We start from the raw sequence: 144,179 nt of genomic DNA on the forward strand, positions 1-144,179 counted from the left end.
TAACTACCAAACTTTTAGAAGACATCTAAAGGCAGCCCTCTTTAGGGAAGCTATTAATGTTTAATAGGTTATTGTATTTTAGTGTTTTGTTGGAAGCCGCCCAGAGTGGCTGGGGAAACCCAGCCAGATGGGTGAGGTATAAATAAATTATTATTATTATTATTATTATTATTATTATTATTATTATTATTATTATTCAGATGAAAGCCCCATCAGGTTTAATGAAATTTATTCCCATTTCTATGACTGCAGCCTAAAGTTGGACAGTTTTTGCCCACAGTTCCACAAAACAGTATTTTGGTCCAGCTATATTTGTCGACAAAGTGTTGCCACACAGGCATCTTTTGGATTCCCCACCTTTCCTTTTTCTTCTTCCCTGCAACCAGTGAATGGGAAGCTTGTGCATTATTTTATGTTGTTATCTCTTTTCCTGTGATTTTGTTACAATTTTGGCATGACTATGACCTGCATTGTGTTCTGTTCAAAAGCATAAAACTGGGCTATACATTTAAACATAAATGGGTGGCATCTAAGAATGTAAGGGTTGAGTGTCCCTTTGTTTTAGGATGGGAATAGGATTCATTTTGGCTGTGATTCCAGTATTCCAGTTTAGCTTGCGTGTGAGATAAAAACGAATCAAAACTACCACCTAAGGAGAAGCACTGCTAGAACCGAAAAGGGCAGCTTTTCAAGAAAATCTGTCAGTAATTCTGCTGTCTTTTACTTAGAAGAACGGGTTGGAAACTTGGTTTTCTGACACCTCCTAAAAGGCATCAATGAACTTTTTGGAACCTCCACCCATTGGCAACAACTCACAACCCAAAGTAATGTGGGCAGTCTTCAAAGCAGGATTGACTATGGTGAGAGTTAGAGGACCAGGGCAGGTACTTTTCCTTGGTGCTAAGCCCCCCACTGCCCTCCATGGGATTCCCTTCTTTCCAGGCAGCCTAAATTGCACATTTCTCTGCATTGGGTCAATGATGTCAAGGGCTCCTCTCAGCAGAATGAATAGGAGAGCCCCCCACCTCCACCCCAAGGCAGCATGGCTAGCCGTCATCTCTTTTTTCTGAAGAACGGGGGTGTAAAACCATTAAGCCCAGAGCCTAAAGCTCCATAACTGCACCACGGCAATATATGGGAAATATATCCCACTTCATTTAATCAGACTGACACCAGTGCAGCAATGTTTAATTCCTCAAAGGAGGGGTGTTGGGGTTTGATCCGTTTCCTGGCTGGGCATCACTCCTTTTTCCCCAAGGACCCAGAAATCAGGCAGCTGTTCGAAGCTTGGGAAGTCCCCTGAAACACAGATCCAAATGAACGCAGCTCCGTCATCTGAAGCTCCTGGGTCGCTCCGTGAGTTGTGGATCGGACTGACTGTCAGCGTTGCTTGCTAAGAGGACCCCTTCGGCTGCTCGTCTGTTTCAAAAACTGAAGCGATGCAACTGATCTTGCGCGCTGTCCCAGGGCTGTCAGCTAAAAAGGAGAGCCCTGCGTGCGTCCTTTGTGCATCTCTAGAAAGCTGTGTGTGTGTGTGTGTGTGTGTGTGTGTGTGTGAGAGAGAGAGAGAGAGAGAGAGAGAGAGAGAGAGAGAGAGAGAGAGAGAGAAGGCACTGGGTGGCAGTGCCCAGTGCCGTAGGCCCAGCATTTTGCAGCCACGCTGGAAAGCCAGCACAGCAATTCAAGGACAATTTGCAGCCAAAGTTTAAGGCGCTTAAAAGAGTTGGCAGTGCTGAAGCTAGCAACGTAAGCATATTTCTTTCTTCTTGTTTTGTATGAGAGCCTTCTTCAAATATCTTAAGGGCTGTCACGTGGAAGATGGAGCAAGTTTGTTTTCTCCTGCTCCTGAGGTTAGGACCCGAACCAATGACTTCAAGTGACAAGAAAGGAGATTCTGACTAAACATCAGGAAGAACTTTCTGACAGGAAGAGCAGTTCTACGGTGGTGTGGACGCCCTTGGAAGGTTGTGGACTCTCCTTCCTTAGAGGCTTTTAAGCAGAGGTTGGATGGCCACCTGTCATGTATGATCTAGTCGAGATTCTTGCATTGCAGGGGGTTGAGCTAGACGACCCTGACGGTTCCTTACATCTCTACAATTCTATTATTCTGTTTAAACCCGCAAGCCCAAAGTACCAATGAATTGATTAATTCTATTATTGTTAGTGGTGTTGTTGTTGTTGCTGCTGCTGCTGCTTGCTGCTGCTGGTAGCCGTGGTGTTTGTTCTTATTTTATTACCCCGTCCTCACCCTAAAGTCCCAGGCTACAACAATTTAAAGCACAATATTAGAACCTTCCCCCAGGGCCTTAGTGAAGCCCCAATCCACTGGCACCGTTTCCCGTCCTTTCCCCTCTCCAAGTAGCCAAATCCCCACAGATACCCGACGCCTTGTCGTTTCGCGGCGGACAGACTTGCGGGCTTCAACCGCGAATCAAGGCGGCCAAACGGCCGTCGAAAGTTGTGACGGGGAGCAGCAGGTCCCAGGGCGCATTGGCACACTCGGTGGGGACTGAGCCCCCCTGACCTCAGTGGGGTCTCTTTTCGGGGGAAGCCTCCTGCAGGCCGCCCTGTCCCTCGCAGCGACTGAAGGATCCTTCTGAGCTCAGGCTCGCGCGTTTCAATCTCCTAGACGGCCTCGCAAGTGACAACGTACGAGGGGGTGGGATGGCGCGGCACTGACGTGGTTTTCGCCCCTCTGTCGATCAGAGGGTTTGCTGCGAGCGACGGGAGAGTGGAAGGGAGGAAAAGACGCAATGGAAACGTCTCTCTCCCGCCCCCGATCGGTGGCCTTAATCGCAGGTCCGCGAAGGACTCGTCGGGGGACAAGGAATTAATGGCACTTCCTTTCCTATCTCTAACGAAATCATCTCCTCCACCAGTCTGTTACTGGAGCGATTATAGCTTCGTTTGGGAGCTGCGTCTTCGCTGCCCGACCCCCACCCTGGCTAAACTCCACGACTGGAATTGAAACCGATTCCCCCCACCCCTTATTAAGAGCTCAGTACAGTGCTGGGCAGAGCGTCTAGATCGGCCCACAGAGAAGGAATGGCATTGCCTCTCTTATTTATCTCTCCTGGACCGTCCACTCCTTTCCCACCCACCCAACTTAAAGCTGTACGCGTTGAATTCTGTTTTGTTTTGGTTTTTAAAGAAGGCCATTGGTTTCTTATTGATATCACTTTTGCATCTGGCAAAACAAACAAACTAAAGATTACCACCCTCTTGAGGATAGAATAAATTTACCACCATTAGGCTCGGCTGTAAACTGCCAAGGTGCAAGCCAGTCCCAAACACTTTGACTCACGCAAGTCCCACAGACTTAACTCCCTCATAGGAATGCATTAGGATTGGAGCCTATTGGCAAATAGGCTTTCCCACTACAGGTAAATGTATTTCGAGTTCAGGCGCCTGCTCCCTTGGAAGGCACGTTGCCCCAGAGCGCATTTAACTTGGAAGCTGTGATCTCTTCCTGCATCCGTTTAGGGCTGGAAGAAAGGGAAAGCTGGTCTCCGCTATCTTTGGAAGCTTAAAGGCTCCAAGATCTGGGTTCATATTAAGCGATAGCTTGGGGGCATTTTTTGGAATAATTATATTGATTATGTTTAGGTCTTGCCTGTGTCCAAAGTTTCAAGGCGAGGGCCATTTAGAAAAGGGGGAATCCAAACACAGTTTTTCAAAATAAAAATATTCCGGATAAATCCACATTTTCCTTCTTTTATGACGTACAAATCTCTAAGCCACGGGGAACGCCTCTGTAGAAGGACTTTTTTCCCCCATCCGAAAACTCCACCTGCATAACATTTAGCCGTTGTCAGACAAACAAAACAGCAGATCAGGGTAGATTAAACACTTAACGGCATTAAATCAAGGATCATGTCCCCAAGTATGCGCTCTCTCTCTCTCTGTATATATAGAGAGAGGAACAGGACTCTGGTGCTTTTAATAGTTGTGCAAAAGAAGGAAATTCTTTTGCCACTAGTCGCCTTAGCAAAACATTGTCTTCCGGGCCTGGCCGTGAAATTTTAGTAGCCAGTGGCTGCTTAGTCAGTTGCCCCCCCTGAGCATGCACATAATTGGCTTTAGAGGCACGTTTCATTTCAGATGAGGAGAGAGAGCAAACACAATCCACACTACTGTGCCGCCTGCCTGCTCTTCCCATAGGGTTGAATAGATGAACCCAAAAGACCAGATATAAAAGATATGCTTTAAGTATATCCTGTGGGTTTAGACAGGCTTCGTCCACCTCACCCCCTTCCCTGCATTTATCCCTGAGAAATTACTTGTGCAGTTTGATCCTATCCATATTGGAAACGGGTTGCGCGTGTTCGGGATCCAGCGTCTGAGGCCTCGCTTTCCCTAACCGTTCTGCGCCTTGGTGATCCTTAAAAGAAACAGCCTCTCTGAGTCGTCTTCCAAAGGCAAGCAGAGCCATGGCTCTATTTAGCTAGTCCCTTAAAAACCCGTAGAGATGATGTTTTTAATCCAAACATCTAACGGAAACTAAGGGAATTTTAGCTGGGCTTTTAAAGCACTGCTGGATAACAACTAATGAATAGCGCAACCTTTGACGTGTCCCATTGACACGCACAGCCCAGACAAATGTATACAATAGGTTGGCAGCAGAATAAGCCTATGCGTGTTTACTCGGAGGTAAGTCCCACTGTGTTCTATTAGCCTTGCCTTATTGTAATGTAAGGCAACAGACGCATCCCGTGTAACCAGGCAGGTGTGTGTGTGTGTATAGATAGAGATACACACACACACACACACCTGTACATTACCTCTCTGCACATTTACACATTTTATTTGCTCATTTTCGGTGCTTATTTACTTAAAACGAGAGAAGTTGTAATCCCTCCACCACCAGGCGAAAACTTGCGTGGCAGACCTTGGCTAAGGGAGCCTTGACAATCACGTTCTTTTGCTTCTGAAACTGAAACACTTTCAGGCTGCCGTCCGAAAACACACGAAGTGAGGGAACGATGTGTTGAGGATTGCGGGGTTTAATTCTCTCTTCTAGGATTTGGCCAGCCCTCCAGTTGTATGTGTGCGTATTTTCTTCACTTCCAGGTCTGAATCCTCCTCTACTATCATCAGCTCTCAAGACTTCTTCTTCTTCTTCTTCTTCTTCTTCTTCTTCTTCTTCTTCTTCTTCTTCGTGCAGTTCGCCCCACTTTCTGCCAACAGATAATTTAAAGCTGATTCCTGTTTTATTGAATCGTCAAGAGTGGCGCGCCGCGTCCCAACGTGTGACTGTCCTTCAAACCGACACGAGAGCGCATTAAGGAGGCGTGGGTTGTACAGATCCTAAACAATTACTACTCTGCTCTGTTATTAAACAATTACTACTCTGCTCTGTTATCTATTTCTAGAGGAGGCTAGTAAACCTCTGTCCTAAACTCTGACAATAAATTGGTCCTATAGAAATTCGTGAAAATATATTTCCAAATAATGTGCTCGAATTTGGGTCAGCAATCCTCAAACTGATCACTCGGAAGGAAACCCGTTGACAACAGAAGTGGATACGGTTTATTTTTAAACGCCGGCCAATAGGTTTTGGGTCTGACTCTGAGGCCATTGAACGTTTTCACTCTTCCTTGAGTTTCCCACGGGCGTTATTTGCGTTCGATGCCTCCAAGTTCACAGGCACAAGGGATCTGCCTCTTTGGAAGAGCGCTGGTCCAGCGGGGACCATGACTCCCAAAACCTTCCTTTTTCTCCAGTTGCAAGAAGCAAAGTGGTTTAACAGGAGCCTGGCGCGAGCAGAAATAGGAGCGGGGTGCTCTTTCCCCAGGACTGTCGAAGAGCTGCCGTCGGGGTGCTTTCCTTCTCATCTCCCTGGGATCCCGGAGCGGAGCGATCCAGCCGCTTCTTGGCGCGTCCCCTCCTTCGGAGCGCGGAGGTCAGAAACCGGACGCGGCGCGCGCAAGGGTAAAAAGGGGTGTGTCCGACATGCGGTGACGTCACTGCGCCGCTCAGCCAGTGAGAGGCCGGTCTTTCGGAGCCCCGTTCCAATAGGAAGCGAGCTAGCTCTGTGAGTGGCATTAAGGCCGGGCTAGAAGAAAGCAGGACTGAGAAATGAAGTTGTGCTAAAAAGCCCTTTTGGCTATCCAGAAGTTTATTAGGCATTTCTCAGCCGGAAATTAAGGGATCTTCATTAATAGCCCCTCTTCATCCCAGATTAGAGCCCAGGGCGAAGCTGGGAGAAACCGAAGCGAGATGGGACGGAGGAAAACTCCATCGCCCTCGGCAGGGGAAGCTAACTTCTTCTCCACCTTGGGAGGATCTTCCTGAGTTTCATTCAAGCGCCGAGATTGTCACCTTGGGCGCGGGAACAGAAGGTAAGTGGCCGAAGGGCACGCGAGAGGGCGGAGGGGGTGGCGAGGGCCCCCGAGGCTGTTTTGGGGAGCGGGGAGGTGCGATCCCTTCGGACTTGGCCAAACATCATCCGGACTCCCCCCCCCCCCCAATGTGGCGCTCAGATAAAGGTTAGCTGATGCTCTCCCTTGCTGCGAAAGTCTGTTCTGGGGGGAAGCGGGTGGGAGAACTCCCTTCGAAGGAGCTCTGCGTAGCAGTGCAAGAGAATGATTTTGGAAGGAGCGTTTGCAAGGGACCCGAACGGGATCAGCTGCGGAGGGTTCTCCAAGGGCAGAGCGACAGAGGTCTCTGTTTGATCCTACCATTCCCCCCCCCCGTCCATATTGAGATCCAAATAGAGGGAGGGAGGGAGAGGAGGGACTAGCTGATTTCATTATCCACGGATGCCGCCATCCTCAAAGTGTTTAAGCCAGAGTGCCGGATTTAATAGCCGAACTGGTTCAAATGGGTTTCAAACAAGACCGGACACTACGTTAAACGAAGGAATCCGGCCTAACTCGTTTCTGGATCGGAAGCACCGTTTGAATTGCAGGGGGTTGGACTAGATGACCCTCGGTATCGGTGTCCCTTCCAACTCTACAATTCTTTCTGGCTGTATCATTGATTGTATTTTTCTCCTAAGAACTGGTTGCTAGGAGGAAATGGGAGAATGCCACCATAGTAATAATTAATAATATCAGCAACAAGGGGCGCAAATTATTTGGGGAAATCTGCGCGAATCCTTTTAAAATGAACGGAATCTGAGAAACACTGATATCAGCAGAGTGTGATAAGAGCATCTGCATAGGACTGGGCCCTAAATAATAATGGTGGTGGTGGTGATTCCTTTTTGTTTTTACTTGGTTAAAGACTCTGCATCTGCGATGTATTGTTTAATGGAGTTACGCAGAGCCGAAGCGTCCCCCCTGGTTTCGATTATTCGGAGGAATGGGCACCACTTGAAACAGTGCCTCTTCCGAGGGAGGCCATCTGATCCCTTCTCCTCCTCCCATTCCCAATGCTGAAAGCGACACTCACTGGCCCCAGTTGCAGTCCTCGGAAGCTAGTCCCGCTGGGCTCGACGGGGCTTACACCCAAGGAAGTGTGCGCAGGATTGCGCAAGCTTGCAATCCTACAGGTGCCTGACTCCAAAATCAAGCCTCCGCTGAGTTCAGTGGGACTCACTGCCAGGGAAGGATGCCCAGATGGATGTCAGCCTCATTCCCTCCGGGGAAAGGCTTTACTTACTCACACACCGCAGAATGCTTCCAAGGTGCGATGTTTTCCCTTGAGAATTAAACCCTTCGACCTCCCCGTCTCACCTCCCTGCCGTTGTTGTCTTCACAGTAGCCTGAAGGAGCGGTCCCTGAGTCTGCAGATTCCCGGCCACTTTTTTTCCGCAAAGGGAGAGGAAGAGCTAGAGAGGCCTGGAGATTCTCAAACGTTTGAAGAGACGCTACCATGTCTCTTTTGCCCGGAATTACATTTTCAGCCACGACAGGAAGAAAGCATCAAGGACCCCCTGACTGGATTGCTGAGCTCTGAAGCTGAGCTCTGAAGCCATCTTGCCGCTCTCCTCTCTGCCAGTCGCTTTTGGATTCCCAGAGCTGGATTCGCAACTTTTACAGCCCATTGATAATCAGCTCCTTAATAATAATAATAATAATAATAATAATAATAATAATAATAATAATAATTGATGGTCTTGCACCTATCACCATCCCGCACCCTGAAGCTTAAGCATTCGCGCGCCCGCATTTTAAAATGATTTTGTGATTTCAAAACAAAGCAACAAACAATTTCACGATGCTTTGCTGGAACTGACCGAGGCGCCCGCCCGCACACTTTTGTTTATTTTTTTGGATGCATCTGTGGAGCTTACACTGTCAGAAAGAAAGGGGAAGAAACCACCATGAAAGAGAAGTCCAAAAATGCGGCCCGGACTAGGCGGGAGAAAGAAAACAGCGAGTTTTACGAACTGGCCAAACTGCTGCCTTTGCCTTCCGCCATCACCTCGCAGCTGGATAAAGCCTCCATCATTAGGCTCACCACCAGCTACCTGAAGATGCGGGTGGTTTTTCCCGAAGGTAGGTGCCCACTGTCGCGGGATTCAGCTACCCACCCCTATTTCCTAATCAGCGGGGGGGGGGAGGTCCTTGATAGCCCAGGAGACCTTCAGATCTGGCCTCTTCCTCCTCTCATCTGGTCCAGTAGTTTAAGAGCGGACTAGGGGAGCCGTCGAGGGGGAGTCGCCTCGTGGCCCTGTTCCTCTGGCCTGTGTAGTTTTCGCACCAGACGGCTCTCTGGAGTGGTTCCCCACTCTCTTTCAAAAATAAATCTTTCTCTTCTCTCGCTCCCCCTCTATCCCTCCCTGCCCATAAACACTTTCCCCTTTGGAACATAGGATGTGTTTGGCTGGGAACCGCCGGCACCTTTGTCAACACGTCGAGGCTCAGAGCTCAGCTGCTTGTTCCAGTAAAACAAACAATGCATTTTCTCTCTCCGCCCCGCGTCTCCCTCCCGGCGAAGCCACGTGCGTTGCTCAAAAGGGCAATTCTCTCATATTTATTATAGATAAATTGGGCAGGAGGGAGGAGAAGGTGGGGGAAATGAATTAATACGAGGCTAAATATTTGCATGGATGGATCGACAGCGCGCAGCCCCTGGGCTTCTGTGCCGAGCAAAAAAAGGGAGGCAGCCGCGGACAGATGCGTCGCGTCGCGATGGGGAAAGGTGCGGGGGCGGAGGAAGGAGCCGACGAATTTAAATGCCTCTTTTGAATATGCATGAACGTGGCACATCTGGAACTGATGTCGAGGGTCCAGGTTTTTGAGAAGGCATGAATCAAGGCCGTCGGTGTAGTCAGCGAAAAACAAAAACAGTCTTTCCTGGTGTTAAAAGTTCTTCGTAAGAAGCAAGGCCGCGTTAACTGCCCGTTCTGGGTGATCAGGATGGGGTAAATAGCTGGAGTGTTTTTTCTGGAGTAGTGTGATTAAAAAAAGGGGGGGAGGGAGAACAGGATTCCTTAATAATAAGGTATGACAAACTTCAAACGGGGGGGGGGAATCCAAAGAAAAGCCAGGAACATCGGCCTCGATCCCCTCTGGCAATGGCTTTTAAGAGGAAATTCCCATTGCCTGGCTGAATGTTCGGCTTGCTTTTTTGTTTTTTAAAGATCAGACTGTTACTCTAGGATCCTGTGTACTTTAAAAACGGCAGTAAGCCAAGGGTTTTTCTCCTGTGAAACCCGGATCCCAAATATGTTGGGACTGAACTCGGAAGAGAATCGTGGGACTTCCTTGCGTAGCTCCAAACTCTTCTTTGGATTAAGGGCCCCTCGTCTTTTCTGCTGTCACCAAATGAGACTCCCTTTCCCGTCTACATGGAATCGGGATATGAATATGATCCCGATTAATCTAAAATATATATTTGGCGTTATAAGATCAGTGGCTATTTTTAAATCAGGCAAGGGGTTAGAAAACTTCACTAAGGATGATACCAATATTTTGTAAAGATAAACAGGAACCAGGGGATATAGGGAAATGGGGGGACGGAACTTCTCCCGGCGGAGTTAACGAAAACAAATCATTAGGATAGCTATAGCCTTTAGAGCATCTGTAGTTTTATTGGGGAAGTGAGGCGATGGCATCCACAGGATATTTCAGTTTTGAAATCGAGGAGAACACAAGCGCAAGGTGTTTGTTTTTTACAGAAAGTCAGCCCCAACCGAATTTACTTTGAAATAAGTTGAAGTGGAATTTATTTCCCAGAAAGCCTACAATCATACTTGCTCAGAAAACGTTCCTTTGAAATTGAGGGGACTTCAAAATAACTGGCTTGTGACCCAGCTGTGCGTTCTGCATATTTTGCAACGTGCAGTTGAATTTATTAATATGTGCATTAGGCTGTTTTCGTAAAACAGGATCCAAGTTTCATTCTTTTTAGCTTCCGCAGATTTCGAAAGCGGGGGAGCTAAACACATGCTCAGAGAGCAGCAAAAGAAACCAGAGGGATTTAAATGCAATTAACTTTGGCTGGATCGCACCCATACTTTGCAACATGTAACTTGCTGTTATTTATACAAGCATTAGATGAAACCAAGGCAGTTTGGGATGGGATGGTGATTATTATTTTCCCTTTACCGTCCTGCACATACCAAAGCACCTCCAAATTCTCATTCTGCACGTACATATTTTCGTTTGTTTGCAAAGAAGTTCCCTTGATTTCAAGTTGGGCCTGATCCAGCCAGAGCCCGGTAACTTCACCAGCATACACAACACGTGCCGCACTCCTTTCTGCCGCGGTCGATGGGATTAAAGCGCGCTCCATTTCGGCTGGATAGTGCTCTGTGTTTGGGAAAGCAATCCAGCCTCTGTGTGTGTTGTACACTGAGCCGCTGCTCCCAATTGTCCGTGTTTAGGAGAAGGGTGCTAATCACTCTTGCGGTAAAGGGGGAGAAGATGCAAAGGCGATGAAGTCACCTTTTCATTCCGGCGCACAGTTTTTGGAGACCTTTTATCCTCACCCTCCCTTCCTAATTTCCCCCTTTCGAAAAGGCGGCTCCTTTCGACTGTCCACGCGGAACTTGTGGAAGTATTGGGCCCGTGGGGGGCCCTTGGGGTTCCTCCAAAGATGATTAGCCACGATTTGCCCGCTTCCTCGGTCCCGGCGGGCTTCCTCCGGAGCGTGCTTTGCAGCAGCTCTGCGCAATTACCGGCGCCTCCCTCGCGGGCTTGTGCGATCAGAAGAAGCATATGGTGTTGCTTGTCGGCTGCGAGCAATCAGAGGAGGCAAAGAAGGGCTGATCCTCTGTCCCAGCTTCCCCCTGGCTTGTAAGCCGGCGAATGTCTGGAAAGAGAAAGGAAAGGGGTGGGGGGAGAGGAGAGAGAGCGAAAGCCGCCAGGGAATTGAGGTGGTCAAGGGCAAAGCGAGCCAGATCCGCTGCTGGGATAATGGCCCCAGCGTCTGCCACACTCGGAGGCAGCGAGAGAAGTTCTTGGGGCTCGGGCTCCCTTTATCTCTGTTGCCTCTTTCTCTTTTGCTTATTTTTCTTGTTTTCTATCTTAGGTAGCTGTGATCTTCTTGCATTGTATGGGGAAATCTCAATAAAAACCTTAGTGAAAGGTGTTCAGCTCCAGCTACGGATGGCTAAGGGTCCTGGATTTTGGCTCCGGTGCTTGCCCGAAGTGGGCTCCCCCCACATTATTTATTTATTTATTTTTAATTATTAAGGTCGATCTTAAACGTGCTGGGCACCGCGCGACACCCAGGAGCTTCCAAGCCCATTGCAGTCACTAGACAGCAAGCCTAAATCCAGCGATTAGGAAATAAATCCCACCTCAGGCGAGGGGAATTTAACTTCTTCCTGAGCACGCACCCGCTTCTATCTCCCTCATTCTCTCGCTTTCTCCCCACCCCCATCTCAACCGTCCTCTTTATATGGGTGGGCTAAGGTAGGGAAGGGTTATGGGGAAGGCGTCTTATGTGATGGCTTGCGTTTTGGTTAAAATCACTGCATATCTTAATTTTGGGAAAGGGGCGCAGAGAGAATTAGCCTGCAAGAGGCTAATTCCTTACTTCCTTACTTCTTCCAAGCACGTTGGCAGGGATCAGGGCCTACACGCCTGAGCCTAGCCGCCTAGATGAAGCCCCATCGATTTCAGTGGCGCCAAGCAGGGTCTCGGGCACAGCTGCCTGTCTGTGTGTGGTCCGGACTGAGCATGTTCAGGATTGCCACTTGAAGGAAGGCAAGGAAGGAGAACAGCAGTGGGGTGAGGAAAGCGAGCTCTAGAAGCAGACGCAGAAACAAACCAGCGGTGTCCAAACCATTATTGTTACTATGGCAAGGCGGAGATGGGGGAGTCGGTGGCCCTTCAGATCCTAGATGACAACTCCCATCACCTCTGGCTGTTGGACATTGGGCTGATGGGAGCTGGAGTCTAGCAGCCGTTGGAGGGCCACGGGCTCACCGCCCCCTTCCCCCATATTATCAAGCCATCTCTTTCCGCTGAAGTACACGTGGCACCATCAGCAACCCATCAACTGTGCTGGTCCTCTGACCTAAAGCCGCCTGGCAGACTTAGCCCGGCTGAACAACGTAGGACTAGTTTCCCCAGGTCTAAGGGCGCTCTCTCTCCCTCTCCCTCTTCCTCAAGTACCTTGGGATCGAAGCCTTAGCACATCAAAGGCCAGCAGGTTCACTTAAAAGAGGGCTACCGCTGGTTTCTGGATTTTGACTTGTTTTTCTTGGCTGGTTCTTGAAGACAGGCCTCTCTTCCGAATTTTTCACAGGGACTGAAATGCTCAGCGGAATAGGGTGGGATCTACTTAGAATCCGGGTCTGGGCGTGTTGTGAGAATGGACGCGCCATGACACGCAATCGCAGACAGTAGTAGGTGATTTATTTATTTTTGCACCAATTCTTTTTTTTGGGGGGGGGGGATGGACGAACCTTCTGCCTTTTCCTGAGCTCTCCAGATGTTGCGTTAAGGCAAGGAAAGGAAATGCCAGACCTCGCTAAACCTACCGCATCTCTCTCCTTCCGAGTCCCCAGAGATCATAAGTGAATTCGTATTCACGCCGGTTTGGAGGGCAAAGGTCAAATTCAGGACTCCGTTTCGCCTTCCTGTGTTTATGGACGAGCTCTGGCCTTGATCCTTTTACAAATAAATGGGAGAGGGGGGACATCCCTCCTCCTCTTCTCACCCCCTCCTCTCCTCCAAGGACAAAAGCGCATTTAAAGGTGAGAAGCCGGCTAACTTCCTCCCCAGAAACAAGCAGTGACGGAGCGAGTGACGGAGCCAAACGAGAGAATGAGGCCATGGCGGAGCCTTGCTAGGCTTTCTACGTCAGCGCCCAGTTCGGGGACCGTCTGTTAGGGATCGAAGGACTTTTGGCTGAGCCAAATCAGGCCAAGTAGCTGAACGACAGAAACATTTTAAAAGGAACCCTGCTGCAAGGGTTGAATTATTCGCAGAATGAAATACAGCAAAAGACCAACAAGCCTGTCTTGCTTTCATGCCCCATCTTTTGTAGAGAGTTGTTGTTGCGGTTGTTGTTTCCCCAAACATTACTAAAGTTTGGTAAAATATTTTAAGGAGAGAAACACAGCTCAGCGATTTAGGAGCATGCCACGCGTCTTTTCGTCTCTCTGACTAAAATATTTCCTAAGCAGCGTTTGCATTCAGATGCTTGAGGGCCACCAGTTATTACCTACGTAGCTGTTGCTTTACACCTGTGCAAGAATAGATCGAACGGCCCGAGGTCCTCCAGATAGTGAAGGGTTTACAAACCATAGCTGATAGATTTCTAGAAACGTTTTAATCCGGTGTCCAAACCAAGGAGTGGCTTTCGTTGCTTTAAAGACGGGGCAAGGAGGTGTCTTCAGAATCAAGTCCCACTGAAGCCATGGGGGCTGTCCCTCAGTGAAGTTTTGGTAATCTAAATAGGATATTAACTATAGACCCAGTTACATTGGTTTGCGGAAAGCATGCAATAGCTGCCCAAGTACATAAAACGGCTCTTTTGACTGGTGAGTCCGAGGGGCAGGTAGACAGAAGGGCCGAGGAGGGTCCACGCAGGAAACGCCGAGAGGTCTGGGGAACGAATATTAGAGCTCACCTTGAAACACAAAGTGCGGGTTTTCGCCCGCCGGTTGGTTGCGATGGAAAGGTTCGTTGGTTGTCAGTATTTTTCTGCGTGCGCGCTTGATATTTCTCTCGCTTATTTCGTAATTTATTTATTTTTTATGATCCAGTAGGAGTCTTGCTTAAAAATTGCAACTGAAACTGTGCAGGGTTTGATTCATTTTTTTTCCCTTCACCTGTTTTTCAAGAGGAGAGAACTCAAGTACATGGGAACAAAATAAAAAAAAATTTAAAAAATTCCTTCCAGTAGCACCTTAGAGACCAACTAAGTTAGTTATTGGTATGAGTTTTCGTGTGCATGCACACTTCTTCAGATACGAACGAAAGCTGTTTAGGTGTGCGGAATGGGCGGGTGTGGACTGGACGGAGCTGGATTGCGCCGTTCTTTGAAAAGGGCTACAAGAATTGGACCACTAGGAAGGAGAATAGCGGTCCAAAAGTCCAGAGTTTTTGCCTCCAAGTATTCATTTCTTGTCTAGAACAATCGTTTGTTGCTGTTGTTTTCAAAAAGAGATGTAAGGTTAACGACAGCAAGAGTGAGCTAGGCAATCCTTCCCGCAGGCCTTGCATCGAAAAAGGGCTTGCTAACTTTCTTGTTGTACTTCTTTTGCGATGTTTCAAAAGTAAAAGTGCAAGTTAAAACAGCAGCAACGCGTGGAGGGAATTTCCGCGCGGATCTCACGTCGATGATAATTATGAAAATGTTCATTGATTTCAACTCCCCCAGTGTTCTCCTATTTTTCCGATTGTGTGTGTGTGTGCGTGCGTGCACTGTGCGTGCGTGGGTGTATCTGTGTGTACGTTATGCACTACGTGACCAGAAACACACACACACACACACACACACACACCCTACCGAAATCATCCCATCTCCGTTGGGGTGGGCGGGCTGGCGGATTAAACAGGCGCTTGACATCATTTTTTGATAGTAAAAATAAGGAAATGCGAGGATTCTGAAAACATATATATTTAGATGTACTGTCACTCCATCACTAGTTGGATTCTGGACGCTGCGATCAGGCTGCAATCCTATATCCACTTACCAAGCAGTAAGCCCCATTAAACTGAATGGGACATGCGTTTTGAACAGGCACCGGCAGCTTCTTGCCGCTCCGCGTAGGGTTACTCAAAATCGCTTAGCAATGCAGCTCGACAGTTCTACACTCCATAATTTTGCAGCTACTATTTTGTTAAATAAATAAATGCGTTTAGCGTTTCAGTACTGAAATCCATTGCCTTGTTTTAGTTGGGAGGCGGTATTTAAAACAAAAACAACAAAGGGGAGAAAAGGAAGAAAAAACAACAACCCCCTTTCCCACGTGGATCGGTGATTTAATGCTGTTTTTCTTGCTGCTGAGGGAAATGATTGAGCATTGGGTTTCAGTGTTTATTTTCTTACAGACGTTTTTCTCATTTAAAAGCCTTTAAGCTGCCTCCCTTTGTTTGATTCCAGTTTTGATGTGGACTTGAAATGTGAAGTGCAGAACGAAAGCCCCGGCATAACTGCTCCAAAAGCAGATTTATGGCTGAGAAAAGCAGAGGTCAGGCTGATTGGCAAAAACCGTAATTTCTTCGCGGAAAGCCGCCTCGATCGCCAGAATAAAATAATGATGGTGGTGGTGGTGGTAATAATGGTATTAATTAATAAGCTGTTTGCAGATATTTTCATCAGTCGTGAGGCTAGTAGATGGTGAAATAATTCATCCTCACCCCCTTCCCCAAGGATTTCAGGACGAAATGTTAATTTCCCCCCTCCTCTGTTGTTATGGTTAGCATGGAAAACGGAATCGTTTTATGGGTCTGATTAACAGAGCAATACTATAGAGTTTAATGGGACTTTTCCCCCAGGTAAGTGAGCATATGATTCATCCTTAATCGGGTTGTCTATTTTCCTGGTAAAATACGATTCTGCTTGCCAAGGCTGAATGAATCCATATCTGTTCTGCTTCCTAACGATTTTCTTTTTAAAAAACATATGGCAGTGGGGTTTGTGTAGATAAAACATTTTACAGATATACCGTTTATTGATATTATTTAAATCACAGCATATTAAACCACCGGATTCCACTTATTATTAAAGACAAGCAGCACTTTGTTTCTGCGTACATTTTTATATGCACGTAAAACAGAGCTGATTTGTGCTTTTTAATGGGCAGGGTCGTAAATTTTGTAGAGGTCGCTAGCAACTGATGGTTCTGTAAGGCCGAGTCTGAGCCGATCCAGCGTAAAGTTAGTTAACAAATATCGTGAACTGGATGCCTAAATATGGCAGAACCCGGGTCTGTTGAAATGAAAAGTCAGTCTCCTCGGTGTGGGGCTTTGGTTTTTGTTCTCAGTAATCAGAGCACACACACCCCTCACACATACACACCATCCTAAATAAATACACGGAAACGAGGAAATTTGAGGTCCCTTGGAACGATGGCTTAAAAGGACTGACAGTCCAAGTCCCCTTTCCTCCGACTGTGTCATTTACAGCCCAGTCCTATGCACGTCTACTCAGCAGTAAATCCCAATGAGACTTACTCTCGGCCCGGGTAAATGTGTATAGGACTGCGGCATTTCTCAATAATCCCAGTTTCCCCAATAATCCGGCCGGTGGTGTCGGAGGCATGCCTGATTTTGTCGAGGTTGCTCCAGCCTCTAGGATTCGAATACTCGAATTTGTGTGTTTCAGTTCAACCCAGTTCGAAGTCAAGCGCTTCTTTGCGGGGAGGGGGGAGGACACTGGATAATATCGCTGGGTAGAATTAGTATTAATCCTCGAAGCTGTAAAATAAGCGAGAAAGTGGTGAAGTGTCTGCTGAGGGGGGTTAAAAGGTGCTCATTTTCTAAGCTGCAGGCTGAAATGGCCGCCTGATGACCAGGGTCTCCTCGACAAACCGAGAGGCTGAAGGGCCGCCACGTGGTGAGGGAAATGGGTTGGGTCAAAGACTGCGCATGCCTCTGCCAAGCCTGGGATGTGGCAAACTCCACTCAGTCCTTCCTCGTCTGGAGCCTTCAGGGAGACTGAGCCGAGTCTGAGTAAGCAGATGCGCCACAGTTGTCCTCGCTGCTCTCCTCTGAGTCCAGAGCGGAGGAGAGACAGATTAATATGTATTGTTATTTTTAATGTGAGCATTAATAAGCAAAAGAGTCAATCAGTAAACTTCCGAGATGCGCAGAATGCATTCTCAGAAGACCTCCTCCTCACGTGGGACCTTGGCTCCATAGGAAGACTCTATATCGATATTGACAGTCTTAGACGCGAATTTAGCTGGGTGTAAGTCTCACGTTCTGAGCAGGCATGTATAGGACTGCACAGTTTAAACGCAAACTTGCGTGTTTCAGGGCAGACTTGGTGGGCGAGGTGAGGATGATCGAGATGAAAACAACCACCATCCTGGATTTGGACCAGGTTTTCGTTTGGTGAGCTGTCTCCAAACGAGGGACACACTCCTGTAAGGAATCTCAACAGTCAACCCGAGAGCGCTGACCTCAGAGAACAAGCGAGGGGAAAAACCCTTCCCAGAGACTGGGATTGAAAGCGATACAGTCGGCCAAATGTCTGTAAGATTGCCTGCCTGCTCCTTGGAGAAATCCAATGTGGTTCATGGGACTTTTAGCTTTAGGCTGCAGTTCTGACTGAAGTTGCATTAGCTTGGGAGAAACTCAGTGGGATTTAACTTCCGAGTAGACCCGCGCGGGCTTGTTCCTGCTTTCTGTCTCTCGTGAACCCGGATCGATGGATTTGGAAGCGCCTTGGCAACCTGAACCAGAAAGTGCCGCGCATGCCAGCCCTGAATCTCCTGTTGCTGTTGCTGCCGAGAGTAAAAGCAGATCAGGCCATCTGGAAAGATGGCATTATTTAAGCACTCAGTAGAAGGGAGGGAGAGAGGGAAAAAAAAAACTTCCGTAACTCCTTTCTCATCAACAACAATCCAATTAAGAAGCAATACTTGGGTTTAGGTCAAGGTGGGCTGCACGCGCCTTCCCCCTATCTCCTGCGAGCCTGGTTTGTAGCACAAGGGCCGTGACTCAGCGGTAAAGCAGAGAAGAGGCGCTCTTAGGGGGCCTTGGCTAGACTAGAGGTCCGAGTGGGCCAAGACAGGTGGTTGCTTCAGTCCAGCTTTTGAGGGTCCAGGGCAGACACGGAGAGTGGCTCTCAAGTATATGACTGTTGCTGGAGAATTGGAAGGCTAGAGTGACCACAGCAGCGCGATCCGCAACCCGCTCAGGTAGTCGGCCCGCGGCTCTTCGGCTAGAAAGAACGTGACAAGCTTTTCTTCTGTAGATTAGGAAAAATCCACGGCGGGCTGACTACCTGAGAAGGTATCGAGATGTCTACTGCAGCCACTTCCTTTGGTCCAGGGTTGAACTGTGTCCGCATTCAAGAGCAGATCGTGCTGCAGTGTGTTTGCTGAGCGAAACTCATTCTGATATACGTATAACGTTGGGTGCTGCTGCTTGCATCTCATGAAGTAGCTGTACCACTTCAGGCTGCTCACCTGATGGAATGCTCCCCCGTCTCTCTAAACCAGGGGTGACGAGCCTTTTTTCCTCCTCCAGATGTGGCTGAACTAGAACTCCCATCACCTCTGGGCATTGGCCGGGCTTTTGGGGGCTGATGGGAGTTGTAGTTCATCAACACCCTAGTGGGCCAAATATTCCCCACACCTGCTCTAAATAAAACACCTGTATATAGATAGAGATTGTGTCAGGGAGAACCACTTAACTTTAGGGTAATTTTATTATTGTGCGTTATTTATTTATGGCTTTGTTTGTTGCATTTATATTCCATCTTCTCCTCCAAGGAGCTAACGGTGGTACAAATAATTCTCCCCTCTTCATTTTATCCTCACAACAACGTTGTGGGTGGGGTAGGTCAGGCTGGGAGGCAGTGACTGGTTCAAGATCACCTCGTGAGCTTCGTAGCCCACCGAGGATTTGAACCCAGGACTCCCAGAGCCTAGACTTGGGCACAGCCCTTAGTACAAACTCGACCCAAGAGTGAAATAAGTCCAAAGGTGCACTAGATCTACCAAAGCAAGTTCCATGCATTCTGCCTTAATTAGTTTGATGACAGCATTTTTTCAAAGAATGTGTTTGTTGGATAATTGTCCTTCAATTAACAAACCGACGGTCCTAACTGTGGCTCCGAAGCCCAGGGTCTCATCCCTGCCTGCCTGCTTCCCACCGAACCTGCTTCATACTAATAAACGCGGCGGCAGGATTCTGCTCATTTTAACCCAAGTCCTGCCTTTCCGGTCTTGCGTTCCTCATTGTTTATTTCAGATTGTAAACTCCGTGGAGGCAGGGACCTGTCCATTTATTATTATTATTATTTTGCTTATCGGTATGTAAAGAGCCCTGCACTGTAGCAATGGTAACAACATTTTTTCTCAGGGCTGTGGGACGAAATTATGCTTGATCTAGAAAGGTGCCGGAAATGAAGGTTTGCAGGAAGCCAACGCTGCAATTTCCAAGGGCAGCGAACTACTCTAGATAAGAAAGATGGGTGGAAAGATCACTGCACAGTCGGATGGTACGAAGAGAAATGAGGTTATTCCCCGCGGTCTATTAATAAATAAAGGTTGGATTCTGGCTAGGTGTAATGCAGAGCGTTGACACACAGGTAGTGAGTGTACTGTGGAGTCTTGGAGGACACGCAGCTCTTAGGCCCTCCGCTGAAATATATGAGGACTGTGGTACTGGCCTGCCTTGAGGTGTTGTTGTAAGAATGTGTACGGGACGCGCTTTGAATACAAACAAAAACACTACACTATAAGACATGTTAAATATTAGCCTCATCCTTCAATAACCCCTTAAAAGGCCACTGGATATAGAAACAACTCAAAGTAGAAAATCACATTTGCAAATCGGAATATTTTGGGGGGTTGGGGTCCTGAAAAAATAACGTTCAGAGCAATCCTTGACGTGTTTACTCAGATATATAAGCCAATGGGCTTTTCTTCCAGCATGCATAGGATCGCAGCCTATCGGTGCTACTGTATGCTTACGAGGAAGTTAGTCTCCCTGAGGCCATTAGGACTTCCTCGCAGGGTTTCAGCGCAGGTTTGTCCGAGCTGGTTTACCCTCTGCTCCTAATTTGAAAGAGCCGTTTGGGGACCCAAACCCTTCGCTCCAGGTTTCCGAATGCGCCTAACATGCGTCCGACCACCACCTCTTTTTCGAATGACCCACCTGGGAGGGTGAAGTGCAGCGACAGAGTGGAGCTTCTTTCTCCCTGTCCCCCTTCCCAACATTTCTGAATGGAGCCACTAACCCACCTTTCCGAAGTACTGGGTTCAATGATACTTGCTTCCCCTTCCAGCCAGTGGGTTAAGGACCCCGCCTAAACCAGTTCTTTAATCTGGCAGTGGGTGGCATTTGGAGTTTTAAATGCACCAGCAAAAGCTGAACTGAGTCCCGTTTGGAGAAGCGCGCTTTACCTTGAGATGCGGGCTCAGAGAGACGCCGAATTGGGAAAGTAATAAAGCTACATTTAGTAAAGGAAGTTTGATGGGAACGTTCATCGCTCTAATCTGGGGTGGCGATGCACAAAGAGCCATGCTTGCTCTTTGTTCTCAGCGGGAGAGGCCTACAAAGATGTCTCCTCTCCCAAGCTGAGGATGACGGAGGAGGAAATTAGGTCAGCAGCGCTAAGAGTTTCCCTCCAGCAGCTGAAGGAATGTCAACGCAGGTCGAAGGACAGTCTAGGATGCTTGCAGATTCTTCTATCTACTCTACTCTTTCCCATGCAAAGCCAACAACCTATAGGCAAGCTGTGTTGCATCTCAACACTTCCTGCAGGAGCTGGGATTAACAGGGTTATGGGTGGGGTTTTATGTTGCAGCTTTCTATATGTTATTACCTGGGAGTAGGCCTCAACTGAAATTTGTAGAGCTAATTTCTGAGTTTCGGACTGCAGTCATTATGCCCGCTTACCTGGGAACAAGACCCATTTTGTCTACTTTGGGATGAATTGCCTTGGAATAAGAAGTGTGGAGGTGGCGGTGAAATGATGAGCCAATTCAAATTTCCCCACAGCTGCTGACTGGGTAGGTGGCCTTTGTTAGGCTTTTTAGGGCACTGGGTGCATAGCAAATAGAACAATCTGTTCTGGATGACTACAAAAGGAAAGCAGATTTTGTTGTTGATTCCTGAAATCCAGATCAGAATCCCTCAGGATAGGTGGGAAACTGTGGAACAGAGGCAGATAAAATCCAGATCACAATATTTGTTAACGTTAGCATTGCACACAGACAATAATTCTAGGTTGGCTTGGTGTGGGGCAAGTAAGATTCTCCCAGATCCTAAGAAGAATTCCTCTGGCATAAATAAGACTAAAAACTTGTTTTGCTTCTTATATCCCTCCTGCTGTGGGGCAGGCTGTAGTAGGCAACACAAACCATTTCATAATAAAATAATAAAAATAAATGCTATCAGCTATTATTACTGGAAAATACTGCAGTGAGAAACATGGGCAGCGCTGCTACTACAGGGACACTAATGTTGTAGCAGATTTTTAGTAATTTTTAGTAGTAGTACAGCAATGGACTACAGCTTCCCCTACACTTGCATAGGTGTTTTCTCAGCTTTTAATGTTACTATCACTATTGTAGCGGTTTCCTCATAGATTTACCTGCTGCATGGAACTGCATTCTTGAAGTTGCAAACACAGGAGAAAATGTTTTCTGGGTGTTAGTGATTCATTATAATGGAAGTAAATGTAATAATATACATTTAAAAATGTAAAAATATAGTTTGTGACTTTAATAATAGATATGTGGTTATTTTTGTTTGCTAAAACCAAAGTGATACAGACATTGGAAAAAATAACAATCTTATATGTTTTAAAACAAAAAACAAAAAAACCACACCAGGTTTAAGTTCTTGTTAAATGAACTCTTTCCCATTATTTATTTGTAACTGGTAGAATCCCGCTGGGTGAGGGAGGAGAGGCCAGCCCAAACACTTGGTCCTGGCTTCTCTCCCTCGTCTGGGGCTGGCTTTCCCTAGGACTGTGTTTGGTCTTCCACTGTCATACTGTAAGCACACGAATCCGAGTGAGGAATCTTAGATCGGGTGGGTTGCGGGGGCGGGGGGAAGGAGAGAAACCAGTCGGACTAGAAGAGATCCATTCTGCGGAGGCCCCTTTTAGTTCTGCACATCTTGCCTGCAGCGCGCACCTTGTCTACTTTGAAAAGATTTCCTCTTGTCTTTTTATTCTCGGCAGAGGCTGCTTCCAAATGTGGTTTCTCTGCTCGAGCAGTAGGCAAGGTTGCAAGAAACCCGATTTCTGAATGTTAATGGCCGCGCGCCGGTGAGCGACTTGGGAAGAGGAGAGAGGGAAGGGAATGAGAAAGAAAGAGAGAGACTTTCTTAGTTTGCGTTGCACAGACCAGCACAATGGTGTGTGCTTTATCGAATCGGTTTCTGTCAGTTAGCTTCACCCGGACCAAACGGGGAAAAAAGAAGGCCGGACGGCGACACATCTCCACGCAAGCCCTCTCTGGTAGCCCACACTTTTGTGCAAGATTGTGCCACTGGAAGTGGAGAGCGTCTAGGATGGCAGCTCAGAGGCATTCTTAATCCGGATCGAAATTCAGTCTCGAGGGTTCAGAGATCAGAAGACGACCCTAGGGCCAGAGAAGTGGCTCAAAAAACGCCATCCTCCTGCCCCACTCCGCGCGGCTCTCCCCCAAGCGCGATCGATGCTCGTCGTCCGGCCAGCGATGCCGGCAGCTGCCTGGTCGCCTCTGGAGGGGGCAGGAGGGGTGGCTGTTCGCCGTCCTCCCGCCTGCCTAGTCAACGGTGCCTGTGGGATTAGGTCAATTGGTGTGGATCTCCTTCGCCTCATTTGGTTACTAATTGGTTTCTTGTTTTAGAAATCGAAATCTCATTTCCAGAAATCACAAAGCCTCGGTAGGCAGGCCGTGAAGGTAATCCGGGGGTGGGATGATGGGAAAGATGCAGGCGAGCAGGGGGCGGGGGGGGGAGAGAGGAGTCTGCCTTCAAACAGAATCGCGAGGAAAGCAGCAGTGGAACTTCGCCCGGCTTTTCAAGCGAAATGTGAGCTCGTTAGAGCCATAATAGATACATCCCACCCACTTCTTAAGGCTACTTATGTAAATATGATAAACCAGGCTTGTCGGAGCGCGGAACGGAGATCCCCCCCTTTTTTTTTACCTAGGAAGGTTAATGTAGCGTAGCTTGGAAATCTTCCAAAATAGATTATGTTTTCCCTTTTTATCTTCCACCACTTTAGCCGGGAAAATCCCCCCTTCAGATTCCAAGCTCCTTCTTCATCTCTTCCAATTCTCGCTCCTTCTTCTTCTTCCTCTGCTTCAGCGAGGCTCTCCAAATTGCAAGAAGAAACCTTTACATCTCCTGACTAACCTAATCCCAAAGGCAAAGAGAGAGGGGGAGAGGATCTGGGTTTCTCACTTTTTAAAAAGAAGAAGAAAATGCAATCAGACTACAGTATTTGAAGGGGTGGGGATTGGCTGCGGTAGGTCAAGTGCATCCCAAGCAACTTTACTCAACGTTAAAATCGGGGGGGGGGGCATACTTTAAAAATAAAAGATACCGAACTATAATGTATCTGAAGCTGCAGTTTTCCAGTACCCCCTTTTAACTCATCGTGTCTTAACGCGCAATAAATGCAAGCGGAAGACTTAGTTGAAACGTTTCGAATTAAGTCCAAGCTTGACTCCAAAGGAACTGTCATTACGATAAGTATTTTAGGACCCGTGGGTTAAAATGTTGTTCATTTCAGAGGAAGAGAGGGGTGCAGGGTAGGGGGGAAACTAAACTGACAAGGGCTTGCTTCTGAGTAGTCGCGATTAGGATTGCGCTGCAACTTCCGGGTGAACATGTCCAGCCACATGATTGCGATCCAAACGCATTTAGGGGGCAAGCCTATCCACTCTCTCCTTGGCCTCTGTCTCCTTTGATTCTGCGCGATTCAGTTCTGAGTAGACGCTCGTAGGATCCCCATGTTCCTGTAGCGCTAAGTGCTAATGGGGCGTTTTAGACCGGAGCAACTAGGGGAGATCAGTCAGTTTGAGATGTCAGTGTTACTCAGCTTGAGTCGCAGTGCAAGTCTATCACCACCCGTCAATTAAATTTGTTGGTCACCTCTTTACCAAGGTAACTCAAAGTGACTTACAATACACTGGCAACTAAGTCTCCTTGAGCTCAGTGGGGCTTCTTCTCTCAATAAGCGGATAGGACGGCGGCCTCGACGCCCTCCACCTCCCCTGGCTTGTGGATTGAAAAAGCTGAAAGTCGCCCACCCACCACCGCGGCGAGGTTTTAAGGAATCCCAGAGACCAAAGGATTGGAGAATGGTCAGATGGCGGCCAGTCATTCATGGGAAAGGATGGAGACATCTGGCCAGTAGAAGGCTCTCGCTCCCTGCCCCCCCCCCCTAAATCTCACGTGGCTCAGTTTGGAAGAGAAGTGCTCGGAAGGGCGAGCAAAGCGCTTGTTTAGAAAATATTAACTTGGCTCGGCTGGAGGGAGGAGTTCACCCGGAACAGGAGCAAAAGAGCTGCAGAGCAGGGCGGGGAGGCGGGAGAGAATAGAATTGCGGATTCTGCCCAAAAGTTAACCTGTAATGCAGGCAGGCTATTCATTAACCCGCCGGGGCAGGATCTGCTGCTCCACTTTTAGTAGCCTAAGAGAAATAGGAGGCCCCCCTCTCCCCCCGCTTTTGCATTCAGATTAATCAGCAACTGGGAAAAGCGCAGAGACTGGAATGGGAACGTCTGGATCGCCCAGAGAGGGTCTCGTGAGTCGACAGGTGTGTCTGCGTGTATGCCCACAGACAGCGTTACTCTCGTTGCTTGTTTAAATCCAGACATCCTTAATACGTTTCTGTAGATCTGCACATCCAGCAGCCCCCCCCCAAAAGTATTTACGTCTTTCTTCTTAATTCCGCTAATAAACACATCCAAACGAAAGGAACCCGTGAATGTCTGAGACCTTCCCGCTTCCCTCGGCCCGTCAGGCTTCGGTACAGTACTTTCAGTTTCCCGAAGAAGAGAAAAAAACACACTACAGGAGTTGGTTGTTGTTGTTGCTTTAAAAAAAACAGAGGATCCAATACTCATTTAAGCCGGCAGCTACGTCTATCTGGATGTAGCTGGGTAGCCACGCCCTTTCTCTTAATCGTGGCGCTGAGGGAGCGCATAAACTCAAACCTCGACGCACGAGCCCTTTTTAAAAAATCCAACCAACAACTTAGGCACACAGGGGACTTGAGCCACAGGGGACTCCCTTCTAAAGGAAGCAAACACGCACGGATTTGAACTTCCAGGCTGAAACCCTCAGGAGGGAGCGCCACTAAATCCAAAGACAGGCGTTTCCAAATGCGCATCAATCCAGTCATTCTAGGCGCCCCGGGATTCAGGAAGCTTCCTTGAGCCACGCTGAACTTTACTTCCGAGCAAGGATCAGCTTGGAGCCTTCCCTGACAGCCACTTCCGTCGTCGCCCCCACTCCCCCAAGTCTGATTCCCACGTGTAGGCGGCCAGGTGGGATTTAGGAAGGAGTGTTCTCTGAAATCCGCTGGGATCTCGTCCTCCCAATATTTGGTAGCGCGCGCGTGTGTGTAGCACCCAGCTCCTAGACATTTAAAAGTTGTGCAGAAGACAAGAGCGGAGGGCTTGGTAAATCACGCATCTGATAGCCTTTCCGCTTCTGAGCCACTACGAAAGGTTCAGGCGTCTTGCCTTCTTGCGCACCTGGGCCACCTGCGCGAGATCCCCAGCCATTAGGCGTGTCCCAACAGACATGAAGTCGGGAGAGAGAAGAGCTGGACACGTACATTGTTACGGAATTCAAGAAGACCTGCCCAAGTCAGGCGCAGAGGGTCCGATGCCCCTGTGCGCGTTCACTGTCAGAGGAATCGGAGGACGCAGTTAGAATGCAGAAAGTTCAGCTAGGTCGTTTTATACTCTGGAATTAATGCCCCCTTTAAAGATTTACTTCATAATCTATCCAGCTTTGCTCATATCAAATGCGGTGAGCCAAAACTGCGGTGAGCTCAGTTTTGGGAGTCCTCCTGCTCTTCTCGCTCTGTGGGGCCCCGGACTTCCGCCGGAAAGTCTGATGAAGAATCCGGGTTCACACTCTGGAAGCTTCAGGTGTTTTGTTTTATTTATCGGTACCATTTCTTACCTGCCCGTCACCTGAAGGTCCCAGGGCTGGGTACAGCAATAGAAAACACAATGTTAAAACCAAATAAAACCATCACAATACTATAACAGAACGGTTCCAAAAGGAACCGCTGAAAACACTGCTGTCAAGATTTAGGCAGTCGATGCCCGTCCTTATGGACCATATAGAGCTGGAAAGACCTATGCTAGAAACAGAGGTGCCAACCTGAATAAAATATTAGGGGGGGAGGGGCAAGTAAGCCCCGCCCCACGTAATCACAAGACGCGGCACACGCACACTATGTGAATGGCACTGCCCATCAACTTGCGGGAGGAGCCTGCCCCCTCAAATATATTTTTTTTGGAGAGGCGAAGGGGCCTAAATTCCTAGGGTCTAGCTCCAGTGGTTTCATGTCATGGTTGCTATTAGAATAGAAGAGGCAGTCTTATATATGCTACAGGTGAACTCCTGCGAGGACTCGCCTGTCCTGTTCCATTTGGCGAGTCCGAGGCTAGGCCGGCGAGGAGGCCGAGTGGATTCCGGGAAAATCTGAACGGGGTGGCTTCAGGTCCGCTTTCCCCTTCGTTGGCACCGTCCTCGGTCTTTTTGGCAAAGTGAAATACGACTTCGATTGCCCTCGGGCTTAGCTTTGAATAATCGCTGGGCTCTAGGGACTTCGGCTGTATCCCACTTACTTGGGAGTCAATTCCATTGAATTCGATTAGGCTTGCTTTTGAGTAAACATGCCTAGAGCTGACGGCTCCCAGTTGGGGGACCGTGTGTGTTTGTGTGTGTGTGTGTGTGTGTGTGCGTGAGAGAGAGAGAGAGAGAGAGAGAGAGAGAGAGAGAGAGAAAGAGAAAGCAAAAAGAACCTATAAAGGCCAAACGACTTGATTATCACGGCTCAGGTTTTTAGGCGGCTTACCCCGCTGACCTTGAACATCTGGATGTATGGTCCGCTGACGTGTGTATATGTGCATGTGTAAATCATGGGCGTGTAAATTATAGATCTAAGGCGTAAATCCAACGCACACTTTCCTGGGAATTGAGTCCCGTTTGGATACAGTGGGACTGAGTCGGGAGTCAACGTGGGTAGGGTTGTGCTGTGCACGTCTACCTGGGAGTAATCTTCACAGAGGAATTGCTCAGAATGTGCAGTCAATCGGCTTAGATTCAAGCGCTCTTGGGTTTAACCGAGTTGTAGACAGGTCTGAGTCCGGAGCGGATCCTCTCCAGTGTTTTACAGCACCACTGCTAAAGCACTGAACGTATAAATTGCCATCTTATATGAGCGCCTGCCACAATTGTTAGCTAGCTCAGCTTCTGCCCTCGCGTTTCCTCAGGCTCGGTCGCTTTCACGAGTTTTCACGTGCTTGTGAACGCGAGCGAGTCCCTGGAAACGCGTGGGAGGCTCTCTGGCAGAAGAGTGGGCCGGAGGGGGGAGGCGAAGAAAGGGGAAGGGCGAAGGCTTGTGCGAAGAAGGCCCGGTGTTTGCGTAGCGCGGGCGCGATCGTTAGCGGGATTTAGCTGCATCAACAACAAGAGGCGGCTCTTGGGCCGCTTGCTTTCCATTCTAAGCCCACTTAGGGGGTGTAATGGGATGAGGCGGCATCGAGGGCACTTGCAAGGAAACGTGCATTGGAATCCAGGCGCGAGAGAATCTGAATGAGCAACAGAGGAGGCGTGTCCGGGGTTGTATACGATCCACAACCCAGCTGAGCCACCACGCCCTTGGACCCCTTCCCTCCCCCCTTTGATACCCGCATCCTCTCAGTAATTCTACTGGCACTTCGAGCTCAGGTGTGTCTTAGTTTAGCAAAGCACCCCGGATCCACAGCGCACAGGTTCTGCTTGAGGTTGTTGATGATTGTGACCACTAGTTGGTTTGGCATAAACTGTTCTTGGCACCGCGGGTCCAATCCAATGGTTTCAATTTAAATCGGGAGCTGTAGCCGTTTCAGAAGTATTGTCAGAAAAAGACAACAAGGTGGAGGGAGGGGAGATAAGGAGGAATGCCAGAAACAAGGGCGTTGCAGACAAAGAAAAAAACCCGCGATTTCACGCACACATTAACGTCCTTTCCTACACGCAGGCGACGTTTAAGCGTTGTTCCAGGAGGTTTTTCGGATCATTTACCTGGTTCTGCCTCCGCTTGAGGAGGAGGCCGGTCTCCTTCCCACTAGAGGGAACAATTCCCGACACAGGGGGCCTGGAAGAGACCATTGGGGGGAGGAAAAGTGGGGTGGAGGTGGTGGAATTAATTCACCAGGAGACGCTCTCAGACGTCATGCAGCCCCACAGTTTTAACTGGGATTTGTAAGTCGATCCTATGACTTTCCCTCCGAATAACGTTCCTTCCAGAACCAGGACTAACGCCCAGAGGAGGGGAAATTTCAAGGCTTCCTTCGTGGCTGGGGAGCAGCCCTTCGCCTCCCAAATAAAATTTTCTCCATTTGAAATCTGCAAAAAAGACGCGACGAAGTTATTAACTATAATAACCGCTTTTGCTTTTATTCTTTTATTTTATTCGGAGAGCTGAATGGCCACACGACGGTTTGTGTGTTTACAGGAGCTGGCTGCTTGTTCACACCCAGTTTGATGTTTTTTAAACATTGAACAGAATAGTCGTGGCTAAGCTGAGCACCCGCGTTATGTTCGTTTCCACGGCATTTCTCTTTCCAGGGCCCTCCAAAGGGAATGGGTTTAGTTGTTCCCCACATTTCTGGCAGAAAAACTAGTTTCTGGGTACCAGAAATTGGTTCGTTGTGTGTGAAACGGATGTGTGAATGTGGGAAGAATTTTTTCCAGAGAGCCAGTTGGTAGGATTTCAATGATTCGAGAAGCAAAAGCATTCCAGGCCACGAGTCAGAGCAGAGGTTGTTATATTTAATCCAGAAAAACATAAACCCGCATTTATTTCAATCGAATTATCATTCAAGAAAGTGGTTTCTGGTTGGAACGTCTGAAGTCCAGTCAATGGAAGCGCAACTGAGCTGGAAAGTAGAGAGGGGGGAGATCTTTATAGTTTCATTATTCGTGACCCCTCCCCATCTCCCCTTGTACTGTCAGGTAGAAACCACAGAATAATTATTCTTGTTTAATTAATATATACCGCTCATTGCCAGATCAGGCATTAGGACCCTGGTGCCCTGTCTCTCTTTTATTATTACTATTATTTTATAAATTTGTATACCGCCCTTCATCCGAAGATCTCGAATAACGCGGCGATGTCTCCACAGGACTTGGAGAAGCCTGGGGACACGCGAGTCGAACCAGCCCTCTGGACAACGTTGGGCGCGAGCTGGGATCTCACCTTTTGCAGGTACTAGTCCGGAATGCAGCTCCTTAAGGTTTTGTAGGGAGAGCCCGGGCAACCCAATCGAGATAGCGGCAGACTGGGAAGGAAGGCTATAGAAGGCTCGTGATAGAAGACAAACACGGGCTTGATGCTCTTTCCTACGAGTTCCTGAACCAGACACAAGGTTTGCAGGCGATCGAAACGGTCCCCTGGGGAGCGACCTGCAGATCTGTTGGGCCCCAGCCATGTAAAATGTCCTTTCTCTCCCTGATAAATAAGGGGAAACGTCGCGTTGACTTCAGTGGTGGGCCTATGGCAACTCTGTTTCAGGATTTGCTGGAGGGTGGGGTCATATTTCGGCCCCTGTCGTTGCCAGTTTAATAGTGCCAGGGAGCAGGTGACAGAAAAGGCCCTTCCGCCTGGGATTCTGGACACTTTCCGAGAAGACAATCGTGATTTAAAGGGGCAAGGCAAACAATCTGTCTCATATGATCTCCGGAGATACTGGAAGGTTGTTAATGATCATTATGTGTTTTTATATAATTCAAAACCATGTCGTCCAGAATAGTAATATGGGTAAGGGTACGTCAGCAACGTTTGAATCAATGCACGACTGAGATAAGCACCGGTACTGATTCTGACTCCATTTAAAATCAGTGGGATAGTTTCAATTCCGCTGAGGGTTCTGAAAAAGGGAGTGAGTTTATATCTACACTACAAGATGAAGTCAGATCTCTACTGCTATATATTCCCCAAAGAGTCCTGTGAACTGTTGGTTAATGGGAGATTCTCTGAAAGAGAGCTTGGAGATGAGAGACCCCTTTAGGGGAGAGAGAGAGAGAGAGAAACTAAAGGTGTCTCCTCCTCCCAAGGTGGGACCAAGAAGGAGGAGGAAGTGGGAAGTGAGGTCAGCAACTCTGAGAGTATCACATCAGAAGGAAGGTATACAGTCTACACAGTTGGGTCAGAAAGACAGTCTAGGAAATTTGGTTCTTCTCCTTGTCCACTTTCTCCCCATGCAAATCCCATCAGCCTAAATACAGGAAAAGGATTCCCTGGGGACAAGGATGATTGTGGATTTAGGATCAGATTTTTAACTGTGATGGCAATTGAATGAAGGCCTGTCTTTTGTATTTCACACTCATTATCAAACCATTTTTGTCCCTGACAGTGCAATCCTATACATTTCCATTCACAGGTAAGCCCCACTGAGTTCAGTGGTACTTACTCCCAGGTAAGTGTGTATAAGGATTGCAGCCTGAAAGTCGAGGCTGCTCCTCACTCCTCACTTGTTAAGGCCTGGAGGAGAGAGCAAAGAAGGGTTGGCGAGGACCAACATCTCATAAACCAGACTTGACACACAGCTCTTTTCTGCCCCTTTCCTTGCAGACTTTGGACGGTTTCATATTTGTGGTAGCTCCGGATGGCAAGATCATGTACATCTCCGAAACCGCCTCTGTTCATTTGGGTTTGTCGCAGGTATGCTATGAATGTGCAGGCATGCACAGGATCCAGGCAAAGAGGGAGGGGGAGCTAGTTTGATGAGCAGCATTCAAGGCCAGGAACCTCACATGCAAGACCTGAACACTTCACCTCCACTGCTTCTGGCGAGCAAGGCAGGTGAAGCCAAGCCTGTTCGCCAGTGCAAATCCTAGCCCCATTTACTAGTCCGTCCCATTCATTTGGAGGAGTGTTTTTTTAAGCACATCCTTTCAAACTCAGTAAGATGTACTTTTGAGTCAACATGCACAGGGTGGTGCTTTCAAGTCACATTGAAGATGACTTCAGTGCAATCCTAAGAGCCTGATCCTAAATGCACTTATTAATTAAATTTGTATACCACCCTTCATCCACAGATCTCAGGGTGATGTACTTTTTGGGAAGCCTCACTGGGTTCAGAGGAACATGAACAGGACTGGAGCTTAGCCAACATTTCCATTGCGCTGGAAGTCCATTTCATTAAACACTCACATAGTGTTTAATTGAATAGACCTGGGGCATGCTGGCACTCAGTGGCATAGTGTGGGTTGCCAGCACCCAGGGCCATGAGGAGGGGTGGGTGGGAGGAAAATGGATGGAGTACGCATGCACATTCAACTGTTTAACAGTGTCTAGGAGTTTGCAGCCACAGAGATAAGAAGAGTTGTTCAGTTGTCTGGAGAGGTCACTTCCTGGTTCACATGGAGAAGCTGTTGCCAATGGAGCCTAGCAAAAGAAGCATGCAACTATATTGAGGCAGCACCGGGTGTTGAAATTTTACATCCTTAACAATTTTGTGCCTGGGGCAACTGCTCCTGTGGCCCCCCCATGCTATGCTACCGCTGGCACGCCCATAGTACAATTCCAGAAATCTCTGTTCAGAAGATTGGCTGAGCTCCTGTGCATGATGAATTCTGTGATGACAAGGAGATGAAGCATTGACGCATCTTGCATCCTGGGCTCCTTCAAGAGAAAGACTAGGATATACATTCAATTAACAAAATAATAATAATAATAATAATAATAATAATAATAATAATAATAATATTTATACCCCACCCATCTGGCTGAATTTCCCCATATTTCCCTTTACAGCTCAGGCAAAGCTTCACCTGTTGAATTTCTAGTCACATTTAAAGGCACAGCAAACCTGCTGAAGATTGGCAACCATGCCTCTTACCTGCTGCCAGTCTTGTGCATGTTTACTCAGAAATAAGTTTTCCTTCAGTGGGGGTGTGCTCAGCCTTAGGTCCAAGGCTGGATGTGGAATCTGTGGCCGCCCAGCTGAACTCCAGCTCCCATCATCCCTGTCCAATGGCCATGCTGGTTGCGGCTGATGGGAACTGGAGTCCAACAACGTCTGGACAGGACCACCCCATTATTGGTTTAAGGTATCCAATTGCTTGGTGCAGATGCCATTTTGCAACTGAACCTGAACTGTCCATCTAATCTGAAGGAGCCTTGTTCCTTTTCATGGTGTGAATTGACGTCCTTCGTGGGTGCTTCAGATTCCAGACCAGAACCCGAAGAGAGAAGAGGATCAATTCTGTCGAGTGGCTTAAGGGGCTGAAGGTGGCTGAGATCACCCTGGGCATAGAATGGGCATAGCAGGGGGTTGAACACTAAATGACCCATTGGGTTCCTTCCAACTCTACAATTCTATTGTTTTCTTTCCCCTGCCCCCGATGACTCCCTCTTGCAGGTTGAGCTGACAGGCAACAGCATTTACGAGTACATCCACCCAGCCGACCACGACGAGATGACCGCCGTCCTCACCGCCCACCAGCCGTACCATTCCCATTTCGTTCAGGGTAAAGTTCACCGAGTAAAGCAGCGGGTGGGAAGGAAGGCAGTGGCCGGCGGCAGAGAGCAGCCTCTTCCCTGACATGCGCATTGTGCCCCCTTGTTTACTAGAGTACGAGATCGAGCGCTCCTTCTTCCTAAGGATGAAATGCGTCTTGGCCAAGAGGAACGCCGGGCTGACTTGCGGAGGCTACAAGGTAGGTGGGCTTACGAGCGCCAACTAGCGGCAGAGCAAAGAACTGTTTGCGCCCGGAATTGCGTACAAAGACAAGGGTGCTTTGAAACCTTCACTGAATACAGTAATCGGGACCAGTTGGAGCTGTGTAGCGCTGCATGTTTCCACCTCGATTTGAAGCGCATTTACTTGGCAGCCAGTCCCACCCGTTTCCCTGGGACTTGATCCCAGTGAAGGCTGAGATTCCTTGCGTACTTGTTTGGGAGAAAGCCCCACGCAGCGGGACTCACCTCTGGGTAAACAGGCATAGGATTATTCCGTGAGCCAGCAATCCTCTGCATATTTGGGAGTAAGACCCTCAAAATCCCAGTAATTGCTTTCGGTAAGACTTAAAGTCTGTGCAAATCCTCTGCATAGAGAAAAGAAGGCTAGAAACGGCAGAAGGGGAGAGTGCTCTCGTGCGCCGGCCCTGCTTGCAAGTTTCCCACAGGCCCCTAGGGGGCCACAGTGAGAACTGGATGCTGGACTAGATGGGTCACCGGCCTGATCCAGCAGGCTCTTTTTATGTAGTTATGCTGACCAGCTTACCATAGACTAAGTCCCTTGGAGGTCAATGGTTGGAATTTACTTCCAAGTAAATGCACATAGGCTCTCACTGTAAGTGTTCTGGGCCTGGAGATTTTGGGGGGCTGTAGGGACACGGGTGGCGCTGTGGGTTAAACCACAGAGCCTAGGACTTGACGATCAGAAGGTCGGCGGTTCGAATCCCCGCGACGGGGTGAGCTCCCGTTGCTCGGTCCCTGCTCCTGCCAACCTAGCAGTTCGAAAGCACCTCAAAGTGCAAGTAGATAAATTGGTACCGCTCCAGCGGGAAGATAAATGCCATTTCCGTGCGCTGCTCTGGTTTGCCAGAAGCAGCTTAGTCATGCTGGCCACATGACCCAGAAGCTGTACGCTGGCTCCCTCGGCCAATAAAGCGAGATGAGCGCTGCAACCCCAGAGTCGGCCACGACTGGACCTAATGGTCAGGGGTCCCTTTACCTTTAAGCTCCAGTGAGGTCAATGGCACTTACTCCCAACTAAGTTGCCAAAGTCCAAGCTAGTGCTGTCAGTGGAAGGCATTTCAGAGTAAACATATTTAGGATAGGTTGTTGGCTTGCTTCAGGTCTAAACCACTGAGCCTCTTGGGCCTCCTGATAGGAAGGTTGCGGTTTGAATCCAGGCAACGGGGTGAGCTCCCGTTGCTCTGTCCCAGCTCCTGCTAACCTAGCAGTTTGAAAGCACGCCTGTGCAAGTAGATAAATAGGTACCACTGCAGCAGGAAGGTAAATGGTGTTTCGGTGCGCTCTGATTTCCATCACTAGAAGTGGTTTAGTCATGCTGGCTACATGACCCGGAAAGATGACTGTGGACAAACGTCAGCTCCCTCAGCCTGAAAGCGAGATGAGCGCTGCAACCCAAAGTCACCTTTGACTGGACTTAACTGTGCAGGGGTCCTTTACCTTTTACCTTTACCTTACATATTTTCAGTGGCGAAGTGATACCTTCTGAAGTGCAGGCGCACTTCATGATAACTCCCCATAGCCAAACCACAGTTGACCAATGAGGACATTATGGCTTCAGTTACCATGCCAGCTTTTTAAAATTCAGCCTCAGGAAGAGTTCAGGAGGACTCCATCGCTTGCTCACGATGGCTTAACGTTTTGGTTGACCACAAAAAAGGGTCTTTGGAATTTTCCAACAAAAAGGGTGCCGGTTTACCCTTTAGCCCCATATGCTGATGTCACCTCTCTCTTCCTCTGCTTAGTGGATGGCTTTCTCTCTGAAGAAAGCTTATTTTACAGACAGAGGGTTGGCCAACAGCGTCCTAGGAGATGACGCCATCGCGTCCGGTGACATCAGTGGTAGCGCTTCCTCCCTGCTCTCCTACAGACTTTTTTGTGTTGGCTTGCTGAAGTCTGCAATCATATACACTGCTTTCTAGGAACAAATCCCGGTGAACTTTCCCCCAAGTAGATATGCCTAAAAGGTAAAGGGACCCTGACCATGAGGTCCAGTCGTGGCTGACTCTGGGGTTGCAGTGCTCATCTCGCTTTATTGGCCGAGGAAGCCAGCGTACAGGTTCCAGGTCATGTGGCCAGCACGACTAAGCCACTTCTGGTGAACCAGAGCAGCGCACAGAAACGCTGTTTACCTTCCCACCAGAGTGGTACCTATTTATCTACTTGCACTTTGAGGTGCTTTCAAACTGCTAGGTTGGCAGGAGCAGGGACCGAGCAACGGGAGCTCACCCCATTGTGGGGATTCAAACCGCTGACCTTCTGATCGGCAAGCCCTAGGCTCTGTGGTTTAACCCCCTAGGGAGGCGCTTTAAGAGACCTCAGAGTGCCCGCCTGTCATAACGCAGCAGCTTACCTTGTTGGGCTGCAATATTCACTCCTGAGAGTAACCCCCACTGAATTCAATAGGATTTACTTCTGAGTAGGCATGGTTAGGATTGCTATTGCAGTGTTTTCCAAGAGCCTTGTGTTTTCTGGAAGAAAACTCCTTGAATTTCGGGGCTAACTTAGTTTGGGGCAAGTCTGTTGAGCACTAAATCACGTGCATAATATTCGACTGCGGGGAATTTAGTTGTGTGAATAATTGCGTAGTTTCCGAAGGAGGAAAGGCCTGTTTTCCGATATTTTACTTGCTTCCGGGCTGTGCCTAATTCTGTCGAGGACGCCTTTCTTGAGAGGCTTGAGAACTAACTGCCCCTCCGGCTGCAAGGTAGCCCACGTAATTCAAAGGGAGGCTGCCAAGCAATCGCCCTGTGACTCCGTCCTACTGACTCTCCAGTAATTCCAAGTGTTTTGCCAGCCGATCTATATCGGGCACACGCAGAGAGATGTAGTAATAGATTTTGTCATCGCAAATAAACCACGCGACCAAGTTGGGTGAGAGAGTTTGTCTACTCAGAACTAAGTCCCATTGAGTTTGGTGGAGCTTACACCCGGGTAAGTGGGCATAGGATGCAGCCCAAGGCTTTAATCCTATCCACGTTTATCTGGGAGTGAGCCCCAGTGAACAAATTCACTTCCTCGGAAACACGTGAAAGCGCGCACCCCAATCCTATGAATATTGACCTCTCGCCAGAGGCAATTAAAGGGGGGGGGGAATCGCCCTGCACAGACCTCAAACGCAATACATTTAAGTTTACACTGTTCTCACGTTCTGCTGAGTGTCAATAGGTGTAGATAATAAGCCTCGTAATTGCGGGTTGGTTGGAGGATGCAGGCACCCCACTTGATCACAGAGGAAGATGAGTGGCAGGTGAACGTCACCTGGTTTCATTCGGATGACTGAGAGGGAGTAGCGCGTTGATCCAGAAGAAGAAAGAAAAGATCATTCGGAGGCTGGCACGCTCCTTACGACCAACTAAATGGGGACCCGGAAAAGCGGCCTGCAAATAGACACAAGAGAGCGTGCAAGCTTATTTCCCTGAGAAGCATCGGTTGTAAACTGATAAACAAAGTCCTGCCTGGCCGCCGTGGCCCCTTCAGGCGCGCAAAATCAACCCTTGGCGCTGTAGTCCCAACCAGACGATTAACAGGGACCGAAAAGGAGGGGAGGGGAGACCAGCCGCGCGATCCTCTGCGCGTTTACTACATTGAGGCACATCCGTGGTGTCGAGTGGGGCTCCCACACTCCCTCTTTCGCGGGTTTACTGTTTGACAGTCTCCGTCCCGGAGAGTTTAGTGTTTTCGCGCGAGTTGTTTCGCAGATCGCTGACCACGAAGGGCAACTCGAACAGCCCTCTCGACTTGAGCGGATTTCTGTGTCTCCCCAACAGGTCATTCACTGCAGCGGCTACTTGAAGATCCGCCAGTACAGCCTGGACATGTCTCCCTTCGACGGCTGCTACCAAAACGTCGGCCTGGTGGCGGTCGGCCATTCCCTGCCCCCCAGCGCCGTGACGGAGATCAAGCTGCACAGCAATATGTTCATGTTCCGGGCCAGCCTGGATATGAAGCTCATTTTCCTCGATTCCCGGTAGGTCGGCGTCGGGGCTTCCTCTCCCCTCGCCCTAACAGCACCGACGTGCCAAATCAAAGCAACCGACCGGCTTTCTCTCTCTTTCTCTGTGTCTCTCTCTTTCCTGGCAGGGTAGCCGAGCTGACCGGTTACGAGCCTCAGGACCTGATCGAGAAGACGCTTTACCACCACGTCCACGGCTGCGACACTTTCCATTTGCGCTGCGCTCATCACCTGCGTAAGGAGCCTCTCCTCTTAGCACGCTTGAAGCCCCTCGCCTAGGCAGGTCGCGCTGAGTTCCCTGGGCCTTACTCCCAAGTCATAGTGGGCTGGCTGGTGGGCTGTCTTACTTGGGTATTTTCCACGTAGCTGCGTGCGATCCTAATCAAGCTTGATGGAAGTCGTGCTGCGTTCATGGGGACAAGCATGCATAGGATTGCGGTAGCTGCTGGGAGCCGGGGGGAAAGAAAGAGTAGGCAGCACGATTGAAACATTTCCCCAAAGCACCATTCCATTGACATAAGACCTCAGGGAGGAAAAGTCTCCAACACAAAGCAAATTTGTCTCCACCGCAGCCCTTTAACCATAAGCCAGGCATAGGCAAACTCGGCCCTCCAGATGTCTTGGGACTACAACTTCCATCACCCCCAGCTAACAGGACCAGTTGTCAGGGATGATGGGAGTTGTAGTTCCAAAACATCTGGAGGGCCGAGTTTGCCTATGCCTGCCTTAAGCACACGATGGGACAGTTTGCACTCCACTTGACAAAAGGGTATCTTTTCTTTCATAGTTTGAAGGGATGATGTATTTGGGATTAGGGGTTGAGATTCCATCTGAGTCCAAGAGGACCAGGGTTCCTGCACCTTGTCATCATCTTGCAGAAATTGGGGATTCCGCCTTGCAAACCATACCTGTTGAAAGCCCCTCTCCTGCACTGTGATGGTAAGGCACAGAGGCCCTGGTCCTCTTTTGCGTTGGTCACGCCACCACTATGGTGCTTGATTATACTGCAAGCTAAAGGAATAGATGTGCTTCATGGATAATCAACTTGACTTTTGTGTAGGAGGGGGGATGTGTAGATGAGTTTCCCCATGTCATTCCTTAACTCCAAAATAATCTCAGGCCTATTAAGGTAATAAGAGACCCAACTCCACCCCTCTAGGTTTATTTTTAGAAAGCAACAAAGGATATGCACTTCCCTCATGCCTTCTGCTGAACTGCTTTATGATGTGTTAATGGTGGGTGATGGAATAGATTTGGCTTGAATAAATGACATGGTTTGAGAAAGGGCTGTGAGAAATCGCCTCTCAAGCCTGGTATGAGTGGGAATGCAACTTCTTAACAGAAGAACACTTCGGGTTTGGTCTTCAAATCAATTACAATTTTTTAAATTTTTGTTAAGTGATTTTGATGGGAAATCCATACTACCTCCTTGCCAACGTTTAATTTTGGGTTCTCTCTTTCAGTGTGTTGGTCCCTGATTCTAATTATATTTACAAGGGTGTGAATCCTATAAGGTTCGTTTTAATTTAGGGCAGGGCTTCAAAGAATCATCTGATGTTAGTGGCTTGGAATGCACTTTTCCAGAGCAGATCCTCATCACTGCTTAAACCGGCTTGCTGCTTAGTTTGCTCTTTCCTAGCTCCGTGCTTGTAACTGTAATACATACTGCAATTGTGATAGAGACAGAAATTCAGCTGGCGAAAGGTATTCTGTAACTACATCTCCTTGCTGGGGAAAGTGGGTACTGTTAAAGGTGGGTTATGTCTTTCCAAAACACACAAAGAGTTAGCCCTACCTGCTACTGCAGACTTCAGACTAAATAGAAGTGATCGCGAAATTGTTCTTAAGTTGGAGACACTGCACAGGAAGGACTGGGGTTTTGTGTCACTTTAACTGCACAATCCTACACGTTTCCACAAAGAAGGGAATCCAACTGAGTTCAGTGAGGTTTTCTCCCAGGTAAGTGGGCACAGAATGCAGTTTAATGGTGCAATCCTGTGCCCTTTTCTAGACACACACAACTCCCAGTTTGGGAGAGGTGATGAAAGGGGATTGGTTTATGACAGTTCAGTGGACATAAATTTACCTTGGGCTTGTTGTAGGTGGGGTGGCAGGGGTGTGGCTGGTACGGCGCTAGAACCTTCTAGATCTTCCCGTGGCATGCCCCTGAGCTGCCCTGCACTGCAGTGCTAGGGGATCAAAGATCTGATAGGGGATCATCCTCTCTGAGGAGGTCTGATTTATTCTATTACCTCTGGCCATATGAATGCAACATAAAAGTCTTAAATCCAATTAATCCAGGTTGTTTTGGTTATGGTCCACAGCTTTTGGGACCCATCCTAATTAAATCTATAAGTCTATAGCTTTAAATGTGTGTTGCACTTTTAATTGCTGCCATTCTGTACACGCTGACTTGAAAGCGCCACTGAAAACAATGAGACATTTAAGTAAACATGGTAAAGGCAGGCTTGCAAAATATTTTGTTAATTCTGAGTCTCAGATTTTGAGTGTTCAGTCTAAATTCTAATATATTTAACAAAATTTGGGACAAGGGTGAGCTCTCAATATCTGCATTACAAAGACAGTGTCAAATTTGTTAGTTAAAGTTTGGTAATTCATAGTTAGGAAGCTTTACAGTACAATCTTTTATGGCTGCTCAGAAGTAATTCCCACTAAGTTCAGTGGGTCTTACTCCCAGGTAAGTGTGTATAGAACTGTAGCTCAGTCTGCTTTCAGAATTGCTATGTTGATGTTTGACAGAGAAGGAGGTCATGACAGCTGAACTCTTTAGTAGTGTAGACACTACAAAGCCTTTTGTCTCTCTCATGACTGCCAGGAAAAGGCATTTTCACTAGAGACCATAAGAATGCCTTTTAATCTAACTGCTGACACTTGTGAACTCCTGTAACATAATAATCACATGCCAGAGATTCATTTTAAATTTGATTGACACCCTGGCTGTGAAGTAGACTGACTTTTGCTGTTAATGATTGATTGTGCTTTTGAGTTGCCATGCCCTTACAGTAAAGCATTACGTTTCTACCATCTGCCACCACTTTGGTCAGAATTATAATGGGAAGTGCGGCTTCTTTCAAAATAGGTGGAGGACCACAACTCCCACCATCCTTGGCCACGCTGGCTGGGGCTGATGGGAGGTTGAGTCCAACAACTTATGGAGGACCACAGTGTAAGTCGATGTGGTGGTCTGGAGAGGTGCCACTCTTGAAAAGACATAATGTGCCCAATGACCTTAATGTACATCAACACTAATATAGAGGACTGGTAAAACCACATTCTATTTCTTTGCTGAGAAACACCGACAACATCCCTCCGAGTTCACTTCTAATTGGTCTTACTCAACACTATTCAACTTTGTTGAAGCGAAAGGGAAGTAGTTCTGGATAAGAGACCACCTGGTTGCCCAGAGCTTTCTAAAAAGCAGGGCACAAGTTAAATCACTGAAATATAATAAAGAAAATGGAGCCCTTGTAGAGATTTGTTAGAGTTCCTCTTTGAAGGTAAAACAGAAATGGAGTAACTGCTCATTAAATAAATCAGCCCTTCTATTTCTTTTTCAGTGCTAGTGAAAGGTCAAGTTACCACAAAATACTACCGCTTCTTGGCGAAGCAAGGTGGCTGGGTCTGGGTGCAGAGCTACGCCACCATTGTCCACAACAGCCGATCTTCACGGCCTCATTGCATCGTCAGCGTCAATTACGTGCTCACGTAAGTACTAAATCCCACGAGGTTTCTTGTTACTCCCCAGCAGAGTGCCTGTGTCAACTCACATGAACATTGGGGCATTGCACACCAAAGTTCTGCTAAGGTGCCAGTCCCATGAGTATTGGAGAAGGGCTGTTGGAGAAAAATAAGTGCTTGATGGATTGCATCAAAGGTGCTCTTCTTTTTATTATGCCTGTCATGGAAGTGCTTTAAGTGGGGGGTCATAAAAAAAGGCAAATATTTCAGTCCTGCCAAGAAAACTCTCTTTGGCCCAGGGCTTGAGTTGACAAGGCCCATCCTTCTCCACGAGCTTGGTAGGAATCCACAAAGTTCTTTCATCTGCCTGAAAGCTTTTCCTTCCTGTCTTCTTCTGTTTCCCTAGAGGGGAAAGAACAAGATTTAGGGCTTTGTCACCCCTTGAGTTTGCTCCTTCTCCGCCTTTTTACAGTTGAAGGGGGCACCCTGCATTAAATAAAGTTTAATGCAGCGTAAAAGAAAGGTTTCAACGTACGGAGTTATTTATACTTAACAAACAGGACATCTGTTTTTCTTTTGCTCCCAAAAAGGGGGGGAAAAACCTGGGAGTTTGAAGTTCTTAATTTTATCCAGAGTCTCTATCAAAGCCCCATGATTTCTTTCTTGTTCAAAGGGATGGAGACTTGCATGGAACTAGGTGGGGTGACCAGAAGGGGTTCAGTTAGCAAACTAATAAAATATAGGGGGGAAAGGGGGAGGAAGAGTAATGAAAATGTTGACTTTTGCCCTCACTCTTTATCCCATCATTGTTAATATTTAGGCACTGCCAGAGGTAGAGGTCTACATGGATGGTATTAGACAGCATACTCAAGGTGACTCCCATGTGAATTTGTTACCTCTTAATGCAGTGCACAGAGCAATCCCTAGGTATATTAACTCATAAGTACATCCCACTGTGTTCAATAGATAAACACTCATACAGGAGTGCAGACTTATTTGCTTTCTGTTTTCAGGAGTAGAGTTGTTAAAGGGTAGTTAAGGGGAGATTCTCTCCCACCATCTGTAATTTATTTCTGGCTGTACTGGTTTACCTGTCAATAAAGTCCCATTGCTCTCAATGGGACTCATTTCTGAACAGACATGTCTAGGGTTGCTTTTATGCAAGGTGACATAGAAAGTACTATGTGATTTGTCTCACTTGTGTGATGTTTTTATGTTACAAAAAGGTAAAAGTAGCCAAGGTCCATATTAGAGCAGGAATACCTATAGTAGGCCAACCCAAGTCATGTGCTTTCGATGAAGAGAGTGAGAGAGACCATATATTCAAAGCACACTGCTTTCCCCCAAAGAATCTGGGGAACAATAATTTGAGCTTCACAGAGCTACAATTCCCAGCACCCTTAATGAACTTACGATTCTTGGGGGAAGACATGTGCTTTAGATGTGTGGTGAGGGTGTAGTCAGAGAGACAGAGAGAAAAGCTGGTAATGCTGGAAGCTAGCATAGAAATCCGATAAAAGCAGCCCTTTCGGTACCATTGTATTAAATTTAAGGAAGTTGGTGGTACTGCAGCACAATCAATAGATATGGATCCAGATGAGGGGAACAGTATTTGATGGGGGCACAGAAGAGGGGAAGTATATTTATAGGGGAGGGAGAGCCTGTGAAAAGCACCTTTCCTTCAAGTGACCATAGGGGTCTACCAATGGGGAGCAGGGAACGGACTGTGTGTGGGGGGGAGCACTTTCCCTCCATTTTCCCTCTGGTCAGCCTATGCCCTAAGGTGCACCCAGAGCTCAGCACTTCTTTTTGTCTCAACAAGATGCTTTGACCATAAGGAATCTGAATAACAACACTTCTGTTAAAATTGGTGGGACAGTGAATGTTTTGCCCACTCCTTTTTACACCCTCTCCCCACGATTTTCCTTCCTTGTGCTGCTTTAGGTATTGGTTCCAGTCTGCCTTGCTAATTCTGAATACTTAGAGAATCTAGGTGTGGTAATTATTTTAGATTACTTGATTTGGATTGTGTATCCCCAGCCCACAGGCTTGCTAATTGAGAAAGTTCAGGTGCTTCTTTTGTTGCTAATAATGTTGTCACTGCGGTGATTAAAAAGCCACATCCTGTGGCTGCTGATGGAGTGATCACAGTTGCTGGTTATAGCGGTTTACCTGGCACATCTGGTGGGCCAGTGGGCTGGCTCGTTTCTCGTTACTGCCAATTAAGTAGATTTTTTGCATTGATTCTCTTCTCTCTCCTTTGCTTTGACAGAATTGCTTTGCTCTGTTTTGAAGGGGGGGCATGGCCAGGAGAAGGAGTAATAAGCAAGTGACCTTTGGTTCTACTGTAAAACCTCACGAACTTGCAAATGCCCTAGGACACTGTTTCCCAAACTTGGGTCTCTGGCTGTGTTGGACTACAACTCCCACCATCCCTAGCTAGCAGGACCAGTGGTCAGGGGTAATGGGAATTGTTGTCCAAAAACAGCTGAAGACCCAAGTTTGGGAAACACTGCTCTAGGAGATCCCTATTGCACAGGCTGCCTCATTCCCAGGGATGCCAACAGGATTTCCTGCTAAGGCAGTGTCTATTTTTGCCAAGTAGATTTATTTATATGGATCATAAAAAATCATTGTTGCCGTTTGAATGGGATTTAAGGTTGACTTGGATGTGGACTTTTGGTGCCCACCAGATGATGTTGGACAACAGCCCCATTAGTCCATGGGCATTTGCTATTCTGGCAGAGGCTGATGGGATTTTGGGTCAAACAACATAGAGAGGGGGCCACAGGTTCCCCAACCCTGATTCACATGGTTGCAGTCTGGGAAGGAAACCCAAGGTTTCCCCAAAGCATTTATTTATTTAGAGCACTTTTACCCCACTCTTAAAGAAACTTCCTAAACAGATTACAATCCCACACTTGGGCTTGCAATCTAAAGGACAGGACACAATAGGAAAGTGGATTGGGAGAAAATAGGAAGAAAAAGCAAACCCAGGAATATAACAACAACAATAATTTTATTATTTATACCCCACTCATCTGGCTGGATTTCTCCTGCCATTCATTCTTACAAAGTTCTTCCAAGGGTCAGCTGGAATGGAAACAGTGCAAGGAGAGGAGAAGCCAGCAGATTCTAGTCTCTTGGCTTTTGGTCCAGCTTCCCACATCTCCCTCTGCCACAGACTGTCAGTTGATGGAGGAAGGAGCCTTATGGAGCTGCTATCTTGTTAAGAGCTGATGGAGTGGTCCTGATTTCCTTCTCTTGCCCTGCTGCAACTGATAGAATGACAATTGCTCAATGGTGTCACTGGGGAGGAAAAGGCGGATTGGACTGTACAATGACTTACCAATAACTGAATATGACAGAGGCAGAAAACAAGGAGCTGACATTTAAAAATATGTTACCTGTCAGGGATGATCATATGCTTTCACCTTTAGGGGAAAATATGGTGATAATGCTCTTCTCGCAGTTTGTTTTCTGATGATAGAATGTGATGGAACCCTGGGAACTGTTCATTTAAAAGGAATAACTGAAGGTATTATGTGTAATCTAAAGATAAACTTATTTGGCTTTTCAAGTAATGACAGATAAAACAAACCTTTCAGGACGCTGGAAAGATTTCACTGTATATTTTGTTGTTGTTTCCAAGTGCTTAAAACCTCCTTGGACTGTTATGGGCTACACAGGGTCAATAGGTGGGTACAAAATAAACATTTCTATAATTCTAGGGATCTAGAGGCAAAATTCTGCAAGTTGAGAGGCAAGTGTGGGCAGGGCAGTGGATGTGACCTTTGTACAATAGGTTACATTACAGCCATACAAAAGCCGGTTGGTTTTTTCTACACATCCACAATCTCTTCTTCCTTCAGGCAAGCAAGACACTTGATCACATTTCAAGGACACATTGGAGCCAGGCAAAAGGACTTGAGGAGGGTCCAGAGCAGGACTGGAGATATGCGTCGCTTGAGGGGGGAGGCTTGGGGAGCACCCTGAGGATTACATAGAGAGGCCTGAGGTTCTCCTTAAAATAACTGCCAGTGCAACGGTTACTGATTCAACAGGAAAGTGCATTTGCTGATATTAGGAATCTTAGGCTGCATACACACCATGTATTCAAAGCATACCCTCCCCAAGTATCCTCGGAACTGTAGTTTTTTAAAGGATGCTGGAAATTTAGCTGTGGGGGGGGGGATAAACTACAGTTCCCATAAATCTTTTCTTCATTTTTTTGGACAGTGTGTGCTTTCAATGTGTGTATGGGGTGTACACAGCCTTCATTGGCATCAGATTATCTTGCTTTGGCACCATAGATGATGTACATTGGACTGCCCATTTATGATCTTAAGGAAGAGTCTGTTTTCTTGAATTATAGGTTTTGCAGTTTTATATCCCCCATCCCTAACTTTCTCACTAGGGGCACACCAGATGCTGACCCCTCAAATTCCTTCTATGATTCCTCCCTCCACCTCTGCTACTGTTAGGTACACAATAACAATTGCATTTATATATTCAAAGTCCAAATCTCACATTTATTTTACCAGTTTAAATAAGGGTGCTGAATGTATATTTAGTCAAGCATTACAGCACCCAGGGCTTAAGCAGATTAGAAATGAATAAATCCAATTAAAGACCATGTCTGTGAAATTTGATAGGTCACCAGCATGAATGAACTGTTTGCACAGTAACAATAAAAACCCCATTAATGATTAGCAACTTAAAAGAGGTTTAATCAAGGATCAAATATATAAGATGTAAAATATTTAGATTAAAAAGAGAGAAGATTTTGAATTCATACCAATAAATATAACTGTTTAATGATGTCTGTCTTTCTTTGGATGGTCATATTGCTGTTATGGGTCTTTTGCTGGTTACTCATCATCATAAGCTGTAATGAACCTCTGGGGTTGTCTGCCCAAGATCTTGAAGTATACAAGAACTAATAGATGTTTATTCAGTTCTGTCTCAAAAACCTTCCAGGAATGGAACCTACAGATTCACTGGGAATTATTCTTACTATTCACTAGGTTCCACTGTTCCTTGCACACAAAACATATGCTTCCCAGCCACTTCTCAGCTATGTATCAATGTCAAGGAACTGCAACTTATTTTCCATTTTCACTTAGGAACACTTTTAAATGGGAAGAGCTGTAGCACATGCAGGAAGTCCCAGGTTCCATGCATGGCATCTCCAGGTATGGGGTCTGAAATTGGCATTTCAGTGTCCAATCTGCCTAATACAGCAGTATTGAAGTTTAACGTAATTATGAAGCAAACAGAGCTGGTTACTTTACACTGAAGTCTTAGGTTGGTTATAGATTGGGCCATGAAACCAAAAGATCCAGCAGCAGCTTCCTGAGACATATTTGAGTTTCTGTGGCGTTAACCCAGTTGGAGTCAATGGGACTGTGAACTGACCTAAATCCTCATGTTTTCATTAGCTCCAATAAAGTTCCATTCACAGAAATATTAACACAGTAGGTTTCTATGCTGCTTCTTAGCTGAAGCTTCCAAACCAGCTCACATCCTCCATGAAATAAAAAGTGTGTTGTAACAATACCATCTCTTGATTCTTTTTGCATCAAGGCCAATGGTGAAATCTCCACTGTAAGGTTTAACTATCAGCTGTGATGGGAGCCCAGGTTAGCTCCATGTCAAGTGCTTCCAAAAGTCTCATACAGAATGACTAGCCCAAGATCATTTGAGATTCTTATCGTAACAGAAAGAGAAATTGAACTTGGATCTTGTGATGCTCAATCCAACAGCACTCGTATTAATGGTCCCCCCTCCCAACATGTAAAAAAGATTGCCTTGAAGATTGAGGTGAAAATGTCTAGTCTGGGAAACAGCTGGGGGTCCCTATTAACTTTGCATGTAATGGGGGATGCTCTCCTACTGGTGTGTGAGGATTTACATTTCTGTGCTATTAATACAAATAAGAGATACTGTTTATGCATAAATGCTTGGATATTAAAGTAGAAATGCAAAGGTTGGCTTTGGGAAGATGCATTCTTAAAGGAAAGATGGGAGGTGTTGAAATTGGCTGTTTTATCTCTCATCTAATAGGCTTTCAGTGTATTCTCTGCAGACATGCTGCTAAAAAGCACCTATGAATTTAAAGTAATGGGAAATTATGCTATATATAAAAAAACAACCAACACGCTAGCTTGCCCAGTGTTAACATTGCAGGATTCAGGGGCACCACCTTCTCCAAAGGATTGAAGGGGCCCGTGTGTGATGTCACACGGGGCCCTTCTGAACATTGAGGAAGCCTGGTCCCTTAAAAAAATGGGCGGCACAGTGCCTTGGCCCCCAAGAGCTGGCACCCTTGGCAGGATTACACCAAGTTAAAAGGGTATTGTTTCATCTGAAACATTGAATCAAGTTTCTCTCTTTATAACTTTGGTGCCAATTCAGGGTGATGTTGAGGGGTTTTGTGGAACAAAAAGTTGGCTAACATTTAAATGCCTTTGTGAACTGTCTGAAGTGTCCTTTGGAATGCTTCATGTACCTTGGTGCCTGCCCATACAAGGAGCCTAGATGAGAGAGTAGGGTAATGTAAGCTGGCTCCAGGAATCTTCTTTATTGGGAGATCGGGGGCAGGGGGGAGATCTTTGAAATTGTTTGGACCCTAGTTGAGAGCCAGGAGGCTCTTGAGCAGGGAGATGTGTCAGAAGGAGAAGGAATTGATATTGGTCTATGTTTCTGAATAATTTATATTAATGGGGGTTTCCATAATGTATTTGTAACTACTGTTGTTTTTCGTTTTCTGCACACCACATTATTCTTAGATACCATGTGGTATAGAAATGGTCTAAATAAGTACCTACTACTTCTGATTTGCTTGGATAGCTCAGCTGGTTATAGCATGGTGCTGATAATGCCAAGGCTGCAAGTTTGATCCTCGTATGGGACTGCTGCATAATCCTGGATTGCAGAGGGTGGGCTAGATGAGCCTCAGGGTCCCTTCCAACTCTACAGTTCTATGGAACATCAGTTGGACTTGCAAATCTCTCTTCTGAAGAAGCTAAGGCTGAAATCACTGCAGCTTGCAGCATCTCACCTATCTACCCTCTTGCTTTCGAAAAAGAGCATCTCTTTCTATGTGTGTTTTCACATTGCTTATGCCTCTTCCCATGTATATGTAACTTTATAACTGGCCTTTAAAGTGAGATGATCGCCGCAACCCCAGGGTTGGTCACGACTGGACCTAATGGTAAGGGGTGCCTTTACCTTTTTAATTAGCCTTTATGTGTTTAAATTTTCAGTTTGTCACGACAGTATTGGCTTTTGTTATTGGTCACTGTTATTGCCAGGGTTTTTGCTAGCTGATTGGGCAGAGACAGCAAGTTAAACGGTGCTTTTTTTGCTTTTGGTGTAAATTTAGTCGCCAGCCTGCAGTGTCTGTGTTTATGGAAAGGCAGTAAAATACACAAAAAGGCGGCGGTGGCAGGGGGGGGGGAATCTGCAGTGATTGGTACAATAACTCAGCTTCTCTCCTGAGATCAACCTATTTCTTGAGCACAGTGATTTATTCCTCCTAGAGCCCACAGTTCAATTTCTCTAACTGGGTGGCTCCAGGGTGAAGGAACTGGAGTTGGCAGAACAAGAGCCTCTTTTTCCAGGTGTAACATTTGCCAGACTGCTGTGCAGCAGGAAAGTGGTATTCAGAAAGGTTTTGCCTCTCCTGAAGTAGTCGAGTCCATTCTACCACTTCCAAACTCAACTCATTAATTCTGCTGCATGTGAAGCTACAGTGGGGCTATAGAATTTGCTGCTGTAAGAAGTGGTGATGGTTGGTTCCCACCCCTTTAGAAGGGGATTAGACAAATTAATGGAGGATAAGACTATCAATGGCTACTACCACCTCCAGAATCAGAGGCACCATGCCTTTGATCAGTCTCTGAGAAAGAGGCCTCTTGGCCTTGTGTCCTGCTTTTGGACTTCCTTTAAGCATCTGGTTGACTACTTTAGGAAAGCAGGATCCTGGATTTTGGTCTGATCCACCAGGGCTTGTCCTATGTTCTTAATGTAGGTTATGAAGGTAAGCCAGGCCATTGTACAAAACTTCCATTATGTCTCGACACCCATTCCATTGAAATAAACACCAACGGACACAAGGCAGAAACCTGACAAATGACCAGAAGCATTTGTATATTCAGATTGATTGTACCTCATCTGTCAATCTCTAGACAAGCCAACTTTTCAAACCACCACAATAGTTTATAGTGCTCCGTGTATTCCCAGTTATAAATATTTTTGCATGTGGTATAATATAGACTAGACCTGTCACTTTTATACTGGAGGTTCTTGGCTTTGCCCAATTCCAGTTAATGAGCCACTGTTCTTGGCTTGTTTAAAGTTATGTAATGAATTAACTCTAAACTAATGAGTTATCCATCAAATGTGGATTGTCTATATTGAGACCCACACTGCTGTCATTTTAATATATATAGTGGCCTGCACCACAAACACTTCAGGTGGATTTCCCCCTCAGGTCTCATGTGTAGATTATAATAAATGAATCCTCTTGTTTGTCCTTTGAAAAGCCTCAGAAATTTGGATATATTCTTAGTGATTGTGTACTCTTTGTTGTCTTAGACCATTTTGTGACTATGTACTGTTATAAATCTTTCCTTCCAATGGATGGTTTCAATTGTATCTATTTATTGCCTTCATTAATGCTTGATGCTCTTTGTTGTGCCATCTGCATTCAGTGACTCCTTATTGACATATGGAGCACTGGGCATGAAATTTAACTATGCTCATCACTACATTTGAAGAATGCTCTGTATGAATAGACAGTCTCCACTGCTCATGTGGAGCATTCTCTTGTCCAGGGAAGACTGTTTGATGTGTACCTTTGCTATTCTCTATTTTATTTATTCCTGAGCCGCTGCCTTCCCTTTCCACTTTTCTTCTGTAGTCTGGAAAGAGACTCACATTTCCTACAGGTATGTATATTTTATGGGATGATTTCTTACAAAAGGGATCAAGACACTGCATAAAATGAAAGCTATACAAGTTAACCCCAAGTTGTCTTGGATGGTATTAATTTCGCCTTATTCCTTTTATCCAGGGATACAGAATATAAAGGACTACAGCTCTCATTGGATCAAGTTTCAGCAACAAAGCCATCATTCCCATATGCAAACTCAACACCAACAATCACTGACAACAGAAAAGGAAGCAAGTCACGTCTGCCGAGCACAAAGTCAAAATCTAGGACATCTCCATATCCACAGGTATGAATAACATGATTTTTTCATTATTATGGTCGTGCTTCATATGTTTTAAAGAAGGTCTAACTCAATATAAGGGAGTTTCCTATGCTCCCATGTCTTGGAGAGACCCCATCTGAAGCTCTGGAGATCCATTGCCAGTTGAGTGTAGACAGTATCGAGCTAACTGGATCAACAGGTCTGATTTGGAGCAAGGCAGCTTCCCCTGCAACATATATTCTATGTTCATGTGGAAAATAAATTATCTGGGGCCACAACTGAAAATATTTTCTTGGTGTCCCTGTCTGTTAATCTTACTTTGTAAACCTAATAATATGTGTGTGTGTGTGTGCGTGTGTGTGTGTGTAATAAACAAATGTGTGTGGTGTGTGGGTGATTAGGACATATGGAGGAAATTCCATCATATCCTTGCAGCTCTCCTGGAGAAGAGAGCATCTCTACTTAATGGAAGCTGCCTGCATGGTTTTGAACTCTGGTAGATTAAATGATGAGGAAAAACTGAACATATGAGGTGCGAGCAGGTAGTGAGCAGAGAGTATTATGAAGGTCTGTGGGCAGGGCTAGCTCTTCCATTAAGCTGAGTAAGGCGGTTGTCTCAGATGGCAGGTACTAAGTGTTGGTGCAGAGAGTAGAGTTGGAGAGGTAGATGTGCTTGGTTTATTATATGAAATAAAAGTGATAGAATACATCAATGCTGTTTCAGACAGTAAAATTTCAAATTAAGCAGGCAGCAAATCCTACCATACCTACATAACCTTGATCTAAAGAATGGAAGAAACCCCATCTATTCTCAAAAGCCTCCAGAAGTGAGCATGGCAATTTTGCCAGCAGGACTCACACTAATAGTAAATTAAGAAATGCAGAGGAGGGGAGAAATAGCATAGCTGTCCTTAAGAGTGTGTGTGTTCCTTCCTTGTGAACACTGATTGAAGGTCCTCGCTGGAGCTAGGAGAGCCAGCTGACTTTTTGAAACCTGGGGGATTTATACCATTTTGGTTAAGGTGTTCCAACAGAAAAGAGAGGAAGGCCTTGAGATGAGCAATTTCTACAATTTCCAATAGTTCTGCTGCCTTTTCCCCAGAGTTCCTGCCCAGCTCCACCTGGTCCATTTTGAAGATTAAGTGTTTGAAAGGAAATCACCCTGGTGGGGTGTGACTGAACTGATTATCTTTTGTCTGCTCACTGTCTTCAAATTATCAAATTATCAGGTGGTGAATAAACTGTATGTACCGGCAACTAAATGTACATGTGCTGACCTTTATGCAAAGTGTGAGGAATTCAGGGTGTTTCCTGAATGCCCTCAGGGCATGTTTTGAGATCAAACTTGTACCGAGGTCACCAGAGTTCATCATGTCATATTAGAGCTATGTCAATTTTCTTACCTATGCTATGATCTACAGTAATAAACAACTGAATAAGTACAGATTGACACACACCTATTCCCAGTACAGCAGAAATTGACAAGAGGTATTATTGATAATGATCATCTGAATGTAATCTTTCCTTACAATGACCGTATAATGAAAAGTACTCTTTCTATAATGGAAACACTTGGTCAGCATCTGGCATGACCTTTCAGGGGTTCTTCTGTAATTCATTTTTTCATGCTGTTGGAGAATTGTATTTAAGCCACTGATTGGAATGTTATTTGCAGCTGTTTAACTCCAAACTTATTTACTGTAATAGCCTTGGCTGATGAGTGTCAATGAAATACTGCTAAGCTTTCATGTGATGAATATTGATATCTCCTCCAAAAGCTAACCATCTCATACTGCAGCCTGTTACTTTCATTTAGAAACTTCTGTTTCGTTGATTAAAAAGGACTGTATAAATAATGGGTTGGATCCAAAGGTGGCTTTGCAGAAAGGGCTTCTTACATAAATTAGGATATCTGTTTTTTGTTTGTTTTGTTTTTGCCAATCCCACCACCACCACTCTCCAAAATACACTTCCAAAGTCTGGGGAACAAAGAGTAGAAAGGAATAAAATATGACATGGCAGGATAGCTGCAGTACTTGGGTGGTGTGTGAGGGGGTCAGATTAGTGATAATCCAGTATCCACTATGGCAAAGTTGCCATAAGATACCACTCAACACATTCAGCCCACCAGATTTCATACCAATAGACCCATACAAATCTTTTCCAACTCTGAAAAACACAAGGGAGAATCTCTCCATTTTCTATTGCTAAAAGTAACCCCCAAACTGGCATTGGCTCACTAGCAGCAGAGGTTAGTTTAATGGTTGTGCTGTTACTTTAATCTAAGCCTTTTGCCATCTGTTCTGCCTACAACAGTGAATGCAAAATGAACATACGTAAGATTTCAGAGTTACATTAGTAAAAAGCAAGATAAAAGTGATTTAAAAGCATGCATATGTTCTCAGCACAGTGCAGACTGCATCTGTGATTCCCCCTCAAGTTTCAGGCACAAATTAAGAAAGTTGAAAATGGCCAGTACTGCAGAAACCTTTCATAGCAAAGGAGACTTTATTGAGAAGGCTTTTCTCTCCCTCCTCCTTTGTAAGAGCAGTTGTGTTGCCCAGGAATTGAAATAAGAGTCACATAGGTTGTAGCACACATTTGACTTTGGGTGTGAAGCCTGGTTCTGTTGTCCTTGGCCAGACTGGCACTGAGACCTATCAAGGTCTGATGGGAAGGGTTTGTGTGCTGTTGCCCCAAGCCAGCCGGCAAGAATGTGCTAGCGCTTAGCAGCTTAATAAAGTTACAACCCGGCGCATACTGATGCATGCTTAAGTTCCCCTGAAATCTACCGCGTGCATTCTCAGTTTTCTCAGCCTCTCTTCTTAACCTAAGTGTTTTACAGCTTTGTAACTGGTAAGCCGATCTGTTCCCCTGAAGCAGCTTGCGTTGTAAAAGCCTGAAAATGTAAGCTTTGCAGCTCTTTCAACAAGAAAAGGAGGGAGTGGGGAGCTAGACTCTCGTAAAATGTATTGATTTTCCTATTTTGTTTCTGTATTTATATAAAGCTTAGGTAAAAAGAGAGACCATGAAAGACTTTACCTCCTTTTGGCTGCTGTCCAGAAACCACTTAGAGCCGACTCACATGATCTGCCCTTTCACTGCATGGGGATTTTTTGTAGCCACCTTGCCAGGGTGATATATAAAGAACCTGATATATATATATATATATATATATATATATGCTATAATGCATAACTTAATCTGAGCCAGGGTGCTCAGTTACAGAACCTGTTCTTAATGCCAGGGATTGACATCATTATTATACAAGATTTATATACTGCTTACTAGAACAAAAGATCTCTAAGCAGCTTACGGAATACAGTCTATAATATTTATTTTAAAACACCAATAAAAAATAAACATAGAAACAAACAAAATATAAAATAACACTGGTAATTCAATTACATTCCTGGGCCATGGGCATAGCCAGGATTGGTGGGGGAGGGTAGCCAAAGTTGTTGAACTTTACTGAAAAAATAAGGGTAAAAATACCCCATAAACAGGGCATGGGGGGGGATTCTGCTGGAGAGGGGGCAGAACCTCTGATAACTGAGTACTTTCAAAGCTTTTCAATAATATTTGTGGATCTAGCCCCCCCCCCCCCATTTATGCACATGACCTGGATAGGGATGACCTTGAATGATTTTTAGCCAGGTTGAGTATTTTTGAGCATACTCCTGCCCTGCTTTGTGATAAATGGTCTGGAGGGTAGGACTTGAACCAATGGGTTCAAGTTACAAGAAAGGAGATTTGGACTGAACATCAGGAAGAACTTTCTGACAGTAAGAGCTGTTCGACAGTGGAATAGACTACCTCCGAGATGCTGTACTTTCCTTCATTGTAGGTTTTTAAGCAGCAGTTGGATGGCCATCTGTCTTGAATGCTTTAGTTGAGATTTCTGCATCTCAGGGCGTTGGACCAGATGACCCTAGGGGATCCCTTCCAACTTTACAATTCTATGATTCCAAATACCATCAAATATCACATATCTGAGGCAAAACCTCCAAATCAGGGGGCTGGAACATACAAGGAGAGTTTCAGACCAGCTATGATTGGGAGCTCCCAGGCTTTAAAAAAGAATCTAATGATTGCTGTCTGGAGGAGCTGCTGTTGTTGTTTAGTCGTTTAGTCGTGTCTGACTCTTCATGACCCCATGGACCAGAGCACGCCAGGCACTCCTGTCTTCCACTGCCTCCCACAGTTTGGTCAAACTCATGCTGGTAGCTTCGAGAACACTGTCCAACACCTCGTCCTCTTCTTCTTGTGCCCTCCATCTTTCCCAACATCAGGGTCTTTTCCAGGGAGTCTTCTCTTCTCATGAGGTGGCCAAAGTATTGGAGCCTCAGCTTCACGATCTGTCCTTCCAGTGAGCACTCCGGGCTGATTTCCTTAAGAATGGATAGGTTTGATCTTGCAGTCCATGGGACTCTCAAGAGTCTCCTCCAGCACCATAATTCAAAAGCATCAATTCTTTGGCGATCAGCCTTCTTTATGGTCCAGCTCTCACTTCCACACATCACTACTGGGAAAACCATAGCTTTAACTATACGGACCTTTGTTGGCAAGGTGATGTCTCTACTTTTTAAGATGCTGTCTAGGTTTGTCATTGCTTTTCCCCCAAGGGAGGAGCTGCTATAGCATAACAAATGCAGGACAAAGATAGAGCAGAACATTTGTGGGTATAATAAGCTATGAGGTTTTAGCAGGAGGTTTTGGGGTATGCACAGTGTGGCCACCAGAGAACTTTTGCACTTGCAAACTATATTGAAAGCAATATAGTTATATGTGTGACTGCCTCAGTAGCTTCACGAGTAGCTTCACGAGTAGTTATATGTGTGACTGCCTCAGTAGCTTCACGAGTGCAAATAATCATGAATGCACAATAAAAAAACACTTCTGGAGGGTGCGCTTAGAAGTCTGAGCACCAGGGTGCCAACTTGAATGAAATATTGGGTAAGCCCCACCCTGCATAATCAATCACACATGCCATTTGAATAGCAATGCCCATCAGCTTTGCAGGGGGGGCAGATATTGGCTCCTATGCTGAGCGCCTTTGGTGTAAACAGCAGTCAGGTAGGCGGTGACTTCCTGCAGAAAACTGGCAAGGAGTTTCTGATTCAGATCAGACCATATTCCAGATTGTACCCCATGGCTTTCCCCAAAATAAATGTGGGTAAAGCACACTTATTTAAACATGGGATCGAGGCTGGTGAAGTACAGCTTGCATTATACTTAAGCAGTACTATTATTGCAACTTTTGTGTGCTTAAGCAACAGGGCAAAAACACAATGCAAGCTGTCCCTAATATGAAGCACTATGGATGATTCTAGTAATGCCATCCTTGGTCAATGCTCACTCCCCCATCTCTTGTCATTCTGCTGGCACACTGGATAAGCACACTGGATGTCAACTCTTGTTCCAGGAACTGCCAGTCCCTCCCGTTGGAAGCTATCAGTACAACAGGAAGAACCGGGCTGACTGGAGATGATCAGAAATAGATCATATGAACTCTCTGGTGCTCCTTTACTGCCAGTAGTCCTTTTAGTTTTGGAAAGTGGTGACTGATTTCAGGAGCGACTTCAGGCCAAATAAGCTCTTAGTGTTTGTCCCAAGTTTTATCTTGTAATTTGACTAGACAAGTCATGTTAACAGCTGTAGAAGAGTTGACAGGAGGAAAATGAGAAGAAACCACTTCCAAATATGGTTGGAATTGGTCAAGAGCATGCTTCTATTTTGGCCTCATATTTCTCCCCCTCTCTTTTGATTTCATTTCTTCTTCATGAGAACTTAATTTGGTTTCCTGCCCCCAAATATACCTTCACCTTCTTCTTATTTGTTTGTGGAGAGGTGAAATTAAGGTGCATCAAAGCAATTGTTATCTCACACTTTCTGGTGCATTTTCCCACCACTCTCCTTATTGCAAAAAGTATTATATTTTGGGAAGTAGGTTTGTTATGGAAGACTTTAGCATTATTTACCTGAGATACTTGTACACCAGAAGCAAATGTTAAAAACAAACAAACAAACAAACAAACAAACAAACAAACTGTAACTTCACAACCTGAATATGTGATTGAATTCCACCAGAAAATAGTGACAGTCTAGAAGTGCCATGAATACTACTGTTGAACTACCAGTAAGTTGAACTTGTGTTTCAGCAAATGTACATAGAATTGCACTGTGATCATAATACCAGTGATTCCTAAAAAACTTCTGCTTAAGAGCCTTTTAAGTACATGGCTGTGGATTCTAGGGAAGCAATAAACTTAGAAACAAGTGTTTGCAGGTGAGAAGGGGAAAATGACTGCCCAAACATAGTTTTCTGGCCTCTATAAGCACTTGGGAAATGGTGTCTTCATTTGCCACTTTTAAACCTGAGAGCCAGCAAATAAGTATTAAGGGTGGAGATCAAACTAAGAAGGAAACTTCTTAGCTTGTTGAGTTTAACTGAAACATCATATTGGTACAGTAAGCCCATAAAGCAGAGTGAGTGTTGCTGTTACAGCAGTATCACTAGACACAACAGAGCACTATTGTGAAAAGCTCTTGCATAACATGGGATTATATGGAGAGGGCTAGAGGTGGCAGTGGGTCTGATGCCACTTCATGGAGTCTTAAAAGGATTTTGGCCATTGGGATTGTGGCTGAATAGACAAAAACAGTCCCATTTGACTTCTATAGCTTTTACATTTATGATTTCAATCAGGGGTTTTTTCCAGCTGGAACTCACCGGAACTTAGTTCCCGCACTTCTCAGGTGGGTGTCATTGGTATTATAAGAGAGCAAGGGAGGTGTTCCTGATGAGTTCTGGCACCTCTTTTTCTTGAAAAATAGTGCTAGTTTCAATGCAGAAAGCTTTGTAGTGCTATGTAGCCGTGAGAAAGCAGGCATTCTGATTCACAGCCTAGTTATGGATGCAACTTGTCTTAGTCCTTCTTCAGTTCTAACTCCTCTGTTTTGTGAATTGGGTTCCGAGTTTTCAGTAAATCAAATTGCTTCTTAGACCGTATCCCACCGTTAATGTCTTCTTTCCCCTTTTTCTTTGTATCGCAGTATTCTGGATTTCATACAGAAAGATCTGAATCAGACCATGAAAGCCAGTGGGGTGGCAGCCCACTGACCGACACTGCCTCTCCACAATTGATGGATCCCATTGAAAGGCCAAACTCTCAGCATCACAATGTCTCCTGTGCCTATAGACAATACTCAGACCGCAGTGCTCTCTGCTATGGTTTTGCACTTGACCATTCCAGGTTGGCTGATGACAGACACTTCCACACTCAGGCCTGTGAAGGCAGCAGGTGTGAGGCCGGCCGATACTTCCTTGGCACACCACAGTCTGGGAGGGAAGCGTGGTGGGGTTCCCGATCTGGCCTTCCCTTAACCAAATCTTCTCCTGAGAGCAGAGAAGCCTATGAAAACAGCATGCCTCATATAACTTCCATACACCGAATTCACGGTAAGTGGTAAATGTACTGGAAGGCAGGTTGTGGTAGCAACATTGAGCCAGGGTTTGAAAGGCCTGCCTTGAATGGTCTCAAGTTGACCATTTATGGACCTAACAATGGAGTTAGGAGATATCTGTGGTCTGTTTGTTGACTAGCACCTTACCTGGAAGTAGGGATGGGGGAGAATTTCAATTTGGGTCACATTTAAAGGTGAATCTATCCAATTCAGACATTCCAAAACTGTGTGAGCACCAAAACACAGCCATCCTTCAAAATTCACACTTATCCAAATTTTGCAATGCAGTTCTCCAACCAACCAGTGGTTACAAAAATGCATATATTAAGGGAAAGTGTGTGTAAAAATAATTAATTTCTGTACCACTTAATATATAAAAATAATTCTAAATCGTGTGTAGAAAACTAAAGTATCAGCAACAGGCAACTTAAACAACAATCAAATGTTGCAAAAATACAGTTCCATAAACAAATAATACCTTAATGCAAATTGTGAATAAATACAGACCAAAATCAACATCTTCTTTGTCTAATACACCTCCCTCTCAGCCTCCTGGCTCTCACCTAGAGCCCAAACAAACTCACTGCTCACCCTCATAATCTCACAAAAAAAGAAGACTCTTGGAAACTAGATATTAGTGAGAATGACAAACAAAATACATTATATTTGGAAAAATTGATTTTACCCATCAATATTCAGGACACTGGGGTGTGTGTGTGTGTGTGTGTGTGTGTGTGTGTGTGTGAGAGAGAGAGAGAGAGAGAGAGGTTTTTAAAGGACCATTTCAGCCAGTCAATTGTTATTATTCTGCATTATAATTATTGTAATGTATTTATGGCCCACATTTCCCCCAAGTTGGGATTCAAGGTGGCTTGCAACATTTAAAACAACATGATAAAATACAATTAATAAAAAAAATGTTTGAAATACAACAGAACACATTTAACATCAACAAATTATATGGCTACTTGTAAGTTAATTCTGCTTGCACAGTAGGACTTCCAAAAGTGTGACCATGATTGAAGTGTCAAGCATCTTTAAAATTAGGGAATATTTTTTCTATCAGAAATGAAGTTTTACATTCATTGACCATATTTGACAAGTGGGGGCATCCCCTGTCAATCATTTAATACCATAATATGGCATCAGGTGGATCTGATCTTTGCAGAAAGCAATGGGACTTGTATTTGGTGCAAAATTTAAATAGTGCTGAATGCAAGCCAATTATAATAATAAAAAAGCCTTCCAATACAGGGCTGCCTTCGGATGTCTTCTAAAAGTTGTGTAATTCTTTATCTCCTTGACATCTGAAGGGAGGGTGTTCCACAGGGAGGGTGCCACTACCAAGAAGCCTATAACAAAAGAATGATGAGGAGTCCACTCTAAACTGTGCATTTTTTGTTGTTCTTTGGCAGCTGTGGCTTTACCTGTTCCACACCTGATGTTAGGCGTGTGTGATAGGCAGGCATGGCTAGCCAAAAATCACTTTGTGGGACAAATTGGACAGCTGATTTGGTGGGCCTAGAGTGACCCATTAGCTGCAGGTTCCCCACCTCTGCCCTAGAATCTAAACCAGAATTCCCCAACTTGGTGCGATGTTTTGAACTATAGATTCCACAATCCCTGACCACTGGTCGTACTGTCTGGGATTGAAGGTTGCTAGAGCCTAAGAAGATCATGGCCACTGGGCCCATCACCTCCTGGCAAATAGATGGGGAAGAAATGGAGGCAGTGAGAGATTTTACTTTCTTAGGCTCCATGATCAGTGCAGATGGTGACAGCAGTCACGAAATTAAAAGACGCCTGCTCCTTGGGAGAAAGGCGATGGCAAACCTAGACAACATCTTAAAAAGCAGAGACATCACCTTGCCAACAAAGGTCCGTATAGTAAAAGCCATGGTTTTCCCAGTAGTGATGTATGGAAGTGAGAGCTGGACCATAAAGAAGGCTGATCGCCGAAGAATTGATGCTTTTGAATTATGGTGCTGGAGGAGACTCTTGAGAGTCCCATGGACTGCAAGAAGATCAAACCTATCCATTCTGAAGGAAATCAGCCCTGAGTGCTCACTGGAAGGACAGATCGTGAAGCTGAGGCTCCAATACTTTGGCCACCTCATGAGAAGAGAGGACTCCCTGGAAAAGACCCTGATGTTGGGAAAGATGGAGGGCACAAGGAGAAGGGGACGACAGAGAATGAGATGGTTGGATGGTGTTCTTGAAGCTACTAGCATGAGTTTGATCAAACTGCGGGAGGCAGTGGAGGACAGAAGTGCCTGGCGTGCTCTGGTCCATGGGGTCACGAAGAGTCGGACACGACTAAACGACTAAACAACAACAACAACAGAGCCTAAGAAGATCTAGGTTGGCAAAGGCTGACTTGGACCGTGACAGGGGAGTTCTGTCAGTTGTGCCCTTCTGCTGATACTTCAGTGTTGTGAACTGGTCACAAGGTCAAAGAAACAGGTGGTGGGGAGGCTTAATTTCACCATTTCATGGTTGCAGAAGACTTGTAGTTATTATAAGAGTTATATTCCCACTGGGCGTGCATAAGGTCTGAATGTTCTGCTGTTCTCTGACTGTATACAGCCCATTGCTGATTGCTTCTCTCCTTTGTTTTACCCCACTTTCTAGGAAGAGGGCACTGGGATGAAGAAAGCGTTGTCAGTTCCCCAGACCCTGGTTCTGCTAGTGAATCAGGTGACCGATACCACTCTGAGCAGTATCAGGGCAGCCCACACGAGCCCAGCAAAATTGAGACTCTCATAAGAGCGACTCAGCAAATGATTAAAGAAGAAGAAAACAGGCTGCAGTTGCGGAAGTCGACTCCCGATCAGCTGGTTTCCATTAACGGAGCAGGGAAAAAGCACTCTGTTTGCTTTGCAAGCTACCACCACCACCAGCAGCAACAGCTGAGAGGAGATGCCTGCAGGGTCCCTAGTGTCACCAACACATCTCCCTGCGAACACACACAGCAACAAGATGGGAAGATGATGAGCCCCCATGACAATGACTATGACAACAGCCCCACGGCACTGTCTAGAATAAGCAGCCCCAATTCTGACCGAATTTCTAAATCCAGTTTGATACTGGCTAAGGACTGCCTTCAGTCAGAAGTGTCGCCTCATCAAACTCCAGGGGATAGCTCAGCAGAATCCCCAAACTATTACAATTCCCATCGGCAGTACTTTGATAAGCATGCATACACGCTAACAGGATATGCTCTGGAGCACCTTTACGACAGCGAAACCATCAGGAACTATTCTTTGGGTTGCAATGGGTCACACTTTGATGTGACGTCTCACCTACGGATGCAGCAAGATCCAGCACAGGGACATAAGGGGACATCTGTTATAATAACCAATGGGAGCTGATGGGTGTTTCCCAACCCCCTTTTCATTTCTCTTCTTTTTTAAAAAAGTTTGTGCTAGGAAAATATCTTTGCAGTAGTAACAGCAGGCACACATGTTTTGATACCCTTGCTGTTACTGGCATTTGATAAAACTACAATGCACTAGAGAGAATACTTGTAAGGTACTGGGGAAGTGTTGCTTTATCTAAGTTACTGTTGAAAATGCACTGGTCTCAGTTAAGGTTACAGTAGTCAGTTGAATCACAAAGCTGATGCTACATTGTGGTGGTGGAGAACGATTCTGGGAGCTTCTGGGGTACATCAAGGGGGCAGATTTTAAATTGTGTGGAAATGTATGAGGATGTAGAGAGAGCGACTGAATTTCTAAGCCTCTGGCTACCTGCCACACCCTCATAAGACAAAAACTGCTATGCACTCTTTCCATGAAAAAGAAAGTGAAATGCAGCCCCCCCATTTTAAAGCAAAGCTATCTGTGCAGTTTCATATTTATGCTGGTCCTGCTTCTCCAGTGACTGCACTGGACTGCTAGATAAAAGTTATAGGGCCGGCGTGGTTCTTTGATAGGGTATTGGCTATTATATGGGTATCTGACCTCGAAGCTGACTTGCTGGACAACAAACACAGACAGGAAGAGAACCGCTTGCTGAGGTCATGTGACAAGGGAGAGACAGAAGGGCGATGAGCCATTCTTATCCTGGTTTGGAGTAGCAGAAGAGATGTAACTGCCAAGGCCATTGACTCCTGGGGCCTGGGGCACCGTGGGGCCCCCAATCATTTTTTTGAAGTGACAGGGCCCCCTCAATGTTCAGAAGGGGCCCCTGTGCAATGTCAGGACGTTGAGTGCTGCTGCGCATAGGTCCCTTCAATCTTCTGGAAACTGCATAGTTATACAGGAGAGGAGACTATCAGATTGTGATCACTTTGTGGGAAATGGTTACATTCTGGGAAGGAGCTTAGTAGAAGATAGAGCATAGTGGAAGTTAAGCAAGAAAAGGAAGAGCATTCAAACATAATTCATTTCCCACAACTTGGCATGCCCTGTCCTCGGTCTAAGAATGACTGAGTTGTGTGTGGAGAGAGAACTTCCTGATTTGCTAAAATAGATGAGGGGAACATTTGGCCCTCCAAAATGGTGCTGAACTGCAACTCCCATAATCACTAGCCATTGGCCAGGCTTCCTGGGGCTGATGGGAGCTGTAGTTCAGCTACATCCTACCTGTGCTAAAAAAATAGAAGGGATTGTGGAAAAGTCCAACAGAAGTGATGTTAGAGAGGCTGAGGGTCAGAAACACAGGTGTGTCAGTAAAACAGAAACACAACTTGGAGGTGGGGAGAAAGGAGGGAAAATTCAGCAAAAGTGTGGAGAATGGTTGCCTTGCCCAGTTTCAGAAAATTCTGAAAATGCATCAAAGCTGGCAGGGATGATAAGAAACAGGCCAGTGAAGTGCAACTTTCAATGGTCCCATGAGAGCTCTTTGGGAATGATTGGGGCTTATGCAGAGGCCCCAATGGTTGCCGTGAAAATGTTTTGCTATCGTACAAGTATCAACACAGTGTAATGCCTCCTCTGTCACATGCAGAGTTGGTCAAGCAAGTGGACTAATCATGAGACCTCGTATTGATTTGATTATTCCTAATGTTTAAAATTATCAACCACAACTTTGCCGTGACACCGGGAAGCTTTGTGAATTACTGCCACCTGGTTTCTGAGGTATCTTCCAGAGAGATTAGTCAATGTTGGCTATTTAATGAGCATTTATCTTGCTTTGTCTGTGGGGTGGTAGGACGGCACTGCATCAAGAACGTGTTATCCCTCACTTTCCACTACATGCCCCATCACTTTCCTTATTAGAAAAGGTCTGATCTTTGGGGGGAGTGTGTTTTGCAAGATGAATTTTCCAGGATGTATTTGAATCCCACTCAAAAATTATGATGGTCTGGAAGTACGCTGGGTCTTTAGCATACTATGCCCTGATGTTTCTAAGCCTTTCCTCATAGCCGAAAGTGTGAAATCCACTCACAATGGCACTGCAGTAATGATGCTTTGGACTGGGCTGTGTTTATGATATTCTGCATCATGCAGTATCCTCTATGCTTCTGACTAGCTTTGAAATCCCTGTGACAGGTGCCTAGCCCAGACTCCAGAGCCCCTAAAACGCTCCACATAATGTAGTTGAGATTCCTGCATTGCAAGGGATTGGACTAGATGACTCTCAAGGTCCCTTTCAACTCTACAACTCTATGATTCTATGTATCCCTTCCAGCCATGTGGAAGAAGTGATGCCTAATGTGATACAACCATGTTACTGAATACAGCCTTTGATGATCACAGTATGAGTCTGGCAGCCCATTCCCCCCACCCACATACTGCTTACATAAATCACTCTGAAGAAGTGCCACTGGCAAACATGGTTGTGCTGGGTTAGATCTTACATGATGCATCCATGTGTATGCTCTGGGTGGAAGGTTTTACAGTGTCTGCACATTCTGTCCAAATGTCTGAAGAGTATGATGCTGCAGTCTAAATCTACCTTCTACCCACTCTCCTCTTTCAGTGTAGATTCATTTAGGGTTATGGTAGCAGTGTGCGTATAAAAAGAAAAAAAGGAAGCTGAGATTCTATGGATCCCAACAAGAGTTGTCAGAGTCCGATAGTGCACCCTAGAGTCTGTTTAAGACCTGAAAGGTAATCCATTTGGTGCAGCTGTTTAAGCTAGAAAGTCCATATGCTTGAGCCTCAGCTAGATCTCTTCACAATGAAGTGCTTATGCAATGCCTCTGCCTGGTTATGACAACGGCCACCTGTTAATTTTAAATGGTTATGTGTTCTATCAAATTTTAAATAAAAATTACATGCTGTTGTACAGCATATTTTACAAAAAGGATAGGAGAGGATTGAAGGAATAGGCTGTCTTGTGCATAAATGAATTTGGTCTTATTTTCAGAGCTTTAATGCCCCCACCCCCAATTAATATTGCGAAATGGTGCATTAATACACCCAAAAGGTGGGTATTTGGTTTAAGATTCAATGCTCCAAATCAGTTGAAACGTGTGCTACGATTTTGGAGTGCTTAACAAATACTGCAAAATGCATGTTGACGTGATGCTCTTCCTCATCTGGAAGACTTCCTGGGGGGTGCTTGATTTTTTTTGTTTTGTTTTTGTTTTAAAACAACAACTAAATGGTTATTTGCTTTCTTTTGCTAATTGGACACTTGCTTTCTTTTCACTGAAACTCAAGTGTTTTTCATCACAGTTTGAACATTCTTTCATGTATCTGCCAAAACCTGGAATCTATCCCCAGAGCTAAAATGCACTTAAAATTAAAGCACGAAATCCAAAATCCAGCCTTTCTGTTGATTTTGAGCTTATATGCAGTCAGTTTCCTCTAACGTTCATGTTTGCTATATAGTTTTGGTGCAGTTGCCTTCTGTAGAATGATCTGCTCCCAGGAAAACCACAGACTGTGTTTAGCTCTGGCCTGGGTGATTCTGATAGAAATTATATTACTTTATTTGTTTATGCATTTAAAAGTTTTCTTATTTCGTCACATGGCTTTCCTCTGATCTTTCCAAGAATCTGGAAACAATGCAAGTAAAACAGCAAGGCTACTCATTCCCATCAAAATAGCATAAACTGCCATCTATCTGAGGCTGTTCTTTTATTTATGGTTGACTGTTACCTCCAGAATGTGCCTCAACAGAAAATTAAATATTTTGATAGAGAAATTCAGAAGCTTTTGTTGTTTTTGCAGAATAGGCACTGCAATGCATTTTTATTTTGCATAATAAAACAATATCGTGTATTTATCATGGAGACTACCGTAGGACAAGCTAAGGACAGCTGATGCTCACTTCAAAGACAGAAAAGTCTTGTGGTTTAATCTTGGCTTCAGATGGGAAGAATATACCTGCTGATGAAAGATGGCTCGTTTATGAGTTGTGGCACTCTTCATCGTAGGAAACAGTAAAGCTGGCATTAAAGACAAAGGCTTGGAATTCAGAAGGTGGCAGAATGAGCATTAGATGCCTTTGCTCACGCAGTTTTGGTAGCCACCCTTTCTGCTGCAGTTGCCTTGCCATGTGCTCTTCTATTCTGAACCCGTTTTGTTTGTTTGTATGTATGTATGTATGTGTGTTGAGGGTGTGAGGGCTTCAGAGGGAAGGAGAAGGCAGGAGAGTCCTGTTCTGTGAATGGAACATGTTACAGTCCAAGCCAAAGTGTCTTGTCCTAGCCAAGTTAGGTGCACTTAAGCCACTGAAATCATACCCTTAATTGCACCCAGCTTGGCCACGACTGGGCTGAAAAATTGAAGTGTCCCGTTCTAGTCACTGCTACTAACCTCTCTTTTTAACAGCGAAAACAAATATGCTCAATTATTATTGTAGTCATTTAAGCTATTTATAAAAACAAACTCTTATTTATTTTTAATGCATGTGGCTTACTTTTCAAATGAAAAAAAGTGTTCTTAAAACCAAGCAATTACATAAGCTTATTATGAAAGAACAGTGTTTTACTTTAAGAAGAAAAGAGAAATTAATATGCACAACTATTTTCTGTTAAGTATTGATATGGTCTTATTTTTCCTTAAAGGGATTTTTCAAAGGTCAAACATAACTGCATCCAAGAGCACTTCTAAGATAACGATGCATTTTGCTTTGTTTTTTTCACGGATATGCAGACACCCTGTTTCTAAACCAATTGGGTGGTATTCCATTGGCGCAAGGGCATGGGCTTTGAATTCATCAGGGAGGGGTCTGCTAATGGTAAACAGATTTCTGTGGGGACTGCAGGGTGGAGGGGACATCAGCAAAAAACCCTCCCCTCCTCGTATTCCAGTAGTGGATGCCTTCAGCAACAGGAGGACCAGCCGAATTCTACCCACTGACTTAAAAGCAGGTCCCATTTATTCTAAAAGAAATCAATTCCAAATAAGCATGCTCAGGTTCAGTGAATAAGGTGATTACTATAAGCATATTTACTTGGAGTTCCACCAAAATCAAAAGGTCTTTTATCCCATATGATAATGTGTCTGATCCAGCACTCTAAGGCACATACTGAGCTCCTTTTGCGCTCACAGGCATTTCCAATAGCTCAATGGAATGGGCTGCTCTATGCATGTAAAGGAATGTAGACGTCCTCCATTGAAGTGAATGGGGAAGCTCTGCGGAGCACTTCAGAGCAAATTGTAAAACTGAAGAAAATGTGTTTAGGATCAGGAAGGCCGAAAGGATTACTCGCTGGTATGGCAAAAGTGCAAAGTTGCCAACATCACAAACACCACGACTTGCAATGTTCATGTTCTAGTGACATTGTAGCATAACATCTGTAATTTGAAGTTCTCCTTTGGAATGTAACGTAGGAAACCCAACTTAGCTATGTCACCAATATCTTGAAAATTGTTTCCATTTATAATTATTTATATTGTAAATAGATTTCTGAAGTAAATTTGAAGTCAATGTGTATAAGATGTATTTATTATGTGAAGAAATTTTTCTTTAAAAAATACAGCTACCAATATGTAGTCTCCGTCTGGTTTCTTGATTTTTTTTTTGCAGTTAAACCCTTATCCTTTGCACAAAGGCAATTACCTGTGCAGCATCTCACTCACCTTCTGTCATATCTAAACTAGGTAACTGTGTGCCCAGTATTAGTTTACAATATGATATCTGCCCAGGCCACAGTTATGATTATGCTGCATGAGAACTTAAGACAACCCAGTTCACACAGATTTTAAATTAGACCTGAGGCTGTTGGGGAAAATATTTCTGAAGCAATACCATTGTTATCTAACTGAGAGCCCACTCCAAAGAAGTCTCTACAGTTAAGAGAGTCTACTTTGAGCTGCCACCACAACTATGGTAAGCAAGGGTGAGAGTCAAGTTTGTTTCCTAACTTGTTTATTACTGATAAAGTTGAAAGGAGGGTTGTTATCTTAGTGGCAACTGGGGATGCCTAAGGCTACTAGGACTCCAAATGTATAAATGCATTTAGCACAAAAGAAACATCTCGGTTATCCTGAAGGCGATGATCAGACAGGCTGCTTGAAGAAAAACAGCTGATTCTGATTTTTTAAAAAGGGGATAGCTTGGCTTCCTGTGATCAATCTTCCAAAGTATGGTAGTAAATATGCTAAACTGCAGGTGCCAGCAGGCTTTGAGGCAAATAACTTAATATGGTTCTGCTTTGTAGTGTTGTCAAAATAACTAGGCACAAGTACAACTTCGTTATTTCATGATTCTCCATTATGAATGAATATGAATGATGTTTACTGTTGGAAACTGATAGCATGTGGGAGCAATGCAAACATATCACCACTGGAGGAATTCATACAGAATATATATTTTAAATAATATTTGTTCCTGGGCCAGCTTTGCGGCACGGAGTAATTCCATATGGCAGCTTGAATTGAGCTTACTCCAAAGTTAACTTAAAAATGTATCTTGGCAAAATGCAGTTGCCCCATCAGGAAACCATTCTCAGCTTCTTCTGAGGATTTCCGGTAGCTTTCTTTAGTGTGTGTTCCTGCTTCCAAATCTCCTTAATTTTTTTTTAAAAAAAAACCATATAGTGTCTTCAAGGTTCATTTGGAAATAGGCAAATACCACTTACTTTGGAAGCTGTACAAACAGAGTCTGAGAGATCTGATGCACTCAGTATCATTTAGGGTCACCATACTGATTACATTTTTAGGCAAGCACCTAAGATATATTGTGCAAGATCCAGTGATGTCTGTCTAATCGTACAACATGCGTCCATTTGCACAATGAGACCTTCAGTTTTTCTTATCCTTCCATTAGTCCCAAATCTGCAAATGCTCCAGAGAGAACCCAAATCCCACCCCCAGAGCAGATTTTGGAATTGCAGGTGGGAGAAGAGGAAGGAGAAGCCCTGTTATGCAAAGGGACATCTGGCTGCATTATGCTGGATGTCTCCCTCTAAAGTATACATTTTAAAAGGTAAAGTGTGAATGCACTAAATATGTGTACTGTAGAGTTGTAATTGCCTGTAGCATAGGCATTAATTGACTTTTGTATTTTAAAAGGGTGGTTCTCTAAGAAAAGGCTTATTTCTTTAATAAAATTTACACAGCGCTTGATGGTTAAAAAACCTCAAAGCTGTCCACAAAAGATAAAAAAGTAAAGTAAAACGACAACAACAACCTTCCTTTGAAATATACAAAATGTAATGAGATCATTGAAAAAATATTGGATGTTTCTTCAAAACACAGACAGCAACCAAAAAGACAAGCAGATGTGGAAACATCCAACAACCATCTAAAGGGGGTGGGAGTTAAAAGAAAATAAATAAGCACTTGTTCAAATCCCCCCTCTGTTATTCAGCTGAACTGTTTCAAGTAAGAATCAAAAGCCTGTGATATAACTGCAGATAAAGTGCAGTTATTGCATTAAGGTTGCTTCTGAAATGACACTCGGGGTAAATTTCTGAATGAAAGGGCAGCTGATTCATTGAGGGCTAGAAAATTCAAAATAAACTGTTTTTGGAAAGAGTCCCTGAGCACAACTGCAAGCTGACAGTATTCAGACCATGCAGCTGGCTTTGCAAAATTAACTGGTGTAACTTATTAAAAACTCTTAGCATTTATATAGCGTTCAGTGTGTACAAATCCTTATAAACCCCCTGTAAGGTAGTATTGCTATTATCCTTCCAGATTCCAGTTACAGTACCTAGGTGCAAGTGAGTTGCATAAGGATGAAATTCCATAGCTTCATTAAACTCAATGGGATGTACTTATCCGGATATATGTACAGGATTGCACAGTAATGCTATTAAGGATCTCATAACGAGGAGAGATTCATACACAGGACTTCCTAGTTTACAGCTCAGGCTCTGTCATCCATTAAGCCGCATGACCTCTAGCTGTCGAGGAAAGGCATGCATTTATATCATTCCACCCAAGAATTCTCCTTATGGCTGAAAGAAATGTGTCTGTGGCCCTCATCTAAAAGGAAAGAAGCTGTGTACCAACATAATGGCATCAATATTCTTAAGAAAAGCGTAAAGTACAAGATGAAGGGAAAAGTCTTGTACTCATTTGGTCATGGAAGATGTTTTCAAAGGCATCATGATCTATCACAAGATATTTGGTTGCTGCCAGGCACCAATATCTATTTTTATTGGACACCCCCCAAAACTTGCATAATGCAGCACTTTGTTTTGGAATTAAATCTTAGACTACCACGTTGGTAAGATGTGCTGCAATTGTTGCTAGTTCATTTAATGATAGGCAATACATGAGAGAGGGCTTGTGTTTTAAACAGAACACCCAGTAGCCTTCCTACAGATGAAGCATTTAGTGAAAAATTACAATTTGTAACATGCCAGAGTCAGGGAAATGAATGGTGGGTGGGGAAGGAAGGAATTTTGGTTGCTAAAAGCAATTAATTCCCTGAAACTTCCGGACAGACAAATTTCTGTTTTGGTTATTGATGTGGATGACTTGTTTATGTTTAAATGAACTTAAAACTCCTTATTTACCATTAAATCTTCAAAGCACAAGGGCCAGCCAATCAACGCTCAGCACAGCCACACGGGGTAGGGAAGGAGAAAAGGAAGTAGCTTCATGGTTTTCATAGAGGTTGGACAACAGCTCTCTGCGCAGGCAGATTCTCCTACAAATAGAGAGAAAAGGTTGGTTCTGAACATTATTATGCTAGGAATGCTGTAACCTTTGCCCTAAAACACTGAAAATGGATGTGTAGTGGGATCACGACCCAAGTTACATACATCAGTAGTCAGCACTGAGTTTGGTGTGACTTGTTTCTCTAGTATGGGTACTTTATATTAAGAATATAAAACTGTGCCTATAAGCACTTGTTCCAAGAGGTAGCAGCTCCTCTGAAATCTAGGCCCCACATTTAAAGCAGTGTCATATCATTTTAAATGGTCATGAGTCCCCCCCAAAGAATCATGAGAACTGTAGCTGGTTAAGGGTGCTGGGAGTTGTTAGGCAATTCCATTTTCTACTGACAAACCTACGGTTTCCACCAATCCCTGGGATCAGGGATTGACTCTTGAGTCACTCTGAAAGTTGTAGCTCTGCGAGGGAAATAGAGTCTACTAACACATACCCTCCAACAGTTCTCCAAGGAAAATAGGGATGTCCGATTTCATAATAATAATTTTACTATTTAAACCCCTCCCACCTGACTGGGTTGTCCATATATAAAAACATAATAAAACATTAAACATTTTAAAAAACCCTTCCTTATACAGGGCTGCCTTCAAATTGCTCGGGAGTCATATAATTCCATACCCACCAGCATTTCTCTAATGAAAATAGGGATGTTCTGAGGAAAAGCGGGACATTCTGGGTGTCAAATCAGAAAGTGGGACAGCTTCTGTAAATCCAGGACTGTCCTTGGAAAATAGGGACACTTGGAGTGTCTGCTAACAACTCTTAGCACCTCAGTGCTCTTAACAAGCTATAGTTCCCAGGATTCTTTGGGTATCATGTTGCTTTAAAAGTACAGTGCAGATGGGACCTATTTAAGACCCAGCATAGAACTCAGCAACCTGAAGGAGTTTACTGGTATCTCCTTACCCTACTAACAATCTGAGATCAGTTGAGACGGCCCCCTGGTTGCACCATCACCGCATAAAGTCCAGGTAACTGTAGCTCAGTACTAGCTCTAGTTAGTTTTGGTGCCAGCTGGGAGCATTTCTCTTTCACCCAGTCTTTTGCAATTATAATGTTGGCTAGCATGATGGGTGTGACAGCTGGAGGGATCAGTGTGTAGTGTAGTAAAATTTATTGGCATTTATTGCTCAATTGCATTTAGTTTCTCAATGGTGTGACCCACCCTGAGATCATTTCACAGTAACATTTAAAGCTATTAAATAAATACTAGTTGCTTGTCCACTACTCTAGGTTCCAGATACATATCTGCAAAATTTCTGGCCCCTAAGGCTAACTGTATGATTTTAAGTATGTTTACTCAGATGTATCACTGATGTCAAGGGAATAATTGTGCTGTATTGGTTTAACCAGAGTCAAAGCAATGCTTTGTGCATTCTCCAACCACAGCTCAAATATTTACAAAGATGGTAGTAAATCAAAAGTGTTGAGCCTAGATTGACAACACAAGCAAATTTGTACCCACTTTTGCATTACCTGAGCAGTGCAGTAGCAAGATAACCAACTCTTTATGGTTCTGACAAATGCTTAGCTGCTAACATCTGTTTTTATGCGGTTAAGGGTAAACAAGATAATGAGTTGTAATCTGCTAAATACTACGCAGAGTAGCCCAGCTGAAATGAATGAACCTAACCTAACCATGCCCATTAACTCCAATGGGCCTACTCTGAGTAGGACTAGGGTAGTCTTGGCCTTACAGCTCTGTGGCCTTTTCACAAAACTAAAATCCCCAGGATTTGATGGGGGGATGCCCTGGCCATTAAAATGACTAAATTTTCATTATCATCATCATCATCATAATCATCATCATCATTATTATTCATTTCATTTCTATAAAAATCTCAAAGTGGTTTACAACCTACATTAAAACATCAGATGTGAAACATTACAGAAGAAAGCCAAATACACATTCAAAGCAACGTAATTAACAGGAAACTAAATATTATCTTAAAGATTTCAAAATAAAATATTACTAAGGTGATCAAGTACAGAATGCACATTTAACACAGCAAAGTTAATAAAAAAAATCTCTTAACGTTTTAAAAGAAAACATTTCTAAAGGAAGTCAAATATAAAATGCACATTTAAAGGAGTGCAATTAGCATGAAAATAAAATATCCCCAAGCCACACAATCAATAATTTTTAAAATATAATTTATGAATATTTTTTTCAAATAAAATACCGAGCCTTTTAAATACAGACACATGGTTTCCATTCAGCTGCAGTTAGGTTTTGCTGCTCAGGAGAATTTTTGAGCAACTTGGCACAAATGGCTGCTGTTTAAAGGAAATAAATGCAAAAAGCTCTTCAAATTAAAAGATGGTGTGATCCTATGCATGTTTATTCAGCCATACTGTGTTCAATGGGTCTTACTTGCTGCTCAGATTGCTGCCCCGCAAGATTGTGTTCTCCACCAACTCAGTATCGGCACAGGACATCGCTGGTGTTAATCCGCAATTTCATTTTACTATGCTTGCACTTGTGTTTACAACAGTTTTGTTTTTACATGATTTTTTACCTCTATTGTGATTATGATTGTTTAACTTTCTTGTCACCAGTTCCAGAATGTGCTGCTTGGGAAAGCAGGTGAGAAAGTTTAATGAACATATTTTTTGTGAAAGCCTTTTTTTTACCCTGAGGCTTGTTTAGCTTTTAGTTTTAGGGGTTTTTCCCTCTCATTCACCAGACTTTGCACTTAAGGTATCTATTTTAGTGCCACAATCAAGGGTGCCATAATATTGTCTTCATAAACAGTCCCAGCTTCAGAATCCAAATGTAATTAGCACAAAGTTATTCATGGCGCACACCAGACATTATTGCAACAGCAATATAAATTCCACAAAATGATGCATAACCTAGAAAAAGGCTGCAAATTTATCATGCTGTGGTGCTTTTGCAATATGGATTGCACTTATCTTTTTATTTTCCACTGACAGCATAAGTTATGTGTAACAGGATGGTGATCCATATACTTTAGCATCTGTGCAATACTATAAATTACAGAGTTCTCCGTACACTAGAGGAAATGAGAAGTTACCAGCATCCAGCTCAGTAATTTTGATGGGAAAAGGAAGGCTGTACAAAAAGCTTTAAAACTGATGATGAATTGAACCTAAGAGGCTGAGATGTTCCTTTCAGGCCTGACAAACCCTGAGATGAAACTTTATCCATTAAAATAAGTTTTCCCACCCTCTTAATTGGGATCTGAACTACACCACCACTGTCAAATACTCATAAATCCTTCCCTCATCTTATTAACAGAAGTCAAAGGAAAAATTTAAACCCATCTTAGGGGTCTCTAGCTACAGGCAGAACTCAGGGCACTTCCAGGTGACATGTCTATTGAGCATTCATCCTGATTTGTTTGCAGAGATTAGATGGCATTGGCTAATGAATGAGCTTTGTTTGTGGGGAGGCCAGATGATGTTTTGTCAAAACAAGTGCTGCCCCACATTTTCCCCATCACTTTTCTTCTCACAAAAAGTCAGATCTTTAGGGGAGGTGGGCTGGTCCTCCCAGTCAGCTGCAATTGCACAGCTTCCACACCTAGCCCAAAGCTGATGCCAGACACTTCGTCCTGAGAGGATGAGTCAGATGCTCTACAGGCCAAGGCCCTTAAGGACTCCTCCTTGACTGGATGCACCTCCCTCCTCACTGCTACCACCACTATCCATTTACTTAGAATCTTAGAATTGTAGAGTTGGAAGGGACCACGAGGGTAACTTAATCCAACCCCCTGCAGCACAGGAATCTCGGATTGCCATCTCTCTTTGGGCCCAAATGACATGGATGTCTTCAAGGAGAGGACAAAGTGAAAGGAGGTTGCTGTTTCTCCTCCTTGCTCTTCTTACTGCTCACTTCCTTAGAGGGGACAGGTGAACCATCGGGGCGGCCTGTGTTTCAGCACCTGAGGCAAAATGCCCTGCTGCCACCCCTATAGTGTGGTGGGAGGGCTTCACCTGGCCACACTTCTGGGGGGTGGAGGTGGGGAGTGTTGGAATATTCCGTTCCACCTTAAGAACAGACGTGTGGAATTGTTGTATGTCACATGTCTGTTTACACTCCAGCACAGCTTGCTGGGAACTTCCGTTTGTGTATTGCTTTTGCTTATGCTGTCTTGCATTGGACACGAAGGAGACTAGACATGTTTTCCTTTTGTCCTACTGTATGCTGAATAAACTGCTTGTAAACATGCTCACACAACTTCTCCTGCCACTTCTGGATCTCCCCTCCGGCCTGGCAGCAAAGCTGGGTGATGGAACGCCTCCCCTCTCACCAAGTCAGCAGGAGGGAAGGCATCCCACATATCTTTACTGCTGGTCCCTATCTGCCCTAGAAGCTGGGGAGATGGGTGGCAAAGTTGGGTGGCTGAATAGAGGTGCCACCTCTTGAGGGGTGCTTCTTGAGGAGGCCACTGCACTATGCCTCATAGGCAGGCTGACTCTGGGTGAACCTGTAGAGGCAGCAAGCAGGACTGTGAGCCCTGGCAGATGTCCAACAACGCTGACGTCTGCTGCCAGCCCTTGTAGAGCTTAGTATCCTAAACAGCTGTTGTGCACACACATAGGGAAACTCTAGCCTGAATGCACACAGAAAGAGGAGATGCAGCATATATACCCTCAGAGATCTAGGGCTAGTTTTGCAAGTATTTCTCAGGCACAAATCCTGGGCCTTTTATGGCAAGAACTGGCAATCATATTGAGGGTGGTATGCAACTAGGGCGGATCTCCACCACATTTCAAGCACACCCAATGCACCTGACTTTCCCCAAAGAATCCTTGGAACTGTAGTTTGTTACGGGTGCTGAGAAATATAGCTCTTTGGGAAGGGGAAACTACAGTTTCCAGGAATCATTGGGGAAAGTAGTTTGCTCTAAATGTGTGTTAGATGTGTCTGAAATGTATGGTCTAGGTACCAAGAGCACAGTTCCCTTTCTTCCCACTTTGACTGACAGCTGCTAAAAATAGGGTTGCCATACATCCGGAATTTTGTGGACATACCCAGAATACTGCAGTCGGAAGCAGTGTCTGGGCAGAAATCGTCAAAAACATCTGGGAAAATCTGGACGTATGGCAATCCAATCTTCCTTAAAAAAGCTTTTGTGTTCGGATTTTCACTTTTTGAATTATGGCAACCCTAGCTAGAAATATGGAGGGGATGGGGAATCTCAAACCTGGGGGGACCTCTAGGTCTCTCTCCCTCTGGCCCACAGGACTCTCCCCACAACATGTCTCCTTCGCAGCCACCCTGGGCCACACTCCTCACTGACTGTGCTTTGCATCCTCTTACCTGGCTGGGATGTGTCCTTGAACTCTAATTATGTTGTCTGGATGGTGGGGAGAAGGGTATGTAGATCCATTGCTCCTCCCACTTTTGCCTGTGGTCCATCCTACCACTGGCATATGACCCCTGGGAAGTTGCCTAGAAGGGTAGCCCTCAGGCTGAAAAAGCTTCCCCACCCCTGAAATCAAAGTTGGGAGTTGGGAAGGATCCCCAAGTCTAATTGCCTGCAATGTAGGGATTGCAAGTAAAGAACCCCTGATTCTTCACTCAGGGGGAAACAAAGCTTCACTCATAAAAATGATGGCAAAGATTTCCCCAAGATCTGTCTCCTTGCACAGATGGAATGACTCTTAACTGTTCTAACAGTGATCTTCAGTTGTTGGAGCATTATTGTGCATTTGTGCATTGTGGTTAAAGCATCACTGTTAGAATAAAGTTGAACTTGTTGAACCTGTCAAAGCCCATACAAAAACAAGTAGGCAGGCAGATCGCTCATGTTTTATTTGTATCTGCTCCGTTCCAAAGCCTCTGCATGCTTTATACAAATAGTTAACATTTTACACTGAAAAAGACAAAAGGAAACAAACAAATGCTATTTCCCTTGGTGCTCTTCCCTTCCTGCTGAATGGCAGAAAAATGCCACTTCCCATCAGGGGGGATGTTATCTCCTCTAGGCGGTGATGGGGGTAGATTGACCTTTCTTGGGCCTCTGAAGCCACAGGGCAACCCTGTGTGTGCACGTTGAAGCGAAGGTTCAGTTATCTGCTGGAAAAGTGTGCTGACGTTCACTTCCTCGTAGTTCCAGCGACTTCAGAACCTGCTCTTACATGGATCTGTTTTTTGAACTGCTTTGGTGTTGCCTCCAAAGAATCCCACTGATGCAAGTGATGAAGCCTTTGACAGCAACACCCACAAGGACGCACTAAACCACAGCAATTGTAAATCAAGCCACATATGCTTCTAATGGATCGAATTATCCTTGCTAATTTTAACTTTGTCATTGCCAGATCTGAGGAAAGCTAGATGGATTGCTGAAAAAGGAGAGAGTGAGAAGGAAGGAATTAGAAAGGTTTGAGGCATCCAACTTTAGATGCTGAAAATGAAAACATGACTTCCTCCTAGCCTGAGCTGACTCTACGCAGCTCTCTGTTTAAAAATGGTTCTTTCCATCACTAAGTGAAGAAAGTGGTTAGTATATTATGTTTTTATTGGCTGCAATTGTGCAGAGATTCCCACAGGCAGATTCTACCTGTCCCCCAGCACCACCTCCCACACTCTTTTGGAGGGTATCTGAATCCTTCAGATCAGAATTTGTCAGGGGAGGCAGCTGCAGCAGGAAAGAAATTTCCCTACCCCCTCCACCAGCAGGAGTCTCTGCAGGATTGGAGCCATTTTAGATTATTTTATTTTCATACGTCTTTTTCAAAAGCATACTTTTTTTTTTACAGCCTGGTCCTTTAGAATAGGAAGACATAAACACTTCAACAAATGCAGTTTGTTCAGCAATTGTGGAAATCATGCACTAGATCAAGAAGGATTTTGGACTCTCAATTGCTAAACAATGGCAGCAACAAAATGACTCACTCCTCTCAAATTTATTTGAAGAAAGTTGGCATGGGACATGTGTGTGTAAGGACTGTGACCACAGCTCAGTTCAGTTCAGGTATTAAAAACAAATCTCTGGACTCAAGAGTTCTATAATTCTAAATGGATCTGGCTTGTGTTTTAGTAAAAAAGAAAAAGTAGCTGCCAGCCACTAGTCTGCAGCTGAAGACAATGAGCAACTATTCAAGTGAGTTTTCAAAACTTCAGATGCTCTGGGGGAAAGGGGGGAAATGAAGAGGGAAAACATGAGGAGATGTTTTGTGTAGCTGCCCTGTGAACAAAGTGTGGCTATTCCATAGCAGGAAGCAGTCTTTATTGTATGTTCAGTTCTTTATCTGGCAACCTGTTCCAGTTACTTAAAAAGGACTTACTCTCAGGTAAGTGGATGTAGGATTGCAGCCTGCATCTGGCATCTTTGATTTGTGCTTCTGAACTGATGAGATATGCTCACTCTTACGTTACACAACCCAGGAACTCAGGGTGCTACTGTGGCTTGATGACTGTTCCTCAGAATGGTTGTTGTTTTGTTACCTGTGTATGCACCATATCCTTAAAGCACTTTAGTTTGTTCAGTGTGTTGGGAATTGTAGCTCTTTGAAGGGTATACTACAGTTCCCATGATTCTTTTTGGGGTAGGGGTAGGAAGGAGTATGTGCACTGAATGTGCTTTTAAAATATTCTGTGTATAACACTTCACAGGATTAAACAATTAGAGAACAAATACTACTTCCATTCTAGCAGATGCAATACATATATGGAAACAATATTAGATATTTTATTTTTGGGTGGTGAGAAGAAAGGGAATGTAATTAATAACTGCCCCCCCCCAATTGAGCTGATTTCTCTTTTGAGGTATAGAATGGATCAAATTTTTAATATCCACTTCCTATGATTGGCTAGGAAAACAAATATCAAAATACCACAAGAAAGACTCTCCTTGCATCATTTCCAGAAAGCACAGGAAATACCAGCTGGTATAGAACAGCTTCCAATCTCCAGTAGTTAATTTACTGGATATGTTTCAGAGGATTTTCATAAGATAATTAGGGATACTTCCTGTGTGGAAAGGAAAATAGTCAAGATTTGATTTAAATGACGGGGGATATTGAAAAAGCTCAGTCCAGAGCCAGCTACGTTGAAAAGTTTTAAAGACAATTTGTTCTCAATGAAGTCAATTGAGTTATGTTGGCTTATATTCTTCAACGACAGTTTGCATGGTCCTTGATGGATCATGCAACTTGGAATGATTGTACTCTTCCTTAGCCTTCTCAGATTTTAGTGGTGTGTTGTTACATTCCTGAAAAAGCACTGGATAGGCAATTCTGAAAACTGGTACTTCTGTAAATTTTTCATTCTTACACAACCACTTATGTACAATGGCATTGGTTCAATGTGCTTTACAAAACAAGCAAGCAACCAACCAACCAACAAAAGCCGACCCTGAAATTAACTTACAATTAATTTTTCTTTATGAATCTATAAATCTTATATAAGTTACATAGTAAAATCCTTTGTGTCGTTATAACAGGAAGGCCTCTTTATAGTGCACTGGGCAATGTGAGGGTATTGTGTGTACAATAACAACAACCCCTGCTGCAAGTATCTTATTTTCTTCTATGGGTAGGACAGCAATGAATCCCTCTCCCCAAACATAGCTGCTACAACCATCTTAATACCCTGCAACTGCATTTCCCTTTAAAAATCCACAACACACCAAGAAAATTAACACTGCACTGTGCTGTAGGATAACAATGGCTCTTATTTCAATTAGCATTAGCAGGGTAATTTTTAAATGTTTACATTCTCAGAATGTTTCATGCCCAAAATTAAAAATGAGTTAGAAATAGAATTAACTCTAGTTAAGCGATGGCATTTGCTCCCTTAAGAGGTAGTGATGGCCACCATCTTGGGCGGCTTTGAAAAGGATTAGATACATTCATGAAGGAGGCGGCTATTATGGGCTACTAGCCACGATGTCTATGTTCTGCCTCCACTGTTGGATGCAGAATGCATCTGTATCAGAAATGGGAAGGGGGCTATTTCACTTGGCTCCTGCTGCAGGCTTCCCATGGTTGGCCACTGTGTGAAAACCGGGTGCTAGATTAGATGGTCCTTTGGCCTGGATGCCTCTGATGTGAGGAGGGTCATGTGAGAGAGGGAGAAGAATAGGCAATCTGGGTGTGACATGGGTTGTCAAACCTGTTTGGTGGGCTTTTGAAAAAAAAAACCATTAACAGGATGACTTACAACATTGCCTCCTCAAACTCAGAACCGTACAACCCATCAGCAGCTGTGCAGATGCTTTCCTCTTCTGTGGGTTCCATAGATCTCCAGCGGGTCGACGTCAATATTACTGATATTTCTTGGTTTTGTAGAACTTGCTAATGAATCGACTATGCATTGTTGAAAGTCAGCATGTTTACAGCCAAGCTAGTGCTTTGTAGTTTTGTAGCACTGATTTTTTTTGAATTGGGCAATAAATGTTCTTCGTTCCATAACCACATAATTAGGATAATAAATCTCCCTTCTTCGAAACGAAAACTTGTGAATGTGATAATGACTTCTGATTCCCCCAGTAAGAACAGAAGGAAGTTTTGGATATCCAAGATCAAAGATTCATGCTTCTGCTGTTAAACTGTTGTCCTCTGGGAAGGAACTTGTATTAGGTTTCAGGATGTGCTGTAATATGCACTACGTTTCACATATAAAAGTCTTTTTATCTCTGGATCTAAAAACAAATGTGAAAATATGTAAACACAAGGTCCTGAGAAATAGGTTTACTACACTGCATCCCAATGAAACAGACATTTTAAAATAATAATAATAAATAATAGACATACTGCTCAGGTTTTTTAAAAAAACAATAAAGCAAATAGAGCATATATCAACCAATATGAATATCCATATTGCTTCTTTATATATATTCCTAAATTTATAAGACCATACAAGATTACTATACCTTATCTCCCAGGATACATTTGAATCCTTCATTGATTTATATATAATTATTAAACACTAAGTTATATATCAGGTTCAGTGTAATTAACTGCATAGCAATGGACAGTGGAGCAAAACACCACCACCGCATCACTAAGCAAATGTATTTTCTTGAGTGTAAACTGGTAGTGACTAACCAGGAAAGAAATTGCTGGGTCCATGGTGGATAGCTCAATGAAAATAACAATTTGGTATGCGGCATCTGTACAAAAGACTAATTCCATGCTAAGGGGTATTAGAAAAGGAACTGAAAATAAAACTGTGAGGTTTATAATGCCTGGGCAATCATATTTAGAATACTGAGTATAGTTATGGATGCCCTATCTCAAAAAGGATGTTGTCAAGCTGGCAAAGATGCAGAAATGGAGAATTAAAATGATAAGTAAGTCTGATGACTTTCCAAGTAAGGAAAAATAGCATTTGGGACTGTTTAGCTCAGAGAAAAACCATTAATATGTTTTGATCTAGAGCATGATGGCAAAGCTAGATATTCTATCAGGCATGGAGTTTCTGCCAATCCATGCTCTTTTTTCCTTGTGACATCTAGCAAAAGCAATGTGATGTCATTCTCTGTGTCTCTACGCACTCCATTCTCTACCAAGCAATTGTGTGAAGTATGGGTGAACAGCCCCATGTCACATAAAGTTTATTAGTAATAGATGTTGCAAGGAAACAGAGTTCAAAGTATTGACACAGATCAATGGCAGCACTCCATGTTTTTCAAAACATCTAGTTTGTCTCTCAGTAACATGCCTCCGAGGTTGTATGATCTGTAAGGCAAGGTCATTCTAGGTCATTCTGCCCAGAACAGTCTGCACCTGAACATATTTAATGAGTATTACATGAGTGTAAAGGAACGTGGGTGGTGCTGTGGTGTAAACCACTGAGCCTAGGGCTTGCCAATCGGAAGGTCGGCAGTTCGAATCCCCACGACGGGGTGAGCTCCCATTGCTCGGTCCCAGCTCCTGCCAACCTAGTAGTTTGAAAGCACATCAAAGTGCACCCCAACAGGAAGGTGCTGCTGCTCTGGTTTCGCCAGAAGCGGCTTAGTCATGCTAGCCACATGACCTGGAAAAACTGTCTGCAGACAAACATCGGCTCCCTCCACCAGTAAAGCAAGATCAGCGCCACAACCCCAGAGTCGTTCACAACTGGACTTAACTGTCAGGGGTCCTTTACCTTTTTACATGAGTGACACATTGTGCCAGGCTTTGTTTCATGAGCAATAAATGCAGGGCTTTTACAAAATGAAAAAAGAAAAAAGAAAAATACAAAATAAAAATAGTTAAAAACAATCTTTCCGTTACTTATCTTTCATTTGCTTGTTTCGCAGACCTCCTTGCACCTCCCTTTTTTGTATTCCAATTCAGCTTGTTAGTTCAGCAAATCCTTCCCCTCTTGTTATCCTAGTCTTTAATCTTAAAATATTGTAGCATTACATTTTTACCTATTAATAATCCATTTTTCATATTCCCTTATAATATTACAGCTAAAAACCACTTAATTTCTATCCAACATCATTCTAACATTCATTAATTTTGCAGTATTTCTGTAAGTAGTCTTTTCCCATTCTTTCTTTCACCAATTAATCATCCACTTTTACTTTATTTACTCTTATTTCTCTTAAAACTTATATATCTAAGCTTATTCTTAAAACATTTCCCCTAGGGTCAGAAAAAATTCCATTCCACGATTTTCCCATCTCACATTAAAAAATAAAAGGAAAAAAAAAACAAATTATAATATATACATTTTAAATTCCCAATTTTCTTTCACCAACTCCCCTCCCCGGTTTCGGCCCCTAGCGATAGTTCCATCAATCTCGGAAAACCATCAACCCGGAGATCTTAAGTCCGAGGCTCTTAAATCTCTTTCATGTCCCCTCTGCCGGTCTTTTTGGTAGTCTTTGGTGTAAAAAAACAGATCTCGGTGAAGCTCCAACCCGTCGGTAGTCATATTCCTTCTTAGCAGGTATGCCAGACTTCCGTAGTTAGAAGTAGGGCCTATAGGATATTCCAAATCTTGTTTCACACTCCTTTCAAATCCAAATGCCCTAAAAACTCCAGCCGCCACCTGACTCAGATTTGTGTCCCAAAAGTCATTTAATCTCCACATAGGGTGATCTCTCCATCTTTCATTTTCCAAACCAAGCCGGGCTTCCGTTTCCAAAAACTGGCTCCTCCTAGTTGCCATGATGTAAGGCCTCAAGTTATAGTCCACCATTTGCCTCTGTAGGGCTACGGCTCCCCCTTGTATCACTTTAATCACAACAGATTCCTCCTTCTCAGATTCTTCAATTTGTTCAGTTGGAAAAAATTCTTGTGCCGGATTCTTGTCAACTTCTTTACTAATGCCCACTTTTGTTCCCAAGGTTACAACATTGGTAGCCATAACATTTATCTGGTCTTGCAGCTTTCCCAACAAATAAAATGTTCTATTCAATTGACACTCGACTTCCTTCCTGACCGCCATCCTTAAGAAGTCCAAGGTCAAAACTAATTTCTCAGAACTTTTATCTTAAACAATTTCCCAGCTGCATCCTTACGACAGTATCCCAGAGCTCCCTCTAGAGGGACACAAGTTCCTTTTATCACTCCTTCCAGCACAGTCCCAAAGGTCCCAAATGTAAGATTGTAACAATTCCTTCCTTCTTTTTAAATACTGAAACGGACAGTAGAAACAAAGTCCTTCTTTTATATCTTAATAGCAAGCTTGTATCTTGACAGCTAACTTGACAGCTGTCAGATTTATCCGTCAACGGGCTCTCACAGACTGCTCCCGGTTTTAGGGAAATGGCGCTTCAGTTCCCAAATTTTAACCCTCACCTGCAGGCTTCCCTGCTTCTAAGAAAATATTGATAGTAGTTTCAATCAGTGGAGTTTAGATCCTTTACGTAAGACTTTCCACGACCTTAGTTAACAAGTTCTTTGCTTCAGTTTATTTACAGAAAGGGGAGGTGGACTTCCTGTTTAGACCTTCCCCGTTCGGTGCCAATTTAAAAATACTTTAAAAACAGGTAGGTAGCTGTGTTGGTCTGTCATAGTCAAAGCAAAATAAAAAAATTCCTTCCAGTAGGACCTTAGAGACCAACTAAGTTTGCTATTGGTATGAGCTTTCATGTGCATGCACACTTCTTCTTCCTCCTATCTGAAGAAGTGTTCATGCACACGAAAGCTCATACCAATAACAAACTTAGTTGGTCTCTAAGGTGCTACTGGAGGAAATTTTTTACAGTGGTACCTCGAGTTACAGACACTTCAGGTTACAGACTCCGCTAACCCAGAAATAGTACCTCGGGTTAAGAACTTTGCTTCAGGATGAGAACAGAAATTGCATGGCGGCAGCAGTGGGAGGCCCCATTAGCTAAAGTGGTACCTCAGGTTAAGAACAGTTTCAGGTTAAGAACGGACCTCCAGAACGAATTAAATTCTTAACCTGAGGTACCACTGTATTTTGTTTCTGTGAAGTTACCCAATAACTCTATGGGCATGGGGTGGATTATACAGTTTTACTTCTCAGTCATCATTTGTAGTTATAAGTGGCACTTATTGATTAGACAACAAAAGGCACGTTTACAAATGGCTCCCATTTGTGTTTTTATCTTGGCATCAGTTTCCCAGTCATCTCCCTCCAAGTGATACTTGCTCTTTCCATTAGTTTACTGGTACAGGTGGCTACCATTTGTAGGGTGATCAATTTCTCTGCCTGTTTAAAAGCACCTATTATTTAAGCCAGTCCCTGCTTATCCTCTTTTTTATTCATTTGGACAAGAGGTGCTGCAAAACATTTTAAATAGCTTGAGATAAAGGTTAAGCTTCAGGATCCCGTGTTATCATGCACAGTCTCAAAATAAATGGGTTAAGTCTGTTCCAACACAATGTTCAGAAATTGTGTCTTTAATGTGCATTTAATTTGTGCCCTTCTTTCAGATGTGAAAACATAAGCCAAGCTAAGAAAGCTATGGCCCATAAAGAAAATCATCTGCAACAGGTTAAAAAGTGCACGATGTGCTTTTTGCCCTGGCCTTTTACAGAGGATCATACAGATCTTTAAAACCTTTTAAAGATGTTTATGGCTACATAAGTGTGTGTGTGTTTTCCCCCTTACTGGATATGTTTCTCAGTGGAGAAGTGTGATTATTCAGAGTTGTATATTTATTTCAGGTATAATTTTTTTAGAAGGCTTCATATTAGAATTAATGGCTGGTTCACAGCCCTGGTTACAAACTATAAATTATCACTTCATGTCTTGCCGTAGAAAGAGATTACTTAGCCATTCACCATTTGCCATCGGATGCTCTCCAGATGTGGTGTATGCAGCTTTCTGAATTTTTACCGGCATATGACCAAGTTAATATGTTGCTTAGGCACCAAAGAAATGGTAAACTATCACGGAACTTTGCAGGAGCCGACATATTTCTGTTTACATTTGTAGGGGTGGGGAAATGATCTTTCTGTGCTCTAATCCTGGAATAGCTCTTTAACAATGCTCCACTGTTGCATTGCAGTTGTTTTTGTCCTCCACAGCATAATTTTATGCTAATCCTTGAGCTGTTGAGGAGGCATTCGCTTTCTTGGCTGCCTTTTACTTGGAATTCAAGTAGTCACCCATGTCTTACTATGTCTAACCGTTCCTTCTGACTACTGGAATTGTGATGGTGTAAGAATGGCTGTTTCTTCTATCTACTGTAAATATAGCACACATATGATCCAGTTGATGAAAGAACTGGGCTTTCATCTCTGTGTTGGAATAAGGCCCAGATAACGCATTTCAAAGCCGCTAAAAGGGAAGACAATCATGTTACCTTAAGTCCCAGTTCAAATAATTCCAGACTCTATGCTAAAACGCAAATGTTGACCTTGCTGGAGCACCCTGTCAACCTCCAGAATAACCCATAAAGCTTTGAAAGATGTCCCAACATATTTCTGAAAAGATTTTTTTCCAGGGTGGGGGGCTGATGTTAGCAAAATATCTTTGGGTTGCCCTTAGTTTTGCTTAAATCCTGTGGAAATATTCCAAGCTCCATGGTGTCTTCAGCACTTTGGAGAAATGGCTCATCTTGGCTCCGACTGCATGATTGCTTGTGTACTTTAACCCACCCCCCCTTATTTTTCCTGGTTCACTATCAGGCTAGGCAGCTCTGTCAACTCAAAAAGACATTCTTTTTACAAACTATTGATCTCTGTTGCTCTTCCAAATCCGTTAGTATTGGCCCTTAGGATTACTATAATGCTATAATCATTTTGTTAAGGATTCAGATTCATGGTGGACTAAAAGATGGTAACATCAAAAGGATTGAAATGCCCTTGAAGAAATCAATTTTTGTTCATCAAATACAAATGCTGAGAGGCTGCTTTCAGCTAATAATTTATAACTGAATTAATGACACATGGGTTCTCTCAGTAATGGGCTTTCTCTCTTTTTTCCGCTCTCCTCTCTCCTTCCCCTCCCCATCTCTTTGGGAACCTTTTGCGCTATGATCTGATTTTATATTCTGTGAATGAAAATCAGAATTTAACAAGAATCATGGCCTGTGATATGAAATGCTTTTGTGTGTGTGTGTGTGTGTGTGTATACGCACACACACACAGATGTGTATGTGTGTCTTCCTTCCTGATTCACTATGGTATTGATATAGGCCATTTACTTTGGAAAATGGAATTCTTAAACATATTTTAATTAATACCACTGATGTCCTCTGGTGTTTATGCCTATGAGATCGCCTTTATTTTCACTGAGATTTATACAGAAGCAACTTCTCTAATTCATTACCCTTTTTTATATCCTTCTTTTGTTAACTTGTTCCTGTGAACCAATACTGATAGACACATCACTTTTCCTTCTTTCAAAGACCAATTAAATGTTAGTACAGCATAAAACAGGCCAGGCCACAAGGCTTTTTCTGATGTCAAAAAGAAGAAGAAGTAGAAGAAGGCTCTAGAAGAAAACAAGAATAATCCTGCTGCATATTTTTGTTATTACTTGCCATCAAAAGAAATGCTTTTGAACTAGAGATATTATCACAATTCATAATTACATAGTTGCTTCACAATATGAATTAGTTCAGATCAACATTCGGCTATATTACAAATTGAATGTTGTTTCCCCCAGTTCTTCTCTGCCAGCCAACCAGACACCCAAAGCTAGCACTATAAATCTGTGCACCAACATTTGATCATGTTAAACTCCTTACATTTTCGTAGTGTTGGATACAACCCCAAATGTTAATTTCAAAATATTAGATGTTAATGTTGAGGTAAAATGTTGACTCCAAAATATTTCAAATTTTGGAATTCTGTCAAATTATGAACTATTTTAAAAGCTTTGGCTTGGGCGTCACACTGGTAACCTTTTTGGACCTTATAACATTTTACTTTGAAATGTAATTTCCCTTCTCTCCACATTAATGCTTGGTCATCAAATATGCTTGTGTTGCTAAGGAGGCACATTGTAGTTTCCTTGTGTTTAATTAGGGATTGTCTGAGTAGCTTATTTTCATCCTGTTTCAGTTTCTCTGGTGCTCAGTCACCCCATTTAGTGCAGATAATTTGGGAAACACAATGCATTTGAATTGTATGCATTTTGTACAAACATTTTATGTAAATTAAACCTTTTGTAGGATTTTGTTGTTGCTGTTGCAGAAAATGCCTATTTTTGTGTGCACTTTTAGTTCACCCAAACTTCACCACAAAATATGGAGAAGTGCACAACCCAGCTGGGAGTTGCATTTTGATCCGGAAGCAAGTTTGGGAGCATTGGGTCAGTGGTCACAAGGGAGGCCCAGGGACTGCCTGCAAAGCCGCCTAACCAAGAAGGGCTGAATGGACATCTCAAAGAGATTTTCTGTATCAGTATGGAGAGCTGATTTACACTTGCACATCCATAACCTGTCACAGTTTGATATTTGTTAACTCACAGCTGACCATGTGAACTGTTTCCACTGAAAATCATAATGTTTAAGATGATGTGACATGGGCATGAAAGCTCTGTCTGTATATTTTCTCCTTCATTTGGGGCTTGTCAGACGACTAGGATTTCCTTTGAGTCTAAACCTTCCTTCAGCTGCCCATGGCACACCCCAATCTGCAAGGCACTGGAGCTTCCATATTGGTAGGGCAGGAACTGTGGAAGCTTCTTTTGTGGCAGGAAGTGGCATCGGAAAGAGTATCTTTTTCTCAGTCTCTGCCTTCAGAATGGGAAATCTAGTGCTTTCTATGCCCCCTGCGGCACCTACCTAGGAAAAGAATTGGCTTCTGCTACAAGATGGCAGAAGGTCTGTGTTAGATTGTGGCTTCAATGTACATCTGTGTGAAAAGTCCCCCTGGAGCTTGCTGATGTGACACCATTATAAGAAGTGCTGGATTGGCCTACTTACAACTAAATAAAGAATACTCTCCAGGAAGATCAAAGCTCAAATTAGACTTCGGGGAGGGGGGAATCATTCTATTATCATATACATTGAAGATATAGAACTCTGACTCAAAATCAATAGACCAAATTTTTCTAAGTGCTAAGAGGCCTTGTGTTTCTTTCAAGTCATATTTTTAAGATTTAAAAAGTTATAAATAGTAAAACAAACTTAAACTCAAGTCCCTGTAAAAACTCCATACACCCCATTTTGACTGCCTAAAAAGAACATAGAGTATTTTTAAAAAATTATCTAATGCATTTAAAGTTATTCCAAATAGAAGTTACAAAATAGCTAAACAATTATAATGAAAATGGGCCATTAAAAAAGCTTTTAAACTAATTGAAAACATCATAACATTAACCTCTATGACAACCATGTTTTTTTTGTAAAAAAAGAAGAAGAAGCCAAACATGTAGTGTTTGGCAAGCAACTTATTTTAAAATCTCTCCCACCCAACTGTTTAATACTTTCCAAATGTCTTTCTTTTGTCTCTTTGGTCTTCCCTCCCACAACTAGATGTAGGGACCATATCACCTCCAGTAGCCCATATTGTTCCTGTGAGGTACTCACAGTCTTTTACTGATACAGTCATTTGCTAAGCTCTTTCTACTTCAGAAATATTTATGAGATTAATGACGCCAATGCTTCAAGTACGGCAGATGTTTAAGGTATGGGAGGGGAAGCTGTGGTGGTCCTCCAAATGTTGTTGGACTCCAACTCCCATCAGCTCCAGGCAGTATGGCCAAGGATCAGGGATGACGAGAGTTGTAATCTAGAAACTTCTGTAGAGTCACATGTTACCCATCTCTGACGTAGGGTCTGATCCAGGGGCAGCCAATATGGTGCTCTCCAGATGTTGCTGGAGAATGCAGCTCCCATCATTCTTAACCAAGTCACTTACTATTCCAATTTATTTCTGAAATTGCTGTTAACCTCATTTGCCTGCATGCCAGTAGTATGGGGCATGTGATTCTGAGTGCTGCAGTAGTGGCCAAAGGCTGTAGCACAAATGATGATCAGATAGCAGCACAGACCTCATGGCAGCTTCTTGTTTAGCTCTAGGGACTGTCATCATGCAAACACGTGTGAGGAACACTTGTTTGGGTCTGATTGCAGCTGATGTCTGAAAGGCCCTGAAGCCCTGACAGGCAGAGTTCTTGTACTTTTCTCATTTATCATTCAAATGAGGAACATTTTTGGAATCTTCTCACCACTGGAAGTTCTTTTTGCAACAAACTCAAGGTTATTAAAAAAACCTTTCCCCCCCCCCACCCCCGTGCTTCTGATTCTGACTAGCAAAACAGTTCTGGAAGAGAACATGGGCAGGCAGACCTGAAAGTGGGGTATTATTTTAGTTAACCCAAACTCACCCAATGAGCACTCACATAGCAAAGAATGTGCTTGCTCCTCATAAGAAGGCATAAGGCCAACAGCTGTGCTGAGTGTAGCAGCTACAAGGCTGTAAAAACCCAGTTGATGAGCCTCACAATCACTTTGTGGTATGAGCTCAGCGAGGCAGTTTTACTAACTGTAGTATATCAGTGATGACTGAAGAAATGTATGAGAGTGATTTATTTTACTTACAACCCCCTTCCTGTTACTTAACCCCCCAAATAGCACTTCTATCCTATTTGTCTCCATTAAGGTATGCCAATAAGGTTTTAAGGCAAAATCTGCTGAATGCATTCTTGGGAGTAAGTCCCACTGCAGTCAGTTGTACTTTACTTCCGAACAAAGAAGCATAAAATCATGCTAGAAGTCTGAAACCATATGCACATTTTATTGGGAGAATGTCAGACTGAACTTTGCATTGTTTACCTCTGAGTAAACTTTCATAGAGGCACACTATGCAGGTCAAGTTGTAAGCTCACATATTAGAGAGCTTGAAGCTTATTGAACTTTCAGTAAGACATATTTCCAAGTAAACATCTACGGAGCTGTTAGACCAGGGCTGGCTAATTGGCATCCTTCCAGGTGCTGTTTTGACTCCAAGTCCCATTAGTTAGCATGGCCAATAGTTGGGGACAATGGGAGTTGTAGTCTGGCAACATCTGGAGGGACACATGTTAGCCAACCTGTGTGAGCCTGTAAACCTAAACTCAATGTTAAATTTTCACTACCCTGCATATATATTGGATTTGGATTGGATTTGATATCCCGCTTTATCACTACCCGAAGGAGTCTCAAAGCGGCTAACATTCTCCTTTCCCTTCCTCCCCCACAACAAACACTCTGTGAGGTGAGTGGGGCTGAGAGACTTCAAAGAAGTGTGACTGGCCCAAGGTCACCCAGCAGCTGCATGTGGAGGAGCGGAGACACGAACCCGGTTCCCCAGATTACGAGTCCACTGCTCTTAACCACTACACCACACTGGGAAATGGTGACAATGACTGAAATACAATAAAATATTGAAACAGATTCACATCCTTAATTTATGCAATTATTTTAACTCTGCCCACTTTGTGCTCATTTTCTTTTTAAAAACCCCAACACAACTCAACTAGTCACACAGGGTTTTGTACTTTATTTCTGAAGATGTGGGTCCAAGAGAGTGTGCTACTGCTTTGTGATTACACATTTGCTCTGACAAGACCCTGCATTGCTGCTGGTTGTCACCTGTGTACACATTACACACCCTAGCCACATATCTTTCATAGCATTGGAGAATGTTCTCTGAGCAGAAACATATGGGGTCACAACTTTGACTTCTTCCAATAGATACTGTCAGAGCTGCTTCCAGATCCTAGCTCACAGAGGATCACGCTAGCCAGCAATCACTTTGTAAAAGTCTTTATTGAGTTACAGTTTCCATTCTCCAGCTGCTGCGTGCAACTCTACGTCTTATGGGTTAGACCGGCGAAGCTCCGTCTGAGTCTCCGCCCCTTGTACACCAACTTAATATCCTAGCCTTACTCCACCTTTTCCACCTGACTGTTCTTCTCTGGGTCCCTCTGCCCCCCGGGGTCTCTTCCTTCCTGGATTCTTCTGACGCCGACCCCCCGGACCCTCCTGCCTTCTTGCGCCGGGCTTTAGGACCTGGCTCCCTTTCCGGGCTGCTTACTGCGCCACCTTCCTGTGCATTTGAACTTGGCGCGCGCGCCCAACCTTCCACTTTCCGTCTGACCGTTTCTTCGCTCCCCGATGGAGGTGTGGCCACTCCTGACTCGTGCCCTCCCTCCTGTTGTGAGCTGCCAGCGCTTGATGCCTGACGCCCTTCCTCTCCCCTGCTCTCTGTTGGTGACGCTGGTCCCGATTTCCAACTGCTCCCCTCTGAGCCCCCTCTGGCCCTTTCCTCCTGGGGTGTCCCCCTAGGCTCCCCCCTTGCCCTGGCCACTGGTGCTCCTTTCTGTGAATCTTCTGATTCACTGGAAAGACTCGGAGATCTCGGGTCGTCGTCATCACTCATCCTTTCTTCTGCCTCCTCCCCCTCGCTCTCTGTTTCCTCCCTTGCCCTTGCCTCTGCTCCTGAACCCCTGACAGATACATTCTCTGAGTGGCCCAGAGTTTTCCCTTTCAGTTTAACCCAGTGATGACCAAACTTGGCCCTCCAGCTGTTTTTGGAGTACAACTCCCATCATCCCTAGCTAACAGGACCAGTGGTCAGGGATGGTGGGAACTGTAGTCCCAAAACAGCTGGAGGGCCAAATTTGGCCATCACTGGAACTTTAATCCTACACTGTATGGGAGCTGTTGTCCCATACTTTAACAAATGAAAGCTGCAATCCAGAGCTCTCCTAATCTCATGGAGTTTGACAAAGCTCTTCTCAAGTAGCTGGGCTATGCCTTAGAGCCAAAGCAACACAGATTCAAGACCATCGTTCTAGGACAACGTAACTGAACATGATATGACTATTTAACATGATATTTAACATGATATGATATTTAAAATATGTGGAATACTTCTCTAGTGAGCGATTTTTAGAAGTTAGCCCCCAATATCTTCTCCTGCAGCTTAAGCAACAGATCTTTGCTTAAGACCTTGGGCCTGCCACTGTTTCTGCCTAATTTACCTTACACAGCTGTTGTGGGGATAAAGTGGGAAGTGGGCGAACCAAATATGCCACCTTGGGTTCCCTTGGAGGACAAGGTGGGATATAAAATATTTAAAATGATGATGATGATGATGATGATGATGATCCTGTCGTAGGTTTAGAACTTCAGCAGTACAGTGGAACCTCGGGTTATGTACCATCTTCCTTACGAACGCTTCGGGTAACGGTAACTAACCTGGAAGTAGATGCTCCTTGTTGTGAACTTTGCCCCAGGATGTGAGTGGAAGCTGCATGGTGGCATTGGGAGGCCCCACTAGTGAAAGCACGCCTCATGTTAAGAATGGTTTTGGGTTAAGAATGGACCTCCAGAACGAATTAAGTTCGTAACCGGAGATACCACTGTAGTTTAGCAAATGGAATGCCACCAGAGAAGAGACCCTATTCTAAGCAAACTTCCCCTAATCATGGGAAGCAGATAAGAGCTTGCCTCGCAAATCACAGGGCAAAGGTCAGCAACACAGTGCCCACAGGTGCTAGTGTGCCAGCCAATGCGTCAGTTGGTGCCCACATAATGTCTTAGTAAATATCCCCTGTATCTCAGGGAGAATCTTGAAATCTGAATAAGTCTTTCTGTCCTATCCTTATTTTTCATTCATTATGAATTAAAATTAATGAATTTACAGGCAAAAGCTGTTGGTTGCTTTTGCGTTTAATGTTTTGTACATGCATTGTTTAAATTTGTACAGAGGTCATCATTCCTAAATCAGAAGTACCAGCTTAGTGAGCCTTTAAAAAAACCTGGCCAAAATTCTCCCCAAACTATTTTTTCTAATTCCCCTGAACACCAAACTGCTTTCTCCCTCCCCACTTTTGTTTTTAAGCTTTCAGTTGATTTCCCCAGTGGATGTGAAGTAGCAGCATCTTTTAAACTTTGGGTAACTGGTTTTTCCTGGTGTTTTCTTCCCTTAGTCTTTGTAAATGGATATCTTTCTGAGCTTGTAGCCTTGAGTTTCTCATGTGATATTTATCTATCTGAGATAGTGATACTGCTGACATTTCTGAAACAATCTGAGATCTCTATGCTACATTTCTGCAGGTGCCAGATTACTTATCTTGGAGGAGTTTAGAATTGTCTGATAACGTCAATATTTGGCTACTACAGAAGCTTTACAGTAGTTAACAAAAGAGAGAGAAAGTAGAAGATCTGTCTTCTCCCTTATCTCAAGGTATTGACTAACAGCCCAGTACATAGCTTTGTTAAGTGAAAACACTAGAATCAAAAGTAATGGGCTCAGAAACACAAACACAAAAACACAAACCACACAAATGCAAACTTTCCCTGCTAACCTGTCTGAGACTTATTTTTCCATCTGTGGTCTGATGAAAATGCCAATGTGATCTGTTTTTCATACATGGATATTAAGACTTTTCAAATTCTAACTTATTTATTTCATTTATATTCCACTTTTCCTCCAATGTGCTGAAGATAGCATAGTTAGTTCCTCCTACGACTTTTATTCAGCCAGAACTCAGTTCTGGCACCTCTCAGGTGGGCGCCATTGCCATTATAAGAGAACAAGGGGGGTATTCATTTCAGAACCTCTTTTTCTAGAAAAATAGCACTGGTTCTCCTCTTCCTCATTTTATATTCACAATAACACTGTGAGGTAGGTTGGGCTAAGAGACAGTGACTGGCCCAAGGTCACGCAGTGAGCTTCGTGGCTGAGTAAGGATTCGAAGCCTGGTCTCCTAGGTCATAGACCAACACCCTAACCATTATATAGCAATGGATGGATGACTTATGAGAGGCATTTAGTTGACTTGCAAAATGTCTCAAAGAGAAGAATGCACATAGCATCCTCCCTCAGCTGTTGTTCACAGAAGCAGCCAAAATGATTAGGCCACAGTGACAAGGAGTGCTTCCCACCACCCCACTTTGGCTGGTTTACTAGGAATAATGTAGCCTCAAGGAAGTACTGCTGTTCTACGGATAATCCATTTTCCCATCAGTCCAATTGTATTCCCCCCGCTTCCACTGGGAACATGAATTTTTTGATGCTGGAGAAATGCACTTTCTCCTCAACTCATTCCTCTACCTTGGCATTGAGTGTTGCGTTGAATGTAGGCACCCAAGTATCAGGCACCTATTTTATAGCACGTTTATGAGGAGTGATACAATGCCCCTTGCCGCCATCATTTAAAGTTGTGTTTTTTACGTGAGTGGCTCAACTATGTCTGCCATTAAGGCCATCTTTTGCAGCTTTGAAAATAATTTAGATAAGCAATGGAATGTACATATCTCTTTTTTAAGCAGCAACACATCAACTTTCTTCATGCATTTGTAAGAATGCATGTGGATGTAAAATGTGTGAGGTGGCAATGGTAAGTAAGCATGCACCACCTTGCCTCAATATTCCCATATGATCCTGGTTGAATCTGCACCATCCTCAGCCTACCTGCATGTGTGGCAAGATCTGAAGGGGCTTCTAACTTTCTTCAGCTAATAATGCCAGACTCCAGATCCATGGGGACGCTTTGCACCCATTCACCTTCTTTTGAATGTATGGATAGGGCTAATACTTCCTTGTTGACCTTTGCTGACCCTTCCATTATGAAGCAACAGGTTACCACATTAACCAAATTCACTGTACAGTCGTAGCTTGGATCCCGAATGCCTTGGTAGTCAGATGTTTTGGCTCCTGAACACCACAAACCCGGAAGTGAGTGTTGGAACCTGAACATCCAATGGGGCTTCTGCGGCTTCCGATTGGCCAATCAGAAGCCGTGCTTTGGTTTCCTAATGGTTTGGAAGTTGAACGGACTTCCGGAACGGATTCCCTTCAACTTCCAAGGTACGACTGTATTTATATCAACACATAGTTATATATGAATAACATATATAGGTTTACTCACATGGAGAGGTTTACTCACTGCTGGTTAAAGCCAAATATTCTTGCCTTGGGAATGCTTTGGTCTCATTAAATCAGTAGGACCAAACTGGCTCTGTGCCAAGTGTTTCAGCTTCACTGGGTGGTGGACAGGGTTGCTGTTTTGTGAAATATTGCTGTGCAGAGCAGTTGAAGAAAACCCTTTCAATGGTAAAGATATTTAAAAGGCCACACTCATTTCAACTTGGCACAGGAAGAAAGTTTTTAAATGGAATTTTCTTCCTTTGAAAATCTTCTCCTAAATTTCTAAATGCCTTGTGCGAGGATTGTAATGGATTCATCCCTTAAGTAGAATAATCATAGATGGTCCTATTTACCTGAACTGGAAGCTGGATGACAACCCCCACCCCAAAAACGGAAACCTGAAAAGCATCATTGGCAGAATTCTGTCATGGGAAAACAAAGAAATAAAATAAAATAAAGGTCAGTTTTCTATGCTGGGAGAGTGGAGAGGGGGAAGATATATTAAATTATGGCAACTGGCCATTTTGGCAAAGCTTTAAAAAACTCAAAGTACTTCCACTCTTTAAAAGCAGCACACACATCCATATATTATCTATTTTTTTTCTTTAATGTGAAAGTCAGAAATATGTTTGTACATTGTCCCTGGGCAAATTTTCAAGAACCTCTTTAAATATAGTAAGCAATTAAGAGCCTCAGTGGAGCAGTATAAGGTGATACTGTGACAAACAGATTGGAAAAATTCAACCATGACAAGTACTGAGGGAATTACTGTTATGGAATTCTTGGGAATTGTGATGGAATGACCATTTCTTATTAAGCCAAAATCAGAGCAACTTAAATGGGGATATGAGATAGTGTGAGTTACATATTAGTAGGAGAATGTAAATGGCAGTAACTTTACCCAAGAAAGATAGCCAACGGGACTGCTTGCAAAACCAATATTTATATATTTGTTTAAAATTCTATCCTGCCATCCCCAAAGGCAAAATATAAAATGAGCAGCCTGCCTCTTCTCCTGTTTTATCACGTTGTTATCATCAACTTCTTGCATGCAGTTTTCCCATCTGTTGTTCTAGATTTCATCATTTCCAGGCCCACTGCTTCTTTGTGATTTGACAGAGATGATGGGCATGGCCTAGCCCAGGGATGGGCAACGTGTAGCCCTCCAGATGCAGATGGACTGCAGCTCTCCTCATTCCTTGTTGGTCGTGCTAGGTGGGGCTGAGGGGAGTTTGACTGGAGGACCACAGGTTTCACACCCCTGGCTTAGCTAAACTTAAGGCTCTCTGACTGATTTCAGTGTGTTGGCATTGACCATATGATTAAAATTTGACGCATTGAAATCATTGCAATTATAGGTGCTTACTTTTGGTTGGATTCTCCCCCAAATCCACAATGCAACACAGAGTTCAGCATCAGAGTTATGGCAAATGATTGCTGTTGAGAAAGCAAATGCTTTCTCCTGTAGTAACCTGTCTAAAATATAAAGCACCAAACCCTTAGGAGAGAAAATGGGGAACCTGTAGTCCTCTGGGGGGTGTTGAACTTCAGCTCCATCAGTCCCAACTAGTCTGCCAATGGTTGGAGAGATGAGAAGTGTAGTCCAACCCACTGTGGAAGGCAGCAGGTTCCCCATCCCCACTCTAGCACATCAGGGAGACATATCCTAACCTAGCCTGTTCCATCTTTAGCTAGTTTCTTCTTGCATGATAGTGGTATCTCCAGCTTCAAGGCATTGTGAACACATTTGCTTCTGCTGTCACTTGCAGTCTTACAGTGGCAACAACTGAAAACACCTTAGGACAACATTTAGAAGCCCTTGAGGGGAAAAACAGTGGGTGAAATTTCTCTGGCCAAAAATAGGGTGGAGAATTTTGCAAGACTGTGCACAGCTCACCAATCATTTTAAAAGGCTTTGAGATCTAGTCTATGTATATTTTGAATTTATTTTACATATTCTGTTTATGGAAACTTGTTTATACATGACTTGATGCTTTCATTAAGGCCAGACAATCATAAACTCCAATTAGCTGAAAGTTGATTTGTGCACTCTTCAGCAGCATGTACATATGGACTCATGCATGCACATACAACAGAGAGCCCACAGCCTATCGTAGAAGAGTAGCCATGTAAGTCTGTTGCACCAAAATTCCATGAGGATGTGGCATCTTAAAAACCGATAGATTTATTGTGGCACGAGCTTTTCTGGACCACTCCATCAGATCCCAGTTCTTTGTGTGCATGAGTTACATTCTTATGAGAACATGTAAAATATTTTCTTTGTACCCATAAAGTGTAGTGTGTGAAATGACCCTTAACTCTCATTTAAATATTCTTGCTCATTCTTTTAAAGAACACTCAGCTTTACCATGTTAACACTGTATTGGGTTCCAGTATTTGGAACACAAGCTGGTTGAATACCAAATCTCATTGGCCATGGTTCATCTGCTGCTTTCCAGTGTTCTGAAGATTTGCAAGGACCAGGCCAGCAGACTTATTCTCACAGGGATGTTGGTTTGCTGCCATGGGAAGTAACTGAGTGTCATGAGCATAATGGCTCATATCCAACTAAAAATGGATTGCACTGAAGAAATCAATGGAAATCAATGGAAACGTTAAGAGCCACAAACTTTAGTCTGATGGATTTCAGTGAACCTCCTAAACACAACAAACTTTAGTTGGGTGTGTGTGATGTGGGGAAAACCACATTGCAGGCCAGCTTGGACCCTCTCTAGCAGGCCAAGATTGACCCATGGGGTGGAGTATACTCCCACCCCTGGTATGGAGTATACACCAAGTATAGAGTATTGTGGTATAGAGCATCCTCCACATCTTTGTTTGTCTTCTCCCATTCCCAATGCCCCCCATGCTTAGGACTCTCAATCTTGGGAATGATTCTAATCACATTCACCACATTCTTTTAAGCACATGGGTAGGGTAGGGTTTCTGTATTTACAAGCTACAAGTGCTAGGCTGTGTATGAAAGATCAGATGTAAGATCAGTGCAATCCACTTCTATACGTTGTGTATACTTATTCGCTGATAATCTCTGTCACACACAGAGATGACTGAAAACCAAACAAACCAAAATACCAAGTGGCTGTGTAGTGCCAAATCCTTTGTTTATTTACTATATATGTCTCCTATTTTAATGATCATATTTTCCTAGAATATGCATCCTACTCAAATATGCATTAATAATTAGAAAGTTAAACAAAAACATCTGGAACTGATGGAAATGTTCTATAACAGTGAATAAGTATTATATAGAATCAGCTGTAGCACACCAGTACATAGATATTCATATGAAACCTTAAATCAGCATGCCAGTCTCTTAAATAAAACCTTCCATTGAAATTCTACATGAGCACTGTCTGGCTATATATTGTGCAATGTTCCAACACTATCACCAATCTAAACTTAAATTGTCACAACACAAAAATGTGTGAAATGGAAAATGCATATATAAGCTGCATAAGGTCTCCCCCCCCTTTTTTGAACTAGGAGATTTAAAGACCTGGACAATCAATTCAGGCCAGCTTCAAAGTGGGTGTTTTGTTTTTATATATTTGTGTACAGATTCTTTTCATTCTGCAATATAGGAAGAACAGAAACGCTGAACAGATCTGTAAAGAACAGCCGAACAAAGGGGGAGACAGCTCTGGTGGACATTAACGAATCTCAAAGGAGGTGAAAAGGTGAAAAAGACAGAAAACTCTGTTCTGGGGAAGGAACAGTGCTTTGTTTTTTAAATATCACTAACTGAAAATAATATTTCAATGAAAGCATTTCTGTCCCAGTTGGTCAGAATGATTTGTGCCATTCCCTAACTAGTTGTTCAGAGCTTACATAGTTAGAATAGAGAAGCAGAAGAATCTTGAGACTGAACACAGTGACAAATTAGAAACACACACACAGGCCTATGTGCTAGAAGCACTGTGGTCAAGGGAGCCATGGTCTCCCACCTTTGAAAGCTTCCTGTACAATGAACATATGAAAGAGGGTGCAGGGAAGTGGCTCTAGCTATGCCTGTATTTTTGTCTGCCTTTGAAGGCCAGTTCAATACATTTTGGCACATGTGAACCACAGAATGACCGCTCCCCACATTAAATGGGGAGCACCCTTTGTGTGGTCACTCGCAGCCCCCTGGACCCTATGCGGCACCATTAGCATAGGCTTGGCTTCGCCATCCCCAGGTGAGATACTGGAGGTCTCCGCCTACCTCAGCCTGTTGCCCAATCCCACCTGGGGAGGCGTTGCCAAGGTGATCAGGCCAGGTAGGGAGAGGGACCACACAATAGGGGAAGGATCTTACCAGGGAATCGTCAGTTGGCTCCAGAGCTTCTCCCACTCTACCCGCCCTCAGTTAAGACTTCTTTTGCAGGTTAACCTTTTCTCCACAGGTACACGGGCACTGCTACATCAAGGTCACTGTTGAAGGGCCAGAAAGGAATTCTCCTGCATTGGCAGGTTTGCCTTTCCCGTAGCAAAACGTCACAACTTTGGTGGTATCAGGCCTTGGGCAGAATCCTTTAGTCTATCTTCCCTAAATGGCGGTGGGCATGTAGCGGTGACCCACACCCCCTCCTTTTTGCGGCGGTGATACCAGGGTTCCCCGTTAAAAGGGTTTTGAGGGGAGGCTTTGGCCGTATGACTAGAGGTTGTCATTACTCTCTCCTGCAATGGCAACGTAATGGGGGTGGGCTCTCTCTGCTTGAACATATGTTCTCCAGAGCCAGCCCATCCCCCACAAACACTGGATAACCCTGATGTTCCCCAGATCCCCGGCGGGGGACTGGGAGGGATAAATGCCCAATGCCTGAGCCAAGGTCTACCCACATCTGAAACATAATAAAGTTGAGGCAAATTTTAATCCCATAGCATGTTGTCTTGAGTTGTTATTCCACACGGGTTTGGAGGACTCCACCTGTCCACACAATGGCAGCTCTCTCCCTGCAGGGAAGAAGAGGTTAGTGAAAATCTGCAGCAGGGACATGAGGGGAATAAGGTCTATGTCGGGATCCACTATCCCTGTGGATCCTGCTGTCTGAGGCAGTCAATTCACCTTGCCTCCTAGGTGGGTCAGCCCTACTTTCACACCACTCCTGAAACTTCATTGCAAACTGTGTTCACAAGGCTGTCATTGGTTTCTGAGGAATGTTGATCGGGGATGGTAGCGTCAGATTCTGATGGGGTTCGAGATGTATGTTCACAGTTGTGTATGTATTAATTTAAGGATTTGTCTGCCACCTTTAAGAAACAAAAACTTTTCTTAAAGTTGCTTAAGCAGTTGGTCCCTTACCTTTCCCGCCCCGATCTGGCCACAGTGATCCATGCGACAGTCACCTCCAGGCTTGACTACTGTAATTCTCTCTATGCGGGGCTGCCCTTGAAACTGTCCCACAAACTCCAGCGGGTGCAGAATGCTGCAGCGAGGCTCCTCATGGGGTCCCTGCCATGGAAGCATATTCACCCAGTGCTTTACCAGTTGCACTGGCTCCGGTGGAGTATAGGGTCAGGTTCAAGGTGCTGGTTTTGACCTTTAAAGCCCTTTGTGGCTTAGGGCCCTCATATTTACGGGACTGCCTCTCTTGGTATGCCCCACAGAGGACCTTAATGTCCATGAATAACCATAGTTTAGAGGTTCTGGGCCCTAAGGAAGTCAGAATATCATCCACCAGGGCCAGGGCCTTTTCAGTGATGGCTCCAATCTGGTGGAATGCTCTGTCCCATTAGACTAGGGCCCTACAGAATTTAACTTCCTTTCACTGGGCCTGTAGGACAGGGGTATTCCGCCTGGCCTTTAATTTGAATTTGAAAAGCCTGATCTTTTATTTCCCTTCTCTTCCCTCCCCCTCCCCTTTTATGAAGATTACCCACTCTGAGGCCCCACAGCTAATTCTCCCTTGGCCTCCTGGCTGGCCCAAGTAGGACTAATTCAGCCAGCTAGCCCTGGTGACTATCTAATCTTTATTGGATGGATTTCTCCCAATTTGATTTTTGAACTTTGAATTTTATTGTCATTCATGCTTTTATACTGTATTTTGTGCTGCTTCTATGTTGCATTACAATTAAGTGTTTTAAATTTGTTGTTAGACACCCTGAGCCCGGTTTTCTGAACCGGGAAAGGCGGGGTATAAATAAAAATGTATTATGATTTATTATTTATTATTATGAACAATACCATAAAAACCATTTGGAATATATATGTACATATAAAAACTAAAACTGAAGAAGAGCTGCATAAATAAATCCTGACCAAAAAAACTGAGAATTGATACAGGCTTCTAAAAACTATTTCAATGGCACCATAATCCCAAATATACATTAGACTTTGCAACAGACTTGACAGAGTAGACATGATGGGAGCAGGGAGTTGTGTCTGTATCTCTGCTCTGTGGTTTATTGTTGATGGTGAGTAGATGTTTTAAGTTGGGAGGAGGGATGTCTGTAAGCAAGTACAAGGGCTTTCAGAGGGAAGTGGATCAATCTGTGCACTGGGGAGTTCCTATTGTTGGCTGCAGAACGAGTCTTTTATCTTCAATAGCCAATAATGAAACTTTTGGATTGTGAATAATGTGTTTAGGACTGGAAAATATTTGCATTAGTGCCCAATCCAGAAGCCACTTAGATTTAAACCAATTAAGTCTAACGGTAGTCAATAATGCTAATAGCCTCAACCTCAGTGCAGAATGTGAACATGTGATTGGTTTCAACTTCCAGGCAATGACTCAGGGTGCCAAAACATTTAAATCCACGTACTTAAATTTAAGCAGCTTGTAGACTTTTAGGAAATAAAAGTCTTGCTTGCTGGCTCACAGTTGTATTTTGCTTAGTGAAAAATAATGTGCAAAAGATAAGTACTCTTACAATATGGATTTTGTCCACTATCCCACAGCATTGTTTTTTATGGGGGGGGGAGCAGACACAGGAATTTGCTTTACAGCATTGGTCCATCTAGTCAGGGCCAGCCATACTATTGGGCAGCCTCTGGTAGTTGATTTTGGGTGCCACAAAGGGGCAGCAGATTGTTACTATTGCATTTTTATTGCCAGGGTGAGGAGTAGAATTTTTTGTGGGACTGTTTCAGGTATCTAAATAACTTGGCCAGCATTGAGTACTCTGCACTATAACTATGGCCGAGGGGTGGGGATGGGAGCACCATTTGCTGCCTTGCCTCAGGCAATGAAATGACTTGGGTTGACCCAGCATCAAGCTCAACATTGTCTACAGTGACTTGCAGCAGCCTTTAAGAATTTTGATGCTTCTCAGCCCTTTTCAAATATCCCAAGGACTGATCCCGTGACTTTCTGCATGCAAAGCATGTACTCTTATTACAGAAATACAGTCCCTCTCCTGAGGGGCCTGAGGTAGAAGCAGAATCCATATATAGATCCCTCCTTCCCAGTGTAGACTGCCCATGTTTCAGCAGGGTGCAAGTTTAATTGGTAATTACAAATGACAGGCTGTGTACAACGTATACCTTTAAAGCACACTCAGTTTCTGGGCACTGTAGTTTATCTCTTACTTCGAAAGGTAAAGTGTGTCTGCAGTCCCAGTAGAATACTTCTGTCTAGAACAGGGGTAGGGAACCCAAGGCCCATGGGCCACAAGCAGCCCACGAGGGTCGTTTAACCGGCCCACAAGCTGCCCCTGAACCGAGCTTCCCGCTCAGCGAGTCCCCGTGCGCTGCGCTAAATCGGCGCAATGCAGCACGGAGACTCGCTTCTGTGGCACCAGAAATTGCGTCTGCGCAGACGCAGACACCAGAAATCACAGGTGTGCACGCTCAGACACATGCACAATCCAGCCCACGGAGGGATTTCTGCTGGAGTGAAACTGGCCCCTGGTCTAGAAGGACTGGCACCTTCCTGTCATAGCAGGCAAAATTCAGCTGGTAAAGCTTTCCCCCTCACAGCATCTTACAAATGCTTTAAGCTGTTATGGGCACATGAATCCTGCCTGTTTGAATAAAGGTGAATGATCTCACCACATATATGTGAGCTCTCTCTCTCTCTCTCTCTCTCTCTCTCTCTCTCTCTCTCTCTCTGTCTTCCCCCCATCTCGGTGTCATTAATGGCAGTCGTTTGAGCAGAAAAGTGCCCCAGAGTGTGACACTACAGGAAAACAGTGTGGAAAAAAGGAGAAAAACAAACATCTTAGGAAAGAATGTGTTCAGACTTTCAAATGCATTCTTTGTCAAACATTGAAAGAATTTTGATTTAGTGGGACTCTCAAGTATGCCATTGGCAGCCTTTCTTTCTGAATGGGTTAGTTAAAATACACACCATGCCTGCCACCTTAATATTATTTTGAAATGCAAATGTTCACTGTTTAGTTTGCTTTTTTGATTAGGCAGTTTCAGTTCCAACAACCCCAACTAACCTAGAGTTTTGTTTGCTCTGGATTCATTCGGCCCTCCCGGTAAAGAATAGCTATCATCCATTCAATTGTCCTTTCTCTTTGCTTTGCTTGCTCACTGCTATGACACTTTCTCCTCAAACAGCTCTCTCTCTTTGCCAATCCATATCCTTTGTCATTCTGAAAACAATAAGCATGAGGAATGAAGTTTTCTTTTCCAGAATCTAATGGGATTCTAGCCCCCAGCCCAACTGTGGTTTCTTTGACTGCAGATTGCAAACCTTATTTTTACTCAAGATAGCAGGCATTTCTTGGCTCTGTGTTTTGTAATCTTCTCTAGATAAAATGAACAGGATCAGTGTTTGCACTTACACTAGAAAAAGCTAAAGTAAGGACAAAGAAACCCCCATGTTTAGAAGCTGTCTGTCACAGAGCCTGTGCCATCAAACTCCGTATAGTTTTCGCTGACTGGCCGTGGTATTTCTGAGTTTCAGATCAGACTGTTTGCCAGCCTTATTCGTAGATGCCCGTGACTGAACCTTGGCTCTTTGGCCTGCAAAGTGGATGCTCTACTGCTGAGCTACAGCCCTGCCTCAAAGCTATGACCCTTCCCATAATCTTTGGAGCAAGATAGAGAAAGATAGAAGAAACAAGGGTAGCGTGTAGTGGCTCTTTCCCGTCCTGGTGTCCTTCAGATGTTTTACACTACAACTCCCATCCTCAGTGACCATCAGCAATTCTGACTTGGGCTGATGGGAGCTGTATTCTAAAAAATCTAGAAGGCACCTGTTTCAGGAAGTGTGGTGTTCAGGAAGAGGAAAAAGGGGAAATTGCATGCAAGGTACGAGCTTCTTTTCTTCCCAAGGCCAGAGCAGGTAAAACAGAATAACCCACAACTATTATTGCTATCTCAGACCTTCTGAGATTACACACAGTATGGTGGTAACTTCAGGTTGCCTTATTTTACAGCTGTGCCTTTGTGTCTGTCTGTCTGGTGCCTCATTTGTGCATCAGTGTATGAATATACACCACTGTCTTTAGGGTGCTTTCTTATACATTGCCATGCTAAGATTAATATGGTCAAGATGTGGCCAATATAAACACTAAGAAATGCCACTGATTTCAGTAGGAGAAATATGTGCTCAAGCCAAAATCAGTGGGACTAACCGTACTTAAGATTTAGACTGACCCCGTATATTTCAAGCTTAAATATTCTGTACAAACTTTGAAGGTGTGTATATATATATGTGTGTGTATGTGTGTGTGTATATATATATATATAAAGGTAAAGGTACCCCTGCCCGAACGGGCCAGTCTTGACAGACTCTGGGGTTTGTGCGCCCATCTCACATCTATTGGCCGGGGGCCAGCGCTGTCCGCAGACACTTCCGGGTCACGTGGCCAGCGTGACAACGCTGCTCTGGCGAGCCAGAGCCGCACACGGAACGCCATTTACCTTCCCGCTGGTAAGCGGTACCTATTTATCTACTTGCCCCCGGGGGTGCTTTCGAACTGCTAGGTGGGCAGGCGCTGGGACCGAGCAGCGGGAGCGCACCCCGCCGCGGGGATTCGAACCGCCGACCTTTCGATCGGCAAGCCCTAGGCGCTGAGGCTTTAGCCCACAGCGCCACCCGCGTCCCTTTTTTATATATATATATATATATATATATATATATATATATATATATATATATTTGCTTTCGTAGATTTTCACGGGTACAGGAATGCAGGTTTTGGTATCTTCGGGTGTCTTCCCGTGTAAGAGTAGGGGTGTCTGGGCGACGTTTCGACGAGGTCTCACTCGTCATCTTCAGGCTGGTGCTTTCGGCTTCTTGTTACTGGAACAGAGCAGAGTCTGGTGTTTGAGTTCCTATAAATACTGTTGAGGGGTGTGGTGTATAGCCTCCAACGTTCTGGGCAGAGAGGAAGTTCCTAGATTAGTGTGCCTTTTCTTCTTTTGTTCCTTAATTACTTGAGGGATATCTTGGGTGATTTCATGAGGGATATTCTGAATACCACTGGGTGGGTCATTAAGTGTAGATTAGTTGCTAAAGCTTTTGTGTCTTGACCTCTTGAGCTTGTGAAGAGTTTTTCTGAGAAGATGGCTGTGCTGCATTTAGTTGTGCTCTGGCTTGGCTTCGTGTATAGGGGCGAGCTGTGGTTTTGTGCCTTGTGCCAGCCAGATCTGTGTAGGGATTGCAGGGGGGTGCAGCATCCGGAGGTGCCACTATAGTTTGGCTACTGGATGGAGTCTGTAATATGTCTGTGGAGAGGGTCTGGGTTTGGGTCTGGTGTGGTTGATTGGTGACGGCGTTCTGTGTGCCTCTGGTTCTGGTGTCGGTTTTTGTGGGGAGGGCTAATTTCCAGATGTCTGGCAGGCGGGACGTGTCGTCACGCTTGTTCATGTTGTGAGGGTGTTTCTCTATCTCGATGGCTTCCATGATTATTCTCTTGTGGTGATGTTCCATGTTAAAGAGCAATTTGGAATCTGCAAAATTAATTTCGTGTCCTGTTTCTTTCATGTGTTGGAAAAGAGAGGAAGTTTTTTCTTCTTTTTTGACGGCATTCTTGTGTTCTGCGATACGTGCATTTATTCGTCTGTTTGTTTGTCCAATGTACGTGGCTGGGCAGACTTTGCAGGGTATTTCATAGACCCCTTGGTTTTCCAGCTGGATTTTGTCTTTTGGGTTTCTGAGGATATTGGCTATTTTTTGGTTGGTGCAGAAGGCTGTTTTGATATTGTGTTTATGGAGGATTTTGCTGATTTTGTCTGTAGTGCCCTTGATATAAGGAAGGAGGGCCATGCCATTGTTTTCTTCTGTGTCTTGGTTTTTGGCATGGCCCTCCTTCCTTATATCAAGGGCACTACAGACAAAATCAGCAAAATCCTCCATAAACACAATATCAAAACAGCCTTCTGCACCAACCAAAAAATAGCACCCCCCTGCAATCCCTACACAGATCTGGCTGGCACAAGGCACAAAACCACAGCTCGCCCCTATACACGAAGCCAAGCCAGAGCACAACTAAATGCAGCACAGCCATCTTCTCAGAAAAACTCTTCACAAGCTCAAGAGGTCAAGACACAAAAGCTTTAGCAACTAATCTACACTTAATGACCCACCCAGTGGTATTCAGAATATCCCTCATGAAATCACCCAAGATATCCCTCAAGTAATTAAGGAACAAAAGAAGAAAAGGCACACTAATCTAGGAACTTCCTCTCTGCCCAGAACGTTGGAGGCTATACACCACACCCCTCAACAGTATTTATAGGAACTCAAACACCAGACTCTGCTCTGTTCCAGTAACAAGAAGCCGAAAGCACCAGCCTGAAGATGACGAGTGAGACCTCGTCGAAACGTCGCCCAGACACCCCTACTCTTACACGGGAAGACACCCGAAGATACCAAAACCTGCATATATATATATATATATATATATATATATATATATATATATATATATTTGCTTTCGTAGATTTTCGTCATCTTCAGGCTGGTGCTTTCGGCTTCTTGTTACGAAAGCACCAGCCTGAAGATGACGAGTGAGACCTCGTCGAAACGTCGCACAGACACCCCGACTCTTACACGGGAAGACACCCGAAGACACCAAAACCTGCATTCCTGTACCCGTGAAAATCTACGAAAGCAAATATATATATATATATATATATATATATATATATATATATATATATTCTCTTTCCCCCCACCCCTTTTTAAAAGAAGTATATGATTTGTTTCTGCTGTTCAAGTTCAAAGAATGTTCAATGCAAAATGAAAATGAAAGTACAGAAGAAGTACTGATGAAGTGAGGCTGCCTGGAGGCTCACTTGTGAACACAGGGGACATTGAAGGGAGTGGGGAGAGCTAAAGAAGAGATTGCATGCGTGGAGCACTGTGCGCACATAGGATCCCCATGGAGCTTTGAATCTCTGCCAATGTGTGTGTATATTTCTAAGCTGGGCAGCATCAGGCACAGCAGGCAGCAAAAAGGTGCAGTTCTGCCGCATTAATCATTGGCTTATTCTGGGATTAATTTGAATCAAGGCTCACCAGGGCTTAGCTGCGGTAATTGTTTCAATTGCAAGGCTCAGCTCTGGGACGTTAGATGTAATAATAATGAAAAGTAGAAACAATGCTGGTGAGCATGTACAGGCTGCCTTGGCAGTGTGCAATCACAGCGTGTGGAGAAAACACAAGGCTTTTCAAAAACTATGCAATAAAGTTCAATTTTTCCAGCCTCGTCTCCCTCCCTCCCTCCCTCCTTTTTCACATATAGGCATTCTAGAGCAAAGGGAAGCAGACTTCAGGCTTGTGGGATCAACTTTGTGTGTTAGGAGAGCCCTGGGATCCACCAACTGGAGCCTGGTGCAAAAGGCACACACTTAGAGTGCCACTCATTGGGAAGCTGCTGTAAGTATAATCAGGGCTTGTCAATCTATCTGCGTCAATTAAAATGATGCAATGCAGCCGAGGAATGTTTTATTCTACAATACAGTAATACACCAGCACCTATTATCTGCCACACAATACAGGCTTCTAATTATTCAGTTTTAAAAGTTTAATGTTGTGCGCATACAATGGAGAATTCAGTTGGAAAGAATACAGTGGCTTAAATGGAGTTATTCTCCGGTGTTTGTTTAAAAAGCAAAATGTAGCCCCCTAGGGATTGCTTTGTCATTTTGTTTTGGTTTTTCTAGGACTTGATATCTCTGCTATTGATATCAGGTTGTTCCCATATTTCAAGACTGAATTGAAATTCAAGCTGGGGAGTGCCAAGAGTAGCAGTAGCCTTTAACTGTTCCCCAGAGCTCCCATTTGTCTAGTTTGGAATCAGGAAGAGGGCAATGGCAGGCTGCAATCTATTTCCTTTTCGTTATAGCTTCTTATATGCTGCTAAAACCAATCCACTGGTACAGGGTACATATATATCATACATAACATTCCATGTATGTATATTCCACCTATATACATACATTCCATCTATATTTGCCTGCCTGCCTGCCTTCTTTTTTCCTTTCTCTTCCTGGTTATGGATAGCATCAAAAACAGGTAAGTTCAACACATACTGCAACTATCTCTGGAAAATGTGCCTTGCTGATTACAGTAGCAATTCAAGAACCTGCAAAACTCCCCAGAAGTGACAGTGGATGTCTGGTGAGTGTGTGCAGTATAGCTCATGATACCTCTGTCATTCCAGTTCCAACTTTCTTAAAAACTGTTTTTTGTCTCAGTCGTGTAGTGCGTTGATTATGTCAGCTCTGTCTGCACTCATTCATAACTCCCCTGTTCCTCCTTAAACCCACTTTTATTTAGGAAGTTTGATTTATTGATCTGAAATTTATAGACAACAACAATGCTATCCAGCAAGTCTGGTTCCCAGGCAGCATACAATGTGATAATTTCAGTGGGACTTCTGTGGGAGCCTTATCTGGCTCCAAGCCGCCGTTTCAGCAGAAAGAAAATCTAATTGATCTCCTGGAAGGAATCAACTATGCACCACAGTGGCATATCATCAATATCACTACCTATTTTGTTCTTGTTGTTCTTGTTTGGAAGGAGCTGTTTCCACACAACATATCTAGTTACATGGGAACGCGTCAAAAGGCCTGATATTTCCCCAGCAAATCCAAATATATGTTTGTAAAAATATCCTGAGATGGGGGCAGAGAGTCTTTTGAAGCACCTTCCTCAAGTTTTATGACTCCCTGGGAGCTTTTTCGGCCAAACTCATCTGTTCAACGGACTTCTTTATTTATTGTTCCAGAGCGGTGTAGATATCACTTTAAACCACTGTGCTCTCTCTCTCTCTCTCTCTCTCTCTCTCTCTCTCTGTGTGTGTGTGTGTGTGTGTTACTACCATATGGAACTCATTTTTTTCAACAGGAGAAAGTAGCCCTTCATTCAGCTTGTGAGGGAGATATATCAAGGTAACTTGGCCTCATCATGCAGTGTGCTTACTCAGAACACACAACACACAGCCCTTAATGATACCAGCAGCTCCAGTGTTTCCCATGACTGATGGGACTGTGTCATTTGCTCCCCCCCCCCCTCTTTGGTCAGTGGCCTGATTTTGTCCTGAGTGTGGCTTGGCAGACAAGGGCCAAGAAAACACAAATGTAAAAGGACAGGCTCATCAAAGTTGCCTTTAATTCACTGTAAATTATTGCAGTTCTGTTTATTCCTGTTTCACATTCCCCCCATCCGGTGTCTCTTTCCCATTCCAAAGCAATTGTGTCATTTGCAGCCTTTGCCTTCGCTCAACTCAGTGACAGCTGTGCGAACAAAGGCAAACCAACAGAAAGTGTTCCAGTCTTGCCATTGTTTGCCTTGCTCAGCTGATGGCTAAACAGCGATGTTGAAACCAAACTGCTTATCTACAGGAGAAGAGAACTGGGCCATTTCCACCTTGATTATCATCTCCATTGTGTTTGCCAGCTACATGGGCAAAAAGAGTTCCTCCTGATAACTGGGTGTCTTTTTGCAGGATCTAAATTTTTATCTGCCCGTGCTCATATGGTTGTTTATTAATATTTACCTTCTTAAGGACAATTCTCCCATTGTTGCTGCAACCTGATCAACGTTATTTTCCCTTGGGGGTCGGTGGGTTGGGGAACAGTGCTTTTGATTGTGTGGACAATTTCTTTCTGCAACATGCCATATCAGATCTGGTATTTTGGTCAAGTTGGAGAGGTGGAATCTGAAAATGACTTCAGCCTAAATACTTTGACCACAAGCCAGTGCGGAGCGAAAACAGATTATTAGCTTTAAATGCAAGGGTTCCCCATTTCAGGCATGAAGCTCATTGGGAAGCCAGTATCTCTTAATCTAAGGGTGCATCGAAACATGCATCCTTTGAGCAAGGGAGCTATAGTAGCAACACATTTTACGTTCTTATTAAAAAAGGATTAGACAAATTCACAGAGAAGGCCATCAAAGGCTACTAGCCATGACAGCTATGTACCAACTCCACAGAGACAATGTGCCCCTGAATACCAGTTGTCACTGTTGAACTTATGCCCTGCTTGTGGGTTTCCCATAGGCATCTGGTTGACCACTTGTGCTGGATTGATGGGCCTCTGGTCTGACCCAGCAGGGCTTTCCTTATGTACTTGCTCACCCTGTTTAGTTCATATGTATACTTTTCTCCCTAGAATGGAGTTGAAGGAAACCTTAGCTCTGTGTGTTTGGGGCAGAAGCTGGTGCTACACTGTGCTGGATAGCCAAGGACTTGTGATGCTCTTGAACTTTTTGAAATTTGAGCTCTTAAAAAAATGCAGAACAATATATCCAATAAACTGGGAAAGGGGTACTTTCAAAAATTAAAAAGGTGGTTACTCACCCAAAAACACATGGAAAGGTGCAAGATAGGTTGCTTGATCAGCATAACATTTGCTGAGAGGCATATCTACTGAAACATTAGGACAGCAAGGAGAAGCTGGGCTTGATCCTACATCAAGGGAGGCATTTGACTTACAAGACCCCATCCAACTCTATGATTCTAAGGCTGTGCACACACCATACATTTAAAGCACATTGAAAGAACATTACTTCCCCACCCCCACCCCAGAATTCTGGGAACTGTAGTTAACAAGAGGTTGCTGGGAATCTCTGAGGAGTAAACTACAATTCCCAAGATTCTTTGGGGGGAAGGCATGTGCTTTAAATGTATGGTGCGCACACAGCCTGTGGTTCAATAATGCTCAGGAGAGGGGGAAAACCTTCAGAAAACATTTCTGTTAAGGTACGACATCCCTTGGAGGCTACCTCAGAGGGCGCTCTAGTCACTTTGTTGCCACGGCAAAAAAGGCAACAAATAAATGTAATTAAATAATTAATAATTTGTGAGCATGCAGGTAGGATCTTGTATACGTTTTATTTTATAAACTGCATGGCATGTGGATAAGTGATAATGATTTAAGAAAACAAAATTAAACCAGAATAAAACAAATGCAAACAGTATTATTATTTTTAAAAGAAAGCCAAGTTAATCCTTCACCACTCATACAGCTGTTGGCTCTTTTGATATCTTCTGCTTGTTCTGTCCAGGCTAGGGAAGCCCACACCTTGTAGGCAGATGTGTGTATATAAGGATCTGAATGAGTCACATATGCAAACACAACTGTTTACACAGGGCCACCTTGTATGACTTTTTAACTTTGCCCTCTTAGGACTAGAGTATGAGTTACAAGCACCGTACATGAAAGAATAATTTTAACAGACAAGTGATCTTGTGAACTGTGTCAAGCAATCTCTGCTGGGAACAGCCTTCCAACCATCAATAATGCAATGCCTGGTATTTCCATTGGAAATGGCAAATTCTTTTCACCCAGCAATTGCATGACAGGTCAAGATTTTAAAAACACACACACAAAAAAACACCATAATAAGTGGGAGCAATTTGTAAAATTGTCTGAAGAGCTGCCCTAGCCTTTCTGAAGAGTTTAATATGTAAAATTGGTGGTACCAGGTTTCCTATCTGCAAAAGGTGAGCTTGTTCTTCCCTTCTAGATCGTGTTCGCTTATTTTACAGTACTGAGGTCAGGCAGAGCAATCCCAACCCCTATATACTAGATCTGCTGGCTGAATGGTGTTAGAAAGACACAGCAATGTTTCAGTGGTTTGAGAAAAGCCTGGGCAGGTCCATAACTATGCCCACAGACAGCTTTTAATAGGTTAGGTATGTTTTTATGAGGGTGCCATGCTGTAAGTGGCATGTACCCCAACTTAGGAACAAGTGTGAAATTTGTTTGATAGGCTGTCATATGATTCTGGAGTCTCTGGTACTGTGACAAAGACATAATGTCCTCAAATCTGTGGTGGGAATTAAGAAGTACAGATCAACAGCAATTGCTGGTTTCATTCTTTATTTCTATAAGTTTTCATTTCTGAACATACTTTAACCAAATGAGCATCCCCTACCATGATCTCAATAGATCCTCAAAAGAGCATTCCTTCATTGTTTTAACCACATGCTTTATCTGTGTGTCTTTCACTATTTTTGCCAGGAGACACGTTGCCCATGCCGACTTTTACTTTAAAGTACACATTGCTCGGATCCTTGCAGTCATCTCGGCCAATTCCATATAGTTCATCAATTGCGTCTGCCAATCCTCCAGTGTGGGAGAAGAGGCAATGGAGGAGGACTGGAAAAAATTTAAAGACTATTTGCAAAAGTATTATAAGTTGTATGAAACATAAGACGCCGTATGATTTGGAACGTTAGCCCCAGCAATGAAATTTAATTATTTATGAAATTGATAACACTCATGAAAGAATCAAAGTTTAAACGGGTAAAAAGGATATTATGTTATATCTTTAGAGTAATTGGAGAATAAGAGATTTAAACTTAAATTGCAACTGAAAATATAAAGAAACATACGAAATAAGGGTATAATTTGCTGATAACTTTATTATCAAGAATGCATTATGTGGGAGATGTGGGGAAGTCCAATGGAAATTTGAAGTGAGTTGTCGAAATGGTTATGATTTTCTGTTCTTTTTTCTTTTTTTCTTCTGTTCTGTCTTTCCTTTTGTTCTCTTTGTAATTTGGAAAAAATGTAATAAAAAATTATTATAAAAAAAAAATAAAGTACACATTGCTGTCGTAATAAACAGTCCTGGCCAACTTAATGTCAGAAAAATAAACACAGCTAATAATCAAGGATTTAATCAATGTTTGAATCACATGTGTGAAAACAGATTTTCACAGTTCTTTTGCATGGTGCATTTTACTGACATTAGAACCTGTTTTGTTTTGTATTACAAAAACTGTAATGTTACTTTTCTGTTGGCAGCAGAAAAGTCAGCCAGTAAAGGAGAACCATTAGAGGTGAAATGAACAGATGTACACTCTAATCCATGACCCATCAAGTCAAAATATTTAAGCTAATTTATTCTCTGACATACTTGGAAGCAAGTCCCACTAATTCAGATTCAACGTATTTTCGAGTAAGTGTGCTTAGGAATGAAACCAGGCGGCTCAATCCTTTTAAGCCCTGACAGCTGAAGTAGCACAAACACTGACCATGGCATCTGATCCCTGGCATGTGAAGTCAAAATCATCTGCCAGGCAACCCTCCCATAAAATGGTTAATGAAGAACAACACATTGAGAAAATGGACCATCTGTGGTTCTAGCTCATCCCTGTTCACAATAGAATACAGTACTAGGTATCCTTATGTGCATCATGTCAAAAAGAAAGGGAAAGGCAGCAGCATGAATGGAAGTTGTGCCAAGACCACGGGGTGGTCAAATATCAGTGGTGATGGCACAATGAGCTGTGTTCTAGCATTACATTGACATGACAACATTAGTCTCACGTCCAGTTCTGGATTCTGGCAGGCTGGTACACTGCCACACTGATCAGGCTGTATAGCCAGAATTTGAAACACTCATAGAATCATAGAATCATAGAGTTGGAAGAGACCACAAGGGCCATCGAGTCCAACCCCCTGCCAAGCAGGAAACACCATCAGAGCACTCCTGACATATGGTTGTCAAGCCTCTGCTTAAAGACCTCCAAAGAGGGAGACTCCATGTTTGAAAGGAAGTTCCATTTAAATAAATGTCCTGTTGACACTTCATAGACTACGCCATTGGTCCTACTCACTTGGCTTTGAGACACACACACATCTTGCTGGGATGATATGGGATGAAGCCCTCACACTGGTGAGCCAAAGTGTGTTGGGCCTGATTTTGCAAATGGGTGGCCTTGCATTCTTCGGCTTAGCTGTGAACCTGGTACCTAAAAAGCACCACTGCAAGCCATTATGCAATTCCATCTTCATGCTGGTATAAATCTGTTGATTCCGGGTGCTGCCGTAACAAAGAGATGGTTTTGGAGCTTGCAGCACTGCAGCCTAAGAAATGAGGCTAGTCAGTATAGAAAGCTGGGAGAGGTGGCACACTTTAATGAATATCTTTGGGCCCTTTTTGCTTTATGCACTTTGCTTCATTCTACCTCAGTAATTTGGATCCCCAGCCTTGTAATAGTGTGCACTTTGGCAGCAAAAATGCTGGCAAGGTTTAGGGTGGAAAAGCTCTACAAATTGTCAGCTCACCTCTGAGCTCTAGCATGGATTATAGGATCAAAAGTCATTAAAATGGAATGGTTTGTTTGCCGTTACATGAATTGGAACTATGTTTACTGTGTAGAACATTTGGTGGCTGGATTTCATGATGGGAATCAAATAGGACTTTTCCTGTTGGAATGTGACATTTCTGGAGAGTTTGAATTGCTTTGGAAATGCTATACTCTGAGTTTTTATTTAGGATGAAGCTTTGTGTGTGCTTGTATCTCTTAGGGGGATGCATCAGCTCTGCGTACATCCCCAATTATTAGACATATAGGACAATTCAGGTGAGATTTCTTTTAGGGAAATGTCCTGAGCTTGAGTGGGAAAGGGGTGTGGTGGGGGTCTTTCATTTTGCTGGACAGATCTAGGTTTTAGGATTTGGGGGAAATTTTAAAATATGTGTTTGCTTTTTTACTGTACATGGATCTATAGTGGTTTTCTCACCGCCCCCTTCCCTTGTGGAAGCCAATAGAAATATATGTCATCCAGGGAGAAGAGACTGTACCCCCATACATTGGTGGTGGGGGGCAGAAGTCCACCCCCACCACCAATGGCCCTTGAGGTAGCTGGGTCCTGGGTGACACAGAGTGGTTCCAAAACAGACAAAGCTGCTTTCCAAAGCCACAGATATATATTATTATGAGTTTGTGGGTATTAGACTCCCCTAAATTACTGGGTCTAGTAGGTGTTAGAATTTAATCAAGGCAAATGTTACAAGATAAGCCTGGCCGGTTTCTTGATAAGGTAATCACTTGGGGGATGGGCCATTTTGAGAACAAAGGGAAGGTAATGAACCATTAGGAAAGCCAAAGAGAGGGGTTTTAAAGTTGAATTTGCTGTGCTGTGACCTGGAGAAAAAAGCTGCAGGTTGCTAAAGTCAGCAAGCTGGAGAGAGGGTCAAAGCACGATGTCTAATGTCTGTTTTGAATCCAGAGCTGCACCTTTGGGAGAAACAAGACCTTCTCAGAGTGAAATGTGTCCCCCTGCATTGTAAGTTCAGGTTGTATATACATGTAAATATATCATTATATCATCCGGACACCACAGTCTGCACTGTTCCTCATTTCCAAAAGGATGCTCAGAGATTGGTGTGGCATGCAACAACAAGTCTGATCTTGTGGCCAGTGCATACAGCTAATATATATGAATTGAGGCTTTTGAAGTACATTGAGTTATGTGTGTATGAAAGGATGGGTTGTGATAGAAAAGCAGTGTCCTTGAGTTTAAATGGATTTGCGTTAAATTAGGAAACATAATGTAGACGAACAGTTAAGGTCCTTATTATAATATATACACAATGGAGACTATATCATGGTCCTCACGTGGCCCTTAGCTTTCCCAAGCTTCCTTTTCCCTTTTATGTACTTTTATACATTACGTTCCTCAGCTTCTCAGAACTGATAGATTTTGATGCTCCTGCTGGCTTGAGTAGGGAAACACTGTGCTAATAAATTCTAATGCATAGTCAAGTCTCCACAGGCCTATGACCTTCCAGCAGTCGGGGGCTCAATGTAACACTTCATTCCCCTCCCCTTTTCTGGCTCTCGCTGTTTCTCTTGCCATTAGCCAGTGTCCTTGATTTATGGGTGGGCTGCCAGCAGGGCAACTCACCTGCAAAAATAGTTCACACAGTATTGTTTATTGTACTAAGTAGACTTCATGCTGACTGAGGGATTTTTCCAAGGGAAAAGGAGCTGCTGTCAGATCTTCCAGTATCACACCAAAATTGGCACCAATGATCTCTCAAATTTCAAGAGGAAATCCAGGAATAAGACGCCAACATGAGTTGCAGGCTTTTCTCATCGCTTGGGAGTTTGGGGGCAGAAGAGGACTACCCCCTACCAACCCAATTACACCCTGGCTTATACTGAGAAATGTTCCAAGGATGAACATGTGGCGCTTGTTCTCTTCCTTCCCTATTGTGTTTGGGTCACTGTTCTTTCTTCATTTGCCCTTGAAAGCACATCTGAACTTTCTTCCAGTGTTTAGGTTTGAAATATTGCTGGGGTAGTTTATCCCACCCCAGAAATAAAGACGCAATATGTAAAAAGAGTAAATGAGCACCAGTGTTAATACTAAACAGAATAGTTTATACAAAAAGGTGAATAAGAGGCAGCATGATAGAAGTGTATGAAATTATTCATGGTATGGGCAGTGGTAGATTCTGAGCTCTCACGTGTCAGCAGCGCCTTGTGCGGTGCTAAAATACGGCACCATTCTACAGCATTGTTTGAGTGTCCCTTGTGACCAAACTGCCTGCGCCACCCTAAAACCGCTTCTGGTATTTAGCAAGAGGCTAGAGAAAGTTTTTTGTCCCTCTCTCATATCACTGGAAGTCATGGACATCCAGTGAAATGGAAAGTTGGAAGGTTCGGGACAGACAAAGGAAAGTACTTCTTCACACAGCTATGGAATTCATTCCCATAGGAAGCAGTGGTGGCCGCCAACTTGAATGGCTATAAAAGAGGAACCAACAAATTCATGAAGCATGAGGGTATCAGTTGTTACTAACTATGATGGCTGTGTTCTGCCTCCACAGTCAGAAGCACTATGCTCCTGAATACCAGTTGTGGGGAAAACACAGGAGGGAAGAGTGCTGTTACCTTCAGGTCATGCCTGAGAGTTTCTGATAGGCCACTGGTTAGCAACTGGGTCTAGATCCTATACAGCTATAAAAAAAAAATACTCTGCAAAAAAACTGTTGTAAAGCTAACAATTGAAAATATCATTGAGTTGTGATTTCAGCTCTACAGCGCCATCTGCTTTCAGAGTGCGATAACATATTTATAACACTGTATTTTGACTAATGTAACTGAGTTTTGGGAGAACAGGAAGCTGCTACAAAGTGGGGCAGGGTAACTGGGTAAGTATCTATGAATCAGGATATTAGTACAGAATTTATAGTACACAATGGGCCAGATTCAGCTAACTGATCCACTCAAGGAGTTACACTAGCATAATGGAGCTACCCCCCTCATAGGAGCCCATTCCTAGGGACCAAGAACATCAAGCTCCCAGAACATCAAGGGGGAAGGAAGGGAAATATTGTTCCATTGGGCAAGCAGAACTGCATGCACTTAATGCAGTGATCTTCTTAATGCTATGTTGAATTCCTCCCAGTTAATTGACTCAATTTGCATTATACTTGTCTATTACAGAAATAATATTTTAAACTGTATACACATATAAACATCCACTCACATATGGTGAGAGAGGAAAAAGCGCTAAATACATAATGAGCTGGGCCACTGAAATGTCTCTTTGTTAAGATGTCATCAGAGTTTCGCATTGCACAGTTATGGCTATGCAGCAAGTCCTGCTTGCTGATCGGGCACCTGTGCGCATAAATCAACTGAATGGCTAAATTTCCAAAGGGCATCATTAAGTGCATATACTAAATTTATCATGACTTAGCAGTGCTCGCTCAGTTTGGTAATTACTCTTTTTTTCCCTTGGACAGAAAGGATTGAGTGCTTTTTCCCTGCTAATCTCAATTTACCTCTTTGTTTCATTGTGGAAAATTGAAATAGAAAAATTGTTTCAATGTGTCGAAGAAGAAAAGCGACTTTTGTATACTTAGGTGTCACTTGGCAATTTAATCAACAGCTCTTTTTCTGTTTTATCTGTGCAATGATGAAAATATGAGAGAGCCCTAGTGGAAGTTCCAGTGCTAGAAACCTATCGGCCTAGCAATCCACGTATCATTCATTATAATTGCTAAGAGATCACAGCTTTATCCAAGTGTGGAGCCTGACTGGCAGACAGAAACACTGTGGAAATTGTTTCATTGATATTTGCCAGTCATTGCTTATAATTTATGGCTATGGTGAATAGCTGTTCTCTCCTTCCCCCAGTGCTCACTACTCTAGGAATTTCTGGTCTCCAGAATGGAATGCCCTTTAGTTTGCGTATTAGTTAATAGAACATGGGTTTTAACACATTGGATTGAACTGAAAAATGTTGTAACGCACTGGATTGGATCCAGATTTAGGCAGTAATCCTATACATACTTGTGCAGGAGGAAATGCCATTGAACTCAATGGGACTTTTTCCCGAGTATAAATGTATAGGATTGTACTTTAAGTTCCTTGGAATTTCATTCCCATTGAAATTAGTGGGACTTAAGAATTGTACATGATTAGCTTTTAATATTGATTTCAGTGAATCTAAGTGCAACAAACTCTGATCCATTGAATCTAAATAGCCTCGTATTAAGTACTGCACAGTTCTGAGCTTTTGTACGCAACCAAGTTATGCTGCATTCTGTGGAACCTAGAGCATCTGAGTCATCCTTGAATATTGTCATAAAGAAATAAGGGGAGGAATTCAATGCTGTGCAAAGGCAAGGCAAGCATTTGGACTTGCCAGAAAGAATGACTCCCCCTTTCCTTCCCCCTTGAATTATTCTAGGGATTCTCTCATTTCAGGGGCATGCAGGGGAAGGAGGGAAGCCCTGTTGAGTAAGCAGAAATCCTTGCACAGGGCTTTTGCTGGTGGGACTCATTAGCTGAATCACGTCCAGTGAATTATATCTTCCACTATGGAATCTCCAGTTGCAGCTTGGTGTGCTTGTATGTGTATTAGGGTTTCACACCCCACAACTCATTCATCTGATTGGGTCAATTAAATACATGATCTGGACCCCATTGCAGGCCAATGATACTGTGAACTGGTCTGGCTCAGAACAGTAAACTTAAAGAGAAAGAAGAAGAAGAAGAGTAGTAGTAGTAGTAGTAGTAGTAGTAGTAGTAGTAGTAGTAATAGTATACCTGTTATTTTAATATATATTTAGCAGCAGAGTGCCCCTCTACCTGTTTAACATAAGAATATTTCTACACTGCTACAGTAATTGTTTTCATCTGTGAGCTGTAAAGGAAAGTGAATCCACTATGAAAGCAATTTCATTTTTCTTGGGCTTTTCTGCCTCCGCATTGCCAATTATTCTTTTCTGGTGGCGAGTATTCCTAAGTGCATGCTACTTCAGATTTCAGCTATTCCATCTCTTCTATGTTTCCAAATACATCAGGGCACTTTATATCACCTATTGCAGCTTGCAGAAAGATGAGAATAAATATTCAGCTGGAAGCTGACCAAGAACTCTGAATATCCTTGAGTGTAATAGAAATGAGCTAGAAATATATAATCTAGGTGTTTCTATTAGCTCTGTTAGTATTTCTCATGAGACAGAAGTTGAACATGTTCCCAGGATGTCTAGAGTGCTAAAAATACTACTGATATGCTTTATGCCTCCAACATTATTGTAATTGATAAACAATCTGGAAAACATAGTACAGTATTAATGAAATCACTGAAGCCTGCTCACTTGCTTTGTGTGCAAAAGATTCAAGGTTCAATCCCAGGCACTTCCAGGAAGGGCTAGAGATGCCTCTGTCTAAAACTCTGGAAAGCTTCTGCCAGTCAGGGAAAAACAATACTGAGCAAGCTGGACCAAAGATTTGACTCAGTATAAGGACATTTCCTGTGTTAACATTCAATATGATTACATTTATGTCCAGTCTACAAAAATAGACCTTTGTGAATTTAGTACACGGGCTGCTACAATGGTAAACAAGGTTAGGACTGAGTGGTTAGGGATGCTAACAACAGAAATTATTGTTAATATAATTAATGTCTGCCATTAATGCCACTAGTGAAACAAAGAGGAAAAAGAGACAGGCACAAGCATGGCAGTTTTAAAAGCTACAGCTTTAGTGATGAACCTTGAAAGGGTACTAACTGAGCAAGTGTCACAGAAACAACGTGGAAGAGATTTCACACTCTTCAATTCAGGCTCAGAACTGACCTACTTTAGCAGGAGCTGCCATGGATAGGTGAACTGTATTGTGCCATCTTGGATATGGTGCACCTTAGAAGGTAGTTTGGCAGGGCCGTCTTCAGCATATCCAGTGCTGTGGTGCAAAGATACCTTCGGTGCCCCCCCTCATTTCCCAGAGTTGTTGACCTTTTTAAGGAAAGGTTCCCCAGAGTTGTTGACCTGTTTCTTAGGGAGCTGTGACAACCGCTTACACATTATCTCTACTTGGGAAAAGAAAACAGGAAACATAAACTTTTTTTAGTTGCTCATTTATTAACAGTGCACCTATATACACACTTATATAGTCTCAGATGCATGTGGGCCAGCCAAAATCTGACAAGTCACTCCTGGTCTTAAATTGTCCAGGCCAAATGGCATAGCTTAACCTGGCACCAAAATGAGAAAAAAATGCTGAACTTGTTGGGCAAAAGATTCCTGCATTGCAGGGGGTTGGACTAGATGACCCTGGTGGTTCCCTTCCAACTCTGTGAATGGTTCTGTTATTCTGTTGTATCTGAAGGGCTGTTCCCAGGGAAGATGGAGCAAATTTGTTTTGTGAGAGAGCTTGTGCTATGATTCCTGCACTGGAGGGGGTTGGTCTAGAGGACCCTTGGGGGTCCCTCCCAACCGTCCAGTTCTGTGATACTATGATTAAAATACTCCAAGAAATAAATAAACTGGCTTCTCTATGGCAGTCACTGGAAAGGGCTGCAGGGGCGGCCATCCCACAGAAAGTTTGTTATGTGCCCTGTAGCCCAATCCCCATTCACCAGGTGAGACCCGGAGAGCCAAAGGAGTGCTCCGCAGTGGCAACAGGGCTGCCCAGGAGAGCTTGAGTACGTGACTGCATGCCTGAGGGATCTGGGTAGGTTGAGGTGCGTGTAGGCCGGCCACCTCAACACCTCCCTTGCTCAACCTTGGACTCTGGGCAGGAGCCCAAGGCGGCGGAGGGTGGCAGAGGCAAGGCCAAGCTGTGCGCCTAGTGGGAAGCGCCCAGCCTCTAGGCAGGTAGAGGTGCGTGCAGGCCGGTTGTGCCTCAACGACTCCTGAGCAGCAGCCGGAGCCCAAGCCCTGAGACGGCAGCGGGCAGTGGAGGCTGCAAGGCCGGGCATGCAAAAAACCAAGCACCACTGCGGAAAGAGGGGGCTTTGCCTTACCAGACATGAGATTGTATTACGAGGCCGCATGCCTTTGCTGGATAAAAGAGTGGATAAAGCTGGAAGACACAGAGTTACTGGATCTAGAAGGGTATAAGAACAGATTTGGGTGGCATGCATACCTGTGGAGGGATAAAATAAGAGTACATAAGGGATTTTGCAACCATATCTTTAAAGGACCTTTGATAGAGGTCTGGAATAGGTATAGGAATATATTAGAACCAAAAACCCCACATTGGTTGTCCCCATTAGAGCTGATAAGTGTAAAAAAAGTTAATATGGAGAAAAAATGGGGCAGGTATGGAGAAATGGTAATGAAGGAAGGAGCGAAGTGGAAAATAAAACCATATGATCAGGTTAAAATATTTACATATGACTGGCTGAGCTACTTCCAGATAAATGAAATATTTAAAAAAGAGGTGAAGGAAAGGGGTTATGAAGAAAAGGTATCGATATTTCAGAGAGAGATAATAAATAATGATTGTAAAAATCTGTCAAAAATGTATAATATACTGTTAGAATGGAACACGAAAGAGGAGAAAGTTAAAAATGTGATGAGTCAATGGGCAAAGGACTTCGGCTATGATATTCAACTAGAGAATTGGGAAAAACTGTGGAGAGTGAATATAAAGTTTACTGCTTGTGTGTTACTAAGAGAAAATATGATGAAGATGCTATTCAGATGGTATATGACACCTGTAAAATTAGCTAAGATGTATAAAACAGACAACAAATGCTGGAAATGCAGACAAAAAGAAGGAACGTTCTATCATCTATGGTGAGAATGTACAAAAGTTAAAGGCTTCTGGGATGAAATTTATAATGAAATTAAAAAAATACTAAGCTATACCTTCGTAAAGAAACCTGAAGCTTTTCTATTAGGCCTGGTGGGAAAAGACATTAAAAGAAAGGATTGTAAAATCTTCCAGTATGCGGTAACGGCAGCTAGAATTGTGGTAGCGCAGAAGTGGAAGCAGGAAGAAAGCCCAACGATAGCAGAGTGGAGACTAAAACTGATTGAATATGCTGAGCTGGATAAATTAACAGGGAAAATTAGATATATTAAGGATCAAAAGTTTATTAATGACTGGGGGAAATTTGTGGGCTATCTGGAGAACAAATGTCTTGTAAATACAACGCTAGTGGGATTTAAAGAGGCACTGTAAAGCATTAAGAGGTACTGCTCATTGGAAACAATATATGAAGGGAAGTATAAATGGCAGTATGAACGATTGGAATGTGCTATAAAGAAACAAATACGAATGAATGTCAACGACGCTGAAGGAAGTCTAAAATGTATGAGATGTATGCAATACGAATATAATGTATATATATGGAATATTAATAAAATTTTAAAATGCAAAAAAAAAAAAAAAACCAAGCACCACTGCACGAGCCGAGGGAAGCCAAGGCAACTGTTGAAGCCGGCCAACAGAGTCTCTTGAGTAGCACGCTGCTGGGCTGGCCCTACACCAATGGTGCGTAGGGGGCGGAGCCAGGCAGCCGCCTCAGCACCTGCTCCGCTGAATAAGCAGAGAGGGAGCCATCTGCAAAAGAGCTAGGTCTGCCTGCTGCTAGGCTCTCTCGGCTCTTCCTGGATGACTCCGCTCAACTCCAGGCTCCCCACGGCACCCTTGGCAGCGGGGAGCACCCTGATTCAGCGTGCCAGCTGCACCACTGGTTAGAGACAGGCCTGTAGTTTGGGGCTAAAATAATTATGAAGAGCAAAGGTGGGCAACTCTTGTACTCTAGCTGTAGGGATCCATCAGTGTCGTAGATGTGGGCATTATTCTGCCATAGATTCTCTTCTCTCCTTACATTACTCTGTGAATCGGTACTATATATGGTATATACGCTGCCATAGGTGTTTGGTGGAACAGTGTGAATGACCATGTAATCTCACCAAACCTAATGGAATGTATGTGTGACACATGCACAGGCCTTTTCTGTGGGACTCCCTGCTTGTGGAATGCTCTCCCTTGGGAGGTTTGCCTGGTGCCTTCACTACATAGCTTTAGATACCAGGCAAAAACATTCTTTCTTTCCCAGGCCTTTGGCTAGTTAAACAATCTATGACTTTTTAAACTGTGTTGGGATGGGAGTTACTGCTTTTGTTTGATACTGCGGTATGTATTTTTGTGTTTTTATATTGTGAACCACCCTGTGATCCTCAGATGGAGGGCAGTACTGTATAGAAATTTAATAAAAAATGATAATACTCGGATAATTTACATATTTTTCTTTTCCCCTTGTCTTCTGATAAAGTATCTGAGATGACAGCTGCGTCTTCACATATTTGGCTGTTAGATGAACGATTGTTGGTTGCAACTGGCTTATGCTGGTTTTAATAAGCATTCATCCTAAAACTGGATTATTACTTTTCTTTTAACTTGTTTGTGCCTCTGCTGTTTAAAAGGCATGTTCTACATGTCTTCTTTCATTAAATCAAATGCCTACATGGAGGGTTTGAAGAACAGTATTCATAACAGAAATAAACATCACAAGCATTTTATAGGATAAGTATTCTAATGAATTAATTGTTTATGACACTTTAATAGCACATATAAAAATACGCTTGTCATGTGGAGTCCCTCTTGTGCCAGTGTTATATATTAGACAACTAACAGCTCAGCATGCATGTGCATCCTGCCTTTTGTACAGCTTCGCAATTCTATTAGTTGCCAGAGATTCATATCCAATGATTTGGCTGGCTGCTTCACAACAATATAGTATGTGAAATTACAATCCCTCTCCCCTGCTACTTTCCCCATTGTTTTGGTGCTATTGGAACATTAAGGAGGGAAAATTTTATTATTATTATTTATTACATTTGTATACTGCCCTTCACCCAAAGATCTCAGGGCTGGTGACAGCATAAAATACAGAATACAACCACAAAGGCTTATCACATTATGAAGAAAGTGAAGGGGTGGCGGCAGAGGGAGAGACCCCTGTTAGCTTATTTGGCTCACAGTCTAAAATAGGCATCCCAAAACTCGGCCCTCTAGATGTTTTGGGACTACAGCTCCCATCATCCCTAGCTAACAGGACCAGTGGTCAGGGACGATGGGAATTGTAGTCCCAAAACAGCTGGAGGGCCGAGTTTGGGGGTGCCTGGTCTAAAATGACTGAGTGCACTACTGACCAGGATCCTTTAACCTCCAGATTCCCCCAGCTTTTCCTATCCACTCTCTTCTCACCACACAGACCTTTCTCTCTGAGGTTTCTCCTGAAACATTCATTGACCTCTCTTCCTCATTCTATTATCCCCTTATATAACTTTGTTCTCTTTTTTCTGATACTTTCATGCTTCTTTCTTCCAGGATATGCATCTAATCTCTTGCTTGCTTGCTTGCTTGCTCATTCATTCATTCATTTCTTTATGGAATTTACCCCCTGTCAACATGACTTAAAAAATAAATACTTCATGGTGGGTTGGATCTTAGGTGCCCTACCTCTTGCATCCTATCTCAACTCTCAGGACTTTGTTCTTCTTCCTGTCCACGCTGTACCCCGGCCCACATTCCTGCTGCCTGCTACCAATGCCACTTGTCAACACAAATATAGACTTGAGTTATGAGTTGTCCTCAAGGCCAAACATTCACATGACTACTTTGTTAGGGGCAAACAATTCAGCTCTGAATTCAATGTTGAATATGTTTCATGCACCTTCTCATCCTCCCCATAAAGTTGCATCAAACAACGACTTTGATCAGGTTGGTTTTTCTATACCTTACTAAGGGCCTAGAACATGAGGCATTAGATTTTTCTGATAAGGAAAGGAGGAAGGAAAGAGTACTAGATTTAAAAGAAAAATCTGGACTCAAGCTTAGTTTATCCAAATTCCTAGTAAATCTCAATTTCAGTAAAAAGCTGCACTTTTTGGTAACAAGGAAAGGTGAGGAAAGCATTATTATATATATATCAGTTTAAAAAAATCAGTTATCAAAAATGTTATTGTGTAGGTGAAGTATTAGTTCCCTTTGATATGCATTAGTATGAGCAAACACAGATCCATTTAACTTCAATCACATATGCATTGACTTGGTATTTTATTGGTTTAGAGAATTGCATCAATGCAGGCCTCACTTTTATTGGTTAATGCCTCAGTAAACAAAACTAGTTGTAGTGAATGAAGAGTGGAATTCTCAGATGCATGAGATGAATACATGGAATAAGAATTCATTTACTTAAAAATTGATTTAAGTCTTGATAAGGTTTGTTTCCTGAACGTCTTTACTACAGCTAAATTATAAAGTTCTCTAGCTTGTGGTCTCCAGGACTGCAGCTGAAAATTCTCATGGCCGTGCAGAGATATAACCAAGGAACCATGTTTAGGATTTTGAATCAATAGTCAAATAGTGGATCTTATTCTGATTGCCAACATGGGGGAGTTTGAAAAACAGATTTGCTATTAAAAAAAAATCAAAGAGGAAAAATAGCAACTGACTGGGGTAGCACAAGCTTTGGGTTTTTCCTATAGCAGCCCATTGAATTGTAGCCTGGGATTCAACAGCAACAGCACCATCTGTGCTGTGCATACAAAATATATGGAAGAGACCTTCACTTTTGTTGAACTGCACATTTTACTCAATCCAGTGTTCATACAGCTGCAGGTACATTGGCACGTGAGCACCTGACCTAATGCATAGTCAAGTGGAATGAAGGGCATCCAATGAACATTTCTTCCTCTTAGCGATTCACTGTCTCAACAAAAGGATGGCTGCTCTAGACACATGTAAACTGCTTCAGCGTTCAGTACAGCAGTCAAGTCTTGTGGCTCCTCCTACTCCTTGAGAGGAGGGCTGCCTGTATGATTTGGAAGCTCTGGCAAAAAGCCTGAGCTCATTGATTACAGATCACTGTTAATAAAGAGCATTTGTAATGCAGCAGTGGCGCTACAATCTCCACACGCCAGTTCATGATGGTCCTTCAGTCTCCACAATTAAGTCGTCCAGCAGGCATGCCCCCTGTTGCAGCTGCTCTGTCAATCTCATTTTGCAGTACAAATGATCTTAGACCCAGTGTTTGACATGGGGTTTTAACACCAAAGAAGGCAATTCTGCAACTTCAAATGAGCCTAATTGGCTGTGCGCTCAGGCGTTCACTCAAGCTGCTTCAGTCCATCAGAGAAAGATTTCCAACTAATTGAACAGCTCAGAAGAAAAAGAACCAAGGAAATCACAATGCTCTGAACCAGTGGAGAGGGGTCTTTTTCATGATTAAAAAATAACAACACACCTTCAAAATAATGCGAGGGGAACCAGCCACCTGTCATTCTAGACATAAATCTTCTTGATAAAGACACTTTCAGAGGGGGAAAAGCAGTTGCTGATATTAATTAGTTAGCTCCACAGGTACATATGCATTTAAAAAATAACAATAAAAGAGAATAATTTCGCTTAAATAAATGCTTGGTTTGAGTTGGAATGCTTCGAAACAGCAAAAAATGCTTCAAAACATCTCATTTGAGATGTCTTGTATGGGTGGCGAATTGCTCACATGTTCTCGAATTAATGGAAGTAGATCCCATGGAAGAAAATATTTGGTCCGGTTTTGAATGTTCTTTCAATATAATATAATTAATTTCATTTCAATAAATTCATTTTGTAAAATATAACAACAACAACAACAACAACAACAACAACAACAACATCACCATCATCATATCTGGATATCATATCTCATCTTACAGTTGGTAGGGGGTTTTCAGGGAGTGGGGAACAATACACACTGCTTATGCCGCCCCCTGTTGCTGCCACATACTTATTTCTCCCAAATAACAGAACAGCATACTTGGAGCATTTGGAAAAGAAGGAAAATGTTGCCTGGAAGCAATCTATTGCATCTCAATAGCCAAAATGGAGATTCTATAGTGGGAAGCATTTCAGTTTGCAAATCGCATATTTGCAAAGTAGTTTATACTAAATTGCATTCAGTGTTTTAAAAAACAAGTCAGTGGTTATACCCAGTAGTAGATGATGTGCTGGGGTGCTGTTGCTCATTACCTCTGGTTGGTCATGTTTCCACTGCTTACTGTGAAGTAGGGAGGGAGGGGCTGGGCAACAGCCCGATCAGCATGGTGCAAACATGGCAGGAGTCGTGGGTTGGTTCTACCATTGCATTTGCACCATGCTGGCCTTGTCAGTGCCTTGTCCCTCCCTCTCAGTACACAGCAGTGACATGACAGTGGCAGTGCCCCCACTCACCATGTCATCTGCTACTAGTTATACCCACTGGTGGACCTTCCTATGAGTTGAACTCTGCTCATGGGAAATCTGGAACTAACCCACTATATTAGTGGTGGGAAGGTTAATATTTTCCCCATGCTTTTGCTTTGTGAAGGATGCTCCTGCTGTACTTTCTGTTTTTATTGCAATGCCATTGGAGCTTTATTTTTTTATTTGGTAACTGATGGGCTTAACTTTGAAGTTTGCCACTTTGTAAATTGTTGTAGTTGAAAAATTAGTTGTATAGGCTTTAAATGACTGAATGGGAAAGTGACTGGACCAAGCGCTCTCCAGTCAGGTCTGTTTACCAGCTGATCTTTCAGAAATCATGCAGAGTTATATGTAGTTTCCACTGGTACTTGTGTGCAATGAAACAACACACAGCTTGCAGCACTAAACTTCAGGCATGTAGTCAGGCATGCTTGCTTAAATGCCACTAATTTCAAAGAGACTTAAAATTGCATAAGCAAGTGCAGGACTGCAACCTTGGTGTTTAATTTTCATGCACTGGACGTATATGCACAGCCACAATGCAGTGTTAAGGTTATAACTGCAGTGAGGCTCATTTTGATTAGTACACTGTATTCCAGTGTTTCCCAACCTTTTTTGGGCAAAGGCACACTTGTTTCATGAAAAAAATCTCGAGGCACACCACCATTAGAAAATGTTTAAAAAATTAACTCTGTGCCTATATTGACTATATATAAAGTATATATATATATATATATATATATATGCTTTCGTAGATTTTCACGGGTACAGGAATGCAGGTTTTGGTGTCTTCGGGTGTCTTCCCGTGTAAGAGTCGGGGTGTCTGTGCGACGTTTCGACGAGGTCTCACTCGTCATCTTCAGGCTGGTGCTTTCGGCTTCTTGTTACTGGAACAGAGCAGAATCTGGTGTTTGAGTTCCTATAAATACTGTTGAGGGGTGTGGTGTATAGCCTCCAACGTTCTGGGCAGAGAGGAAGTTCTTAGATTAGTGTGCCTTTTCTTCTTTTGTTCCTTAATTACTTGAGGGATATCTTGAGTGATTTCATGAGTGATATTCTGAATACCACTGGGTGGGTCATTAAGTGTAGATTAGTTGCTAAAGCTTTCGTGTCTTGACCTCTTGAGCTTGTGAAGAGTTTTTCTGAGAAGATGGCTGTGCTGCATTTAGTTGTGCTCTGGCTTGGCTTCGTGTATAGGGGCGAGCTGTGGTTTTGTGCCTAGTGCCAGCCAGATCTGTGTAGGGATTGCAGGGGGGTGCAGCATCCGGAGGTGCCACTATAGTTTGGCTACTGGATGGAGTCTGTAATATGTCTGTGGAGAGGGTCTGGGTTTGGGTCTGGTGTGGTTGATTGGTGACGGCGTTCTGTGTGCCTCTGGTTCTGGTGTCGGTTTTTGTGGGGAGGGCTAATTTCCAGATGTTTGGCAGGCGGGACGTGTCGTCACGCTTGTTCATGTTGTGAGGGTGTTTCTCTATCTCGATGGCTTCCATGATTATTCTCTTGTGGTGATGTTCCATGTTAAAGAGCAATTTGGAATCTGCAAAATTAATTTCGTGTCCTGTTTCTTTCATGTGTTGGAAAAGAGAGGAAGTTTTTTCTTCTTTTTTGACGGCATTCTTGTGTTCTGCGATGCGTGCATTTATTCGTCTGTTTGTTTGTCCAATGTACGTGGCTGGGCAGACTTTGCAGGGTATTTCATAGACCCCTTGGTTTTCCAGCTGGATTTTGTCTTTTGGGTTTCTGAGGATATTGGCTATTTTTTGGTTGGTGCAGAAGGCTGTTTTGATATTGTGTTTATGGAGGATTTTGCTAATTTTGTCTGTAGTGCCCTTGATATAAGGAAGGAGGGCCATGCCATTGTTTTCTTCTGTGTCTTGGTTTTTGGGGGGTGTTTCTTTTTGGATTAGCTTCGTAACCCTGTTTTTCTGGTATCCATTGGCGATTAACACATTTGAGAGATTCTGTAACTCAGTTGTCAAGTGGTCTTTGTCAGCCAGGCGTTTGGTTCTGGAGATGAGAGTCTTGGCTACGGAGTTTATTTGTGCAGGGTGGTGGTGTGATTGTGCATGTAAGTAGCGGTTGGTGTGTGTTTTTTTCCGGTAGATAGTGTGTCCTAGGGAGCCATCAGGTTTTTTGTAGATTAGGACGTCAAGAAAGGGGAGTTGGTTGTTGTCTTCTATTTCCATAGTGAATTGTATTTTGGGGTGTAGGCTGTTGAGATGTGTGAGGAAGCTATCCAGTTTTTCTTTCCCGTGTGGCCAAATTACAAAGGTGTCGTCAACATATCTGAGCCAAAGTTTGGGTTTGTGTTCTGACTTGTCTAAAGCATTGGTTTCAAAGTGTTCCATGTACAAATTTGCGATGACCGGTGAGAGGGGTGATCCCATAGGTGCTCCTTCTATCTGTTTGTATCTTTGTCCATTGTGGATGAAGTACGTGTTGGTTAGGCAGTGGTTGGTCAGGTCCAGGATGTATTTGGGGGGGTTGTATTTGTTTTGAATGGCTGTCAAGGCTTCATTAATGGGCACTTGAGTGAAGAGAGATACAACATCGAAGCTCACAAGTAGGTCGTCGGGATGTAGGTATTGCTTCTTTATTGTTTCTATGAACTGGAAGGAGTTAGTAACGTGTGAAGCGATGGATTCTGCATAGGGCTGAAGTTGCTTAGCGAGAAATTTAGCGAGATTTTGTAGAGGTGAGCCTATGGAGCTGACTATTGGTCTGAGTGGTGTTCCTTCTTTGTGTATCTTGGGGAGACCGTAGAGTTTGGGGCATCTGGATGATTTTTCTCTGGGGATGATTCTTAGCTGGATTTCTTCACTGATAGGAGAGGCTTTTATTTTGGATTTGGTGGTTTTTTCCAGATAGGTGGTGGGATCTGTTTTTATAGGTTGGTAGGTAGGGTCTTGGAGTAGATTTGATAGTTTTGCTTGGTAGTCCGATGACCCTCTCCACAGACATATTACAGACTCCATCCAGTAGCCAAACTATAGTGGCACCTCCGAATGCTGCACCCCCCTGCAATCCCTACACAGATCTGGCTGGCACAAGGCACAAAATCACAGCTCGCCCCTATACACGAAGCCAAGCCAGAGCACAACTAAATGCAGCACAGCCATCTTCTCAGAAAAACTCTTCACAAGCTCAAGAGGTCAAGACACGAAAGCTTTAGCAACTAATCTACACTTAATGACCCACCCAGTGGTATTCAGAATATCACTCATGAAATCACTCAAGATATCCCTCAAGTAATTAAGGAACAAAAGAAGAAAAGGCACACTAATCTAGGAACTTCCTCTCTGCCCAGAACGTTGGAGGCTATACACCACACCCCTCAACAGTATTTATAGGAACTCAAACACCAGATTCTGCTCTGTTCCAGTAACAAGAAGCCGAAAGCACCAGCCTGAAGATGACGAGTGAGACCTCGTCGAAACGTCGCCCAGACACCCCGACTCTTACACGGGAAGACACCCGAAGACACCAAAACCTGCATTCCTGTACCCGTGAAAATCTACGAAAGCATATATATATAGACTATATATAAAGTAGACTCCCACGGCACACCAGGCAACATCTCGCGGCACACTAGTGTGCCGCGGAACACCAGTTGGGAAACACTGCTGTATTCCATGGCTGACAGTAATACGGGTGGCAATGTTTCATAAAATAATATGAATGATTTCACTGTCACGCATCTAAGTGAATGGAGTTTGTACTGTGTAGTGGCTGTAGGCCTTCAGGGAAAAACTCCTTCATTTCCACTGACCATGCCACAGAAGCACTGTGTGTTTCACAGAGCTGCTATACATTTCTACAGTGGGGATAGAACCCCATCTATTCTGATAGAGAAGAAACTAGAAATGAAAGAACATGCTTATCACAAGGACTCCCTAAAGTGCCCAAGCACCTAATAGGATAAACCTTAACTGTGTGGTAAAGTCTACCACAGGGCTGAGAAACCTCAGATGTGGTTCTGCAGGCCGCAATATCTGGTTCATTATCTGACTTTTCCTGGGTCACATCTATTATCCTCAGGCCACAGCCCATAGAAATTTATCCACGAGGGAATGTTACCATTGGACTGAGAAAGGTTCTTGACTCCTGGTCTACACCACAGTTGAATAATGGCCTCCTCACTAAGATGTTACTAAAGAAGGTAAGCTACTGCCCGCTGGGATCTAAACGGCTGCATTGGGATGTCTACCTATGAAGATGGGCTATTGAGCTTTTCTCCCTCTGATTGCATCAGGCTACTCAGTAAACCAGTCCTAAAATTCAAGCCTGGCCTCCAAGGCAGTGTGATGTTTGTAACTTGAATAGGAAACTGGAGGGCTGGGGACCTCCAATGAACCTGCAAAAGCACTTGCACGTGCCATTTGGCCACTGTGTTTTTATAAACTGAAGCAACAAAAAAAATAATAATGGAGCATTTCTCATATAGGGTCACTTCATGGATACCATTTGATACTGGCTCCACACTCAGCTGTTTCAGCCCCACCATGTCCTGCAACTTTAACCAAGCATTTTGGGGGCAGAAGCGCATGTGTGGAAATGGCACGTGGGGAGCTAATCCATGTGGGGAGCTGGCAAGCATGCAACAGATCAGCAGATGGAGCAGCTGCTCTGCCAAGGCAGTTTCAAGTGTCCCCCATGTGGTAGCACTGAGGAGCGGCCATTGTCTGAGCTTTCAAATTGGAATAGATACAAGTCCTCCAAATTTCTGAGTTTAACTGTATCACTGGTATAAAGATCGCCAATTCTTTAAATAACACTATATGAATGTATAGTCCTCTTATTTCTAGCTTCCCTGATCCGTTATCCATGCAGTATTAATAGAAAAAGCATGTGATGACCACCAGGCATTGATCAGCAATTAAATGTTATGACAGCCATACATGTCTGCTCTCCCTTTCCTTCTATTCAGTTTATCTTTATTTATCATCTCTCTTTTGCTAACAATATAGTTTCTATAGCAACAGCCATTGGCTGTCGAAATAATGAAAGCCACAGCAAGATCTCCTGCAGTGAAATCCCTCATGCTGACAAACCCAGCTTCTATTATCTTTGTCCAGTGTTTTTCATTACCTACCAGAATGACCCATTTATCAGGATTTACAAGATATCAACTAATTACTTCTGAAATAAATAGACTAATGGAAACAAGGCCACCGGCTTTTCTTATACCTAAACGCAAAACCTCTGCATGGTGTATATCTGCCTTAAAGCATGAAGCAATCATTTGTCTTTTCTTAGTGCCAGAAGCTAAATCAATAGATCCATTACAAACAATTGACCATCCTCAATAAAAAAACAACACACACCTGGTAATCACAGTAGAAGACAGCATGGTATCCTGCAGATCTTGGTGGACTACAACTCCCGCCATCCCTGACCATTAACTCTGAGGCTGATGGGAGTTGTAGTCCAACAACTTCTGAAGGGCACCACATAGGCTTTGCCTGGAGTGGAATAAGAGAACCATTTGCCAGCTGGTAGCCTACCACATTGTATTTGTAAACTAGCTCTTTGTCTTGACGTATTTTACTGTATGTCAGGATCTGCTCAAAAATCTGTAGGAAGGAGAAGGGTGAGGAAATTCTTCTCACCACTTGACAGGGCAATACAGGAGACATCCTCTCCAGCTATATGCAGACTTGGCAAATGCTCATATGTATTCACCTTGAAACCGCTGCTTTATTACTTCAGAAAAGTCAAGTCATGAAAATCTCCCATTGAATATGCTTCTATGTTTGTGTAACTTGTCTTCTATGAGAAATGACTAGCAGATTCTAAACTGTACAAGCAATTGTCCAGAATAAATAAGTAGGGTAAAAATGAAACGCATTGTAATTTAGTTTCTCTCTTCTTGATCTGGGCAATTTTAGAGCAACTTGCATTCATTTTCAAGAGCTGCATGTGACAGTGTTGGCAATTACATTGAAAATTAAAAAGGAAATAAATGTGCACCTTTGGCCACTACTTCTGACAGTTGTTCCACTGACAGACCTTTCAGCTAATTAGCTCCAGCCAATCTCTGTTTAGGAAAGTGTTGTAAATTTCCCCAAGACTATTTGTCTCACATAGCACACCTAGAATTTTGAAGTGGCTCCATCCCATAATATTATATGCACTCCTTTATCTTGGTAAACATGTACACTACACAAAGCTTCAATTTGAAGTATTACAGCTGTGGGAATGTTTTTAAAAAGAATATGGATGAAAGTTTTGTTTTGAAGTAGTGGTGATATTATTCATCATGCTGTAAATGAAATAAAGCATTACATTGTTACCAACTTTAATTAATGCTTGAAAGAGGGGGTTTTTCTCCTACGGCTTTGAGGGCACCTTTGTATTCTGTTATTTTATTTCCTTAATCACTACCATCTATCATTTATTCTTGTTTCATACTATATATATATATATATATATATATATATATATATAACCTGATGAATGATTTTTGGTGTTTAAAGAATCTAGAACTTTTTATGAGTATTTTCATGGAAGGTTGTCCATTTTGTATATTTGACTGCAAAATTTATGGTTGCTAGTGGTAGCTTTTATATATCATCCATATAAATGATTTGTTTTCTTGATGCCAAGTAAAATTTAGCCTAGGCTTTGGGCAGGAAACCTTGTTCAGTAAGGTTGAGTGAGCTGTTCAATGAATCTAGAACTTTGTGTTGAAACTTGTACTTTTTTTGTGCTGCTGTCAATTCCACATTAACTGTCTGGTCATTGTCATTTTTCATTCATCTTTTATATTTAGGTCCTCTAACATTTTCCAACATATAAAAATGTAAGCTATATATGCATTTTAAAATATGGCTGCTGACATAAGAGCCATTTATGTTCAGGGCAGTGTAAGGTAGGGGAATCTGTGAGCACCAGTGTGATGTAGTGGAGAATATTTGCCTGGGATATAGGTAAAGGTAAAGGTACCCCTGCCCATACGGGCCAGTCGTGTCCAACTCTAGGGTTGTGTGCCCATCTCACTTAAGAGGCCGGGGGCCAGCGCTGTCCGGAGACACTTCCGGGTCACGTGGCCAGCGTGACGAAGCTGCTCTGGCGAGCCTGCACCAACGCAGCACACGGAAACGCCGTTTACCTTCCCACTATAAAGCGGTACCTATTTATCTACTTGCACTTTAAGGGTGCTTTCGAACTGCTAGGTGGGCAGGAGCTGGGACCGAACGACAGGAGCTCACCCCGCCGCGAGGATTCGAACCGCCGACCATACGATCGGCAAGTCCTAGGCGCTGAGGTTTTACCCACAGCGCCACCCGCGCCTGGGATATACCTGGGTCTAAATTCTCACTCCACCCTAAAACACACTGAGGGACCCTGGATAAGTTCTTTAGCATCCAACCTTTAGCATCAAAGGTTCCGTAATGATAAACTGGGATGACCCACAGAAAGACGGGATGTAGTCATGTAGAGTTGGCAAGTTGCAGCTGATACCTTTAAATTCATTGGTGAATTGGGAAAGAAGATAGTGAGGGCTTTCCCCACCCTTTCCCCTAAGGTCCTTTTCAGCTTCCCCACTCTCCACCCTGTAAATGTATGTGTATTAATGAAGGTTTAAAATGGAAAATGTCTAAATGTGTATTGCTAACATGGGGTGGGGTGGGGTTACACAGTAGCTTTCTAAGTGGAGCTCTTGCTGAATTGATAATTAACTAATTGTTGTTTTCTGCTACCTAACATGTAAGAGTTGTAACCTTAGATCAGGTGACAAAGGTATTGAGTTGCAAGTTCACCATCTGGAAAGGGTGGTGACTGCATAGCCTTGGGCAGGTTGGAATGTGTGTGAGAGAGAGACACTGTTTTGATTTTTGGAGTTATCTTTTATTTATAAGATGCTGAACCTGTGTTGGACAGCACAAGACATTGTTTGGATGTATCATTTGGTGTTTCTGTTTTGTTTTATAGAGGTTTGCCTGTAAAACATTGAATACTATTTTTATGGGTCTACACAATGCTTCATTTCCAAAAGGAGTCAGTTCTTATGCTTCCAGTCACTTCAAGCCATGCAATATTAATATATGCAGTAGTTATGCAACCCCCTGGACTTGGCATGCCTAAGGCAGGGAGAAAACATAGGTGACCATTGCCTCAATCCCAATTCACCAGGTATAAGGCATGGGTGGCTAATCTGTAATCCTGTAATCCTTCAGATGTTGTTGGGACTACAGTTCCCATGTGTCACAGCAAACAAGGCTAATGGTCAAGAATATCCATCCCACTATAGTGTGAATCTCTGGCCACTTTAGCAGGATCTATATGACTATTAAAATAAATAAAGGGCAACACAACTGGATATTTTTGCTTTTTAAAATAAGAACAAAAAGAGGGAAGCGGTTTGCCTCGTCAGTTGTGGGAACAACATCAGTAAAGCACAAATCAAGTCTTGACTGCATTCATGGTCTCTATGTAAAAGACGCTTTTGGACTGTAATTTATTATTCTTATGTTAAAAAAAAAATAAGGTTTTGTGACAGCTATTACAGACTCCTCTATGTTTCCCTATTGTGGGAGATTGCCAGTCTCTTATAACAGGCTTATCCTGTTATAAACCTGTTTAATGTATGATTTCCTTTGGTTTTTCAGTTTAAAGCAGCAATGGAGAGTTATTGGTTTGTCTCACTATTTCCCCTCTGTGAAAGTGCACCTCTCCCTGTCCATATTCCTCTTTCTCATTTTGGGGCTACATTTTGAAGACCAGTCAAAGTTTTTTATACTTACTGTAAGAAGTAGTTTGGCAAAAAGCGCTCTTTTGAAAAACACAAGGCAGTGTCATTTAGCCTGGACAAAAGCTTATTTTGCAAAGAAGTACAAAACTCGATTTGCCATACAGTTTCATGAAAGGTTTTGCAGGATGGGGTGGGAGGATGGGCAAAATATCTGGTGCTGTATCAAATACAATCAGACGTACAGTGATACCTCAGGTTAAGAACTTAATTCATTCCAGAAGTCTGTTTTTAACCTGAAACTGTCCTTAACCTGAAGCACCACTTTAGCTAATGGGGCCTCCTGCTGCCGCTGCACTGCCGGAGCACGATTTCTGTTCTCATCCTGAAGCAAAGTTATTAACCCGAGGTAATATTTCTGGGTTAGCGGAGTCTGTAACCTGAAGCGTATGTAACCTGAAGCGTATGTAACCTGAAGCGTATGTAACCCGAGGTACCACTGTACTTCACTTGTTCTCTGTTATTTACTAAATTGTGGCTGTTCCTTAAGCAAGTTTGTATCTGAATTGTCAGATTCCAAGAGCAGAATTATCCTTGAGATGATCCTAAAACAAAACACAAAATGGCCGAACTGTTTCATTCCTTCACAGTTGCTCTGCATATGTGATTTTTCCCCCCGCTGGTCATAATGTCAAACTATATGCACTGTGGTGGGTAATTAAAATTGCACCCACCATTGCATTATATTGCTCTTTTATTGGCTTATGCCATTGCACTACCCAGTAAGTAAATCCACCTTTCTGTATGTTCAATGCTAATTGGAAGATATATTTTCATGGTGGACGTCTGAAATCCAGTTGCTAAGGCTTAAATATTTTCATACCCATTTAAATAGTTGACTTGGTTAATCTCTTAGAGCTCTGATTTATTTGTGGAAACTTCTTCATGCACATTGCATTTTGAAATATTGACTGTATTGAAGAGTGCAACTTTAAAAGAAAATGGCAATGGGTTATCCTTTCCCTATAAATTTCCTTTCTCTCTCCCCCATCACTTTGTTCAGAGCATCATGTGAAAGAAAGGGTCTGCATTTGGCATTACAATTTTTCTCAAGTCTCCTTGACATTCTTGGGATGACAGGTTCCCAAAGAATACATATTTGCTAGTCTTCCTAATGCCTTTCCCCCCTCAGCAGGGAATTAAGCTGAATAAGGAGCTGTGATTTTTAGTTCTATATATGTTATAAAGGAATAGATAATGATCCTAAGCAGAATGCAACATTAAACTGCAGTGGTTATTCAGCTCAAAGACGGAGTGGGTTCCTTTCTGTCTCCTTTATTTATTGCTTCTGAAGAAATATCCTTAGAAGAATTTGACCCTGCTCCAAAAGAGTACATGCCCACTACCCAGAATCTAAGACCTTGCAGAAATATCCCTTTTAAAAAAGGAAATAAAGCTGGAATATCACTGAGCAGCTGATTAACAGAGATGAGGGAGTCAGGGGCACTACATTCCACCCTCAGTCTCTCATGTCCCTCAGTGACAATTTAGGGTGTTCTTTTAAAAAGGGCTATCAAAACAAAACCACAGCAGCTGGATTGGGGATCTCACATAACTTTGTGACCATTTGCTCAGGCAATTGGCTGGAAGCGGAGCTGGAAGCAAAAGCAGGATATTTGCATGCCTTTCATTTACTTAATTCATAATTCTTGTGGTGTAGTGGTTCAGAGCGGTAGTCTCGTAATCTGGGGAACCGGGTTCGATTCCCCGCTCCTCCATCTGCAGCTGCTGGGTGACCTTGGGCCAGTCACACTTCTGTGAAGTCTCTCAGCCCCACTCACCTCACAGAGTGTTTGTTGTGGGGGAGGAAGGGAAAGGAGAATGTTAGCCGCTTTGAGACTCCTGAAGGGGAGTGAAAGGCGGGATATCAAATCCAAACTCTTCTTCTTCTTCTTCTTCTTTCTGAGGACCAGAAGTATATTTTTGCTCACACAAACTGTCCCCCACACATGAATGCACTGTGCCTACCATCTGGCAGTAACGTTGCATACACTAGTATGTATGCAACTGTGAATAATAAGACACATAAATAAAATTACTCTGTTTTGTTAATCACAGTTATATACACACACCCACACAGCTAAATAAGGGAACTCATTTAAGAAAAACTCTCACTTTTTGAAATAGGGTATAACCAGAGCACAATATTTTACCTCACCCCCCCTCCAGCCTTTTGACTGTATAAATAACCCTTTGCACTTCAAGGGTCGTTAAATTACGACAGTTTATAATACAATTATAGTCAGCAGGCTGGTCTTTGGGCTGCTTGGTAATTTGCTTGTTAATATATTAGCACAATGCATTGATCAAGTGGCTAATCCAATCACACGCTTCCTATTGATCCGTTATTGAGCACGTTGCCCGTGATCACTTTTTTCCCCTTTTTTGCTTAGGCTCAGTCAATAGCAAATGCCAAATAGGTTCTCTCACACCTAATTAGCTTATGAAATAAGCCAAACATTTTCGTTTGCCCTGAAGGCTGGAATCAATGGAACACTTTTAGACCTGAATTCAGATGATTTTTTCATCAACTCCCCCCCCCCCCCGCTTTTCTGCCGGCACTCAGGTTCACATTGAAATGAACACTTTTGAAAACTTTCTAATTTGAAGACATCTGAAAAGCAGCTGCCATGTCTGAAATGCTGGAACAGCTGTAAACAATCAATCACAATGGTGAGGAATTCTGGTCTGTACATTGGCATGTGGTCTGTCAGACTCCCAAAAAAATAGAGACATAAAAGATCAAGAGGTCAGAGGTACCCAAGTCAATGAAATAGAACATAGGCTATATTTCATCTAAAAGGGACCTAATCATGCAGAGCTTTATCCTTCAAAATGTTCTCTTTACAGGAAGGATGTTCCATTCTCTTATTTGTTCCTGCTCACAACTAAGAATTGGTGAAGATATGGCTACAGGCACCTCATACTGCTTCTGTCCCATTGATGCTAGCTCAGTATTAGGGGATGGAAACATATATTGGAGGTGCAGGATTTGTCTGAACATAAGCCACAGTTGTGCAACCTGCAGCTCTTCCCTGAAGTTCACCGAACGCCGGGCCCCCCACCCCAGCCCCTAATATTGCTCCCCCCCTTTCACTTCCCTCAGCAATTCAAGCACAATTTACATGTGGAGGAAAGATTGTCATAAGCACATTCTAGTTATGGATGGAAATCATTATACAGATAAGGGACAAACAGTGGCTAAGATGTAACACTGACTTATTCTTCATTATATGACTAACTGAAATGGCTCACTGCGTGTTTTTTCAGGGATATTTTTAGCAGTGTTCAAAAATGCTTTGCCTTCTTTTTTGTTAATATCTGCAAAAATGTTTACCTGCTCATATACACTGCCCTGTCTTGTGCTCCCCACCCCAACTGATGTCATTTGGCCTCAATGACATTACATCATCACATAATCAAAGCTGAGGGGCTACACAGCTTAGTGACATCATCCTGTCCATTGTATGGTCCCTGAGGGTCTCAGATTATCCATATGGCTAAGCTGAAGAAAGAAGAAAGATTTTGGTAAGTGAAACAATTGCACTGAACAGGATAAAAAAAGTAGATGTTATCACAGTCAAAGCATTTCCCCACCACCAACTTGCCTGAATTTTGAAATTCGAGAATATTCACCATTTCCATAGAATCCCTTAGTATGCCATAAAAATGATCTAGTCATAGGGGGGGATAGATTTTGGAAAAAAAGGGGGGAAATGTTTCCAGAAAGAGAAACACATTCTGGTGTTAAATCGCTTTCTAAATCACAGAATTCTCATTGGTTTTATACACCAGGCCTGTATGCTATAACTACCATAATGTACGGTGCATACAAGGATACAGCGAAAGTGGATGCTAGGTCTTCCATAATGCTTGGCAGTGGTACAGTTGGAAGCAAGATGGGGAGTGGAAAAAATGATGGTTTATGTGGAGGTTAGGAATGGCAGGGAGACAGCAACAGATTTGACATGCAGATTATGGATGCCTCCACTACGCTGGAGCAATGGGCTCTTACTCATGCAGGGCACAGATAACCCCCTGTTGTGCTAGTGTAGTTCTGAACTGTCGTTCCAGCTGTCCATCTTTCAGGACAATTCTTTCCCCTTTGTGTGCATTCATGGTTTGAATTGATATTTTTCCATTTAGCAAGGGGTCTTCTAGGAGCAGAACAATAACACACTAATAGTAGCTGAGATTAGTTCATTTAAAAAAAGCAAGCAAGCAAAATCTTTAGTTTCCTTGCTTCAGGTTGTTACTTGTCAGAACTATTGTACGCTGCTAAATGACATTTTTTGCTTGAATCAATTTTTCCCCATGAGCTTGCTTAGATTATTAAGATTTCCATTTCCCTTGTTATCACACTTACAGTAACAACTGAATACAAGCCAGGAACCATTTGTGTATGCATTGGTAGACCGGTGAGGTCAAACCATTACTAAAATAATTTGATTACTTGTTTTGCAAAACATACATGTTCAGATGGAAAAAATAAGGATTGTGATGTTTCAGGTCAAGTTTTGCTGTTTCTTGTTATTCTAGATATTACTGCTAAAAGCACAGGGCATTATATAACAGGCTATGCAAAATGCTACTACAAGCAAATAAACAACAACAGCTGCTGCTGCTGCTGCTGCTGCTACTACTACTACAAAAACATCTATGTTGCAAATGTATAGCCACTTACTGGGTGTCTATCTCATTGAACTCAATGCAATCCTATACATGTCTACTCGGAAGCAAGTGCCATTTAATTCACTGTGACTTACTCCCAAGTAAGTGGGCATAGGTTTTCAGCTGTGGTCAGTTGATGAGTTTACTGGTAATTAAGAGAAAAATAGGAGAAGGCCAAGATGATGGTTTCTTCCCTATCCCCACCCCCATCCCATTCCCACATATGGAAACTGATTGGACTTGTTCTTGAATCTTATTTTCAACTGTGTCCTCCACTGAACCTGAAAGATTCTTAGTCAGTCTTTGGAGGTGCTGGGCAGGTGAAACTGGTACCCCATTCTGCCTAATGTTAGGGTGAGTCCTGTAAGCATGTTTACTAAGAGGTCCAACTGCTTTTGGTGGGATTAAGTCCCCGGTAAATGCGCAAAGGATTGCAGGCTAATTTATGAAATACCTTTGGACTTGAATAATCAAGAAAAATACTTGCAATTATTTTTTAATAGAGTAACTTCTAATACTGAAGACAGCAGGTTATCTTTGAAAAAACTTTTATCCTTCTCTCACACAGAGGAGGAATGCCTCTTCTAAGATTATGGGGAAATTTCTAATGCATTTCCGACCACAAAATTTTGACCCCCCCCCACAACCAATAAAAAAGGCATGTAACCCCTGAAAGGATGCCTGGGGAGATGGAATGTAGCCCTTGGGCTACAAAATATTCCCTCCCTTGCCATCGTTGACAGTCAATCCTTGGCATCTCCAGGCAGGGCTGTGAAAGACTCCTGTCTGAGAGCTTTTGCCAGTCAGAGCAAAGCAGCCCTTCCTAAACTGGCACCTTGCAGATGTTGTGCTGCAATTCCCATCAACCCCAGCCTATATGATCAATGGCCAAGAATGATGGGAGTCATAATACAACTGAAGGACATCAGACTAAGGAAGGCTGCAGCAGACAGCAACTTGAAGGGTGTCAACTTGAATAAAGGGGGGGCAGGTAAGCAATGCTCCACATAATCGATCTCAAAATGTGGCACATGCTCATCAACTGGGGGAGGGGACTGGCCCCCTCATATATTTTATGGGGGGGCGAAGGGACCTCAAGCCCTAGGAGCTGGCTCCTATGGACAGTACAGTAGCCTGACTTGATTAAAAAAAAAACTGCTCTCCAAATTACTGCCTCAAAGTGCTTCTTGGGCAAAGGGAAATCAGGAAAATTGTTTGGATTTCTAATTAAGCAACCTGTTTCCATTTTTAAATCAGCAGCCTCGATTTCTAACAACTAATTTCAAGCCACACCCTTTGAAAAATGTAACAAGAGGTCATTCTAGCTGGCTGCAAAGCAGGGCATTTTTCCTCTCTCGTCTCCTTGCTCACCCCTCTCCCCTTCCACTCCAGAGGGAAGCTAAAAATGATCACACAATTCTCAAATGTTATTTGCAGAAGGTGGGAAGGAGAGGAATAAAGGGAGGAGGGAGCTCTCAGGGGTACTGAATGCTTGTTGCTCTATTGAGGAGCAGAGGCTGAGCTCTGTGGCAGCTCAAACAGCCTGTGAGGCAAGCGGCCCGGGCAGGGATCCCTGCAGCGTCCCACGTCCCTCCTCAGACTGCCAAGCAGCAGCCCGTCGGTCTGGTCATGGCGAATGCAGCAGCTGACAAAACAACCTGTGCGGCGGCTGTATTTGGAGTCCAGCTGAACGGAAAAGGGAACGCTGTCAATCAATACTCACACATGTACAGTGTGAAACATAATCGCCGGGTGGCTTTTTCTGTTTTCTTTTTTTCCAAAGCAGCCATGCTTTATGATTGAAGCTTGTCAATTGCTGTTTACTTTTTTTTTCTGCCCAAAGTGAGGCCAGTTGTCTGAAAGTCCAGAGGAAGATGCATACATGCATGCATGCAAAAGGAATATCCTTGGTCACTTTGCACCACTGGCCAGTTAGAGCCAGTAAGCATACTCTGCTGTGGGAATTGGCTCTCACATTGCGAAAACTCTCTGGTAAAGGCCAGCGTAAACATTACACTCAGTGCACTATAGAGTAGGGTAACTCTCTAGAAATAAAGTATCTGTTATGGACAGATTCTTTCCTTTGGAAATATCCGAAGTTAAGAGTAAAGCGGCTATGTTTTACTCATCCCACAGTAAACACATTACCAGGAGAAATTTCTGAGAACCCCTCCAACCTCACCTTTCCTCTGCTTTCTGCTAACGCTTTCATACTCCATCCCCATTACTCTTTTTTTCTCCATCTCACAAACTTTGTCCTCTACTAATAATAGTCTGCTCAATATGAGGGGATAGAAGTCTGTTGTTGTTTAGTCGTTTAGTCGTGTCCGACCCTTCGTGACCCCGTGGACCAGAGCACGCCAGGCACTCCTGTCTTCCACTGTCTCCCACAGTTTGGTTAAACTCATGCTGGTAGCTTCAAGAACACTGTCCAGCCATCTTGTCCTTTGTCGTCCCCTTCTCCTTGTCTATTAAAACTATCCATTTAAATTTGCATTTATGCTGGTTGTAAGGCATTCAATAAAAAGAAGATATCGGACCTTCTTTTTCCCTTTGAATTCAGTCTCTCATGCTGGGTCAGTACTCATGAAAATATTTCCTTGCCTCCCCCCCCCTTTCTTTTTTTAGTGAGGTGAGTTGCATAAAACCTTTTATGGTTAGGCTTTTATGTTGCTCTGGCTTCCATATTTCATGTTAAGGTTTATATTATTTGTAAGTCGCTTTGGTATAGCAAAATACACTAAGTATTAATAAAATAATGTTTATATGTATTTTCCCTTTTCTGGACCAAACTCACTGTTTACGTCCTGTTTATCTGGATCTTCAAAAGATTCAGGAGATAGCCCTCCCCTGTTGTCTTAGATCTATTATAACCAGTGTTTTTCTTAGGGGGGGGGAAGGTGCCATTGCTGCATACCCATGAGTACCCCCAGAAAAGAAGCCCACAAGAACACTGAAAGAATCCTGCTGAGTGAGCCTGAAGTTGTAGCCACCTCTGGTAGGCGGTGTGGATGGGGCTCCATTGCTCACCTGGCTTCCCAACCCAGCAGCTTTCCAGCATTTTCTGAGAGAGAGAGGCAGGGGAGTTCTGCACAGTCTGGGGTGTGGGAGAAGGAGTGCTAGTTTGGCTCCATCATACCACAGTCACTGAGCTCTCCACACTTCACACCTCACTTCCCTCTCTTGGTAAGCAACACCTCACTGGCCACCAGGTCTACCTAGTTTAGCAGCCCACAGTGTTTCCTACAGTGACCACAGGGAGGGAAGCCCACAGGGAGAGCATAAAGGCAATAGCTCTCTCCCAGTATTCGGTCACATATTGTCCATAGCGGAGTCTGTAACCTGAAGCGTATGTAACCTGAATCGTATGTAACCCAAGGTACCACTGTATTTCCCACTGTTTTATATTCTATATTTAATCTTGTATTTAATGTATAATACTGCGTTTTAGGTATTTTGTTTTCTTTCCTCCTTCTCAAATGGTTATTGACCAAAATAAATAAATACAGTTTATTAAGGGTGCTGGTACTTGTAGATGTTTGAGGTCAGCATGCTTAACAAACTACAGCTCCCAGGATTATTTGGGGGAAACCATGACTGTTAAAGTGCCATAGGAGCACTTTAAATGTACAGTATGGTGTGGATATGGCTTGCAGCCATCAGTGTACCTCTTCCCCTGCACATCTTCCAACATCAGCATCTTTCAGCGATGCCCTTTTATGTACGACAGCCAGGAAAATTTCCACTTAGATTTGGAGGTACTTAGTTTGGTCTTGTTCACAGTTTCCTTTTCCTTTTATTCTTGGCCACATGCACTTTTGTTGCATGCAGGCTCTGTTTAGTCAGAAGATAATTTGAAATGGGCATATACTTAAGATAATTATATGTTAATGACCAATGCTCTCTCTCACAACCGGCTGGAAAACACGGCATTCTTACTGGGAATGAGTTTCTGCTTCTGAAGATTCATTCCAATATACCTACCCAGCTTCTTGGAACTGGTTAGAGCACGTACAACTTAAAGGTACCATTCTTCACAATTAGTACTTCATAAAAAAAATAAAAATCATAGAGATTAGCAGACATCAAAGGGCAAGGACCACATCAGCCAGAGATCTTTTGAGCTTATCTGAACATGCCAAACAAATTTCCAGAATTGTTAAGTGCATAAAATTCTTAGATAAACTTTATGTATGCCATATACTTCAAAACAGCTGACATGAAACTCCACTGTCCTTTGATCAAATACCTTGGAAATATGCCTTAATGCACTGACAGTCTGGGGTAATAATACCTCACTTATTCTAATGTGTAGTTAACTTTCAAAATCATATGCAGATTTTAAAGATAAAAATGGATTTATTTATTTATTTATTTTACCTTTTCTTTTCACTTTGACTAATGCTGAGATACAGGTGCACTACAGTTTGGCATGAGTCAATCCCCCACCAGCAGCTTAGGAAGTGAATGTTCTAATAACTTTGCTCCGTAGAACGTGTGTGGCTCATTTCAGATAAGGTCCTTGCACCATTTCCATTCACAATCTTGTAGCCTAAGCTGGTGCAGATTTACTTGGAACA

General features: G+C 43.6%; 1 protein-coding gene across 1 annotated transcript; it reads left to right on the forward strand.

The window, feature by feature from the left end:
• The first annotated feature begins 6,067 nt into the window (after nucleotides 1-6,067).
• On the forward strand, nucleotides 6,068-61,885 carry SIM1 (SIM bHLH transcription factor 1). The gene is made up of 12 exons (XM_082216633.1): nucleotides 6,068-6,341; nucleotides 7,705-8,444; nucleotides 29,390-29,472; nucleotides 30,838-30,927; nucleotides 32,630-32,738; nucleotides 32,842-32,927; nucleotides 36,738-36,937; nucleotides 37,051-37,157; nucleotides 40,501-40,648; nucleotides 49,701-49,866; nucleotides 56,899-57,304; nucleotides 59,941-61,885. The coding sequence occupies exons 2-12, from the start codon at nucleotides 8,270-8,272 to the stop codon at nucleotides 60,678-60,680; spliced, it is 2,310 nt and encodes a 769-aa protein (XP_082072759.1). The 5' UTR covers nucleotides 6,068-6,341; nucleotides 7,705-8,269; the 3' UTR covers nucleotides 60,681-61,885.
• Nucleotides 61,886-144,179: the final 82,294 nt, after the last annotated feature.

The sequence above is a fragment of the Podarcis vaucheri genome, assembly GCF_965113315.1.
Source record: "Podarcis vaucheri genome assembly, chromosome: 3".
Taxonomy (NCBI): Eukaryota; Metazoa; Chordata; class Lepidosauria; order Squamata; family Lacertidae; genus Podarcis; species Podarcis vaucheri.

Coding starts and splice junctions, on each gene's coding strand:
- SIM1 (XM_082216633.1), top strand. CDS start 8,270: ATGAAAGAGAAGTCCAAAAATGCGGCCCGGACTAGGCGGGAGAAAGAA. Junction 8,445..29,389: donor GCGGGTGGTTTTTCCCGAAG/GTAGGTGCCCAC, acceptor ATGTCTCCACAG/GACTTGGAGAAGCCTGGGGA. Junction 32,739..32,841: donor CCATTCCCATTTCGTTCAGG/GTAAAGTTCACC, acceptor CTTGTTTACTAG/AGTACGAGATCGAGCGCTCC.